At 37.4% G+C, this 144,179-nt stretch overlaps 1 protein-coding gene across 1 annotated transcript; it reads left to right on the top strand.

Moving 5' to 3' along the window:
• The first annotated feature begins 59,993 nt into the window (after window positions 1–59,993).
• On the top strand, window positions 59,994–127,494 carry SMS (spermine synthase). The gene is made up of 11 exons (XM_027868355.1): window positions 59,994–60,251; window positions 87,567–87,687; window positions 92,775–92,868; window positions 93,563–93,627; window positions 97,580–97,755; window positions 99,318–99,472; window positions 100,300–100,389; window positions 108,219–108,333; window positions 110,803–110,882; window positions 120,373–120,488; window positions 125,387–127,494. The coding sequence occupies exons 1-11, from the start codon at window positions 60,203–60,205 to the stop codon at window positions 125,424–125,426; spliced, it is 1,101 nt and encodes a 366-aa protein (XP_027724156.1). The 5' UTR covers window positions 59,994–60,202; the 3' UTR covers window positions 125,427–127,494.
• Window positions 127,495–144,179: the final 16,685 nt, after the last annotated feature.

Here is a 144,179-nt window from a genome sequence, read left to right as displayed (position 1 = left end):
GTAAAGAACAGAATCCAACTTTCACACAAAATTAAGTCAAGAGAAATAGTCTGCAAAAATAAGCAAACAACAAAAAAAGACCCTGACCACAGAAAGTTACTATGGTGACAGGGAAGATCAAAACCCAGACCTAGAAGAAGACAACTAAGTCAAAACTACCACTTCCAAAGCCTCAAAGAAAAATGTGAATTGGTCACAGGCAAAAAAAAGAATTCTTGCTAGAGCTCAAAAGAATTTTGAAAATCAAATAAGAGAGGTAGAGGGAAAATTGGGAAAAGAAACAACAGTGAAACAAGATCATATAAAAAGAGTCAACAGCTTGGCAAAGAAGACACACACACAAAAAAAAATACTGAAGAAAATAACACCTTAAAAAATTATGGTAAAAGAGACACAAAAATCCACTGAAGAGAATTCCTTAAAAAGCAGAGTTGGCCAAATGGAAAAAGATGTATAAAAATTAACTGAAGGACTCATGGCCAGGTTTTGAGAGAGGATTCTAGTAAGATGGTGGAATAGGGCAGGAAATGACCTGGCTCTCCCAAATTTCCTTACAACCAACATAAAATAATGCCTCAAAGTGAACTTTGAGTGGCAGAAATAATTAGAAGTTGAAGTAAAGCAGTTGTCTGCCTACAGTAACTTGAGAGGATGTTTAGAAAGACCCGACTTCCTGTAGTAGTGGTAGTCTGGCCTGACTGAAGAGCAGATACCTCCAGGTAGATATCACTGAATCAACAAGCAACAAGTCCTAGGGGCAGTTGTATATGGCAGAAGCCTCTGCTTCAGGAACTTTTAACCCCACATACAATGTAGGAGTCAGACAGGTGATCAGTGGAAGATTGCAGAGCCCTCTGCTGATGCTGAACATGGGGCCCAGGTGCACTGGCCAGTTGTGGACCCAGGCTACGGCTGTGGGTGAGGAGGAGCAAACACACACCAATGAGTGAGGTTACAGAGGGGCAGCAGGGACCCGAATAACTATAAGCACTCCTATGAGAACAGAATTCCTGGTGTTGGTTCTAGGACAGAGAAGTAAGCTGAAGCTTACAGCTGCAGAAGAGACCACAAGTTAAAACAGCTACTTCTACTTCAAATAAAAAAGGAAAATAATCACTAGCCCCCCCCCCAAAAAAAGTTTTTAGAACAGCTTAAAAAAGATTTTAAAAATCAAATAAGAGATGAGGAAAAAATTGGGGAAAAAATAAGAATAATGCAAGAAAAAATAAGAAAACTATGAAAAGAAAGTCAACCAATTGGAAAAACATAAGGAAGAAAATAACTCCTTAAAAATTAGAATTGGACAATGGGAAGCTAATGACTTCATAAGATACTAAGAAATAATAAAATCAAATGAATGGAAAAATAGAAGAGAATGTGAAACATCTCATTGGAAAAAACAATTGACTTGGGAAAGAGATTAAAGAGAGACAATATAAGAATTATTGAACTACCTGGAAGTTATTATCAAAAAATGAATCTAAACACTATACTTCAAGAACTTATTAAGGAAAATTGCCCTGAAGTTTTAGAACTAGAGGCTAAATTGGATATTGAAAGAAAAATCCACCAATCACCACCTGAAAGAGATCCCCAGATGAAAACTCACAGGAACATCACAGCTAAGTTTTGAAACTCCCAGGTCAAGGAGAAAATACTACAAGCAACTAGAAAAAAAATATTAAATAATGTGGAGCAACAGTTAAGATAACACAAGATTTAGCAGCTTCTATGTTAAAAGTCTAAAAGGCACAGAACATTATAATCGAGCAAAGGGGCTGGGTTTGCAAGCAAGAATAACTTACCCGGGGGCAGCTAGGTGGCGCAGTGGATAGAGCTCTAACTTTGGAGTCAGGAGGACCTGAGTTCAAATCTGGCCTCAGACACTTGACACTTACTACCTGTGTGACCCTAAGCAAATCACTTAACCCCAATTGCCTCACCAAAAAGAAGAAAAAAAATAACTTACCCAGCAAAGCTGAGGGCAACTCTGCATGGGAAAAATGGATATTTAATGAATTAAAGGACTTTCAGGTATTTATGAAGAAAAGACCAGAACTAAATGGAAAATTTGAGCTACTAGATTCAGGGGAAACATAAGAAGATGAACATTAAAGACCAATTATGAAGGATTTAATAAGGTCAAAATGTTTACTTCTTTATATAGGAAAATGTTATCTGTAACTCTTAAGAATGCTGTCATTGTATGATGATCAACTTTGATAGAATTAGCTCTTCTCAGCAATACAATGATCTAAGACAATTCCAAAAGACTCATGGTAAAATGTATAGTCTATATCAGATTGTATACCATTTTTGGGAGGGGAAATAAGGGAGAGAGAAAAAAATTTGGAACTCAAAATCTTATAAAAGTGAATGTTGAAAACTATCTTTACATGTAATTGGAGTAGAAAAAACAAAACAAAACAAAAGAATGCTGTCATTACTTGGACAGTTTGAAAAAGCATGCATAGAATGTACAAGATATGGGGTTGAGCTGAGTTTTATGGGATCATCCTAAAAAATAAAATTGGGTAGGGAAAGGTAAAATAGATCAATTATCTCATAGAAATGAGGCATGAATGGAAGAACTCTTACAATGAAGGCAGGAGTGAATGGAAGGCTGGTAGTGCTAGAACCTTATTCTCATCAGAACTGGATTAAAGAGGGAATAACATATACATCTGGAATGGTGTAAAAATCTTCTTTACCTACAAAGAAATAGGAGGGCAAGGGGACAGAATAAGAGATAGACTTGTAGAAGGGTGGATAAATTAAGGAACAGGAGAGTAAGGGAAGAAGAAAAGGGTGGTGTTCTTAAAAGGAGTGAGGATTAGGGAGGCAGTGGTTAGAAGTAAATTAGATGTTTGAGGAGGAATAGGGTAAAAAGAGAGGTAGAGAAGGATAAACAGTGAGGAAAAACAAGATGAAAGGAAACATACAACTAGGAACTATAACTTTGAATGTGAATGGGATGAACTCACTCATAAAATGGAAATGGATAGCAAAATGGATTAAAAACCAGAATCCAACAATATGTTGTTTACAAGAAATACATTTTCAAATGAGTGATACACATAGGGTAAAAATAAAAAGCTGGAGTGGAATTTATTATGTTGGGGGAAAAAAAAACAAGAGCAACAATCATTATCTCAGACAAAGTTAAAACTAAAATTTTAAAAAGTACCATACATAAAGAAGTAATATCAAAACTAAACCTATATGCACCAAAATTTTAAAAGAAAAGCTAAATGAATTACAGCTGGAAATAGATAACAAAACTATAATAGTGGGAGAACTTCAACTTTCCCCTCTCAGAACTAGATAAATCTAACCAAAAAAAAAAAAAAATAAGAGAGAAGTCATGGAGATGAATGGAATTTTAGATGAACTAGTTATGATAGATATCTGGAGAGAACTGAAATGGAAATAGAAAAGAATATACCTTTTCTCAATGGCACATGAGACCTTTGCAAAATTAGCCATATATTAGGGAATAAAATATTTATATTTAAATGCAGAAAAACAGAATTATTGAATGCATCCTTTTTCAGATACTAATAAAATAAAAATGTATTTAATAAAGGACCGTGGAAATAGATTAAAAATTAATTGAAGACTAAATAACCCAATCTTAAATAATGAATGGGTTAAAGAACAAGTGATAAAAACAATAAATAATTTTATTAAAGAGAATGATAATAATGAGAGAACATACCAAAACCTTTGGGATGCTACAAAAGCAGTAATCAGAGGAAGATTTATATCTCTCACTGCTTATGTCAATAAAATAGAGAAAGAGCAAACCAATGAATTCGGTATGCAAGTTAAAAAACTAGAAAAAGAAAAATTAAAAATCCCAGTTAAATACCAAATTGGAAATTCAAAAAATTAAAAGTGAGATTAATAAAATTGAGTGTAAAAAAACCCATTGAACTAATAAATAAAACTAAAAATTTGTTTTATGAAAAAAACAATAAAATAAATAAACTATTGGTTAATATGATTTCTAAAAAGAAGGAAACCAAATTACCTAGTATCAAAATTAAAAAGGGTGAATATACCACTAATGAAGATGAAATCAAATAAATTATTAGGAGCTATTTTGCTTAATTACATGCCAATAAATTTAAAATATTAAGTGAAATGGAAGAATACTCACAAAAATGTAAATCGGCTAGATTAACAAAGAGGAAATAGAATATCTGGATAAATCTATTTTGGAAAAAGAAATTAAACAGGCCATAAATGAGTTTCCTAGGAAAAAAGCATTAGGACCAGATGGATTTACAAGATATTTTTACCAAAAATTTAAAGGTCAACTAATTCTAATAATAAATAAATTATTTGGATTAACAGGCAAAGGAATCCTACCAAACTCCTTTTATGAAACAAATATGGTGCTGATACCTAAACTGGGAAGAGCAAAAAGGAAAGAAAATTATGGACCAATTTTATTAATGAATATGGATATAAAAATCCTAAATAAAATACTAGCTAGGAGAACTACAATAATATATCACAAAGATTATACATCATCACCAAGTGGCATTTATACCAGGAATGCAGAGATGGTTTAATGTAAGGAAACTTAATAACATAACAAATTTTGTCAATAACAAAAGTCACAAAAATAATACAATTATATCAATATATGTAGAAAAACATTATGACAAAATATAACACTCATTCTTGTTTTAAAAAAAAAAACACTTAAAATCATAGGTTTAAATGGATTTTCCTTAAAATGATAAGAAGCATCTACCTAAAACCATTAGCAAGCATTGTTTGTAATGGGGGTAAACTAGAAGGGCATAAAATCCCGTAAAATCAGAAGGGAAACAAGGATGCCCATTATCACTAATATTATTCAATTACTGGCAATAGTAATAAGAGAAGAAAAAAGAAATTGAAAGAATCAAAATGGGCAATGAAATAATAAAACTATGTCTCTTTGCAGACAATGTGATCGTATACTTAGAAAATCCTAGAGATTCAATTAAAAAATTAGTTGAAACAATAATTTCTAGCAAAATAGCAGGATATAAAATAAACACCTATAAATTGTCAGCATTTTTATATATCACCAATAAAACCCTGCAAGGACAGTAAGAGATAAACCATTTAAAATAACCATAGAAAGTATAAAATACTTGGGGATATACCTGCCAAGACAAACTCAAGTACTACATGATTATAATTATAAAGCACTTCTTATACAAGTAAAATCAGATTTAAATAATTGGAGAAACATTAATTGTTCATGGGTGGGCAGAGCCAATATAATAAAAATGACAATTCTACCTAAGCTAATCTACTTATTCTATTGAATCCAATTAAATTATCCCCCAAAAAAGATATTTTATTGAGCTAAAAAAAATAACAAAATTCATTTAGAAGAATAAAAGGTCAAGAATATCCCAGGGATTAATGAAAAAAATGTAAAAGAAGGAGGTTTAACAGTACCAGATCTTAAACTATATTATAAGACAATAATTATCAAGACTATCTGGTACTGGTTAAGAAATAGAAAAGTGGATCAGTAGAACGGAGTAAACATACAATTCACAGTAGTAAATGATTATAGTAACTTTGTGTTTGACAAATGTAAATATTTAAGCTTTTGGGATAAGAATACACTATCTGGTAAAAATTGTTGGGAAAACTGGAAAGCAGTCTGGCAGAAATTGGTCATAGACTAATATCTTACACCATTTATCAAGATAAGGTCAAAATAGATACATGACCTAGATATAAAGGGAGGTAACATAAGGATATTAGAAGAACATAGAACATATTACCTCTCAGACTTATTGATAGGAACAGAATATATGAATAAATAAGAGAAGGCACTGTGAGATGTAAAATGGATAATTTTGATTATATTAAATTTAAAAGATTTTGTACAAATAAAATCAATGTAGTCAAGATTACGAGAACAGCAGAAAATTGGGGGGGGGAGATTTTATACATAGTTCTTCAGATAAAGTTCTCATATCTCAAATATATAAAGAACTTTGTCAAATTTATAAGAATATGAGTCACTCCCCAATTGATAAACGGTCAAAAGATATGAATGGGCAGTTTTTCAAGGAAGAAATCAAAATTATATCTAGTCATATAAAAAATGTTCTGAATAATTACTGATTAGAGAAATACAAATTAAAACAACTTTCAGATATCACCTCATACCTATCAGGTTGACTAAGGGGAAAATGATGAATATTGAAGGGGATGTGGAAAAATTGGGACACTAACACACTGCCGGTGGAACTATGAACTGATCCAACCATTCTGGAGAGCAAATTATGCCCAAAGAGCTATAAAAATGTTTATACTCTTTGACTCAGGAATACCACTATTAGGTTTGTCTTCAAAAGTGATCAGAGAAAAAGGAAAAGAACCTATATCTTCTAAAATATTTATAGAAGCCCTTCTTGTGGTGGCAAAGAATTGGATATCGAGGGGATGCCCATCAATTGAAGAATGTCTGAACAAGTTGTGGTTTATGATTGTGATGGAATACTAATGTGCTGTAAGAAATGATGAACTGGTTGATTTTAGAAAAACATGGAAAGTCTTGCATGAAATAATGAAAAGTGAAATGAGCAAAACCAAGAAAACATTGCATACTGTAATAGCAATATTTTTTGAAGAACAACTATCAACGAACAAGTTATTCTGAGTATTATAAATACTCAAAAAAAAACTACAAAGGACCTACGAAGGAAGATGCTATCCACCTCTAGAGAAAAAACTGTTATAGCTAAATTCCAGAGCTCCCAAGTCAAGAATAAAATACTGCAAGCAGCCAGATAGAAACAATTGAAATATTGTGGAGCCACAGTCAAGATAACACAATATTTAGCAGTTTATAGGTTAAAAGATCAGAAGACTTGGAATATGAAGCTAGGATTACAACCAAGAGTCACCTACTCAGCAAAATTGAGTATAATCCTATGAAGGAAAAATGGATTTTCAGTGGAATAAAGGATTTTCAAGCATTCCTAATGGAAAGACAGGAGACTTTCAAATATAAGACTCAAGAGAAGCATAAAAAAGTAAACAGGAAAGAGAAATCATAATGCATTCAATAAGGTTAAATTATTTGCATTCCCATGTGGGAAGATGTTGCTTTTAACCCTTAAGAACTTTCTCATTATTAGGACAGTTAGAAGGAGCATACATAGACATAGGGCACAGGTATGAGTTGAACATGATGCAATACCTAAAAAAAATAAAATTAAAGAATAAGAAAGAGGCACACAATAGGAGAAGGGAAAAGGGAAAGGGAGAATGGGATAAATCATCTTACATAAAAGAGGCACAAAAGAGCTTTTACATTAAATGGGAAGATGGAGGACTTGGGGGGTACATCACTTGAACCTTACTTCTCATCAGAATTTCCTCAAAGAGGAAATAACATGCACACTTAGTTGGGCAAACAAATCTCTCTTACCCTACAGGAAAGTAGGACAAAAAGGGGATAACAGAAGGGAGGGCAGATTGGGGGAGATGGTAGTCAGAAGCAAAACACTTGTAAGGATGGACAAGGTAAAAGGAGAGAAAGTAAGATAAGCAGTGGGAATGGGGAGAATAGGATGGAGGGAAATACACAGTAATCAAAACTGTAAAAAAAAAATTACAGCAAGTTTTCTGATAAAGGCCTCATTTCTCAAATATAGAGAAAACTGAGTCAAATCTATGAAAAAAATGAGCCATTTTCCAATTGATCAATGGTCAAAGAATATGAACAGGCAGTTTTTAGATAAAGTAATCAAAGCTATCTATAATCATGAAAAAACTGCCCTAAATCTCTGTTGATCGGAGAAATGAAAATTAAAACAACTCTGAGATACCACCCCACACCCATTAGATTGTCTAATATGACAGAAAAGGAAAATGACAAAAGCTAGAGGGGATGTGGAGAAATTGAGACACTACTGCATTGTTGGTGGAGTTGTGAACTGATTTGACTATTCTGGAGAGCAATTTGGAACTGCGCCCAAAGGTCTAAAACTATGCATACCAGCAATACCACTACAAGATCTATATCCCAAAAAGATAAAAAAGCAAAAAGGAAAAGGCCCTATTTGTACAAAAATATTTATAGCAGTTCTTTTAGTAGTGACAAAGAATTGGAAATTGAGATGATGCCCATCAATAGGGGAATATCTGAAGAGGTTGTGGCCTATGATTGTGATGGAATATTATTGTACCATAAGAAATGATCAGCAGGATGCTCTCTGAAACATCTGGAAAGATTTATATGAATTGATGCAAAGTGAAATGAGCAGAACCAGGAGAACATTGTACATAGTAACAGAAATATTGTATGATGATCAATTGTGAATGACTTGGTTATACAATGACCTAAGAAATTCTGAAGAACTTATGATGAAAAATGCTATCCACTTCCAGAGAAAGAACTGATGGAGTCTGGATCAAGTCTGAAGCATACTTTTTTAAACTTCATTTTTCTTGTTTTTTTGGCCTGTTTTTTCTTTCACAACAGACTAATAAGGAAATGTTTTGTATGACTGCATATGTATAACCTATATCAAATTGCTTGCCTTCTCAGTAAGGGGGAGGGAGGAGAGGAAGAGAGGCAGATAATTTTGAACTCAAAATTCTAAAAAACAAATGCTAAAAATTGTTTTCACATGTAATTGGGGAAAAGTAAAATATTAAATAAATATTTTTTTAAAATAAATAAATAGGAACTTGGGATATCACTGTAAAAAAAAAAAGTCTTCTTGTTGATTTCCATGCCTCAATTTCTTCCCTCTCCAATACATTATCCACTTAGCTGTCAAAGTGATCTTCCCAAAGGACAGGTCTGACCACATCCTCCTCCTCCTCAATTAACTCTAGGGACTCCAATTACCTCCAAGATCAAATATAAAATCCTCCACTTGGCTTTTAAAGCCTTTCACTGAGCCTTGCACAGTGAATCAAAGTCAATTGCAAGTCATGTCATCATATCCCTGATGTCATGGTCCTTTTCGAGAAAGAAGAACAAACACAATCTGTGAGTCATCCAAGCTGCCTGAATAGGAACCCAGCTGCCCATTTCCAGTTGGATAACAGCTCTTTGTCCCCTCTGCCTCTCCCTCCCCTTCCATCTCCCCTTCTCCCTCTCCTTCTCCTTCTCCTTCTCCTCTCTAGGGTTTACTGGCTAGATTTCTTTCTCAAAGACCAAGCCTTAAACCCAATTCACTCTGGAGCTCATAGATTGGACAACTATAGGTACCTGCCCAAGCACCACTTTTTTTGGACTCTCCTGGCTCAGAGTGAATGTAAATAGTACCTGTTTCTTTTTTGACCAGCAACCCTGAGGGTCTTCCCTTCCCAGTTTGACTTTTTTTTTTTTAATTAAAGGGGCCATCCCTTGACTCACAGCTTAAAGAGGTCTATTCACAGAATGGGCGTTACCTCACTTAAAGTGAGAACCTGAAAAGACCTTAGCTTAAAAGGGCCAGGGTCTCCCATCGCACCCTGTGCCATCTCTAATAGTCCTGATGAGTATCTGGCTCCTGGACCCAGATGGCTCTGGAGGAGAAAGTGAGGCTGGTGACCTTGTACAGCCCTCCCTCACTCAAATCAAAGTCAATTGCAAGTCATGTCATCACCTCCCTGATGTCATGGTCCTCTTCGAGAAGAGAAGGCAGGACACACACAAAACAACAAAGCCCTTCACTGGCTGTTTCTCACACACGTTTTCATCTCTTGACTCTATGCCTTTTTGTTGACTGTCCCCAAAGTCTGAAATGCTCTCTCTCCACATCTGTACCTCCTGGTTCTCATGGCTTCATTCAAGTCTCAGCTCAAATTCTACCTTCCACAAGAGGCCTTTCCTGGGTCCCCTTAGTGCCAGTGCCTTCCTATATAAATCTTGTATGTAAAAAATTGTTTGCATGTTGTCTTCTCCATCAGCATATGAGCTGCTTGTGGGCAGAGGCTGTTTTTTGCCTTTCTCTGTATTCCTAGCATTTAACACAGTGGCTGGCACATATTAAATGTTTAGCAAATGTTTATTGACTTGACTTTGCAATCTGAATTTTGACTTCATTTCTCAACTGAAACTGCTCTCTCCACAGTTAATAATGATCTCTCAACTGCTAAATCTGATGTTCTTTTCTTAGTCCTAATCCTTTTGGACCTATCCGCCATATTTGACCCTACTGACCACCCTCTCTCATTCCTTTCCTTCTCCTTCCCTTCATCTCTGGGTTTTTGTGACACGACTCTCTCCAAGTTTGCCTTTATCTTGTTTGGCTACCGTTCAAAGTCTCCTTTGCTGGCTCATCATCCATATCCTGTACTGCCCATACACTAGAGGACTTTAATATCCATTCAAACGTTCCTTGAAACTACCTAATCCAACATCTCCTCAACCTAACTATGGGTGTTCCCCAAGATTTTGTCCTGTGCCCTTCTCTCTCTCTCTCTCTCTCTCTCTCTCTCTCTCTCTCTCTCTCTCTTTCTCTCTCTCCTCTGCAATGGATTTAACTATCATGCCTTTGCAAATGACTTTCAGTTCTATATATCCCGCCCCACTTTCTCCTCTCAGTTTCACTGGCACATCACCAATTGCTTTTTGAACATTTTCAACTGAACCTCCCAAAGACATTTTAAACTTAGTATGTCTAAAACTGAACTCATCTTTCTCTCTCCCCTCTTTCTAAACAACCCTAATTCTATTGAAGGTATCACCATCCTTCCAGTGTCTCAAATTCATAATCTTGACATTTTGCTAGACTCTTCATTCTCCCTAATATTGTTGTTTCTATCTTCACCTCTCCCATTCAACTTCTCTTCACTCACACAGTTACCACCTTAGTTCAAGCCCTTATCACCTCTCAGCTATATTATCAGAGCAGCTTCCTAATTGGTCTCCCTGCTTCATATCTCTCACCACTTCAGTCCATCCTTTATATTGCTGCTAAAGTCTTTTCCCTTAATCACAAATGTGACCATGTGACTCTCCTATTCAATCAATTCTGATGGTTTTCTATTTCAGTTAGGAATATAAACTACTCTAACTCTGAAAGCCTCAACCTGTCATTCTAATCTCATTAGATTTTATTCTTCATCCTGCATCCTGTGGTGCAGCCAAACTGGCTTTCCCTCTGATCCTCACATGCAGTATTCCATCTCTTCTGTTTTACAGCTTTTGCCCTGGCAGTACCTCACTGCCTACAGTGCACTCCTTCCTTTTCCCTGCTTCACAAAGACTCTTCCTTTAAGACGCAGCTCAGGCATCATCTTCTGCATGAAGCATTTTTTGATCCCCCCTAGTGCTTATGCTGTCCCTCCTAAACTACTTTGTATTTAACTATTTTTCATATATTTGTATTTATGCTGTATATATGTTTATAGGCACTTGGTTCTCCTATAGAAAACAAACTCATTGTGAATAGGAATTATTTCATTCTTTGTTCTTGTATCTCTGGTGGGTTATGGGCCCTAGCTGAGACCTTTGCCCCTTACCCCAAAAAGAATTTGGGTCCCATTTATCTAATGGATTCTCCTTGAATTCTCCCACTTGATCAGGGAGGTCTCTGGCATTCCCCTGAGGCCATAATCCCATCAACTGGCTTTTCATTGTGGCTATGCCCAATTTCCCAATTATCTATTACCCTTCACCTAGCCTAGTCCTCCATAGTCTTACCTCCCACTGCACCCCCCCCCCCCCCCCCCCCCCCCCCCCCTCCCCCTTAGTCTTCCCCCCCCCCGCCCCCCCCCCCCCCCCCACTTCCCACCCTTAATTCTAGCTAGGCTCCATTCTCCTTTGGCCACATGGTCCAGGTCCCTGGCATTCTATTATCTCACAGTACCTGCAGAGTACTTGGCCACTCCTAGATCCCTCCCATAGTCTTTTTGTATATAAGGTCCATCTCGTCTCCATTAAGGTGCTTAGATCCTTTTTTTTTTCTCAGACATAATCATTTATTTAACAATTAGGCCAAATAAATTCCATAGATATTAATGTTAAAGCAAAAGGCCTAGTAAATCGCAATACACATATAAAGCTATATCCCACTCTCTCAACAGACACCATAATCTGCTATTAAATGTACATGAAGAAACAATTTTCAAATGTTCACATTCAGATGTGGACAGTTTAAGACTGAAAATGACCTGTGCATAATTTTTGAATGATACAGCACCTTACCTGAGAAGTGGTGAAAACTAGATACACATTAGAGGAATTTTTCAGAGAAGCAGATGTGGGAGGAAAACACATGGGCTTAGGGTAAAGCACAATTTTGGATTGCAGGCTTCAATGTTATTTATCAGTCTATTCAAGGTTACTAGCACAAGACTTGGCATAACTTGTTTACTGCTTGTCTGTTTACCTTCATCACTCCTCATCTTCTCCACGTGAACACAGCATTTTGTAAGCCCTTTCAATTAACCACCACCCTTTAAAGGGAGTTTAGAAAACCTGAGGTTTTAATGGGATTACCCTTCTCTTTACACAAAGAACTGCAAAATTTATCAAACTGTCTCCAGTCTCTAGAGCTCAGACCAGCCAATTATTCACTCAAACAGTTGCTGCCTCGTCCAATCAGAACAGGCCTCCCAGACACCAAGTTGAGGTTGACTCTTGAATCTAGCTCGTTGAACTGACTACCAAAACAAGTTGTGGAAGCCCTTCTGCTTTACCTGCTCAAGCAAGAAGGGGCAGAGGTGCTTAGATTCTTAAAATCTAGCCACTGCTAGATTTTTACAATCTAGCAAATAGCTGACAAGTGCTCAGATTCCTTAAGAATCTGGCTAATATGGTGGATCTGTAATAAATCTTGTCTCTGGCTGAAAGGAAGCCTGGGTAGAATTTTTTTGGGCAGGACCCACATGTCAGAATTTTGGGGTTCCAGCACCCCTAAACCTCTAGACCTCATCATCTCCAGCACCTAGCACAGTGTCAAGCACATAATAGGTGCTTATTAACAACAATAACACCCACATTTACATAACCCTTCAAGGTTTTCAAAGCACTTTATAAACATCCTATTTTATCCTCAAACAACCCTGGGAGGCAGGTGCTATGATTATTCCCATTTTACAGTTGAGGAAACTGAGACAGATATTGTTATTTGCCCAGGGTCACATAGTTATTAAATATCTGAGAAAGGTTTGAACGTAGTTCTTCCTGACTCCAGGTCCAACTCTCTATCCACTGTACCACCCAGATGCCTGCCTTGATAAATACCTGATTGATTGATCAATTAAACATGCATACCTCTTTTGTTGCCTCTAGTTCATACTGTCTCCGTTAAGAAGTGGGAGGAATGAGAACATAAAGATTTTATTATCTTAGCTCCATTCATGCTTGTTCATTTATGGGCCTTCTCTAGTCCCACATTTTGCAAGGGTCACACCGGCTTTTTTATATTCTTCAAAACATCTGAGTCATGAAGAGCTAGATCAAGGCACATTCTCTACCACTTACCAGCCCTTTTTTTTCTTTTTACCTTGAGTCCCTTGATCTCTCTGAGCTTCAGTTTTTTCAGTTAAAAAGTATTGAAAATGGTATTTGTATTTATAGTATCTGTCATCCATTATCATCATTCTATTCTTCAAAGCATTGACCCTTTTCATTCCTTGGTCTTCCTTCTTTCCACATATATTTAAAAAACAGCAACTAAACCAACCAAATAACCAGATGAAAGATTGCTTCAAATCACTAATAATAAAAGAAATAAAAATCAGAACAACTCTGAGGTTTAATGTTATATACAACAATTTGACAAAAATGACAAAAGATGGGAAGAGTCAATGTTTGAGAGACTATGGAAAGATATGTAAGCTAACACACTGTTGGTAGAGCTGTAAGTTGGTCTAACTATTCTGGAAAGCTAAGCTGGCACTATGCTAAAAAAAAAAGTGCTAAAATGTTGATAACCTTCAACCAAGAGATCCTGCTGTTAGTCATAATACATACGACCTCCAAAGAGGTTTAAAAAAAGGCTAATTTACATAAAACAATTTATTGCAGCCCTTTTTGCAACAACAAAGATCTGAAAACAGTAAATGTCTATTGACACAGGAATAGTTAAACAACTGGTATAATGGACTATTTCTGTACAGTAATTTAAAGAATTCAGGATAAATTTATGTAATGCACAATGAAGTAAGCAAAACCAGTCAAATAGCATACACAACAACTAACATAATAATAAAAACAATGAATATATGTATATATGCATACATATAGGCATCTAATTATATATAGTGATTATGTATGTACATAATTGCTGTACAATTATAAGGGCCTATCTTGGCCCCAAAGACAAAAATATGAGAATGAATTTTCCTCCCTTCTTTGTAAAAATGAAGAACTATAGAAAGGACAGAATATAATATCAGATTTGATTGACATTTTGTTTAGTTTTGCTGGCTTCCCCCCTTTACTCTTTTATTTTTTTTGTTATAAGGGGTAAATCTCTGGAAGAGGTAGAAAGAATGAATATATTGGGAAAGGAAAGTTATGAAGAAAAAATAAAATATATCAATAAAAATTATTTTCTAAATCTTTTTAAAGGATCGAATGAAATAATACACAAAAATCACTACAGAAACCATAAAGCCCCATAGAAATATGGGCTGACATGGCAGTGCTTAGTTAATACTACAGATATTTATTTTATTTCCTGAGTGAATCCTTTTCAGAAAGTTTTTTGGATATGAAAGTTCTCTATGCTAGTACATATGGCTCAGAGTTAACTACTACCTTTCCCCTTTTAACCTCTTGCTACAGGAATAGGAACTCAATTTTATTGTTGGAAAGGGTATGATAATTGATTGGCCTGTGACTTCACTCAATATTCTAGTGACACCCCAGATGAACAAAACTGGACTGGGCAAACTCCTATCTATCTATATTTATATCATCTTTAGCTTTACGTTGTGTTCAGTCGTTTCAATCACAACCAACTCTTCATTACCCCCATTTGGGGTTTTCTTGGCAAAGATACTGGAGTGGTTTACCATTTCTTTCTCCAGCTCATTTTACAGATGAGGAAACTAAGGCAAGCAGGGTTAAATGACTTGCCCAGGGTCACACAGCTAGTAAATGTCTGAGGCCAGATTTGAATTCATGATGAATCTTCCTGACTCTGGGCCCAATACTCTATTCACTGTATGACCTAGCTATGTCTCCAACTATATTTATATCTATATCTATCTAGATATATAGATACAAATCTTTCCATTTATCTCTCTCTCTCTCTCTCTCTTTCTCTTTCTCTTTCTCTCTCTCTCTATCTATAGTGTGCCTCAGGGAGATTTCATCAACTAAAGATCTAAGATCTACCAGGTTAAAATACTTAGATATTCAAAGGCAAATGGGAAAGCCTTTAGGTCAAAATAGAAATTCCCACCAAATAAGGCTGGAGGTTTGAATGCTTGAATTGCATGTGAAGAGGAAAGCCAAAAAATGAAAGGTGCCTCTGATTCATACCTTCCCAAAGGAATTTGGGAGGTGAAAGTGATTGAATAAAACTAATTCTTAACCTGAAGTCCATGAACTTCTGTTTTTAAAATATTTTTATAACTATATTTCCATATCAGTGGGTTTCTTTGTAATCCTATATAATTATTTTATTCATTTAAAAATTTTTTTTCAGAGAAAATAGCCATAGACTTCATCAGACTGCCAAAAAGATGCATAACACACAAATTTCTCTACCCTAAGGCAATAACATGTGGTTTAGGAGGAAAAGAACTTTTGAACCTAGAATAATTTGTCAATGGGAGAGACTACCTCTCCTCCCAAAAAACTTTTGATCTGAACCTTCCTTTGAGGGAGTCAAAAGAAAGAAGCCTCTTCCAGTCCTAAAGGTTGTGGTCCTAGAATGAAAGAGCTCTGCAGCACTTTTGCTGAAGGGATCATATCACCCAGTAGAGTCAATGTCTGATAGTGGAAAAGCAGTTATCAACAGTATTAGAAAAAGTCTATCAGTGGAACACATTAGATATAAAAAACCCAGAAGAAAGTGAACAAAGAGTAACATATTATTCAATAAAACCAAGAACTACAATTAATGGGGTAAAGAATCACTAATTTAACAAAAAGTTCTGAAAAACCTGGAAAGCAGTCTGGCAGAAATTGAATTTAGAGCAATTTCTCACACCATATACCACAATAAGCCCCAAATGTACATATAACCTAGATGTAAAATGTCATATCATAAACAAATTAGAGGAGTAAAGAAGGAAATAACTTTCATAATTTTGGATAGAGGAAGAGTTCTTAACCAAATAAAGGATAGAAACTCACAATACATAAAATGGGAAATTTTGATGACATAAAATTGAAAAGCTTTTGCATAAACAAAATCAACGCAACTACAATTAGAAGAACAGTTAATGAGAGGAGGGAATCTTTGCAGTAAATTTCTCTAATAAAGATCTGATCATCAAGATATATAGGAAGTTGATCCAAATATATAAGAACTAGAGTCTCAATAAAGCAGTCAAAGGATAGGAATGAGCAGTTCTCAAAAGAAGAAAGGCAAACTATCAACAACCATATAAAAATGCTTCAAATCACTGAATGTCGATTAAAATAATTCTGATTTTTTTTTACTTCATGCCCAATCAGATTGTTAAAGGTGGCAAAAAAAAAAGAAAAAGAAAAAAAAGAACAATTGTTAGAAGAGTGGGAGAAATACAAGTGAACTACTACATTATTAGGGAAGCTATAAAGTGGCCCAACCGTCCTAGAAAGCACAAGAGCACACCTGAACATATAACCCCAAAGAGAGAAATTATTTATGTGTACAAAAACAGCATTTTTTTTGTAGAAAAGAAATGGAAACAAAGTATTTTACCATCAAATAATTGAACAAATTATGGCATATGAATATAATGGAATATTATTGTGCTGTACAAAATTATGAAAAGGACAAATTCAGAGAAACCTGGGAAGACTTATATGAATTGATAAAGAATGAAGTTAGCAGAACCAGGGAAACAATGTATGCTATGACTACAACACTATAACAAACAACAACTTCAAAAGACTAATGATCAATGTAATCAGCAATCATGACTCCAAAAGACCAATGACAATTTATACTTCCTACATCTTGGCAGGGATGGAATGGGCTAGAAATGTAAAATGAGAATTACATTTTCAGATAAGACTGATGTATGGATATATTTTGTTTGATTATATTTATTTTTATAAAGAAGGATCTTTATTCTCTTTAACTTTATTTTATGGAGAAGACTTTGGCAGAATAGATTAAGGGATAGCTCCTTAAAAAGGATGAAAAGAAAGAAAAGTGTCAATGAATCATTTTTTTTAAATTCATAGAAGAGAAAATAAAGAAGTCCAGAAAGAGGGACAGATAAGTATGGCAGGGTCAGAACTACCATGTTAAATTTGAATTAGACTTTAACAAGAATACAAAGTAGGGGTCAGAGTTCCATATGCAATTCTCAATTTCGTTTTTCTTTGTATAGAGAAATATTTATGATTGCTCTTTTTTTTTAGGTGAGATTCAAAACAACAAAAAGGGAAATTCAAAAACTTAAGAGACAAAAATGGAACATCCAGTTCAATTCACAGTTATTTTGGCTTGGCAAAAGCAGAGGAACCAGGTGACTTGAAAGGTGTTGGTGGCTCTAGAGAGGGCAGGGTATTTCTAGAAGCTGTGTCATTCCAAGAGATCTTTCCAGAGAATGGGACTTGTTAGAGGAGGCCCCAATCAAGTAAGGAAGGGTATCAGGAAAGGGAAATGAAGGGAGCAGAAACAAGAATCTGAACCAGGAAATGAAGTGGCAAAGGAATCAGTTATAGTGGGAATTGTTCTTTTTTAAGCTGTTCCATTTCTGGCAAATTACATTTCCCTGGGGACCCTTACCTGTAGTCATATAGTGAACTAAGCCTAAAGATATCATTAACCAAACAGGTTTGTCTAGTGAAATTAAGTCATGAGTGTCTGATCACTTTCTTTTAATCTTCACAGGTTATTACCTTACTGTGGTCTGCAGAATTTGAGCTGGCATATCATATTGCTGAATGGATGAACTTTATGTAATCAATAAGGCTTAGTCAAATGTGGTATAACTTTAAGGAATGTAGCACATGTGCATATATGAACTAATTATCACTTGATTGGAATGAAGCAATAACAACAGAAAAGGTTTGAAAATTATGAACAAATAGCTGTATATAATGCTGCTTATCAAATTATTCGCTTGGTTGGTGGGAAATTTGTGACAAAAAGAATATTGTAATAAGAACAAAGTCTACTTTGAGAATCAGGTTCACTATAGGGCTTATTTGTAGCTGGAGAATAGTATCATCTGATTAAGAAGTTTGAATTCTCTGAAATCTTTTATTGTAACTCAAGGTATGTAATACAAGCACCTTGCCATATCAAGTTTTCTGTTGTTTAGCTATTGAAAACACAAAAAAAGAAAGCATAGTTAGAGATTCTTTAATAGCCACTAGGTCTAATTAAGAAAGCTCAGTATAGAAAGTGGGAATCATAGGATGTCTGTGTTTCCACAGTAAAGGATGTTTTGGAAAAATCATTTAAGAAACCTAATACCTTAGAATGATTTAGCATCTCAGCCTAGAAGACAAAAAGCTGAGAAATTCTAGCAGCCCTATCACAGGAACATAGAACCACTCACTCTTTTACCTATCAGATGTGTCTGGTGCTACTGACAGCAGCCATTCAGGAAGTAACCTGATCATGAAACTACTGAGAACTGGGAGGTGGGGGAGGAGCTGTCCTAGTGATGGGGATTGAATACATCTTGACCCAGCCTGTGCCAGACACAGGCAGGTAGACTAGAGTAGTAGGGGGGAAGGGCAAAAAAGATATGCTCTCTCATCTCTGTCTCTCTCTGTTTCTCTCTCTGTCTCTCTTCTTCTCTCTCTGTCCCACTTTTTCTGTGTGTGTCTCTCTTATCTATTTCTCTTTCACACATACATGCACACACACACGCACACAAGCATACATACACACTTTACACCTGGACTATTGAAGTAGCCTACTGGTTAATTTCTCTGTCTCAAGTTTTATTTCCACTCCAGTCTATTCTCCACTTAGCTGTCAAGGTGATATTCCTAAAGTGCAAATCTGACCACATCAACCCTGTATTCAATAAACTCCAGGATCAAATATAAAATCACCTGCCCCTTGCATACTTTTCCAGCCCTGTCACACTTAATTCTCTTCCATGTATTTTACAATTCAGTGACATTGGCCTCTTCACTCTTCCCAAGAGACATTCCATCTTCCAACTCTGTGCATTTTCACTGGCTTTCTCTCTTACCTAGAAGGCTCTTCCTCCTCAGCTCTGCCTCCTGGCTTCAAGTCTCAGCTCACAGTTTAAAAGATGCCTTTCCCAGTCCCTCTTAGTGTTCGTGCCTTCCCTCTGAGATTACCTTCAATTTACTCTCTATGTATCTTGTTTGTTCATAGCTGTTTGCATGCTGTTCCCTCCACTAGATTGAGAGCTCCTTGAGGGTAGGGACTATTTTTGCCTTTCTTTGAATCCCTAGCACCAGGCTTGGCATATACAGTGTCTGGCACATTTAACAAATTAACTGACAAGGAGATTATCTAGTTAAAGAAGATATAAAACAATTTTTTATAATATCAATAATAGCCCAAGACTATAATAGAAGAGATATGTCATAAGGTTGATTACTTAACATATGAATTGTGGAGGTTGTACATGCTGATGTATGTAGGGATTAGGGGAGAGATTTGGTAAACACATTCTCACTTCAATGTGACTAAAGTAAGGAAGGAAGAATAGACATTGATTCCATTTGGAAGTCTCAAACACAATGAAGGTATATTGAAATACTTATAGCTAAGCACAAATTTCCATAAACAAGAGCATCTCTAGGGGCAGCTAAGTGGCACAGTGGATAGAGCACCGGCCCTGAAGTCAGGAGGACCTGAGTTCAAATCTGGCCTCAGACCAAACACTTGACACTTACTAGCTGTGTGACCCTGGGCAAGTCACTTAACCCCAACTGCCTAAGCAAAAAAAAAAAAAAAAAAAGAGCATCTATAAGCAAAGAAAGAACAATAACAAATGTATGCATGCTCCTGAGACTTAATAGACATAAACCCTTGTAGCAAAAGTAAGCCAAGGTGGGAAGGGGGTGATTGGCTATCTGTGGGTATACCCATGCACTTGCCAAATGGCAGCCACATCCAGCACTCACAGGGGCTCAGAACTGGGGCTGTGTGTTGGGGGAAAACCCAGAAAACCTTGAGCTGCAGAAGCCTATGCCATGACATATGGGGAAGACACAATTACAGATGAAACCACTATCCTTTTAAACACAACAACTCTTTCCATAAAGCACTCTTTTGACCAATGGCTCCCTATTACTCTAAAATTTAAAAAAAAAAACTCTGTTTAACATTTAAAACCCCTCACAGACTGGCTTTAGCTTATATTCTCATGCTGATTGCTCACTCTCTCAAAATTTGCCATCTCCCACTGAATGCCTTCTCTCCTCACTTCTACCTCTTAGAATACGTAATTCCCTTCAAAGCTCATCTTTGATGCTACCTCCTACCTGAGGCTTATCCTCTTTCATTGAGATTCCTCTTGATTCCTCACATTGCTAAAGCCCCTAAAATTGCTCTCTCTATATCTTATATTTACACACACACACACACACACACACACACACACACACACACACAATGCCTTGAAGAGAGTAGGCACAGAAGCTAAATTGCTAAGGGCTGAGAAGAGAATGGGAGGTGAGAGGGTGGACAGAAACTGTTATGAACATCTTTTTATAAGGGGCTGGCTGTTAAAATATGTAGCTACATAGCATAGTATGTTGAGGGGATTTAGGACTAAGTGTTTTTTAAGAACATGAAATCTGAACATGCTTGGAGGCAGTAGGAGGAAGGACTGAAAATCAGGGAGAAAAAAAGAAACTACCAAAGGAGGAAGCTCCTGGAGCATAGAAGAAAAAGCCGAGGTGTTAAGAAGAAAAAAGGATACTTCACCCTCAGACTACAAAAATGAGGAGAGGATTGTGTTCAGTCGTGGATACCATAGTTTAGGAAGGACACTGTTAAGCTGGAGTGAGTTCAGAGGAGGACAATCACAATGGTAAAGAGCCTCAACTCCACATAAGGTTGGTTGAATGTTCAGCCTAGGGAAGAGAAGACTCGGAAAGCAGGGACTGGGTAGGGGGCATAAAAGCTGTTTTCAAACATTTGAAATGGAGTCATATGGAGGAGGTATTAGATTTTTTTTTTTTCTGTTTGGTCCCAGAGAACTGAGTCAGTAGTAATGGATGAAGTTCCAAAGAGGCAAATTTAGACAATTTCAGGAAAAACTTCTTAGCAATTGGAGTCATTCAAGAAGTGTCTCAGAAGCACTTTTGCTTCCGGGAGCCAAGATGGCAGAGTAAAAAGGTAGTCGCTCTCACCCTCCCCTATCAACCTGAAAATCCAGAAAATATCACCGTAGAAAAAACCCTGGAACAGCTGAACCAGAAGAAAGACCAGGAGCAGCGGTGCAGTAGCCCAGGTAGCTAGAGGGATTAACAGGAAAGGCCCCTCTTACCCTGGGGGAAGGGGAGCAGCACGGAACAGGAGTCGCCCAGCCAGCTAGGGGAAAGACCCACTTTAGCACACCAGGAGGAGATTCTAGTGCCTTGGCATTCTACAGCAAACGGGTCTCCCAGTGCCTCAGCAAAAATAAGGCCCTACAAAGGGCCCCAGGTGGATAAGAACCTGGCAGCATTCATCTGAATGGAGCTGAAAAAAGCAACCTAGAGTTGCCTGAAAGTTCCAGTCTTGCTGATTCCAGCCCAACACTAGGTAAGCTGTCAGAACCCTACACCCTCCAACTGCCAACCAGAAGGAGATCCTGAAGCCCAGGTGGTCGAGCAGGCAAACACAAATAGCTGGACCTCTGAGTGCCTCAGTGAAGGCAGGGGAACCGGTGGAAGCCAGCTCAGAAAACCACCAGTGCCTTGGCACTCTATAGCAAAGGAGTCTCCCAGGGCCTCAGCAGAACTAAGCAACTAAGCAGCAGAACTTGCAGCACTGCAAGGGGCCCCAGGCAGATAAACACCCTGCAGCACCCAGCTAAAAGGAGCTGAAGAAAGCTAAAGGAAAGGAAAAGCAGGCAACCTAGATTTGCCTGAAAGTCTCAGCCTTGCTGATTCCAGCCCAACACCAGGTAAGCTGCCAGAACCCCACAGCCTCCAATTGCCAACATAAGAGGCCCCAGCACACAAAGCCAATGACCAGGCCCTAGGCTCCCAACATAAAAAGCTTGGGTCAGTGCCCTCTGGTCCCCAGGAGAGCTTAATCTCTTTAAAGGCCAGGAAATAAAGAAACACCATGAGTAAAAAGAAACCTGTGATAGATTCATATTACGAGAAGAGTGAAGACCAAGACAGAAATTCTGAAGAGGACAACATTGTCAACAAACCCACATCTGCAACATCAAAAGGGAATATGAACTGGTCTGAAGCCCAAAAAGCCTGCTTAGAAGAGCTCAAGAAGGATTTTAAAAGTCAAATAAGAGAGGTAGAGGAGTCCTTAAAAAATACAATTGACCAATTGGAAAAAAAGTACACTGAAGAAAACAAATCCCTTAAAAAAAAAAAGTAGTGTCTCAGAAGTTGTAGCTTCCCTCTTATTGGGGAACTGTAAACAGAGAGTGAATGATCACTTATCAGACATATTGCAGTGAGAATTGCTTTCTGGGTATGGATTGTATTAGATCAGGAGTGGGCAACCTGGGGCCTCAAGGCCACATGTGGCCTTCTAGGTCCTCGTGGGCAACCTTTTGACTTAGTCCAAGTTTTGCGGAACAAAGCCTTTTATTAAGGGGATTTGTTCTGTGAAGTTTGGATTCAGTCAAAGGGCTGCACTTGAGGACCTACAGGGCCACATGTGGCCTTGAGGCCACAGGTTCCCCATCCCTGTACTAGATGGTCACTGAGGTCCCTCCTAACTCTGAAATTCTGTGATTCTAATTCTCTGAGGATCTCCTCAACTATTGACTGTCAGGGTATAATGACTTCTGATAAAGCTATACAAGGACTTGGCTTTTGCTGACCTCCTGACATATTCTTTTGATGTATATTCTTCATCTGGGAACATGAGGGGTTCAGGGAGGACTAGAACCTCTCATGTGAAGGCTTGCCAAGCCTTTTTCGGGGCTGCTCATCCACCTTTGGTGTCCACCTTTACCCAACTCTCACTTGTGGCTCCAAGAAGCTATAGCATGCTCAGTGACCACACCCTCAGTAACACTGTCTCAGAGGATAGGCTAAGCCTGGTTGAGGGTAACTGACAGGCCTGAAACACACTGAACAGTTAGGAGAACGTCTACCTAAAGCATGTGAAAGCAACAGAATGGTCGGATGAGATCAATTTGTTCCACTGAAGGCAGCTGAAGCAGGCATTGTGGAGTGCTTAGAGTGTGGTCAGACATCAAAGATGCCAAGGTCATTCACTGCATTCTGGGCTGCCGCTAGTCATTCTGTTGTTCTGCCACTGGACTTCAATGACTCAGGAAGAGAGAGTGAGGCCGATGACTGTGTGCAACTCTGCCTCACTTAAATCCAATTCATGCTTGAATCAAAACATCACCCCATGATGTCATTGATCCTCTCCATAACTACGAACAAATAACATTCTGCATCTAAGAACTCAAGTATTTTACAGTACAAGTCAAAGTTCAAGACTCTCCTTAAGGACATATGCAAAACAGGTGAGTACAAACATAAGTGCACAGAGAGGCCACTCAGGTAACCAGATTCTTCAGAGTTTCATTGCTTTGCCCCAAACAGGTATCATTTCTCTGTTTCTTTCCTTCCAAAATATGCCATCCAACTATCTCACTACTCACTAGTTGTGTGACCCTAGGCAAGTCACTGAACCCCTGTTTGCTTCAGTTCCTCAATCATAAAATGTAGACACCCTGGAGAAGGAAATGGCAAACCACTTCAGTATCTTTGCTAAGAAAACATAGAGTTGGACCTGACTAAACAACAAATGTGCCAGCACTGTGTTAGTTTTGGGGATACAAAGATTAAAAAAAAAAAACCTGTCTAATTGGGGACATAACAAACAGACAACTATGTATAAATAAGATAAATACAGTATAAAAAAGAGAGGGAAGGCACTAACACTAAGGAGGATCAAGAAAGACTTCTTGTAGATGGCGGGATTTTAGCTGGGTCTTGAAGGAAACCAGGCAACCTAGAGATGAAAGAGAGAATTCCAGGTATATAAAGTCCTTGGCAAACTTTAAAAGCCTCATATAAATGTGAGTTATTGATGTTATTATTTTTCTAAGGCAGTACAGTAGTTCCACACATGAAAAAAGCCTTTATTGTGTGACCCTGGGCAAGTCACTTAACCCCAATACCTTAAAAAAAAAAAAAAAGAAAGAAAGAAAGAAAAAAGCCTTTATGACATGACTTAGGTGTGTCCTTAGCAAGAACTTTTTGCTTTTCTTTTGGCAAATCTTCTTGCCCATCTCCCAAGGTGCACCCATTGGTGTTAATGGGTATTCTGATTATTTTCCATCCACCATGGATTCTACAACGTTCTACCAAGTGGAAGAAACTACTATCTCCTTAGTACCTTCACCTTTTAAACCCTCCCAAACTCGAAAAGAAGCTTAAACTGAAAGTCTTAGCCACTTGAGGCTTCTTCTGGGGGAGGAGGACACTGGAGAGTTCCTGGCTCAACTCAATGTCCCAACTACTCAGCAGTTCCTTAGGAAGAATCGAAGTTTGTACTCTGAGCTGAGTTCAGGGAATTCCAGTCAAGGTTGGAACTTGCACACTGCCTAAGCTTTCATTTCTAAGGCAATTCAAAATAAATTATTTTGAAATTTTCCATTCTGCCTCCTGATTGTAGGGGGAAAAATGTCAATTTCCATGAGAGTACTGGAAAACATTTTTGTTTTTGTTTTTGTTGTTAAACAAAATGAGGTTGGGGCTGGCTGGTTCTGTGTTCTTTAATATTCTTCCTAATTTGCTTAAACTTCATTTTTTTTTTAAATTTTGGGACTGACAATGAACAGGTCATTCCCTTTAAAGAAAAGTCAATTCGAAACAGCAAATATTTATTGAGAATCATTGTATGCAAGTCTAGGACCTGTCAGGGATCCAGCACCATATAACCTTAAACACCATAGTTATCCTCACAGTGCTTTACATTTTAGTTGGAGAGGCCACCCATGACTATATGAAAAGTGAAATATCACATAAGATTAAAATGAACTTCATTGATAGAACTGAAGAATTGAAAGGGGTTCTAGAGTACATATGATTTAATCTTTACTAGAAGCATGAATCCTTTCTAGAATATCTTGACAAGTAGTCACAATATAGAGCCTTTGGTAACAGGGAACCCACCATCTCATAAAGTTAAAGGCAATAATAGAATATACTATTACATCTCATACATTATGATATAAATTATTCAGCCGCTAATCACAGTTGCTAAAAAAAAGATATGAGAGCGTAATCAGTAATTCTAATAGACAGCTTTTGCCTTCTAGTTTTGTTTATATATAAGATCCTTGTTTTAACTCTTTGGGAATACACAATTCACAGGAGAATAAGGAATGATCCACAGCAGGCAATCTTTTGGCTGGCATACGAAGTGGAAATCCAGCTGTGACTCAAACAGCTGAGTCTATTTGTAGCTTAAGAGAGACTGTGTTTAAAACAGAACATCACAGTTTCTGTGTAGGTTTGCCAACTTGTGATTTGAATTCCAAGTCACAGGATTTCAAAAAAGAGAGGTCTTTTATTTCATTCTTCTCATCTGGAATTTGTGCTATGGTGGCTGGTCAGTGGGGTCAATCCAGGACCTGCCTGTGATTTTCATAGAAATACGTTAAGTAGCAGACTTTTGAGATGGAGGATGGCTGAACAGGTTCTGGGAAGTATACTTGAAGGAAAGATAGATAGATAGATAGATGCACACATACATACATGCATATGTGCACATATACATATATGTGTACATACATACATAATAGATATCAAGCATTTATTAAGCACTTACTAGGTAGTAGGCATTGTGCTAAGTGCTGGGTATACAAATAACAGCAAGTAAGACAGTCCCTGCCCTCAAGGAGCTTATATTCTGATTGGGGAGAAGATAATAAATACTTAAAGGGATGCTGGAAAGGAAGAGATGGATACCAGGGGTCATGGTGGGAAGACTGTAGAAAGTGACAATGACATGGAAGCAAAACAAGGCAAAGAGCTCACCTATGGGAGGTGGGGATGTGAAGGATCTTGGAATAGTAGTGTCAAGGGTGCCATGCTTAGAATATGGTAAATGTGATTTATAACTTTTGTAAATTTCTGAGGCATAAATGTTTACCCTGAAAATTTAACAACTGCTTCTCTTGAGCCAGTTAGAGCTGGTTCCAGCACACCCTTGGGAGGAATCCAAGTTTCTGGTGGGGGTTAAGATGGTCTGAGTGTGAGATCATGGTGAGTAGATGCAGGAACTATCAGTGTGAGAACATTTTCTTCCCATCTTGGAAGAGATTCAGGGTCTCTGCCCTGAATGGCATTGTGATAGGGTGGGGATGTTACATTTTGGCTGTGGTAGCAGCTGGATAGCGAATGTTTGCAAACTATGGGAGAGGATGGAGCAATAGCTGCAGTGATGGTAGTCAGTGATGTGGAATGAGGAGCTGTGGGAAAGAGGAGCACTGATGGGGCTGGTACCCTCCTTCACTGGGACAGACTGGACAACTGGGACCAAAATGTGAGACCAGAAAACTGGACTATATATTTTCCCTTTCCCACTCCTTTTCCGTCCAAAAGGATGAAGGTATAGTCCAGAGTTTTCTGGTCTTTACACTTGTTTTACTGTTGTGTTAAGTCATACTGTAAAAGTTGACTCAATATAGATAAAATCTGACCTGTTTTAAATTCTTTTGATTTGAGTATGTCCATAATTGTGAATAGGGGCTGCAGATGGGGGAAGAATAGTGTTTGCTTTTGCTATAGAGAAATTATAAAAGTTTGAGCCCAGGTCCCAAAGTACCAGACCTTCTCCTGGCTGGGGGCAGAGACTATGTTAAAAAAAAAAATCCAAAGTGTTCTAGTTCCTTTAAGTTATGTTTAACATTTCAATTTAATCAGTTTGGAATTTGCTGGGAGTAGAGCTAAATTGAGAGGGAATCTTATGGTCCAGACTTATTGACTCTGGATAAACTTCCCAAAAGTTAGAACTAAACTAGATCCAGGGTTTTCCTCTTGCCCTTCAAGCTAAAATGAGTCAGAGCACCATTTTTACTTCTGGGACAAGGCTGGGCTGTTTGGTCATATGAACTCAAGTCGTCCTTCCCCTCTCCCTCCTCTATGTAGGAGTTGAGGGATGACTAAAGCATAGGAACTGCCTGGTGGGAGGAAAAGAGGTGTGGCTATTGCTTGCTGCATTGTCTACATTCCAAAGGTAGGGTCAAGAGGTGGGAGTCTTTTTTTTTTTCCCTTTGGCAAAATCCTCAATTTCACACTTAGGTACAGACATTACAAATATGTACATGATCATGACGAATGACATCTATCTTGCCCTCTGAGTTGTGCTTCTTGTTGATCTAACAGTATATGGAGTTAGATGTGGTTTGTCTAACAAGAAAACTAGCTACTTACACCCTCTCAGCTGGCCTCCATCTTTAAGTGAGCAGAGCCACTCTTTCCAACTCCACTTTAAAGCCACCATCCCCATCTCGAGGCATGATTTTCCCTTAGGTAGGTGGTACAGTGAATAGAATGCAATGATCCTGAGTTCAAATCTGGCCTCAGACACTTACTAGCTGTATGATCCTAAGCAAGTCACTTGACCCTGTTTGCCTCAGTTTCCTAATCTATAAAATAAACTAGAGAAGTAAATAGCAAACCACTCCAGTACCTTTGCCAAGAAAACCCCAAATAAGGTCACAATGAATCAGACATAGCAGAAATAACCACACAAAAACAACAAAAGGCTTTCACTTTGCTCCACACTTAGGAGTAGGTGGTCCATTAGAGAACAAAGAGTTGAAGAAACTTCTCTAAGGCCTCTGAGAGAAGGGATATTCACCCAGTTTCTTTCCATTACTTAAATCTACTTATTCATGTTTAGACTAGTGCCAAAAAAAAATCCAGGATTCAGTTTTTGTCTGGCTTTAGGAAGTTTACAAAATATCATCATCCAAAAAATTCTCTCTCATTTCACTCAGGAGCCCCCAGCCTGGATGGAATCTGGGAGATTTAGACAGAAGATCCAAACCTCTTATACTTTGCCAGACATTGTAAATTCCTCACCCCACCCCCCATTTTCTTTGCCTTTCGTTCACAAATAATGAAGAACTTAAAAACTGGATCAGTTATAATCAATTTACATAGGCAACAAATTCCAAACATTAAAAAGAAATTATACAGATAACTTTAAGAAACAAGAACATTTTGAATTTTTTACATGTGCTTTCCTAGTGGGAGAAAGCAAAGGGGTGGGGGAAAGAAGTCAGAATATTATTAATGAGGTCTAGAGGTTTAGGGGTGTTGGGACCCCAAGATCACGACATTCAGGTCCTGCCCGAAAGAATTCAACCCAAGCCTTCCTTCAGGCAAAGACAAGGTTTATTAAAGATCTGCCATATTAGCCAGACTCTTAAGGAATCTGAGCACCTGTGAGTTATTGGCTAGATTGTAAAAATCTGAGCAGTGGCTACGTTATAAGGATCTGAGCACCTTAATAGAGACAAGATGGACCTTATATACAGAAAGACTGTGAGAGAGAGATCTAGGAGTGGCCAAGTAGTTTGCAGAGACTGTGAGGTAATAGAACACCAGGCACCTGGACCACTTGGCCAAGGGAGAATGGAGCCTAGCTAGGATTAAGGGTGGGAAGTGGCCAGGGGCCATAGGAAGGTAAGACACCAGAGGGCTAGACTAAATTATGAGTAAGAGAGAATTGGGAGATTGGGTGTAGCCACAATGAAAGGCCAGTTGATGGGATTATAGCCCCAGGAGAATGCCAGAGATATGGCCTTGTGGGAAAGTCCAGGGCTTTTCCTTTCTCGGGTCCAGATCCCAACCCCATCATTACCATTTGTATTAGTTATTTTGCTTCTCTTGTTGACCCTAGATACATCCCAGATGGTCATGGCTTTCAGCAATGGTTTTAATTACCACTGCCCTTAGACCCCACTTGTTTCTGATTCACCATCCTCTCTACTTGCTCCTAGATTACCAAATCAAAAATGAAACCTCCCTTGAGCTCCAGCTGTTTATAAACTCTTGCATTGTTACTCAGTTCAGAACCTCCTTGCATGGATGCATTTTGTCCACACTCTTCCCTCCCTCTAGCCTAGGTACATCCTCTTATCTTCTAACAAGAATCTGGTAAAGCAATACGTTCCATCTCAGCCCACAGAACTTCATCTCCTAACGTAATTTCTCCACATGAGAAATATACTCAGGGTTATATTGGAAGTTCGTCTCATGAGGTCAAGGGACAAGGCCATAGGATCTCTGCCTCCTTTTTCCCATTCTTAGAATAAAGTCGAAGAGTTTACATTTGCCAAGGAAGCAATTGTTTGCTGCTGGAGATAATGGTTTCTCATGTGACTGAAAATGCTAGGATGTTGCAACCTGTGTGGCAATAGCTATTCCTTCCCTTTCAAGGATAAAGATTCCTAGAGATCTCTCACAATTCCCCTGGGACTATACCTCATGATAAATTACAACTTTACCATATTTTTCTTTTTTTTTTCTTTTTTTCTCTTTCTTTTTTCTTTTTGGTGAGGCAATAGGGGTTAAGTGACTTGCCCAGGGTCACACAGTAAATATCAAGTGTCTGAGGCCAGATTTGAACTCAGGTCCTCCCGACTCCAAGGCTGGAGCTCTATCTACTATGTCACTTAGGTGCCCCAACATTTTGCCTTCTCTGAGGCCATATTTTTCTCCTAAATCTAGGAGTAAGGGTTGGCAAAGTAGGCAGTCACCTAGGTAAAAGCCACAAGGAATGTTTAACATTAATTTTACAAAATATACATATCTTATTCATTTCTAATTTTTATCATGAATTAGAAAATTATCAAAAACAAGTACATTTCCATATACAAAACTTAGAAGGTAATTCTTTTTGAAACCATGAATCTATTAGAATCAAATTACTTTTATAAAAATGTATTAAATTTAATGTGTTAGTACCAACATTATCCTGCTTGTCTGTATCCCACTCTGAACTTCCTTCTGTTCTCTTCCGTGTATTTTATAAATGTTTCACTGATGCTCTTTCTTTTCTTCTTTTTTTTTCTTTTTGATACCACTATCATTACTCCTTCATACTTTCCCTCCAGTCTCCTCCTTCTCCCCCATTAAAGTCTTCCCTTAGAACATATAATTATAGCAAAACAAAATCAAACAAAACAAACTTATGCTTTGTTGATCATGTCTGAAAATAAATTATTTGGTAATGGATAAGACACAGAAAAACATGCCATTAGATCAAAAGGAGAATCTAGAATTAGAACCAAATGTATATGAAAGAACCAATGATTTTTTCAATTCGAGATTATACAAGAGCAGGATAAAGAATCTTTAGTAAATAAAAATGGTTGGGAAAATTAGATGGATTCATTTTGTCACCTCAGGTACGACAATAAGTTTCTGTTAATGATCTTAACATTTTAAAAATCATTTCAGAAAGTAGAAATTAAATAAATAATGTATTTATTTCAGAGAAAAATGAAGATCATGGGATCATAGACTAAAAGATAGGCAGGACCTTAGAGGCCACTGAGTTCATTCCTCCCATTTTACAGATGAGGAATCTAAAGTTCTGAGAGGATTTTTATTAAATGGAAGTGGGGGAGAGAAACACATTTATTTAAATATTCATAACAGCTATTTTTGAAATAATGAAAAACTGAAAATAGCTTAACATATCCATGATTCAAGAATGGCTATATACATTGTGGAATGTATGTAATGGAATGTGATCGTGCCATAAAAAGTAACAAATATGGAGAATACAAGGAATGATGGAAAGACACAGGAAGTGATAAAAAAAAACCAGTTCGACTATGGCTCCATTTAAAAAAAAACAATAAAAATGTTAAGTATACAAATGGACATAAGATCAAGAAGGGATATAGAATAAACAAGATACTTTTCTTATTATTTTGAAAAATGTTGCTTTTATTTGGGACTTTTTTCTTTTTATATTTGTAGAGATTGTTAACAAGTTGATAAGATATTTTGAAACAAGAGTATGTTATATTTTTAAGTTTTAAACTTTTTTATTTGCAATGTCAAGTCCTTTTTTTTTTAAGTGAAACATTCCACATTTTTGGAGAAGAGAAATTTTAAGTTGATCATCACCCAAGTGAAGAAACGATATATGTGCCAAATTTGAACATAAATTTTATCCTTTGAAAATCATATCCTGTTGAATCATCTAAGAGCACTGCCATCCCCACCCTTAACCTTTGAAAACTTTTTTTTTTCTGGATCACAATGTGAAGCATGGACTAGAAAGGGCCTGAACATTCCATAATGCATACAAAATGTCTATTCAAAGATTTTTAAAATTTCTTAGGCAAAGGCTTTTATGTTGATGTTTGCCTTATATGTCTATCTGAGGAATCATAAAGCAATAAGAAAGCCAAAAAGTTATTTCCAACTCCTCAACACATCAGCTCACACATTTTTTTCTAATCAACTTAGTAAACCAATGTTTTTTTAAATGGATTTTTCTAGTTTATAATAACAGTAGAAGTAGCTAGAAATATTATGCCAGTAAATGAGTGAGTGAAACTCATACTATGATTATCTGGTGTATAATAAGTACATCATACATAACATTTATTGTTAATAGCAGTATTCACAATTAATGAACATCAACTAAAGCAGGCGTTTTAACTTTTTGTGTGTGTCATAGGCCTCCCTTAGGCAGTTTGGTGAAACTCATGGACCCTTCTCAGAATAATGTTTTCAAATGCATATAATAAAATACATAGGATTACAAAGCAGATAATTATATTGACATGAAGTTACCAAAATAGTTAAAAAGCAACTTTATGCTGAGTAATAGTTAAAAACAATCTGGTACTAGGTAGGAAATAGAGCAGTGGATCAGTAGAATAGAAAGGTACACAATACACAGTAGTAAATGACCACCTTAATCTAGAGTTTGATGAACCCCAAAATCAAGCTGTTGGGGTAAGAACTCAACATCTGACAAAAATAGGAAAACTGGAAAGCAGTTTGGCAGAAACTAGGCAAAGATCATAATCTTACACCATATACTAAGATAAGGTCAAAATAGATAAATGATTCAGACATAGTGATATCATGAGTAAATTACGAGAACATGGAAAAATGTGCCTATCAGTTCTATGGATAAAGGAAGAGTATATGACCAAGCAAGAGACAGCATCACAGGATGTAAAATAGATAATTTTGATTACATGAAATTCAGAAGTTTTTGCAAAACTAAAACTAATGAAGCCAGAGTTGTTGTTGTTGTTCTTTGTCCTTCATTCTCAAAGAGGACCAATGACATCATGAAGGTGATCTCTTGACTTGTGAGTGAATTGGATTTAAGGGAGGCAAAGCTGTGCAAACTTATCAGCTTCACTCTCCTCCAGAGTCATAGGAGTCCAGTGGCAAGACAAAGGTTAAGATAACTAGCAATGACTCATGATGCAATGGGAGACACATGTCAGGGTATGACTCCCTATTTGGACAGAGAGATAGAAGGAGAGGAGGATGAGGAGGAAAGTACATATGTATCCATAGTACACAGCAATCAATACATAGCAATAAACACAGCCAGCTAACAAAGCAAAGTTAGCTAGCTGCATAAATAATATTAATTAATAGACCTACATATTAAGTACAACTCAAACAATTCCAAAAAACTCATGATGGAAAATGCTATCCAGAGAACTTTCTTACCAGAGAAAGAACTATGGAGTCTGAATGCAGATCAAAGCACACTATTTTCTCTTTTTTTTTCTTTCTCGTGTTTTTTTCCCTTTTGTTCTGATTCTTCTTTCACAACATGCCTAATGTGGAAATATGTTTAATATGATTGTACATGTATAGCCTATATCATATTGTTTGCCATCTTGGGGAGGGGTGAGGGGAGAAAAAAACTGGAACTCAAAATCTTAAAAAAGTGAATGTTGAATACTATTTTCACTGTAATTACAAAAAATAAAATACTATTAAATGGGAAAAATTAAATTAAATTTTAAAAAAGTATAACTTCACTATAACCATTAGCATATACACAGCATAATTAATATTCTTATAGCATGAAGGAAAAAATAAGAAAAAAAAAGAACAATGTAGCAAAAAAAAAAGAAAGCATACTCAGTCAGTAATTCACATGTACAGCAGTAAACATGTAATTTCTTGTGAGGCACTTTTTACATGGGTAATCCCTAGTATTGTCACCTAGATACCCATTTAACTATCTTCAAGTTTACCTTTAACATCATAGCTAAGTATAGCAACTAGTCTGATAAGCCTAATTTCTCCTGTCATTGACCAATCTCTCAGCTCCCACACCAGAGGTAATAGTTGGTATGGACCAATCATCAAGGTCATTACAGACTTGTGTCTGTAGCTGGGCTAGAAGCCAGGTTGACTATCAGTATTTTCAAGCTCTGTAAGTTAAATCTGTGCCCTAAGAATCTCTGTAGCAGTTTTGGGCAGGAAAGGAATTACCTCTGAGTTCTGTTCTCTTACCCTCTAATAATAAACATAGTCTCCTTTACTGGATAAATAAAGCCCACATTTGAGTCAGAAAGTCTTTGTATAGCTGGTGGACGGTCTCTTTTCCTCAGCCTTTGCCTAGGTGTGTGTCCATCGATTCTCTCCACCTGCTCATTAGAAAGTTCAACTAATTCTCCTATGGGTAATAGGTGGTTGTGGTGAACAGTCCTGATAGGGTCCCCTCCATTCTCTGGGACTACTTTGTAAACAGGAAAGTTACCAGTCACTCAATAGGTTTGCCAAGGTCAAATAGGGACAGAACCAAATAAGGCCTACTCTACTTATACAAGAATGCTGGAGGAGACAGAGCCTGAGTTGGCATAGTAACGATTAAGGAACTGAGTTTGGAAATATCATTAAACAGAAGAAAACACTAAACACTTTTCAATACAGAAATATAACGGTTAAGAGAAGACCAAGAGGTAAATCTAGAAGAAAAGAGTAATTCTACAATGGGTATAAACAGAGCCTCAGAAGACAGAAAACATGGCAAAAACTCAACAGGTTTTTCTCCTTTGTGCTGCTTAGTCATAGAGACAAAATTATAATAGGGGTCTTCTGATCAGCGCCTCCCAGCCCAATATCTCAACTAAAGTTTGCATACATTCATGCCCAGTAACATTTGGCCTTGTTTCTAGGAGGGTGTCCATTGTCCCCTTTGGCTGTCTTTCAGTCTCCTGATTCTGAAGATTCAGAGGCTTTCTTCTGTTCCAAGTATACCCTTGCTGTCCAGCCCAACTCTCCCAAGATTGTTCTTCTAAGGAACGTAGTGGATGTCCATGGAAAATACCAATTTTGGGCCTATAGTATCTGTATACCACAGGGTATATGGCCTCTGTCTTACTCATGGATGGAATGGAGTGTTTGGATTTCTTCCTACCTATTTGGGCAATTCCTCATGCTCAAGTCTAGAGGTCCCAGAAATAGCTTCCTATTGTCAGTTCCTCAGATACATCTTCATGGGCAAAATTCTCAGGCAGGACTAGAAAAACTTCCCAGGTTGCCTCACCTGCCTTAATATACTGCTCTCAATACCCTTCCAATCCCTTCATTTTACTATTCAATGTCCTTAAAATGTCCTTATTCATAAGGTCTATGTCAGTTCTTGATATTAGGAGATCTCTATGCCTTTCAACTGCAAATGCAAGACAGTCCCTCATAATTACTTTAGTTCCCAACTTTTCTAGAGATTACTTCAGGCATGCCCACATAGGGCATCACTCAATCACCCCAAAATCTTTGGATAAGTAATTTTGTTTGTAATTCTTTATAAATTATTTATAAGTCAAAATACCAACACCTAGTTAAAATAAAAACTGCAGTAACTTTCTGATGTGATTGATTACCTCGAGGAGTGGTCCCCAAAGCAGAGTTCATAAGATGATCCATTGGAGTACAGAAAGAAAATATTAGAATTTCTATTTTTTCATATTTAAAATAAAGAAATTAAGCTTTAATAATATTTAGCAGACATATTTACACTGGTACTCTGATTCCACTCACATGCCAGACAATCCCATGTCATGTGGGTATTCTGAGAGAAAAGTGTAAGTTTCCAGTTTGCTTTTGATGTATTGCAAAGTCTTACAATTTATGTATGCCTGGTTGAGTTGATTTATGGGTTAGATTATCTAGTTGAAATTAACCCTCACAAAATGGACAAATGGCTTAAAAAGTTTACCACAAAGATACCACAAGTTAAGAATAACTAATAGTATGATGACAAGAAAGCCATAAGCAAATGTCAGAAATGACATTTCTATCCTCCTGGTATGAATTTTTCATCAGCCACTATAAGTAGAAGAAAACAATGATGGTCTGAAAAAAAGTTGGCCGGGGGGTTGGAGGGCAGAGAGAGAGAAATTAGTAAGATTATTTGAAATACGGATTTATGTATAGTCACTAATGATAAACTTCACCCAAAGTGTACATTGAACCTTGAAATATTAGATAATGATAATAATAACAATTGATTAGCAAGACATTTAAAAGCTAGCTTTTGTTGCTAAAAACAATGTGTATCACCTATTAAAACTCTAAATTCTGCACCCACAAATTGGAAACAGAATTTTTATGCTTCAAAAATATCTTTCAGATGAAAACTCTCAGTGAGTTTTGAACCCATTTGTCAAAAATAGAAAAATTCAACACCGTCTGATTAGTCTGCATGGACAACTAATTGCCCTGAGGGAACATGGAAATTTGTTAGCTGAATTTCAACAAAAACCTTTGTACAAGGTGGATGGGTTTAAAAATGAGCATCATGATTTAGTAAGCACAGCCAATGGGGCATTATGGGTTTAAAAATGAGTATCATGATTTAGTAAGCACAGCCAATGGGGCATTTCTTTGATTTCTATCTACTTCTCTTGAGGAAGTATTTTTTTCAGCCATGATAGCCACTAAAACCAAGTATTTTTTTTTAATTTAACTTAGAGTCAGACCTTTGTGTCATTGTATCAGAAAGTGTTATTTCTCAAAAATAGTGAAGTATATTTAATCACATTGCTTATTTAAATGCTATTAACATTATTATTATTATTTTCCTTCATTCCATTATTATAATTATAAACAATAATATGCTAGTAAGAGCAAATGAAATAAATATTCATGAAATAAAATTATTTTAAAATATTGTTTATTTTGTATTTATCGCATTCTTTTCAATTTCTATTTTTGTATGTCTTTACAATGCACATAATATATTAGTATAGTAGTCATTTATAAATAAATATACACATGTAATGGCAGCCCCACTACTGAGCCCAGGAGGTCTGGGGCACTAGCCCTCTCTCATTAAGAGGCCCCTAGTTCTGGACTCAAGAAGTCTTTTAGGAGTCTCTCTCTAAAGAGAGGAATCAGGTTCTTGTTGTTGTCCCTAGTTCTATAAGCATACCTCCCCCAACCTATAGCAAGAGGGAAAACCACTTAAAGAAAGCTTGGGTTTGGCTCAAGTCTAGTGTTCTACCAAAAGAGTGGAAAGTAACTCAAGGTAAGGGTAGATCAGACAGAAAATGACTATTTCTCCTAATCAAAAGAAATGCTTACAATATACAAGACTCATAAGCATGTGTTGATAAAAACTTAAAATATTATACAGTTATCCCTTCCATATCATGGTGGGGGGTGGAGGTCGGGGGCGAGTCAGCAGTGTGGCAGCCCACTGATCTGGAAAATGTACGAAAAATTTTTTGGCCCTCCCTTTGTACCAGAGAAAAAAGTATGAATTTTTTCTTTTTCTTTTATGGGGTGTTTACAGTACCTTATTGTAAAATTTGGGTATATTTATGGTATTAAAATATAAAATATGTTGATATTATACAACACTATGCATATATTTTATGCATTTCTGAGTTTCTAAATGTTTTCTGTGTCATCTGCTGCCCTCTGCGTGTTGTCTGTGGCTTCTGCAAAACTCCCCCCAAAATCCCATTTAATTTCTTATGCCAGCCCATGATATATTGAAACCACAATGGGGAAAATTGCAAGGTGGAAGGGATAACTATAAAGTAACTTGTAACTCCTATTATACACTCCCGATTTTTGTTGTTGTTGAGTAGTTTCAGTCGTGTCTGATTCTCCATGACCCCTTTGGGGTTTTTTGGCAAAGATAGAGGAGGGTTTTATCGTTTCCTTCTCCAGTTCATTTTACAGATGAGGAAATTGAGGCAAGCAGGGTTAAGTGACTTGCCTAAGGTCACCCAGCTAGTAAGTGTCTGAGGCTGGGTTGGTTTGCTATTTCCTTCTCCAGTTCATTTCACAGATGAGGAAACTGAGGCAAACAGGGTTAAGTGACTTTCACAAGGTCACCTAGTGTCTAAGAACAGATTTGAACTCAAGAAACTGAGTCTTTCTGACTTTTGGACCTGTACTCTATCCACTGTGGCACCTAGCTGCCCCATACTCTCCTGGGCATTTGCTAACTGAAACACACAGAGCACTAAATAGGACTGCTGAATAGGCACTTCAACCCTGCACTGTCCAAACAGTTTCTTCACGGTCCACATCTTCTGGCAAAAAGAACAGTGGTTTGAGCTCACCCTCCTAATGGTGGTCATCTTTTCAAGGAAGTGTAGAGCTATAGAAAATTCCTCTTGCTGCTACTCAGCTCTGACTAAAGAACCCAGAAGTTTCCAAATCTAATGAACTCCTAAGCTTATTCTACTAGAAATATATCATGATTGTTACTTGTTCAACTATCCAAATAAAAACAAAAACAAAAAAACACAAAGCAGAAGAGGCTGCCATAACCTTGCTGTCTAGCCGCTGCCTCACCTAGACAAGTCATGTACATGTGGCAATGTAGGAATAGCTACCCTAAATGCTGGGAAGGCAAGCTTTCCCCTTTATGATAAGTCTCAGGGAGAGTCATGACACATGTTCTGGAAAGGGGAAGAGAATTAAAGGGAAATTGTCTCTTTCTTTAAAGTCTACTAAGTAGGAAGTTTTGTCCCCCCTCTTAATAGTATTTTATTTTTTCCAATTATATGTAAAGATAGTTTTCAACATTCACTTTTATAAGATTTTGAGTTCCAAATTTTTTTCTCCCTCTCTTCCCTCCCCCTCCCTAATATGGCATGTAATCTGATATAGGCTATATATGGATAATCGTATTAAACATATTTCCACATTAGTCATGTTGTGAAAGAAGAATCATAACAAAAGAGAGAACAGTATGCTATGATGCAGATGGATGCATACTGTTCTTTCTTGTTCTGATTCTTCTTTCACAACATGACTATTGTTTTGTTTTTTTCTAGCTCAATGGCCAGTCCTTTTTGATATATTCCCATTTACCTGCCATAATAAGGAAGAAAGGTTGGAAACAAGCATTTATTTTTTTTCTTTTTTCACTTTTTTTATTAATTTATTTTGCTTTATCAACAATCACTTCCATAAACATTTGAGTTTTAAATTTTTTTCCCTCTCCCTCCCCACCTCCTGCCCCAAGACAACGTGCAATCTGATATAGGCTATACATATACATTCCTATTAAACATATTTTTACAGTACTGATATTGTAAGTAAGAATTAGAACCAATAGGAGGAACCACCAGAAAGAGGAAACAAAACACAACAGAAAAGCAAACAGTATGCTTTGATCTGTATTCAAACTCCATAATTTTTTCTTTGGATGTAGATGGCATTTTGCATCATGAGGCCTTTGGAGATGTCTTAGATCCTGAAACAAGCATTTATAAAGCACTTACTATGTGCCCGGCACTGTGCTAAGCTCTTTACCTATGCATTTCATTTGACCCTCACAGCAACCCTAAGAGGTAGATGTTATTAGTATTGCCATTTTACAGTTGAGGAAATTGAGGCAGAGGTTAAGTGACGTAGCCAGTGTTATATAGCTAGTAAGCATCTGAGGCTAGATTTTAGTTCAGATCTTCCTGACTCCAAGCCCAGTAGTCTATCTGCAAGGGCAAGGTCTGTTTCAAAGACTAATTTCTGTTCTCCCGTTCAGAGTTTTTTATATTTGGATTTTGCTCAAGTGGGCTATTCCTCTGCACTCTTGTATATCTATTTGTGACATTACTAGTAGACTTATTATTGCTGATGTCAATGTGAACTGTATTATAATATTATATAATAATTATATACTATATTATAATATTTACTATAAAGGATGGGTGATAAAAGATGCTATCTGCATCCAGAGAAAGAACTGATAAATAGAAATATGTATAGAATAATTTTACATATATATGCATATATATATATATGCACATACACCTATTTGTGTCTAATAGTAGCCATCTCTAGGGCGAGGGGGGGAGGAAGGAAGAAAAAAAGAGAAAAAAAGAAATTCATATGATCATTTTATTGTATATTTTAAAAGAATAGCAAGTTGTGCATAGTAGATTTATTGTATAATGTATATGTATAATCATGTATAATCATCTTTTTTATTATGCTATGTTATGGAAATGCTTATTTTATTCCATAAAGTAAAAATAAAATTTATTTTAAAAATTAAATTAAATTTTATTTAATTGTAAATAATAATAACAAAATAAGTAATTTATTTTAGGATATGCTGATGGGTAATCAAGATAGATATTAAACCCAGGTCTCTTAACTTTTCAAAGCTCTCTTACATCAAGTTGGTAATAAGAAACAAAGGAATTCTAAACTATAGATTGTGAATTTTTTACAAACAGAAAACACATCTACTATGTCTTTTGTATTTCCCACTAGCAGTTAGGATGGACTCTATAGCAGTGGGCACTCAGTAAATTCTTGCTAATGACCTTTCTGATTGCAGTCTCTGAATGTATCTGTTAATTTAACATTTTAGGGGTCTGTCTTGTGTGCTGCCCACCTTTAGAAACTATTATACTTCATCATTTCATCTCCTTTCGATTAGAGGCAGAAAATAGAGGGTGGCATTCTCTTCCAAGGAACACAGTGTTTTCTGCTACAAACAATTGAGGTTACCTTGACCTGCTCTTTCATCTCATTATATAAGGCAACACAGAGAAAACAGGTCAACAATGCTTGGGTTTGTTTTGCTTGAATGTTCTGAGGGAGGGTTCCACTTGGAAAAGAGGAGGGAGAAGAAGGGAAGGAGGGAATGGATCAGTCTTTAGATAGTAACAATGATAGTAAAGACAAAGAGAAGAAGCATCAATAACACTTTCTTTTTTAAGAGTCCAATTTTCTTATCAGTCCCACGAGCATTGTACTAAAATTAAGAAATAAGCATTTATTAAGTATATTATATGTGCCACGCAAGGTGCTAAGAACTTGAGAAATATTATCTTTGTTGATATTTCAATAACCCTTTGAAGAAGATGCTATTATTATTTTTTTAGTTGAGGAAACTGAGGCAGGCAGAGGTTTAAGTGATTCGCCCAGGGTCACATAGCTACTAAGTGTCTGAAGCTGAATTTGAACTCAAGTCCAGTCTTCCTGAAGCTGAATTTGAGCTCAGGTCCAGTCTTTCTGACTCTCAGTTCAGAGTTCCATCCACTTAGCTATCTTTATTGTTGTTGTTGTTTGTCCTTTGCTCTCAAAGAGGACCATGACATTAGGAAGGTGATTCCATGACCCGCAAGTGAATTGGATTTAAGTGAGGGAGGACTGTGCAAAGTCACCAGCCTCACTTTCTCCTCCAGAGCCACCTGGGCCTAGTAACAAGATACAGATCAGGATGACCAGAGATGGTCCTGATGCAGTGGGAGACCTTGGCCTTTACTTATCTACCTAGATGAAAATGCAATGGAGAAAGGCCCTGTGGACATAATCAGGCAGCAGGATGTCACAAATAATGAACTGTGAATGACTCAATGTGAAGCTGTATAAAAGATAATATCAAAGAGATTTATGATAGAAAAACAAGAAGTCATGGAAGAAGGAAGGTGGAAGGAAAGACTTCATGGATGCTCCATTGGTAAGAAACTACTGGATGCCAAGAGATCTAGGGGAAGGCCCCAAACCCATTAGGTGGATGAATCCTCCAATAGAAGAGTTATTGAAGGACATGGACAAGAGTGTCAAGTTGAGAAGGATCTGCAACACTGGAAGGCCTCCTTGCATTGATGAAATTACTGGACCAAATAAGTACTGAAGTATCATAGTACATTAAAATAAATTTAATTTGTCCATAGAGATGTCTTGTATTATGGAGAATTATAATAGTTTATATGGGTAGCTAGGATGTGCAGTGGATAGAGTGCCGGACCTGGGGTCAGGAAGATGAATCTTCCTGAGTTCAAATCTGATCTCAAACACTTATTGGCTGTGTGACCCTGGGCAAGTCACTTAATCCTGTTTGCCTCAGTTTCTTCATCTGTAAAATGAGCTGGAGAAGGAAATGGCAAACCACTGCAGTATCTTTGCCAAGAAAATCCCAAATGGGTTCACCAAGAGTCAGACATGACTGAAAAATGACTGAACAACAAATAATGGTTTATGTTATTTTATATTACTATCATTAGTTATATTTTTAGCTATTTCATGAATTGACTTGAAAATCTCACATTCTATTTGTTAACTTAAAGAAAAGAAAGAGGTATATTTCTTTGAGAAAGTTTAAAACGATGGATAATTTTAATCTTGTCCTTCATCAGTATGTTTTAATATTACACAGGTATGAAGAGATGGGAACAATTAAAATCTGTGGTACATTTCAAGAAAAAGCAGGACCACAATCTGAGTTCATTGAGAGATAAAATTCCTAATGGAGCACACACATTTGATGATATTAAAATACACATCTAAAGCACCACTAAGACTTTGGCAATTAAGGAGGGCTGGAGGGTAGCATATGGAATACCTTCCAATGCCTTCTTTTACAAAGGCCAGAGACTGGACTTTTCAGCCTATTCTACATCTGCTGCTTTGCCTGATTTCAACTCTACACTTTATTTCCTGCTTCCTTTTGAATAATGTCTCCCCCATTAGATTGTAAGGTCTTTGAGGGTAGGAACTGTTTTTTTCTTTTTATTAATTGTATCCCCAGCATCCTGCAGAGTACCTGGTACATAATAGGTGATCAATAAATGTTTATTGGATTGAATTGGAATTATATTTGTGATGTGCAAAATGCAAAAATGTCCTATTTAAAAATTATGAATTGACTGTTTCCTGGATCCTAACATTTACTATTTATTGGATAATACAGTAAAGCATAAAAACACTGAAACAAAGAGCCATGGGGCTACTTGTGCCAAGTGGCAGAAGTGGGAAATCTATCAAGGCAAGATTCAAAAATACGATCTGTGAATAGGACTGGCTTTGATTTATTTATTTATTTTTTGCTTTGAAAAAGCTGTAAGGAGACCCAGGAGCAGAGAAAAGGGTGGTATTCAGTATTGTTTCCTCTAGGCCAAATTGTAATCTGTCAGTGTTCAACTTTTTTTTCTTTTTTAAACAGAACAGTCCTTTGCCTATGTAATGAATCTGTGGTTTTAAATCAACACTTCAATGCTTTTCTCTAGGCTAAGTTCCATGTGCTCTAAAAGAAAACAGCATCCCTATTCTTAACTATCACCTAAGAACAAAGTCTCTGTGTAAAAGCAGTGAGCTATTTTTTTCAACTAACATATTTTTCTAGGAGAACAACAACTTTAAGGAAAAAAAAGCCTCTCCTTCCTTTGAAGTATTTTCTTGCATGGATCAAAACTCACTATAGCCAAATGAGGCATCATCCAAATTCTTCAGGTGTACCAAATAGCATTTGAAATAAGTGGGTTACCTGCAGGGTACTGGGCATCCTTGAATTACACTGTTCAGAGAATGTCAGTCTGAATGGTAGACTTTTTAAGTAAACCTAACCTGTAATATCACTGGTTCTTCATACTTTGACTAAGAAACAAAGCATTGTAAATGACCCCAAACATTTTTTTGGCTGCTAAGAAAAACGAGAACTCAGTTTCATAGAAAACATTTGTACTGAGTTGCAGATTAGGCAATCGAAATAAAGAAAAGATGTTTCTGGCCTTCGGAATTTGAACTACAGCAAGATTAATTATATATGTTGGTTGAATAGTTTGAACAATTACAATATCTCTTTATAATTGAGAGCTTTAGTAACAACATTTCCTACTAAGTGTTAAAATATTTAGAACAAAAGTGAGAGAAAGAAGGAAGAGGCACAATCCTTTCATGGGACAAACAAGGAAGTGTGGGTAGAACAAGGTTACTACTCTAGGATTCTCTCAAAACAAAACAAAACTAAATAAAACCCCAAACCACCTGATTTATTTTGCTCCAGGGTTTGACCTTATCAGGATGAAGGCTATGTGTCAGCATTTACTGTTTCATATATCTGCAGCCTTTGACCTCTGCCCTCCAAACTCTTTGCTTCATGCACTAGGTTCAATTTTGTAGACCTCCCCAAAATTATTCCTTGGTTTGTTTTGCCTGCACCCAAATTTCCTTGAAAAACTCAGAATTTAGCTCATATCTAGGTCTCCACTAATGTGAGTAAAAAGGTTCTCAGTTCCTATATAAGCACACAAAGTAACAATGCATATTAAATACAGTACTGCTTTTATTTCACTCCACAGAAATTCAGAACCCCACAGGGCCCACAGTAACCCATAAACAAGGTAGGAAACCATGAAGAACCTGCAACTAACATAATGTCCTCCCTTCCAGTGAGTCAGTCCCACTTCCCACATCAGAAAACACATAAGGGCCTCTAGCCATATTTACACTAATGATTTGGGTTTTCCTAAAAAGAGAGTGGGACAGCTAGGTGGTGCAGTGTATTTGGCCTCAGCTGCTTACTAGCTGTGTGACCCTGGGCAAGTCACTTAATCCTGTTTGCCTCAGTTTCCTCATCTGTAAAATGAACTAGAGAAGGAAATGGTAAATCACTCCAGTATCTTTGCCAAGAAAATTCAAAATGGAGTCATGAAGAGTCAGACACAACTGAAAATGACTGAATAAGAAGAGAAATAAACTTGAGGTTGCTAGAAAGACAGCTCCCTTGACATCCCACTTCCAATACTTAATACCCTCTGTGACCTTTGGCAATTCACATAACCTTTCTCAGTTTCATTTATTATTTTTGTTTTTTGTTTTTGTTTTTGCTTTTTTGTGAGGCAATCTGGGCTAAGTGACTTGCCCAAGGTCACGCAGCTAGTGAGTGTAAGCTAGTGAGGCCACAGTTGAACTCAGGTCCTCCTGACTCCAAGGCTGATGCTCTATCTGCTGCGCCACCTAGCTGCCCCCCATTTCATCATTTAGAAAATGAAAGAGTTCAGGACTTCTGCTTAAGGTGGTGATATGAAAGCTTATAGAGGAGCCCAGCTCACCCAAGTACATCTGAGAAAATATATAAAAAAGGCATTAAACAAAACAAGTCAATAAAACGGAAAAGAAACAGAACATCTGCTATCAAGTCTAGAATTAAACAAAACACACATATATATATGTAATATATATGTATGTATGTATGTATGTGTATGTATATAGCTTGAAGCCTGTAGGCACTTCTAACCCTAAGTAGGGTTAGATACCAGTGAATTATCTGGTGACTAGGGCCAAAAGCCAGACAGAATTCTGGCCTATTATAACAGAAGTAGGGACACAGCAAGTCTCTGTGTGCAAGCAGACAGGAGCCCAGATGTATATTTCTCAAAGCCTTAAAAGTGGTAGCAAAAGTCAAGGCCAACTCAGCACCTGGGCACATGATGTAGGTAAAGGAGTAGAGTGGGTCTCAAAGGACTCTTAAGACTAGAGCATCTTCAACACTGAACTGGTGCCTGAAAGGGCCATAGCAGGTGACAGATAACTCCTGATCTGGGAATGTGTAAGCAGAAGGAGAAAGAGACAAGCTTAAGCTAGCATCTGCATTGGATCACCAAGAGACTGGGACAGGTGCCAGAGACTGAGATAGAGAATGGTGCCTAGTACCAGCCAACACATTTAGAATTGCAGGACCAATGGCATCCAGACTACAGAGAGGACAGGACCAAATAGGGTGTACTCTACTTAGACAAGAATGCTGGAGGAAACAGAGACTGATCCAGGTACAAAGAACTGAAGTTGGAAATATGATTAAACAGAAGAAAACACTGAACACTTTCAATGAAGAGAAGACCAAGAGAAAAGACCAAGAGGTGAACTTAGAAGAAAAGTGTAATTCTGTAATGAGTACAGTAGAGCCTCAGAAGGAAAAAAAAATGACAAGAACTACAAGAGCAATTGGAAGAAATGAAACAAGAGATAAAAAATAAAATTATAAATGAAATTTGAAATCTGAGAAAAAATTAAAAAGATAAATGGATTGGAACAGTAGGGAGAAAACTACTTTGTCCCAGTAAAACGTTGCCCATTCTGAAAAATAGAATGGAGTAACCAGAATTAGATGATTCCATGAGGCAACAATAAATATTAAAATTAAATTTAAAAAATAGGAAAAATGTAGGGTATCTATCAAAAACAACTGACCTGAGAAATGAGTCTAAAAGAAATAATTTAAGATTGGAAATTCAAGGCATGCCTATCAATTGGGGAATGACTGAACAAGTTGTGGTATATGATTGTGATGGAATACTATTGTGCTACAAGAAATGATAATCAGGAGGCTTTCAAAAAAATATGGAAAGAGTTATATGAACTGATGCAAAGTGAGATGAGCAGAACCAGGAGAATATTGTACACATAGCAATATTATGAGAATGATCAACAGTGAAAGACTTAGCTACTCGGATCAAGACAGTTCCAAAAGACGTATAATGAAAAGTGCTATCTACCTCCAGTAAGAGAACTGATTAACTCTGAATGCAGATTGAAGGATACTTTTTTATTTTCTTTCTTTTTCTTTTTCTTTTGGTCTGTGTTTTCTTTTGTTTGGAAATATGTTTTGCATGACTGCACGTGTAAAAATAAAAAATAATTTAAGAAACATCAAACTTGGAGGTGGAGTTAAGATGGTGGAGTAAAGGAAAGGATTTGCCTGAGCTTTCCCCCAATCCCTCCAAATACCTTTTAAAAATGACTCCAAACAAATTTTAGAGCAGCAGAATCCACACAAAGATATGAAACAAATTTCCGGCCCATGACAACTTGGAAGGTCAGCAGGAAAGGTCTGCTGCACCAGGGTGAAAGTAGAGTCCAGTCCAGTACAGGCTATGCCAGCATTGCCCCCAACACAGCAAAACCGGAGCAGACCTTGGGAGTGACTGAATCAGCAGAGGCAGCAGCAGCGACTGCTTTTAGAGCTCTCAGACCACAGATGGCAAGGGGGTCAAACAACTGGTCAGAAGGAGATTACAGGGGTCTCTTTGCTAGCACTGAGTCAGGACTCTGCTGTTTTGCCCACACTCAGATGTGAATCACAGTGCTGCGTGGCAGTCCCAGGGTGAGCAGGAGCACTAGCATAGCAGAACTTATGGCAGCAGTGGAGAGGGGCCCCTCCTCACAGTTTCAGGGCAGAAAAGAGTGCTTGTGGTGGCTCACAGACCAGAGCACAGGCCAGAAGAGTAGTAAACACCTCTCCTCAGGTCATACCACCTTGGAAGAACTGAAAATTTACAGTTCCTTAGAAGTAGCTCTGAAAGCAGCTGCACAAAACCAGTGAAGTGGGACAGTGTGGCCTCCACCCTGGAAGCAGAGGCCTACTTTAGCAAGCAGTTAAAAGTCAAGTAATGGGCTGGGAAAATGAGCAGACAATGGGGAAAAAAACTCTGACTATAGATAGTTACTATGGTGACAAGGAAGATCAAAACATACACTCAGAAGAAGACATCAAAGTTAAAGCTCCTACATCCAAAGCCTCCAAGAAAAATATGAATTAGTATCAGGCCATGGAAGAGTTCAAAAAGGACTTTGAAAATCAAATAGAGGTAGAAGAAAAACTGCGAAGAGAAATGAAAGTGATGCAAGAAAAATCATGAGATTTTGGTAAAGGAGACAAAAAAATAATGAAGAAAATAACACCTTAAAAAACAGACTAGGCCAACTGGCAAAAGAGGTCCAAAAAGCCAATGAGGAGAATGCCTTAAAAAGCAGAACTGACCAAATGGAAAAGGAGGTCCAAAAACTCACTGAAGAAAATAATTCCTTAAAAATTAAAGACAGCAAATGGAAGCTAACGACTTTATGAGAAATCAAAAAACAATAAAATAATACCAAAAAATGAAAAAATAGGAGACAATGTAAAACATCTCATTGGAAAAACAACTGAGATAGAAAATAAATCCAGGAGAGAGCATTAAAAAATTATTGGACTACCTGAAAGCCATGATCAAAAAAAGAGGATCTTTCAAGAAACTATCAAAGAAAACTGTCCTGATATTCTAGAACCAGAGAGTAAAATAAAAATTGAAAGAATCCACTAATCACTTCCTGAAAAAGATCCCAAAATGAAAGCTGCCAGGAATATTACAGCCAAATTTCACAGTTCCCAAGTCAAGCAGAAAATATTGCAAGCAGCCAGAAAGAAACAATTCAAATATAGTGAAGCCACAGTTGGGGTAACATAAGATTTAACAGCTTCTATATTAAAGGATCAGAGGGCTAGGAATATGATATTCTGGAGGGCAAAAGGGCTAGGATTACAAACCTACTCAGCAAAACTTAGTATTATCTTTCAGGGGAAAAAATGGACATTCAATGAGATAGAGGACTTTCAAACATCCTTGATGAAAAGACCAGAGCTGAAGAGAAAATTTGACTTTCAAACAGAAGACTCAAGAGAAGCATAAAAAGCTAAACAGGAAAGAGAAATCATAAGGGACTTATTAAGGTTAAATTGTTTGCATTCCTACATGGGAAGATGATATCTGTAACCCAAAAGACCTTTTTTATTATTAGGGTAGTTAGAAGGAGTATAGATAGACATAGGGTACAAGGATGAGTTGAATATGAAGGGATGATATCTAAAAAATAAAATTAAAGGGTGAGAGAGGAATGTACTGGGAGAAAGAGAAAGGGAAAAGTAGAATAGGGTAAATTATTTCACATAAAAGAGTCAAGAAAAAGCTTTTACAGTGGAAATGAAGAGGAGGGGGGTAAAGGGGAGTGAGTAAACCTTACTCTCATCAGAATTGGCCCAAAGAGGGAATAGCATACACAGACAATTGGATACAGAAATCTATCTTTCCATATAGGAAAGTAGGAGGGAAAGGGAATAAGATGCAGGGGGTGATAGAAGGGAGGGCAGTTTGGTGGAGGGGTCAGTCAGAAGCAAAATACTTTTGAGGGACAGGATGAAAGGAAAGAGAATAAAATAAATGAGGGGAGGGAATAGGATGGAAGGAAATATAGTTGGCAATAGTAATTGTGAAAAAAATTTTGAAGCAAGTTTCTTTGATAAAAGTCTCATATAGCAAACTGAGTCACATTTATAAAAATAAGAGCCATTCCCCCAATTGAAAAATGATCAAAAGATACGATCAGTTTTCATATGAAGTAATCAAAGCCATCTATACCCATATGAAAAAATACTCTCACTATTGATTGGAGAAATGAAAATTAAAACAATTCTGAGGTATTACCTCATCCCTGTTAGATTGGCTAATGGGACATAAAAGGTAAATGACAAACGTTGGGAGGGGATGTGGGAAAAATGAGACATTAATGCATTGTTTGTGGAGTTGAGCAATTTGGAACTATGTGCAAAGGGTTATAAAACCATGCATACCCTTTGACCTAGCAATACCACTACTAGCTCTGTATCCCAAAAGAGATTAAAAAAAAAAAAGGAAAAGGACCTATATGTACAAAACTGTTTATAGCAGCTCTTTTCTGTGGGTAAAGAATTAGAAATTGAAGGGATGGCCATCAGTTGGGAAATGGTTGAACAAGTTGTGGTATATGATTATGATGGAATACTGCTGTACTAAAAGTGAGCAGGATACTCTCAGAAAAACCTGGGAAGACTTGCATGGGCTGATTAAAAAGTGAAATGTACTGTGTACAAAGTAACAACAATATTGTAAGATGATCAGCTGTAAATGATTTAGCTATTCTCAGCAATACAACAATCCAAGACAACTCTGAAGGACTTATGATGAAAAATGCTATCCATACCCAGAGAAAGAACTGATCGTGTCTGAATACAGATTGAAGCAAACTTTTTTTTTACTTTTTAAATTTTTCTTGAGGTTTTATTTTTGTCTGTTTTCTTTCACAACATGATTATTATGGATATGTTTTGTACGACTACATATGTATAACTATATCGAATTGCTTGTCTTCTCAATGAGGGGGGAGGTAGAGAGGGAGGAAAGGAGAGAAGTTGGAACTCAAAGTTTTAAAAATGAATATTAAAAATATTTTTACATGTAAAAAATGTAGATTAAATTTTAAAAAAGAAACATCAAACTCTCCAAAGACTATGTCCAAACAAAAACCTGGGGAGAATATTTTAAGAAATCATATAAACCCACTTTGATCTTTTAGAGCCAAAGGATAAAGCAAAAGTAGGAAAGATCCAGCATCAGCTTCTTAAAGTTCAATCTAAAAACCCATAGGAATGCCATGGCCAAAATCTAGAAGTTTCAAGTCAAAGAAAAAAATCTTCAGGTAGCTAGTAGCAAATGAGTTCAAGTACTGACAAACCACAGTCAATATGACACAAGACTATATCACAGCTATATTAAAGAAGAGAAAATCTTGGAATAAAATGTTCCAAAAGGCAAAAATATAAAGACATACAACCAAGAATAACTTGTTGTGCAAAAATGAGTATAATCCTACAGAGGAAAAATAGATCTTTAATAGAATAGAAGACCTTCAAATATTTCTGATGAAAAAAGACTAGGACTTTGAAAGGCAATCAAAGAAGTCAACAGAACCCCAGGAAGGGATACAGATTGGAGTAACTGGAAAGGCCTAAATGATGATGAAGTACTTAACACTAACAGGGAGAAAGAAGACAAATATTTCTTCAGAATCCCACTGTCATCAAGGGTCATAGAAAGAGCTAAAGAAGACTCACACAGAACCTTGTTGAGATTTTGTACTTTTGTCTTGGTTTTAAAAGGGGAGAGGAAAGAAAGGAGAGGAATACAAAAGAGAAGAAATGATGAAGAAGGGGGAAGAACTTCCTGTTTCTTATCATTGTAATACTTCAGAAAAGCATACAAACATGGGAGAAAGAGTGGTAGGAACAAGTGTCATGAACCTCAATCTTTTTTTTTAATTATATTTTTAATCAGCAAAAATCTGCCTTATCTCCCTCTACTCTAAACTTCCTCCTCTCCCCAGCCCACCCCAATTGAGAATGAAAGAAAAACAAAACTCCTGTTCCCAACATATACAGCCAAGTGAAACAAATTTCTGCATTGGATGTACCAAAGAAATATAACTCCCTCTGTACTCTGAGTCCTTCAGCTCTCTATCAAGAAGTAAACAGCATGTTTCATCATTAGTCTTTGGGAATAGTGGTTGATCATCAGAGTTCCTAATTCTTTCAAAGTTATTTGCTTTTATTATACTGTAGTCATTGTATAAAATGTTCTCTTGGTTGTATTTACTTCACTTTACATTAGTTCACATAACTCTTTCAGGATTTCTCTGAAACTATCCTCTTCACCAATATTCTATAACTTGTTCAGCCATTCCCCATGTTATGGGTACCCACTCAAATTCCCACTTTTTGCCACCTCAAAAAGCTATAAATGATTTTGAATATCCTTAGTAAGAGCTTGTTTCATTTAGAATGAATCCCTTTATTAATCTACCTTTCTTTCCTCTAATTCCCCCTTCTCCCTCCTATTTCCCTGTTGTATAAACTGTATTTCTGCATCTAACTCTGTGGTGTGTGTGTGTGTGTGTGTGTGTGTGTGTGTGTGTGTGTGCGTGTGCAAATGTGTTTGTATTCTTCACTCCTTTGACCAGTTCAGATGAGAGTGAGCTTCAAGTATAAGCCGCTGCCCCCACCTGCTTTTCCTTTTTTTACAGATGCCTACTTGCACAACCTGTTTGTGTGAGATAATTTTCCCTAACCTTCTTCCCCTCTATCCATTCTTCTCTTAAGATCATCAAGAGATAACAGAACCACTCCAAATGCCTTGACTAATTAGAGTCCCTCTGTGATCTCTAATGATGATTGAGTTCAAATTTATTCTTCTATATTCCTTTATCATTTTTATTTCATGTTTACATTTTTATGTTTCTCTTAGCTCCTATGTTTGAACTTCAGCATTTCTTCAGAACTTTGGTCTTTTCATCAAGAATTCTTAGAAGTCTTCTATTTCATTAAAGGGCTATTTTTCTCTCTATAGGATTATAAGGTTTTGCTGGGCAAATCATTCTTGGTTGTAGGCATAAATTTTTTGCCTTCTGGAATATTGTATTCCAAGTTTATTTCTTTTTTATAGGTGGCTGCTAAATCTTGTGTAATCCTGACTGTGGCTTCTGAGTATTTTAATTATTTTTTTATTACTGCTTGTAGCAATTTTTTTTTTTTACTTTGAACTAAATGCTCTGGATTTTGGATATTTTCCTGTAAATTTTCACTTTAGGGTTTCTTCTAGGTGGTGACCATTGCATTCTTTCTATTTCCAATTTACCTTCTGGTTCTAATAGATCTGGGCAGTTTTCTTCTAATATTTCTTTATTTTTCCCCTAATATTTCTTGATATATAATGTTTAAAGTTTTTGTTTGTTTGTTTGTTCGTTTTTGGTCATGGTGTCATAATAGTTCCATGTTTCTTAAATTTTTTCTCCTTAATTTATTTTCCAGGTCTTTTGTTTTTGCTATGAGATGCTTTACATTTCCTACTATATTTTTTAGTGTTTTGACTTTGAATATTTCATATTGTTTCATGGAATCATTGGCTTCTCTTTTGTCCATTCAAATTTTCAGAGAGATTTTTGCTTGGGCAAGGTTTTATACTTCTTGTGCCAAGCTGTTAATTTCCTTTCCAATTCTTTCTTTTATTGCTCTCATTTTTTTTTCATTTTTCTCACATTAGCTTGAAAAAAAAATCTTGCTTCATCTCTTCCTAAAATTCTAGTTTAATTTGTGTCCAAGCTGTATTTTTCTTTGAGGCTCTGTTTATAAAAGCTTTTGAGTCATTCTCTTCTTCTGGTTTTATATTTTGAACATCTCAGTAACCATATCTTTCTGAGGTGGGATTTTTTTTTGCTTATTCTTCCAGCCTACTGCATTACTTTAGACTTAATATTAGGATTGGGCTCTGCACACTTCTAGAGAAAAGATCTGGATTGTTGTCTTTCTTGAGGGGTATTGAGTGTTCTGTTATTCTAGTCTCTCAGAGACAGTTCAAACCAGGGACCTGCAAGTTTTCATTGCTCTTAAAATGGTCTGATCCAGGCCAAAGTCTGATTACTACCCCTGACCACTACCTCCACTTGAGGTTTGCAAGTTCTTGACCTGGGTTTGGTTCTGAGCAATAGTAGATTGTTGCTGAACTTACCTACTCTCATCTAATGAGATAACCAAATGACCAAACACTTGACACTTACTAGCTATGTGACCCTGGGCAAGTCACTTAACCCCAATTGCAAAAAAAAAAAAAAAAGAAATTTCTTATGGCCTCTTTGCTCTCATTCTGTTGCTGTTCCTGTCCTTGGCTGCTACATTGGTTCATTTATCTTGCATTTCTGTTTCTGGGGGGTGCTGGAGAAGCAAATAAGCTCTTCAGGTCTAGTTTTCTTACTAAGAATGTTTAAATACCTCTTTATTGTTGAATACTGAACCTTAATCATTTATGTTAAGCTCAGATTTGCAGTGTAGGCCACCTTGGGCTGCATCCTGAACTCCACTGCTCTTCGGAACTAATAATTCCATTCCTTCTTGTATTTTCAAGTAGTCTCATATTATTCAAATAGTCTTGTATTAATCTGATTTCCTTTTCTCCTCATTGCTGGCAGAATTTGTTGTTCCTGGATTGAACTGTAAAATTTAACTACTCTGTGTCTTGGAGTTTGTCACCTTGGTTTTTGTTTGTTTGTTTTTCTGGAAGTGATTTATGGGTTCTTTTAATTAGTAGTTCATTTTCTGTGTTTAGAAGTCCTAGGCAGTTTTCTTGTATTATTTCTTGCATTATGATGTTCAGGTTTTTTGACTTGTCATGTTCTTCTAGGAGACCTACAGTCCTTAGGTTGTCGCTCCGTCTCTGTTTTCCAGATCAATATGTTTTGCTTAAATAGAGAGCATATTTTCTTTTAATATTATCACCTTTTGCTTCTCTTCTCAATTATCATTTCTTTCTTTGTGTTTTTATTCCCAACCAGTTGTTCTCTCTTTTGTTTCTTTGGTGAGACTTGCTATTTCAGATTCAAGTTTTTCTGACAATTATTTCTGCTGTGCAGGCCATGAATCCCACTCTCATAATTCTCATTTATCTTTTAAACCACTGAGAACAGTATGTTGTGGTTCTTTGTTCTCTTCCAATTTCATAGAGTCTTCTGTCTCATCAAGTGTTGAGTCACTTCCTCTTGTTTTGTAGTATTTATTCATAGATATATGAACCCATTTACTATATCAGGAGTCCATATTTTATTCTGTGAATGTTTTCTTGGCTGATTTGTTTGTTTGAGTTTTCTTTCTCTTGAGATCTATGGCAATTTTATTCTTTTCACTCCCTTTTCACCACTCTTGCTCACTAACTTCCTCCCCTTTGATGGTGGTATCCTTGTGGACCAGATCTTAAAGCTCCTTAGCCTCTTTCCTCACTGGGCATTAGTTCACGTTTGTTTGTTTTGGGTTCCTGGTGTCCTCTACCATGGAGACAGCTTAAAGCTGCTTAATCTTTGGCACATAATGTGAGGGGTTGTGAGAATCAGAGAACATGTGTCCTCCTCCATCTTACTGCTCAGATCTGCTGTCATTTTTTAAAAGATGAGTAATTTTATTTTTAAATGAATTTTTATTGATATCTATTTTTTAACATCATAATTTCTCCCACTAACTCTCTTTCTTCCCCCACTTCTAGATAGCCATTCTATAAAACAAGCAGTATTTTTAAAAGACAAAAGTGGGAGGAGGGGTGGAGAGAAAAAAAATCGGTATGTGATCAATACATCAAGAAAGTCTGAAAATATGTGCAATGTATAATACTCATGTACTTTATACCTCTGGAAAGGGGTGGGATTGGGATACCTTCACTTATCTCTTTCAAACCATTCTTGTACTTTATAATTCACTCTTGATTTTTTTGTGGTTGTTCTTTCCATTTACATTGTGGTAGTCATCATGTACATTGTTTTCCTGTCTGTGTTTATTTTACTCTCCATCAGTTCATGTCTTTCCATGTACTTCTTTGCATTCATTACATTCATCATTTTTTATATCACAGTAGTATTCTACTACATTCATGAACCACAATTTGTTTAGCTAGCCAAAACCCAATTGATGGGCATGTACTTTGTTTCTAATTCTTAACTGTCACAAAAAATGCTGCTATCAATAATTTCATGTCCTTTGGTTTTAAGTTGTAATGGCTTTTGTAAATCCCAGCTGATCTGCAAGGTCTTGTCTCTTCATCTCTGTCTCCTCACCCCCTATCTTCAAATAGCTGCCCTACCCTAAAGTTGGCTGATTTGTTTAGTTTCCATATCTATACATTTTTTAAAGATATACTTCAGTGTGTCCATATTACATTTCTTCTGCCTTCCCTGTTTTACCTTACATTAAAGGAACTCACTAAAATATGTGCTTTACCTCCTTTTTGCAGGGCTTGCCCTCGAGTTACTGCATGGCTAAGTTTTCTAAATGAAATGAGTATTCTGCTAGACAATAGATGCCACATTCTGACATAAAACGAAGTTCAAGCTACACTAATGACTTAGCCTGTCATTCTAGCATTCACAAGGGCTATTATGAAATTAATACTACTTAAGCCAAATATATTTACTTACAATATTCATTTTCCGTCAATCAAGCCTGCTGGGAAAGCTATGGTGTTGAAGTTTACATTTTATTGCTGTGTCCTTGAAGTAGGCCCTGTCCTTGACAGTGATAAAGACAACAGAGGAACAAAAGCTTGGCTGTCAATGACAGCTCTACAAACTATCACATCAGAGGTTTCTCTACTTTATGTTTTAACTAGATGTTGGTACTGGCAGAATTATGGGCAAGATTACTTAGGGATTACAAGGTGATAGTATAAAGGCTGAAACAATATATGGAGGTCAGCTAAAGAAGTGAGTAGCAGGAAAGAAGAATGAATATAGTGTACCATCTTGGTAAACATTTTTATTAAGTATCCCACAAATATACATTTCAAAGTCTTAAGAGAACAAGCAGGTGGGAAAAATGGAATAAGGAAACAAAATCTTAAAGAGGAAAATTTAAGCAATATGAAATGAAATCTTGAAAAGAGAAATTTAAAATAAATATGAAAGAAAGTAAATTAAAAGTCGATCTATGGGTCATACATTGTACTGGGCTCTGGGAATACAAGTACAAAGAATGAAACAATTCCTATTTGAAAGAAGCTTGCATTCTAATGTGAGAAAATTATATGTATACATACACACACACACACATATGAAGAAGAGAGAGAAGTAGTGAATTCAGGCATATGTGATGATCAGTGCAAAGGAACTTGTGGAAAAACACAAAGCCAGTTTGACTGGATTGTACAGTGTGAGAGTGGGATTAATGTCCACTGGAGCTAGAAAGACAAGTTGGGGGCAGGTTATAAAGGGCATTAAAAGCTAAACAGAGGAACTTCTGGGTCACATGACCAACAAGAGGAAAAACTAGACATTTTCTCTGACCCTTGTAACTTCTCACACCTCTCCAAAACACAAATTAATTGCAAAAGATAAAGCAACTTCAGCTTTCTACATGGTCTTACAGGAATGGGGAATCAGTGGGCATGAGGCCACATGTGGCCATATAGGTCCTCAAGTAAGGCCCTTTGACTGAACCCAAATTTGACAGAACAAATTCCCTTAATAAAATGATTTGTTCTGTAAAACTTGGATTCAGTCAAAAGGCCATACCTGAGGACCTAGAGGGCCACATGTGGCCTTGAGGCTACAGGTTCCCCACCCCTGATAGTGTTGAGGTTTAGAGGCTTAGGGGTGCTAGGTCCCCAAAATCATGACACATAGGTCCTGCACGAATGTATTTGACCCAAGCCTTCTTTCAGCCAAAGGCAAGGTTTATTAGAAAATCTGTCATAGCGGCTAGACTCTTAAGAAATCTAAGCATTTGTATCACTAATTCAAGCTGGCCAGATCTTAAGAATCTAAGCACCTTAATAGAGACACGATGAATCTTATATACAGAAAGACTGTGGGAGGGATCCAGGAGTGGGCAAGTAGTCTGGGGTGATTGCAGGAGGGGTCTAAGGAGAATCTGGATGGGAGTGGCCAGTAAGCTGGGGTGAACAGCACGCCAGGGACCTGGACCACTAGGCCAAGGGAGAATGGAGTCTAGATAGGATTAAGGGTGGGAAGTGGCCAGGGGCAATCAGGAAGTAACAGAACAGAATTGGGAGATCGGGCGTAGCCACAATGAAAGGCCAGTTGACTGGATTACAGCCTCAGGCAAATGCCAGAGATTTGGAAAAAATCCAGGGATTTTCTTTTTTTGGGGTCCAGATCCCTAAGACATGGTCTTTTTCTTTTAGGGGTTCAGATCTCATCCCCATAGTTAGGACACCAGGAACCCAAAAGAAGGTTTAAAAAAAAAAAGACTGATGCTTACCTTCAGCTCACTCATTACCCACTTCCCTACCACTCACCATGCTACCAGAAGTGAGGTTGCACTAAATACCTAAGGACCTGACCCATACCTTAATCTACCAGTGCTATGAAGATTCTCCCACTTGAGGCTGCAGAAGTTTGCTGGAGCCTCAGTGGACATAAGGCAGCAGCATTCTGTACTATTAAAGACTTCTGCAAGAGATTAAAGCAACATAGGACAGGGTCAAGACATGTGTCTGAGATTGGAATAGAGCTCAACCCCACACCCCAACTCTTATATCTTGAAAAAATCCCAATATTAGAGACAAATGTAAGAAAATAGAAAACTCATTATTTAAATGTGAATGGAAGGGCAGCTAAGGGGCGCAGTGGATAGACCACTGGCCCTGGAGTCTGGAGGACCTGAGATCAAATTTGGCCTCAGACCAGACACTTGATACTTACTAGCTGAGTGACCCTGGGCAAGTCACTTAACCCCAATTGCCTAAAAAAAAATGTGAATGGATTAAACAATCCAGTATAGGGGGTGAGTGAGAGTAAGTAGTCCAGGCTAAAGCCAAGATTACAAACCATGGACCCTGCAAAGGTGGTGGTGCCTTCAGTAAAACTAAGGAAGTATGCAAAAGGGAAAAGATAATGAGTTCAGTTTTGGACATGTATAATAGGCAATTGGTGATACAATTCTGAAGCTGACTTGGGAGACATGGGAGACATCTGCATCACAATGACAGTTCAATCCGTGGGAGATGATGAGATTATCAAGAGATCGAGAGTAGGTAGAGAAGAGAATGTGGTTCAAGACAGAATTGTGAGGAACATCCGCAGTTAGGGTCATCATAGGGATGAAGAGCTAGCCAAGGAGACCTAGGAATAGTCAGGTAGGTAGCAGCAGAAGCAGTGCTATATATTAGTTATTAAATAGACTTCAACTCCCAATTTGGAAGGGTACTTCTGCATAATTTTCTTCCAAATGCAAAAATCTTTCTTTCACTCCTCTTTTCAAATTTTTATTCCGATAATTATAATACAATCAACATTAACACAACCTTAGGAAAAGATGTTTGCACACTTGCCTTATTGTTCTGTTCAACTCCCTCAGGCCTTTCCGGCAGAACCTAGCCTCCTCCTAGGCTTCAGCCCCCTCAATTAGATCAATAAGACGCTTGAGGGTAAGGGACCATCTCCTTTTGCACTTTATTACAAGTGCTTATCAGACAGCGTGGCTTAGTAAGAGCTTGAAATTTTTTTCTACTTTGAATCATCCATTCAATTCTTCATTTGCCTCAGTTATCACCTTGCATAAAAGCTTGAAAACAGTAAATGAACTATGTAAGGTAAGGATGCAGTACTTTTTGGAATCTCCAGTTTTGCACAGGGAAACTGAGGCAGAGATCTTGACCTTCCCAAGGGCTGAAAGTGAATTACTGGAAGGGCAAGAAACAGACTTCTGAATCTCCATTACACTAAAGCACTAAATCATACGCTTCCCCATGAACTTGTTTTTATTGTATAAAACAAAGGCAGGGAGGTCGAATGGGAAGAGAACCTTACATTGTTTAGAATAAGCACGTGTAGTTCTCATGCCCCAGGCATGGAACACTTTTTTTTTTTTTTTTTTTGGCTCTAGTATCTTTCATCTCGAATCAGGTTAAATTTACAGTAATTCTCACAGAATACATGAGAAGTCTTGAAAAGACAAACTTTCTGTAAGCCATGAAGATTAAATGCACTTAGATCTATGATCTTTTGTTTTTCTTCCTGACTTTTTCTGTAGAGGGCTGATCCTCCAAAGCGACAGGATGTCCCCACAAATGAGGAACAACAAAAGACTACTGGTATTCGACCCAGGATCGCAATTATTACGGAATGTTTACTTTCCATCTAAATGAAGAAGACAATGGAACTATAATTGGACGCTAAATGAACTCAACATTGATCAACAAAATTAAACTTAAAATGGAATTACACATAAAATTCATAATCAACTTAGAACTTGTGGTAAGTCCAAGTAAGTTATTCATACGATTTATCCAATTGTTTCTTCATATTCTAGCAAATTTTCCAATTGTGTCTTTGAAACTACTCTACATGTGCCTTTGATGACTTTTATGAATGTTTAGAATTTGGAATCCCTTTTCAAATAACTTTTTTTTTTGTGTTCAAACAATTGAAAAATGACTTGACTTTAAACAGCCCTCAGAGAAGTTGGAAGCTCTGCCTTTGAAATGTTGTGTAAAAATTCACTATTACAAATTATTTTTCACCCAAAGAGACATTTTGTTTAATCTTCTTCTCAACGTCCGGCTTAGCATGACGATAATTACTGATCCCTAATCAGTATTGTCTCATTTTTCTCCTTCTTATTTACTCATTAAAATTGGGCGATTCCCAACCCAAGGGCTTGATCCTCAGCAATAATAACCATGATTTGTTTTTCCTGCACCTTACTGTGCTATTCTGGACCTGTAAGAAAAAATGGGAGGGCAGCACTTTTCGACTTAAGCCGTGGTTACAGAGGGGTGCATCACAGCAAGGATTATTATTTTTTTTCTTTTTTGATGGGGTAGTGGAAAGAAGGCCGAATTGGGGAAAATATGCATTTACTTTATTGCACAGGGTTAAGGAAAGAAAGGGCTACATACAGTCTGTGCCACCCCCCTATTCTCGTTTCCCCTTCAAGCCTAGTTCTGCGCTCCTGGGAAGTGAAGCAGTTTTGCTTTTTATGCATAACCCAGTTCGGGAAAGAAGCGACTAGGTAGAGTAGCTGCTGCACAGCCAAGAGCTGCAACCATCAGTTTTGCACCCAAGATGTGGAGTTGGGAGAGATGCTGGCGCGCCCAGCAACCACTAGTCTTCCTCGGCCGAGCAAGCATTGGCTGTGGAAGCTTTTTCTCCCAGGTCTCATGCCTCCTCCTCCCCTCCCCTCCGTTCACTTCCCCCTTTGGGGTTAACCGAAGCTCCCATTTTTTTTTTTCTAGAGGAGTCCTTTCCCCCTCCCTCCCTCCGAGCGGCCGCACTGTCGCGCCTCGCCCCTCCTCCCTCCAGTGTGACTGTGCAGCCCTGCGCTCTGCAGCTGCGGGGCTGGCTCGCTCGCGCGCCCCCCCTCCGCCCCCCAATCACTCCTGGGTCGTCCCTCCCTCTTTCCCCGGCCTCAAATAGCGAAGCGCACTCGCCAGTGCAGCCTAACACACACATCCACACGCGCGCACACACACATACACGCACACACGGTTGCACACGCAGCAGCAGGAGCAGCAGCAAGCAGCAGCAGCAGCGGCCGCCTCCACCAGGCATGGCACTGGGCTCTACCTCATTATGGCAGCCGCGCGACACTACACCCTCGACTTCCAGCTCAGTGCGAAAGGTAACACGCGGTTCCCCCCCGCGGCGCTCGGTCTAAACGCGCCCGCTCCTCCCGTCTTCACCCCCCACCCCAGCCTTCCGCCCTCTTCTCCAGCTAGGGGGGGTCTGCAGGGGTAGGCGTTGCAAAGATTGAACAATACAAGATTGCCTGGGAGAGGGGAAAGACGCCTTCCTCCTCTTCCTCCTCCCTCCTAGGTCTGGGCGTCTTTTTCCGCCCCCCCCTCCCCGTAGGACAGGCTTCCTCCCCGGGGTGCGCCTTTTTTTTCCCCCGGGGGGAGGCAGGCTGCTCGGAGCCCTGGGAGGGCCAGCTCCAGGGAGCGGGCCAGGCCGGCGGCCCGGTGCTCGCTGCAGAGGCCACGCTCACGTTGCCGCCGCCGCCGCCGCCTTCCCCCACTGCCTCTCTCTGCCCCGCGCTTGCTCTTTCGCTCTCGTTTTGCAAAGCCGGGGCCTCGCTCGCTCTGCGCCAGTCCTTCCTCTCACCCATGCTTGCAAGCTGAGGTTCTCCCCCTTCCTCCCCTTAGCCCCATCCTGCATTGATTGCTTTTTCTTCCTGCCGACCTGACAGGTCTTTCCCCACCACCACTCCTCTCCCTCCACCTCACCTCCTTTATTTATGTTGGCGGTTGTGTGTATGTGTGTATATGTGTGCATCATCCCATTCCCAAAGCCGCTGTGCTTGCTCATCCCCGTCCCTTTATGCATCTCCCTTCCTCCACCCGTGCCCTCAGCCTTCCTTTGGACGGGCACCCCCTGCTCTCTCCCCCTACCCCACCCCACCCCCGTCTCATCTTCCAGAGAGTGCTTTTACTAAAGACGCTGTATCGGGGATTCCGCATGGGTGGGAGGGCTAGAGGTGTGGGGAGACACCCAGGGTAGTGAGGAAGTGCAGAATTGCCCAGTACAGGAAGGTGCATGTGTAATGGTTGTTAACATTGTCTTTGCCGCATGCATGACCTTATTATGCTCTTGGAGAAGGTAAGTTTCCTTTCTAGGATGCAGGTTCTCGGTTTCCTTTGCTTTCTTCCCCTCACTTCAGCTTTTTAATTGGATATATAATCTGTGTAATTATGAGAGCCAGTGCATCTTTGACAAAATTATTGCCCAGAGGTGTAGGGAATGGATAAAACTTAGGGGGAAAACAGGTTTTTTTAAAAAGTAGTTATTAAGAATACTGCCCCCTCCCCCATTTCCTCCAGTGAGCTGTAGTCATAGGGCTTAAAGAAAAAAGTTAATGAAATGTTTTGGAAAGTTATCCTTTTCAGCAAGAGCTGGTATTGAAAGTTTCTGCGGTAGATAAAAATCTTAACAATTATTATTATTGTTATAATTATATGATTGGGATAGAAGTTTCCCTTACCCTCATACAGAAGAGATGGAAAGAGAGGGACCCATCTGACCCACTTGCATGTAGCTTGCTTATTGCTTCCATTTCAAATGCCAGCAGATGTGGGTTTCCAAGGTTGTTGGTAACCAGAAGGACTTTACCCTCAGTTTATTTATTCCCCAGTTCTTTGTCATAACCAGACCACTTTTTATCGCCTTAGTTTAATACACACTTCTTCCTCCTTCTCTTCCCTCCCATCCCTCTTTTAGGGTTTAGAATTTAAGTTTGAAGGAACTCTTAACTTATGGTCTGGTTCATTGGACTGACTGTAAATTGGCTAAGGTAACACCTCTTGAGATCCCTTCTAGCTGAAGATCTATGCTATTCAGGAAGAGGTATTAAGTAATTAAAGCTATAAATAGTGTTGGAATTTATTTAGTCTGAAGGTAGAGGAAAGTGAGATAAGGAAAAGATTATTTATTAATAAGAGATTAAAGGGATATAGATGTTGGACCTGAGGAATGATTAAGTTCTCCAAATTTAAGATTCAGGTCAAGGAAGTACTTGTATTCATACTGGAATTTTGTTCATTCTTGATGAGAGATTTTCAAAACAATTGGTTTTGATAGTCAGTATTTAAATATCCAAGCAGGATTTACAAACATCTCATTTACAAACATGTACCACAACCACCCAGGGAGGTGGGTGCTATTCTTACCATGCCCATTTGACAGAGTAGGGTAGAGTTTCATGACTTGCCCAGGGTGATGCAGCCAGAAAGTGAGGATGGAGGTGAACTCTTTTACTCCTGATTCTAGGCACAGCAGTCTTTCCATTGTGACACCTAGCTACTAATCAATCAGGTTTTTTTTTTTTTTTGGCTAGGCAGTGGCGTTAAGTGACTTGCCCAGGGTCACACAGCTAGTAAGTGTTATGTGTCTGAGGCTGAATTTGAACTCAGGTCCTCCTGAACCCAGGGCCGGTACTCTATCCACTGAGTCACCTAGCTGCCCCCTTTCAATCAGTTTTAAACGTTAAGTATCTACTATATGCCAGGCACTGTGCTAAGTGCTGGGAATGCAAAAAGCAAAAACTATTCCCTTGCCCTCACTGAGCTTACATTCTAATGTCAGAGACTGCATGAAAACAAATATAGACAAAGCAAGCTATATTCAGGGTAAATAGGAAATAATTAACAGGGAAGGCACTAGCAATAAGAGGGTTTGGGAAAGGCTTGCTATAAAAGAAGGAATTTTAGTTGGGACTCAAAAGAAAACCAGGGAAGTCAGTAGGTAGAGTAGAGCATTTCTGTCTTAGCTGGGGGCAGATTTATGTGTAGAGGTAAGAGATAGAGTGACTTGTTTATGGAACAGCCAGGAGGCCAAAGTCAAAGAGTGAGGTCTAAGAAGATTGGAAAGGACTATGAAGGACTTTGAATGCCAAACAGCATTTTATATTTGATCCTGGAGGCAATAGGGAGCCACTGGACTTTATTGAGTAGAGGAGTGACTTTTGGTTGAACTTTGATTCATACTTGAATAATGCTCAGGAAATATTCAAATTTATTTATTTATTTTTGATGAGGCAGTTGGAGTTAAGTGACTTGCCCAGGGTCACACAGTTAGTGAGTGTGAAGCCTCTAGTCTGAGGCTGCATTTGAACTCAGGCCCTCCTGACTCCAGGGCCGGTGCTCTATCCACTTCCCACCTAGCTGCCCCAAAATATTCAGATTTTTAAAATTGTTTGATACATTGTTTTAAAACTGACTCAATTTGATATTTATTGCTTTTTTTTTTCCCTTCAATTTTAGGCTCTACACAGAACAGATATAAGACAGGGCTAGTACTTAGATCATTCTTATGATTTGTTTTGGCCTTAAATTAGCCAAACTCTCCACCACAACTCAAATATTAAGTTTAATTGTAACTGTTTGATTACTCCCAAAAATGCCTACAGCAGGTGGAAGAACACAAACAAAATTAACTTCTAAGGTCCAGATGTTCTTTCTCCTGGTGTCTAGGCTGTTAAAAACCAAGAGCATATTTTTTATTTACCACAACTATCCAAAAACCACAAGAAACAAAATGAAAGGAGGATTATTTAATATTGGTCCAACTGCCAAAAACTGAAAGAAAATACAGGCTCTTGGGCTTGGAACAGCCAGGTGAGGAATCAACAGATTTCCTTACAAGTATTATCCAAATACCATTAGAGGCATGCCAAGAGGAACAAAATTTAAAAGGTGAAAAGACAGATTCAGGGCAGAGTGTGTATGGAGAGTGGAATTAAAAGCCTTTATAGTGTAAATCCCCTATAACAAAGCAAAGTTTAGCCTCTTGGAGGGTGTGCTTGCCTGAAATATAATAACTTTGTACTTAGCTAGATTTTTTTCCTTAGTACATATCAGAAAAAAAGAATGCCTGGGTCAGCTCTCTGTTTAGGGACTTTAATGATTATAGGCAGTGAAGTTTGAGGATGGCTTTCCCTCGACCTTCCAGGGCCTTCCCAGGCCTGATCAGTTTTTGTGCTTGAGGAATGCAAATTTATTTTACAAAAGTCTTTCCAATCCTCCTTTATGACAATAATGCCTTTCCTCTGTGATTACCTCCCATTTATCCTGTATTTTTCTTGTTTGTACATACTTGTTTGCATTCTGTCTCCCTCATTGTACTGAGTTCCTGGAGAGCCAGACACTGTCTTGCTTTTCTTCTATCTCCATTGCTTAGCCTGGCATATAGTAGACACTTAATAAATGCTAGTTGACTTGTTTTAATATTAACTTAAGCTGAACAACAAACTGGGACAAGGTAAAGGGGAGCATCAGTGAAATCCTCAAGAGGATGGGAATTTGAAATTTTTTTGAGTCTCTCTTAAGAGTGTCTGCTTTTCTTAAGAGTGTCATTGCTTTTCTCAAGAGTGTCATTGCTTTTCTCATTGGAAACCAGCTATCTTCAAGTTCAGAATTGGAATAGTAGAGCTGGTGGGAGAGACTGTGAATCTAGTCCACTCCTGTTGGTTATGTTCCACATGGAGAAACTGAGGCTCAGAGGTGAAATCACTTGTTACTTCATCTCTCCTAAGTGACTGTAAAGTGGAGATAATGAATTTGTAAGTGGTAAAGTTCTACCTGGGTAAGAACCCATATAGTCCTTTCATGACTGATTAGCTGTGGGACTGTAGGGAAGTCATAACTTTAGTTGCCTCCTCCAAAGTAAAGATAGATTAGTTGATTTAGGTCTCATTTAGGGGTAAGGCTTTTTTTTGTTGTTGAACACCAAAATTTATTAATGCATCTTCTTGGATGGGTAACTTTACTGCCACATGGGTAGTTATGATAAACTTTGATTTCTTTTATTTATTTTTAGGTGATTGGGGTTAAGTGACTTGCCCAGGGTCACACAGCTATTAAGTGTCAAGTGTTTGGTCTGAGGCTGGATTTGAACTCAGGTCCTCCTGATTTCAGGGCTGGTACTCTATCCACTGTGCCACCTAGCTGCCCTAAACTTTGATTTCTTCAGGAAACCAAAATAACTTTTGTTTTCGTGTAGCCCTTATCATTGCTTGAAAACAATTTTTAGCAAATTAGACTGGAAGTAATAAAAATAGCCAACATTTATTTATATAGTTTAAGATTTGCAGAACACTTAACAAATATTGTCTCATTTAATCTTCACAACAATCCTGGGAATTGCCATCATCTACATTTTGCAGATGAGGAAATTGAGGTAGACCGGTTAAGTGATTTGCCCAGCCAGGGTCACCCAACTCGGAAGGTTGTATTTGAACTCAGGTCCTCCTGATTCCACGTCCAGTCCTTTATCCATTATGCCCTCACTGTGAAGCTGAGCCATGCATTCTTATCTGAGCTGAGAGCTGACTTTTATCTTAAGTTTTTCTTAGAACTTTGTGTGGCCTTTGGTTTTGGATGTGGTCATTTTCTGCTGTTTCCTATTCTTCCCAGTCTTCCCCTCCCCCCCATTATTCTGCAAAATCCTGGAGGATTCTGAGAACCTAGGCCGTTATTTTTCATTTTAGTGTCCTTTCTTGCAAGTGCTGTTACTGTTTTGGGTAATTGCAGTTAAGATATCACTAATAAGGTTTGGAAAGACATCCTTACAGGACAACCAGTGTTTTCTCCCAATGCTATTGATGATGCTGTGGAACTGTCAACCGGTCTGAACTGGCCCCTGGATGTCCGTAGCTAAGCAAAGCAGGGTAGAGACAGGAGAGTCAGGAATCAAATAAGTTCAATTTTGAAATGAGGTAAACAGCGTGCAAGCCAGGAGGTGGATTAGACATGCGCCGGGAGCCCTGTCCCTAGTAGGGGGACCAACTTCAGTATAGTTGAACCTTGATTTGTATACTTGTGGCTAGACAAAGAGTCAGACGGTATAGTGTGACACACTGTAGTAGGGAGGTACAACAGCAACAGTGAGGCAAGGTTGTCTAATGACAAAACATCCATTCGTAGCAGGGCTTCATGTCTGGGGCCTGTTGGTGCTTGCCTGAGCTCGGGGACCATCAGTTCCAGAAGGTGATCGCAAAGAATTGTGGTTATGCCAACCTTCAGGCACAGCTAGTGTCTTGACACTTTTGGCTTCCCTAGGAGTATAACTTATAAGTTGTCTTAATGCTAATGCCTTCTCTCTGTTCATTATGTCTAGGTTATTCTACAAGTCTTGTTTGTCCTAACTGTAGTTGTTTGTATTTTGTCTCTTCAGTTAGACTGTGAACTCTCGGAGAGCAAGGATTGTTTTTTGCCTTTCTTTGTGTACTCCCAGCCTTAGCAGAGTACCTGGCACACAGGAGGCATTTAATAAATGCTCATTAACCCTTCTAGAATCTTAAATTGGGTTAGAGTAGATGCCACAGATTCATAAACCCCACCAACTCTGATGTGTCTTAAAAAAGCAAACCACAAAACCTAGTCTAGTTTGGAACGTAGGCAACATGGAAGATTAAAAACGGGCAGACTTAGAATAAGGAGACCTGGATTCTGTGCTCACTTTGCAATGAATTTGGTGACCTTGGTCAGGTTAATTGTGGTTCTTAAAAATGTCTGGGTGATTTCAGTTTGAGTTGTTTTTTTGTTTTTTTGGCTAGGCAGTGGGGTTAAGTGACTTGCCCAAGGTCACACAGCTAGTAAGTATTATGTGTCTGAAGCCAAATTTGAACTCAGGTCTTCCTGAATCAAGGGCCGGTGCTCTATCCACTTCCCCCACCTACCTGTCCCTTGATGAGTTGTTAAAGTCAACAATTGTTCAATTGTCTCACTTCCCAAATTGTTAAAATTGCTGAATTGTTTCTTCCTTTGTAATTGGAATAACATTCATTTTAGCAAAGAGACAGAAAGAAGCTTAAAATGATTTTTTTTTTTTGGACAAATAACTCATTCAACCTGAGGTTTAAAATGCCTCTAGATGAATTCTAATGTGCATTTCAGCTTGCCTTCAGTGATTGTCTGCATGAGGCTAATTGGTTCTCCTGATACCTATAGGGTAAAAGAGTAGCTATGAGAGAGACTTTAGCTATCTAATCCCAAGACCTCACTTGATAGTTGAGGAAACAAATACAAAGACTGTGACTTTTCCAAGGTCATACTGCTAGTTAATCACAAAGTTACTACGTATTTCTGTTCTATTACTCTTTGGAAATTCAGCGATAGTCTTCTTTCCCTTCTTCCCTCACCTTTTTTCTTCCCTTCCTTCATGTGTCTTTAGCCCTAATATCCTTAAAATAAAGATAATTGATGGAATGAAATTTGGTCTTTATTTTTGCATTCCTGAGGGTTCCTTGCAGAAAGCCAAGTGGTACAGTGGAGAGAGTGCCTTGCCTTGAGTCAGGAAAACTCATCATCTTGGTCTCAGACATTTACTAGCTGTGTGACACTTGGCAGGTCATTGAAGTCTATCTGCCTCACTTTCCTCATCTGTAAAATGAGCTGGAAAAGGAATATATGTCTTCCCAACACTTAGGCAAACCATCTGATATGCTCCATGCATAGAATCTTCAAGCCATAAGACTCTCCTTGTTCTGGCCGTTAGATCTTCTCCACATTCTGGTGGGACAGTTAAATATGTTGCCTGAGGAGTTGTGGTTTACTGGAAAGAGTACTTGTACTAGGACTCCAGATCTGAAGACCTTGGTTCCATTCTTGTTACTAGCTGTACGACCTTGGCTAAATTGCCTAATCTTTCCTCATTTGCAGATACTTTTTTTTTTATTAATTTATTTTGATTTATCAACAATCACTTCCATATGCTTTTGAGTTTAAAATTTTTCTTTCCCTTCCTCCCCACCACCCTCCCCAAGACAGCACACAATCTGATGTATGCTATACATTTACGTTCATATTAAACATATTTTCACATTAGTGATGTTGTAAGTAAAAATTAAAACCAGTAGGAGGAACTATCAGAAAGAGGAAACAAAACTCAACAGAAGAGAAAAAAATAGCAATTCAACTTCCATAGTTCTTTCTTTGGATGTGGATAGCATTTTCCATCACACAGTCTCTGGAGATGTCTTAGATCCTTGTATTGCCAGAAGGGTTAAGTTTATCAGTATTAGTCATCACACAACGTGGCTGTTACTGTGTACAACACTCTCCTGGTTCTGCTCACTTTACTTAGCATCAGACCATACAAGTCTTTCCAGGTTTTTCTGAAGTCAGCCTGTTCATCATTTCTTACAGCACAATAGTAGTCCATCACATTCATATACCACAACTTGCTCAGCCATTCCCCAATTAATGGGCATCCTCTCAATTTCCAATTCTTTGCCACAACAAAAAGAGCTGCTATGAATATTTTTGTACATGTGGGTCCTTTTCCCATTTGTATGATCTCTTTGGGATATAGCCCTAGAAGTGTTATTGCTGGGTCAAAGGGTATGCACATTTTGATAGCCCTTTGGGCATGGTTCCAAATTGCTCTCTAATGGTTGGATCATTTCACAACTCCACCAACAATGCGTTAGTGTTCCAATTTTCCCACATCTTCTCCAACATTTATCATTTTCCTGTTTTGTCATGTTGGCCAATCTGATAGGTGTGATGTGGTACCTCAGAGTTGTTTTGATTTGCATTTCTCTAATCAATAGTGATTTAGAGCATTTTTTCATATGACTGTAGATGGCTTTAATTTCTTCCTCTTGCAGATACTTTAAATAGCTACCCTACAGGGATCAAAGGATGTGGGAAATAGCAGTGACCACATAATTTGACCCAGGATTTCAACTTCTGAGGAAATTTCTCTGAAAAATAAATTTGTTTAAATGTGAGACTGCTTATCTGTCTATGAAATGGGAATAAAAGAAGACTGTGACTTCCAAAAAGTCACATGTCTAACAAGATTGTCTGATATGAGTCTTTTGTCAGAATTTCCATTTATCTGAGGGATGTAGTGGAAAATGAATTGCTTGTTTTAGGCAACTCAATTGATAGCCATGAACTAGGACTGGGTTGGGGAACAGTGACCTCATAGAACAAATCCTTTTATGAAGGGAATTTGTTCTGCAAAGTTTGGATTCTGGCAAAGGGCCACACTTAAGACCTGGAGGATCACATGTGGCCTTGAGACCGCAGGTTCCCCACTCCTGAACTAGGATGTCTCAACTCTTCTCATTTCGGCATAGTGTGGGAGTCCAGGGTAAAGTAAACCAAGGCAGAATGGCAAACATAATGTATTGCACAAAGCCCAAAGCATTGGAGTGGGAATTGAGACCATTTTCAGTGGGGATTCCACCTAGTTGTAGCAGTTTTCCTCATCTGTAAAGTGAGGGAAGAATATTAGTTTTAAAATTTCTAAAAGTCCCTTGTAACCCCTGTAGGTCAAAGTGTCCCTTGGTTCAACCTTCTTGCTGGGGAGGGATGCAGTATGCCACAGATGTGTGCTCCCTCTGATGTTTCTTCCACTGCCTCCAAAATCTTGAAGATACCTTTCAAAGATAAGTTATTAGTCAGGTCTGTTGCCTTAAGGATATTGCTAATTCAGGAGTTCTTAACCATTTCAGTGTCATGGACCCTTTTGGTACTCTGAAAAAGCCAACAGACACACTTCTCAAAATGTTTTTAAATGCATAAAATAAAATACATAGGATTATCAAGGAAAGGCAGTGATCATAATATTTTAAAAACAAGTTTACTGACCTCAGGTTAAAATGCTGCATTAGACTTTCCAAGCAGTTCACCTGTACCAGATCACTGTTGGTCGCTGAGTAAATCATAGTTAGAACATTTAGTTTTACCATGCATATCCCTGACTTCTCTTACATTAAAAAAAAAATGACACGTGCACGATTTATGGATTGGATGTTTGGCGAGGCAAATATTTAAAGGCAATGCATGACTTGTCTAGCTTACAAACATCTGCCAAGTTTGGCATTAAGTTCTTTATTGTGTTTATTAAGTTCTACTTCCACAGCAAGAGCTCAGTTGGACTTAAACAATAAACACCTTCTACTTTACCCCATGTGAAAAATTAATTTTGTGATCTTAACACTTTCTGACAAGTAGAATTGTGTCAATACTGAAGTCCCAAGTTTTACTTACTTTCCAAACTCTCCCAGGCTGAAGTTTTTTGACTGTTTAATGTGAACAAGGTACATTAAATTTCTGATTCCTAAGATATCTTTAAAACTAACACTTAAATCCAGAACTGATGCCCTGTAAGTGTTTCATACCAAAGCAGTTTGTGAAAAGTTGTGGGTTTGCAATTAAGAAACAGATGTTTTGGGAAATGAGTGTTGTAAAAAAAAAGAAAGTATCAGTAATTTTTTAAGCCCTGAATTGTTAGGGGCAACCTCAACTTAAGTTATTTGTATTTGAATATATTTAATTTTTTTTAATCACCTTTATTTTTGAAAAAAATCTCTCCCCACTCTCCTACCCAATCTTATGTAGTAAAACAAAAATAGACAAACCAAAAAGCAAAACACAGCAATACTAACCAACACCTCAGAGTTCGACTGTATACTTTAGAGAACCTCAAGTCCAACTTGGACTTGCAAATAAGGAAATTGAGGCACAGAGAGGCTGCATGTGCCCAGAGTATATATGTAGGTAATAAGTTTAGGTGTGATTTGAACTTAGATCCTTGAGCCATATTGCAGACTGCTTCCACCCATACCCTGTTTTCTTTTTTCTAAACTCACATTTTTACATTTTATTTTGAATTTAAAGACCCAATAAGACAAGCATTTCAATATTCATAGAGTAGAACAGAAGAGATTGTACAGTACATGTGAAACTGCAAAGCTGTCATAGGGATTTTTTTTTAAGTATGCAATAAATTCAACATGTGGTTTCGAAGCTGTCCTGTTTGTGATTCCATTCTTTTATGTGAGTTTGAAAAAAACATTCTCCAATGACCTTCTTTCTTAGTATTTGAATTTCATGAAACCAACTGAGAGCTGTGAGGCTGCAGTATTTTTTGGGGGGGGGAGGGGGGCAAGGAGGGATGCAGAATTTTCTGCTTTGAGACAACCCATTTTGGAGAATTCATTAATGGGGTTTATGTCCTATGGAGAAGTGTTACCTGAGCCTTAATTATTTTCTTTTTCTACCTAGAGAATGATTGCAAGGGATATGAGGAAGTAGGAAACCTTACCAATGTGAGCAGGTTTAGGGATTAAGGACCATTTGATTAGTTTACTCTAGGAGGTGAACAGATTACTTGTGACTAACAAGGAAATGACTCAAGTCACTTGTGATGCTATATGAACCTCTGATGCCCAGCAATCCTGAAATCCTGCAGCCAAGTTCATATGCCCTTCCTTAGACTCAGCTTGGTAGTGCAGTGGATAGAGCACTTGGCCTGGAGTCAGAAAGAGCTGAGTTCAGATTTGACCTCGTTCACTTATTAAATGTGTGACCTTGGGCAAGTCTCTCAAACTCAGTTTTCATCTGTAAAATGGGGATAATGGCATCTACCTCTCAGGGTTGGTAATAATTGTAAAGCACTTAAGCACGGTGCCTGGAATGGAGTAAGTCTTATATCACTGATAGTTATTATCATTGACCCCAGAAACAGTTTTAGATTGAATTAGACCATTATCTTGGGGATAATATTGGAAGTGAAGTAAATTCTTAGAATAATGAAAGGATTTGCTGGCAAGGTATCAAGTCATAGCTGGATAATTCTTTAAAAGCCAAAATTACCAGTTTATAAATGAAAAATGTCTTGAAGTTCATAATTCTTGCCTCTGTGAATCACTACTATGACTGAAATTTTGGTAGACTGTACAGAGTGACCAAGGAACTGATTGCAGTTACTCTAAATTCACCTTCTGTTCTTTGAAGGGGTGGATAAACCTTTTAAGCGAATTGCAATCGTGAACATTAAAAAATAATACTTGCATTGTTGAAGATAGTCTTAGGCCTCCCATTGAAGACAAATTAATGCTCAGGATCTTTAACTGGCTTCGTTGTTGGTCATCCGTTTATTTTTCTGTTGTGGCTGACTGACCCCATTTGGGGTTTTCTTGGCAAAGATACTGGAGTGTTTTGCCATTCTTTCTCATTTTACAGATGAAGAAATTGAGACAAACAGGGTTAAGTGACTTGCCCAGGGTCATACAGCTATTAAGTATCTGAGGCTGGATTTGAACTCTGGTTTTCCTGACTTCAGGCCAGCACTCCAGGTCCATTGATCGACCTAGCAGCCCCACTTTTAACTGCCTATGCTTTGAAGAAAACCTAGAACTTCATACTGTTTATCTAGACATTTACCTGCTTTTCAACAAATTCTGGGAACCTGGGTTGGAACCCAGCTCTGGTCATTCTTTACCTTTGTGACTTTGGGCAAATCACTTTTATCTTTTCTGGGCCTCAGTTTCCTTATATGTAAATGAGTGTGTTGGATTAGATGACCTGTGGTCTTTTACAGCTCTAAATCTATGATTTTATTTTAAGATACATTATTTAGAGAGATCCATATCTTATATTCCTGCTGAGCTCAATTTCTACTATTTTTTTGTTTGTTTGTTTTGAACCTGGAACCCCATGCATATAACCAAACAAGTCTTTGGTAAATTATAATATTATTTTCCCAGGAAGCACTTAGAGGTTAGAATACTTATGCAAAATTAGTATATATCAGAAGCCTGATTTAAAGTTTAGAGTTTCTTAATAAATTACTACCACTTAGGGATAGATTTGATTATTTCATATGTGTGCAATACAGACCATATCTGCATGTTGGGGATGATGTTATTAAAACGCCCCACACCCTGTTGTTTGTAGGGAATAACAAGTATTTTTAACAACATAGAATAGCATGTAAATACTCAACAATAATTTCAATAAGCTTTCTGGGATGAGTGCCTTGGTAGGCACTCAGGTAGGTAGGTTTTGGTAGAAACGTGAAATCTTGCCAGTGTACAAAGGTACTCAGTTATAATGAGGTATTGTAAATTAAGCTAGATCATACCATGCTATTTTTAGCCCCATTCAAGATAAAAGGAAATTATGTTGGCAAATGAACAGGCAAAATTAATGAGTTGTTAATGTTATTTGAAGATTGAAATACCTATTTAAATGGCCATATTAGTGTAGGCTGATACTTAAAAGATACTCTTAAGTTCTTGCCAGATTTGTTGCTGATATTTCCCTGTAACAGGGCAGAGAACAACGCTATGTATATGAGCTAAAAACTTGCAAACGTTATTACTTCTTTTTAAGATAGTGTTATTGTGTACATCAACTTGAATTGGGGGTACTGTCCATGATTTTAAGTTGCAGAATGTCATAATGCAACGATTCGTGAACTTTTGGGGGTCAGACTCCTTTACACTCTTAAAAAAATTGAGCTTTTTAAAAAAGGTGGGTTATGCCTACTGATGTCATATTAGAAATAAAAACTGCTGATTGCAACTTTGATTTATTTTCTTTGTTTTGAACCTGGAACCTCATGCAGATAAACAAGTCTTCTGTAAATTACAGTATTATTTTTCCAGGGAGTGCTTATAGAGGTTTGAAGATATAACTAGGATTGCACAATTATTATATGTCAGAAGTCTGATACTGGATTTAAAGTTCAGGGTATCTTAATAAATTATTATGATTTAGGGGTAGGTTATTTCACATGTATGCAATAGATACTACATCTGCATGTTGGGGATCAATTAGAAGTTAAAATTGACAAATTAAAAAAATATTCATTTAAAAGTAACAAACCATTACATGTTAACATAAACAACACTTTTTCATGAAAACTTTTTTTCCTAAAACAAATCTAGTGAAGAATGGCATTATTTTACTTATTTTTGCAAATTTCTTTAATGTCTGGCTTAATAGAAGACCACTGTATTCTCATCTGCTCCTACATTCAGTCTGGTTGAAGTATGTGAAGATTTGGCGTCATACGTGTTGTTGGAAAAGGGAAGAACTTTTTAATAGGAAAATAACATCTTGGTATTAGAAAAATGGTTTTAATCTCTCAGACCCCTTGAAAGCTGCTCAGAGACCCTCAGGGATCTTCAGACCACGTTTTGAGAACCATTGGTATAATTGCCTTCTCCTGTAAAACTGGGATAACAACTGTAGGATCTGCCTTACTGGATTATTGTGAAAATTGAAGAAAGCGATTTATGTGAAGTGCTTTGTAAACATTGAAACAAAATGTGTCAGCTGCTATTAAAATCATTTTCTGATGTAGAGTGATAGTTTAAGTTCTAACCCCAAAAGAAATGTTATAAGGTAATATTGAGTTGTTGTTAGTTTTCAAGTTCAGTGAAGGTGGAAGAAAGCAGAATAGGTTACATTTGGCAAATTCTATCACCAAATGATCTCCTAATGATTTTATGAGAGTCCACAGTTTCTTGAGTTAATTACAAATAAATTGGCAGTAGCATATAACCAGTGACTGGGCTATATGTGAGAATTGGCATTAAAAAATCTTATGCTGGACATGTGATAAGAAAATTTAGATAAGTGGGTGGATTATGCTGCATGAGCCCACAGGTGAAATATAACTGGAAAAGGGCTTCCAGCCTATTGGTTAGGAGCTTTATGAGGAGAACAAGGCTAAAAATCCCACAGGATGAACCGACATCCTTGTCAGGAAATTCTTCATCTGTCTACTGCAGTTGTGTGGGAGGGGAGCAGTAGTAACTTGTATTTGTACAGTATACACAAATCACTTTTATACCCATTATCTCCCTTTGATCCTTACCCTCACCTGATGAAACCACATACTAATCTTCAGTCACCTGATGAGGATACTGGATTCTGGACTCCAGCCATTACCATTTAAAATTAACTCAAGGTCACTCATCTGGTGAATGGACTTCAGCTTCAAGACTGTCAGGCCTTGAATTTGCAAATTTTTAAGTACTATGTAAATATGTTATTTCCACTCAGACTGCTCTTAGTGTTTTAAATGGATGTGTTCACCATCAAATTGCTTGGATTTATGTGCATGTGTACACAACATGCATACTAAATACTAGAAGCAGCCTGGGTAGAAATAACACGCTCGCATGCAGATCCATAGCCTGTGACTTACCCTTATAAAAAATAGAGATAGTAAAGTAGAATTCATTCACTGACCATGTCCAAAAGTATGTCCCATTTTGTACCTTGAGTATCTCTGTCAGGGCAGCATGCTTCATCTGGTCTCTGGAATGGTGGTTGGTTGATTCAAATTTCTGTAGTGTTTTCAAAGTTGTTTGTTTTTATAATGTTGTTAATGTATACATTATATATATACATTATATATATATATACACACATACACACATCTCCTGGTTCTCAGCTCACTTCATTCTTCCTTAATTCTTATAGGTCTTCTCAGGTTTCTCTGAAACCATTCCTGTCGTTAATGATGCCAAATTCAAATAGAAGCCCCGGCCACCAAATTGTACATGAGGATCCCTGCAGGCCCATTGACTTAGAAAACCACATATTAATGTTAATCTATGTTCTGTTGTTTTTTATTTATTTTGTTAAATATTACTCACTTAGATTTTAATCTGCTTTAGGGGCACTGTACTTCATTTATCATAGCACAATAGTGTTCCATTATATTTATGTATCATAAGTTTGGCCATTCCCCAACCAATGGACCACTCCCTTAATTTGTAGTTCTTTGCCATTATAAAAAGAGTTGCTATAAATGTTATATATAGTTACTTTTCCTCTTTCTTTGATCTCTTCGAGGTGTAAGCATATTTAATAATTTCTTACAAAACAATTATATTACACTTGTGAAACAATTTATTTAACTATTGTCCAATTAATGGGCATTTACTTTGTTTCCAGTTCTTTGTTACTATAAAAAGTGCTGTTATAAATATTTTGGTGTCTGAGTATTGTCATCAACCTTCCTGGTGTATATGCCTAATGATGAAATTTCTGAGTCAGAGATATGGACACTATATAATCATTCTCTTTGCATAATTCTGTATTGCTTTTCAGAATGGCTGGCCCAGTTCACAACTCCTCCAGCAATGCATTAGTGTATCAGACTTTATGTTGATTATTCTTATCTTTTGTTATCTTGACCAATTTGCTGGTTGTGAGACAAAATCTAATTAGTGATCTGCAGCATACTTTGACATGGTTGCTAATAGTTGGCAATTTTTAAAATGAATTGTTAATATCCTTTGACTTAAGATTCTCATAATTTAAATTTAATCAGCTCTATACTTTCACGGCTTTTGAAATACTCTAAAATCCCTGAATTTCAAAAGCAGTACTTATTTGTACTACATCCATAGCTCTTACATAATAATGTTTTACTCTAACTTGTTCTTCAGTCAACTTAATTGTTTCCTTGCTGGTTTTAGTTCTGATTCAAATGAGTCACTTTGTCTGGTACAGTTTATTTTTAAGTAAATAAAGATATATAACTGAGTTTTGTTTTTTTACTTCAACCAAAATTTCCTTTTTTTTTAAAAGCTATATTTTTCATTCAGGTTTTCCCCCTCATTTTAGTTAGTCTTCATTTTTTTTTTTCTTTTTTCTTTTTCACTGTTTCTTTGTCTAATAGTTTGGGTTTTCTTGGACTTTTTCTTTTAGGAACAGTATCCTTTGCTCTTTGCTTGGAAAGTTAGCTATTTTCTTCCCCCTGTCTTAGATTAGGTAGATGGGGAAAACTTAATTACTATTCCTGCCTCTCCTCTCTCTTTATTTAAAAACAAGAACAAAAACAAAAACCTGTTTTTTGGCTACCATTTAACCAACAACAATCATGAAGAAGGAAGTCCAGTAAGACAAACCTGGATAAGGACAAGAGCTGGACTTGGAGAGTGAGGAAGATCTGAATCTTAGTCACTGAGTACTTGTGGAACCTTGGGCAAGTCCTTTAACCTCTTGTCTGCCTCAGTTTCTTCATCTGTAAAATAGTAATAATAATAGCAGCTACCTCCCTGGTTTGTTGTGAGGATCAAATGAGATAATAATTGTGAAGTGCTTAGTATAGAGCCTGGCACATAGTTAACATGATAAATAGTTGCTGACTTGACTAGGTCACCAGTTCATAGGTGTATAAGGCAGGATTTGAACCCAAGTCTTTCTGACTACAACTCTAGTGCTCTATTTGCTATGCCATGCTGCCTCTCTGCTTATGTGTGGCTGAATGTAGCTGGAGGAAGTCATGAAGCTATGATTGCTTCCTTTATATGCTGTGTACTTTCAGCTAGCCAAGCTTCTCCTTCCTAATTAATACTCACCACAGCAGCAATTCCAAACTTCTTTCAGCCTTTCGAAGCCACCACCTCCTTACACACACACACACACACACACACACACGCAGCCCTCTACCTTCCACTCCAGTCTCTGAATGCTTCTCCTTGCCAAATCCAACCCCTCTGTTTACCTGTGATCCTTTCTCCTTTTATTTCCACAGTTGTCTAATTTTCGTTCACTTCCAATTCACTGGTTCTTTCTCTGCTGCCTGCAAATATATCCAACCTCCCCTACTTCCCCCCCATCCTTAAAACAAAACAAAACAAACCTCTTACAACATTCTACCATTCCCATCAGGTGTTGTTCTCTAACATTTTTTTTCTCCCCATCTCTTCCTCATTTCTTTTATTTGTAAATTTTTTTTTATTTTAAACTTAAATACAAAATAAGAAAAAAGAAACTTATACTAAAACTAAAATAATACAAAATAAGAAAGAACATTGCCATATGCATAGCAGAACATGAGAGAGGATTCAGAATATTTGGCAGTAAATTTCCATTTCAAGAAAGCCTATCTAATAAATACTACATGTTGTGTTGAGCTATCCATCTTTTTTTTTTTTTTTTTGCTTCCTTTTAAGTTTTCTTTTGTTCTCTGCTGTGCCCAAATTTCTTGAAAAGGGTGTTTATACTTGGGGACCATGCTGCTCTTCTCACACCCCCCTAATAATCTTCCTGCTATTTGGCTTATGACCCGAAAACTGTAATAAAGCTATTTTCTCTAGAACCTCCTAATTGCAAAGTCAAGTGGTTTTTTTCTCAGTCTCTGTCCTCTTTTGACTCTGCAGCATTTGGTGCTGTTAAATACTTCCTGGATGCTTTTTCTCTTTTCTGGGTTTTTGTGATACTGTTGATTCTCCTCTTTACCTGCCTGATGGTTATTTTATGGTATTCTCTTCCGGATCTTCATCTTTGTGATGATGCCAACTTAACTGTAAATATTCCTTAATATTCCTAGCTCTCCTGGGCCTTCTTTAGTACTTACTCTCTTGATCTCAGCAAGCTGGGTATTCACCCCCACCCTCCCTCCTGAACTCCAGTCTTCATCAACAACTACCTAATGGACATTTAGATAGGATGTCTTGAGGGCATCTCAAACCCAACATGACCAAAGCAGTGCACCAATAACAGTTTGAAACATCACTGTTATTATTACTGAAGTCATGGTAGTTTTGCTTTCAGGTTTTTGAAGGGCCCATATATAGAAAGGGAGAGAAGAGGAAGTGAATAAGCATTTATGTAGTTTTTACTGTGGGCCAGGCACTATGCTAAGCGCTTTCAAACTTTTATCTCATTTTATCCTCAAAGCAGCCCTGAAAAGTAAGTGCTGTTACTATCCTTGATTTACAGTTGAGAAAGCTGAGGCAAACAGAGGTTAAGGGACTTGCCCCATTTCACACACCTAGGAAGTATCTGAGACAGGAGTGAATTCACGTCTTTCTGACTCCAGAACCTGTGTACTGTCCACTAAGCCACGCCGCTGCCACATAGAAGAAGGATTTATTCATTCTGCTTTGTACAGGGGGCAGGACCAAATGCAGAACTTCATAAGGAAGGAATAATGAAAATGATAATAATAGCTAACATTTATACCTATAGTGCTTAACAATGTACCAGGCAAAGAGGCTGATTTCAGCTCAATATAAGGAAATCGAGAATAGTGATATTTAAAAGTGTAAATGCTACCACCTTAAGTAGTAAGTTCACCATTATTAGAATCAGGAAAGTGATTCCTGTCTAGGTAAGCTATATATGGTAGGCAGGTAGTGTAGTAGTTGGCATCAGGAGGATCTGAGTTTTAATCCTGTTTCAGATACTTTTTTAAAAATTAATTTATTTTTAGTTTTCAACATTCACTTTTATAATGATTTTCAGTTATAAAATTTCCCCCTCCCTCCCCTTTCCCTTCCTCAAGATGGGATGCAGTCTGGTATAGGCTATATATGAAGAATCATTAAATATATTTCCACATTAGTCATGTTGTGAAAGAAGAATCAGAACAAAAACGAAAAACCATGAGAAAGAAAAAGCAAAAAAAAAAAAAGAGAATCATATGCTTCGATCTGCATTCAGACTCCATAGTTCTTTCTCTGGATGTGGATAGAATTTTCAATCATGTCTTTTGGAATTGTCTTAAAGATTATTGAATTGCTGAGAATGGCTGTCTGTCAAAGTTAAGTCATCTCACAGTGCGCCTGTTACCACATACAATGTTCTCCTGTTCTGCTTACTTCCCTCAGCGTAGCTGTGGGACTCTGGGCAAGTAACTGAACTTCTGCGGTCTCAATTTCCTCATCTGTAAAATGAGGATAATAGCACTCTCCCCCTCCTCCCCATGAGACAATATTTGTAAAATGCTTTGTAAATCTTAAATCCATGTAAATGCTAGCTATTGTTGTTCCTATTATTATTATGGACTCTCTATAAATTTTCTCTGTGGTCATAAGACCACAGATTTAAAACTGAAAGGGACCTTGGAGGTCATCTGGTCTAATGATTCTTAAACTTTTTTGTGTCATAGACCACTTTGGTAGTCAGGCGAAGCCATCTCAGAATGTTTTCCTAAAACTTGTAATTGAAGGAAATGCTAAATTTCACTTAGATGTTAGTGAAACTAGATTTTTTTTTTCCTTACCAAGTTCACAGACTCCTTGAAATCTGTTTTATGGACTCCAGGTTTAGAATCTCTGATCTAGTACTACCATTTCTTTTCACAGTCTAGGAAAATGAGACTCAAGACTCAAAAAATGATCTTGGGTAAGTCTTACAGAGAGATCTAAAATAGCAGTGTCAGAATTTGAAAGCAGAGTTTTTGCTATTACTGTACTTACCTGTTTGTTCCAACTCCAAGATTCTTTTGTTCTATTACTTAGAGTGTATATATAGTAAAGGTAATCTGGGTAATAGAATCTATTCAAATGAGCCCTTAAAGGCTACCTGAATGTCTGTCATTCAGCACATTTCAGTTGGGTCATTTCAACAAGAATGATATTTGGGCTCTGGCCCCTTCAGGATGTTAGCCTGAGAATAAACACCAGGAAATTCATTGCCTCAGTGGAATGGCAAGCCTTCAGTGTAGAGGTCAGCATCCAGAGTGTGACTCTCCGGTTGAAATGGGGAGGGCCACCTTATCACTTTCCACTTACTTCCAACTTATGCCTTGAACATCTTTAGGAGATTGGTTTCTGCATCACTTAAGAACCAGTAGGATACTCTGTCCCTTGGTCCATCTATCTAGAATGCTATCTTCCCCTGTAAACACTTTTTTTTTAAAAAACAAAAACAAACCAAAACTTTTTTTCCATAAAAAGTCCTTTCCCTTCTCTCTCCCAATTGAGGCTAAAACAGCAACAACAACAAAAAGATCCTGTTAATATGTATGGTCATGTCCAAAAAGAAAAATGTCTCCATCTATACTCTTGAGTTCATCCCCTCTTTATCAAAAGGTGGGTAGCATGTTTCATCATGAGTCCTCTGGGATCATGGTTTCAAAGTTTAAACACTCCTCTTTATGTCTGTTAATGGTACTACCATCCTGCATTTTTAGTTCCATTACCTGTACCCTTCACCCTACCCTTATCCCCATCTAGCTATTATTTGTTTGGGACTTAAAGGTCACATTACAAGGAATACTGACCTGAACACATGGATACTAGTCCCACCATGCTTGAGATTTTTTTTTTTAATTTCCATTAAGGTGAGCTTCAATGAAAACTCAGCTGTATTTACCTGATAGTGGGTAATCTAACCATTTTTATATTTTTGATCAAGAAATCCATCATATGTTAAGTTTTTCAAACCCTCAGAATTCTTCTGAATTGTGTGCTTTGACTTAAAAGGGAACAGGAATAGAAGACCATTTAATTTTGGTGTGTGCCTTGGATGGAATTCTGCCACTAATGTTGTCATGAACACATTTTTAAGTTCAAGAGTCACTTACAACTATTAATGGACTGCAGATTAACTTCTTCCTATGAAATCCTTAAGCATGAATAAAGTGATGAAAACGTTTTACAAGAAGCACAGAACCAGGTTTTTTTCTTTTTGGGCATCTTTCCACCACCATGATAATATTTATACCTTGTGCTTGGTAGAAATTCCTTCATCCTTTGCCAGTTGCAGTAATAATTCTACACAATCTTTGATCTTCAGAATTAGCACAACACTTTCAGGTGGGTTTGGGAGTTTTGTTTTAAAGTGGTTAGCTTTCTTACCTGCCATACCTTTTGAATGCTAGATATGTTTCTATATGCAGGTTAAATTATTTAATACAGTTTAAATGATTCAAATGATTGCTATCTTTTACGTTTTTTCCCCCTTCCCTCTTAGTTTCAAGCATTGGTGGTGATTTATATAGTTAGTTGTAGTGATATGCAGCCTGGAAATGTGAAACCTTCTGAGGCCTGAGGACAGTTTAAAACTCAGGAGAAAAGTGAGACATTCCTTGATTTTTTTTTTTTTTTTTTTTGGCTAGGCAATGTGACTTGCCCAAGTTCACACAGCTAGTAAGTATTATGTGTCTGAGGTCGGATTTGAACTCAAGACCTCCTGAATCTAGGGTGGGTGCTCTATCTACTGCGCCAACTAACTGTCCCTAACATTCCTTGATTCTTGAGAGAATAAATCTATGCTTTCAGTACCACAAACACTTATTAATGCATTTCCTCGTTGAGGTGGGGATACAAATAGGGGAAACAGGTCTCAGTTTGAAAAGAGCTTTTTATATTCTACTGGGAGGATGTAACATGCATACAAATTTTCAGCAGGATAGGGCATTAACAACTAGGGATCAGGGAAGGCCTCATGTAGGAGGTGGCCTCCCCAGAACTGTGTTTTACTGGGAGGTTAGGTAGTTAGAGGGGAATATGTTTTAGGCTTGTGCAAAGCTGGTACTTTTAAAGTTGGGATATCACTGCTACTGCTACATAAGAACCAGTTAACACTTGCTTCCTGGGGGTTTGGCTTTTTCCTTGTGGTTGTGATTTGTCCTTCATTCTCAAAGAGGACTGTCACATAAGGGAGATGATGACATGGCTTGCAATTGAATTTGAGTGAAGCAGAGCTGTGCAGCCACCAGCCTCACTTTGTCCTCCAGAGCCATCTGGTCCAGTGGCCAGATATTGATCAGGAAGATTGGATATGGCCCAGGATGCAGTGGGAGACCTTGACCTTTATAAGCCAAGATCTTTTCAAGTTCTTTCTTTGAGTGAGGCAACACCCATTCAGTGAATAGGCCTCTTTAAGAAGTGAGTCAAGGGATGGCCCGTTTAAAAAAAAAAGTCAAACTGGGAGAGGGAGACCCTCACGGTTTCAGCCCAAAAAGGAAACAGTTACTATTTGCATTCACTCGGGATTGGAGATGGGCCAGGGCTTTTTCCTTAAAATTCATCAGAGTTCCTGTATTGAGTATCTAAATGTAGGGCAGTTAGGTGGTGCAAGACACGGTCCTCTCCTTCAAAGTACTTAAAGTAGTAGGTTCATAAGACCCGATCATCAAGCAATAAGCATTTATTTAGTACCTACTATTTGCTCTGTGCTCAATTACTGGGGGATACAATGGAAAACAGCTGTCTCTTGCCTTCAAAGAACTTACACTCTTAGACTAATACAATAACTGTAATGTTGTTACTGTGCTTTGTTAGAGGTAGGAGGGAAAAAGTGGTGAGAGGTCTGAGGTGGAGGAGGGAAGTTCCAGGAGACTATTTTGGTCCCAGGATTTTCACTTTTCCATTAAGTGTTTAAACCTTCATTGACTTCTTAACTCCCAGGCTGAATAACCCCCTCAGGGACGTTCTGAAAGGGTCTTGGGGAACCTCTGAGTTTTGTTGTCATATTTTGAAAAGCTTTGCTCTAGTCATTCTCTAGCTCCATTCAAAAATAAATTCCTATGTGTAGAACATTACTCAGACACTGAGATAGGACAAAGTTTAGTTAAGCTATAGTTCTTGCACCTGTGGAATTAACTGCCTAAGGAGATAAGACTACCACATACCATGTAATGACAATTATAATTAGATGCATTGAAGAGCTGTAAAAACAAGATAACTTGTGAATTCTAAGGATGGATGATGCGGTGATAGGCACACTAGTACATTGTTGGTAGAGGGACAACAACAAGAATAATCAGTACAACCACTTTGGAAAGCAATTTGGAATTACAAATAAAGTGATTAAAATATCTGTCCATATTCTGACCCAGAGAGTATGTTACTAGACTAATATCCCAAGGAGGTCATTGATAAGAAGAAAGTCTCCATATGTATCAAAATATTTGTAGCAGTGCTTTTCACATATCTGTTGTTTATATTTCTTGAATACCAACTCCTTACTTGAGAAATTTGATTAAAAGATTGTGTTCCCATTTAACTACTTCTTGTCTTATTCTGGTGCATTAATTTTGTTTGTGCAGAGGTACTTCACTTTTATGTAATTAAAATTAAAAAATGTAAAAACAAATTAAAAATAAATCTCCAACTCATAGTTGTGAAAGGTAAATTTATCTTCTCTTCTAGCTTTTTAATGGTATGGTATATCTTTAATATTTTGGTCACATCCAGTTAGACTTTATTGTGGAATATGGCAAACGTGTTGGTCTCTGCTAAAGTATAATTTCTTCTAAGCTTCTTTCCAGTTTTCTACAACAAATTTTTTTTAATCAAACAGGTAATTTTTAAAAATGATATGTTTTCTGGTTTGTTGAACACTGGCTTATTGGGTTCCATTGTTTTTTATTTTCCCCTGCCTAGTTTATTCCATTGGTCTCTAGATAGTTTTGGTGCCAAATACTTTTGGTGACTGTTACTCTTATAATATAGTTTAAGGTCTGAAAGTGCTCATTCCACCTTCAATTCTGCTGCTTGATTGTTTCCTTTGATATTATAGATATTTTATTTCTCCAAATGAATTGTTATTCTGTAGAATTGGTATAGTATTAAAAGTAAATTAATTTTTATACTACTGTCATTTAATAAAATTGATAATAATATTGTTATTGACAACATTATTATATTGAATTATAGTATAACCATGACGCTAAATATTCCTCTAGCAATTTTTTTGTTGTCAAGTCATTTCAGTTGTGTTTGACTTTTCCTGACCCCATTTGGGGTTTTCTTGGCAGAGATCCTGGAGTGGTTTAGCATTTCGTTCTTCAGCTTATTTTACAGAAGAGAAGACTGAGGCAAGCAGGTTAAGTAACTTGCCCATGGTCACACGGGTAGTAAGTATCTTAGCCAGTTTTTGAACAAAGATCCTCCTGACTCCAGGGCCAGTGCTCTATCCATTGTTTGACCCACTTGCCCACCTTGCACCAGCTATGGTCTTTATTCTTTTAAGGACCACTTTGTAATTGAATGTATACAAGTGTTTTATGTTCTTTGATTGGTCCCTCAAATATTTTATCCATTTTGTCATTATTTTGAACAATATTTCCCTTTCTGTTATTGCCTCTTGGATTTGTCATCATGTAGAAATGCTATTATTTTTATAGGCTTATTTTGTAGACTGCAACCTTGCAGCATACCTTAATATCAATTCAGTATTTTCTCATATTCTGTCACTATAAGATTGTAAATGATAGTGACTTAATTAAATAAAAAATACTGGCCATTTAAAGATCACAGAAGGGATAATTGCTTTCAAGCAGCTTCCCTTCTTATTGGGAGGGCAGAGTTTTATTTTTTTAAAAGAAGACATAGGCCCAAACTATTAAAACACAAGATAGCAGGGTAAAGATGGACAGGTTCATAAAGTGTTGTTCAGGGATATAAAAGATTAAGTACTCTACTTGGAGTGAGGAAACCTTGTTCAAATCCTGCTTTGGATACTTACAAGCCATGTGAACCTAGGCAAGTCTCAACTTCTGGACCTGTTTCCTTCCCTACAAAATGATTGGGTTGAGCTTAACAAAATCTAGCTTTAAGGACAGGGACTGACTGTTCTGCTTGTCTTTGTCTCTCAGGGCCTAGCACATAGTAGATGCTGCTTGAATGATGGGAGTAGAGATAAAGAGTGGTTTGGGGAGATTGGTGACCTCTAAAACCAGTAAGATTTAAGAGATACCAAACTAGAATAGTCAGATTCATTGGTGACCATCTAATCTCATCCCTTATTTTGCAGATGAGGAAAGTGAAATCCAGAGAGCTAAAACAACTGGTTCTTTCAATCTCATCTGGAAGGACCCTCAGGTGACTCCCTCTACCTCTGTCACAAAAAAAGGTGGGGGAGAGGGATAAGACATCCTACTCAGAACATATTATACAGATATAGATAGATAGATCGAGCAATATATATACATATGTGTATATATATATGTATAAACATTTTACTTTTTTATATGCCAATTACATGTTTGTTTACAGTTCAGTTTTAGCCCATTCCTTCCAAGTCAGTCCTATTTAAGTCAATGAAATTTTATTAATTTTTCTCAGGAAGATTTTTTTTTTAGCCCTTGATTGACAATGAGCTCCTTATTTCAATCTCTGTCTATATTTATAATACAAGGCACATTTTAGAAAGAGGATGTGAAACTTACAAGCTAGGTAGATAACCCAGTTATTTTCTAGCAGCTCTGCTGAAAGTTTTAGTGGTCACTGATGGGTAAAAGTAAGATTTGTGGATTTTAAAGCCATTTTCCTATTTCTCTCTTTCCTTTCACTGGCAAACTTGCTCATAAACAAGTGGTTTGTACATGCTACCTGCATTTCATCACAGTCCATCCCTTCTGTAGCCCTATGTCTTCTTAGGTTCTACTGCAGCATGGCTCTTCCAAAACAGACAGAAGAAATCACTTGCAAAGACTATTTCTTTTTAAATCATTTTCTCAGTCATCTTTTCAATTCAGCTGCTCTGTGGCATTATGTATGCCCTCTGAACTGACCTCTCCTTCACCCCCAGCTTAGAACCCTATTTTCTTAAGGTTTCCTTCCTACATGCTATACCATAGTTTCTTTATCTCTTGAACTTGGCCTTCTAACACCCATTGAACTCTATGTGGACTTTCTCCAAGGCTCTCTTTTTGTTCCCTGTACATTCCCTTAGAGAACACATCTATGCACAGGGGTTCTCAGCCTGAGATTCATGAACTTGTTTTAAAAATTATTTTGATTCAAACTATTTCAATGTAATTGCTTTACTTTTTGATTCTGTCTCTTTCATGCATTTAAAAACAATCTGAGAAGAAGTCCACAGATTTCAACAGAGCCAGAGGGGGTCAACTGAGTCTTTAGGGAAAATGGTGGTAGGTGGTCAGGGTTGTTGAATTGGCATGCCACATCTTATCTCTGCTTCAGGGTGCTTTGCTGCATGCCCCCAGGAGTGACAATAACATAAAGATAGTATATGCATTGTTGTATGTCTGTAGTCCCCACTCCTGAAAAGAAGACAGAGACGTTCTCAGCTGTGTGTTGGAGTCTGACTTGGTCATTTTAATTAGGGGGATTTTTTGTTTTGTTTCTTTCACTTTCATTGTAGTAGTAATTGTATTTATACGTGTATGGTTTTTCTGGTTCTGTGTACTTCCCTTTTGATCACTATCTCCTCCTTTGCTTCTCTATTCATGTTTCTTGCAACCTAGTAATTTTCCATTATTTGTGAGCTACAATTTGAGCTACTCCCCAGTCGTTGTGCATCTTTGTTTCCAGTTCTTTGCTACCACAAAAGTACCACTCTAAATATTTGTGTCTACTGTGGGTTAACTCCATAATAAAACTAAATTTCAAAGTTACAAAATTTTGAAAGTAACTCAAATTATATTCCTTACATCAAGTTACTTTATATAAAGTAAAAAATGACTAAGTGACAAGCACTGAGATAAATGTAAAACTCTTGAGCGTGTGTCAGTGTTATAAAATATAAATTGATATCCTTTACATCTTTGATTTCATTGGGGTCTGTGCCCATGGGTAGGCTTTTTGGATCAAAGGATAATGTGGACAATTTAGTTGCTTTCTTAGCATAATAAGAGTTTTCCAGATCAACCAGGCATTAGTGTCCCTCTTTCAGCAGCCTTTCCAATATTGACTTCCCGTTTTTTATTTTCTGTGACAAACTGCTGAATTGTTGACCTTTGAAAAATGGTATGAAAATGTTGATATTCACTTTGACTCTATTGAGTAATTGTCTGGTCTTATGTATATCTCGAGTCATTCTTGCATTTCCCTCTTCATGCTTTATTTTAATACTACCTCAAGTTAATTTGGTAAAATTTCAAGAGGTGTGACAAATTAGATCCATGTAGGTTATCAATCAAATATTAAGGTTTCTTAGTTGACCCTTTTTTCTGTCTTTTCTCTGTCTTCTTATAGCTGATGGAGATGCCATTCTTAAAGGTCTACAGTCTGTTTTTGAAGAGCAGGCAATGACAGAAACAGTTCATTCTTGGGAAGATCATGGATATTTAGCAACCTACGTTAACAAAAATGGCAGGTAAGTGAAGGTCTTTTTAAAAAATTAATTTTATTTTGAACTTACCACAAATCTCTTTTTATAATACTTGGATTTTTTTTTTTAGAGAAAAGAATAAATTCTACACATTTTTTTTTCACTTTTAATAAACATTTTATTTACTGACCAGCAAAGTAGTTCTAAAACGATAGCTTCTGGAAGAATCACTTGTTTTTGCCTGTCTTGTACCTTTCCTCAAATTTCACCTTGGCCTCCTTCCTCGCCTTACGTTTTAGTGCAAGGTCACGGAACATATCTTTGTTGACAACTGTTTTGTTCAATGGGATATCCACAGAGTATCTGGTGGGCATGAGGTGGTTGTAGTTATAAACTTTCACAAAGGACTTGATTTTTGATCTCTTGGCAATCTTCTTTTTGCTCATTGCTGCAGTCACTTTTCGAGGGTTGCCAGGTGGTGAACCTCAGAGTAGGGATCTTGGGATCCTACATTTCGAAATAGAGGCAAACTTAGAGGTCATCTAGTCCAAATCCTTTCATTTGGAAGACTTAAGATCTTCACGGAGTTTAAGTGACTTGAAACAAGGTCCTTTTCATTCCCTAGTCCATTTTGCCTGTAAGGGAACATAGAATGTGACATTAAAAATCTTTGCTTTTAGCAGTCTAGTCAAGAGGTTAATGAAGGCCAGACCTCTCTTGGTTATGGTGAGGGTGAGCATAGAATTTGATTATACTGGTTAACTAATGGGATGTTGGCAGGGGATGAGGGAGGAAAAAGGGTCAAAATGGATTCCAGGGTTTTAAGTTGGTTTACTTGAGGATGATGACAGCAAAATGAAAATTCCTTAAGTGAATTTATGTTTCTGTATCCCTGGTACTTAAAATAATTGCTCATAGTAGCATACGCTTGTTGAAAGGAATTAATGTTTGTGCCCTGAGAAGAAATAGGAAAACTGAGGAGAGGGGAGGGGAAGGTGCATTTTAATGAAGGGGTCCCTATGGTATTAGGGAGGTTCCGTGCTGTTATCTTAACATACCATAGTAATAGAGTAGCATAACATATTACTATGGGTTCTGTGGTATTAGATAGGGAAAATATATGTGAAGGATTTTTTGGAAAAAGTCTTCATTTCCTTCCCTTCTTCTTTCTCCTTTCCCTTTTGTAGTCCGGCTCTACTCTTCTCCTTCACCCCCATTAAGCCCCTACTGTGTGTCAGGCACTCTCCAAACACACCATCTTTGACGTCATTGGTGACCTTTGAGGAAATAGTTTCAGTGATTGAAATCAAATGGCTTTTTTTTTTCCAGTCTTTATCATCGTTAACCTTACTAATATTAGCTGGCACACATAACGCTTTAAGGCTTACAAAACCCTTTATATAAAATCATTAGAGCTTCACTGCAACCCTGTGAGGTGGTTTTTACACGAATTATTCTGATTCTACAGATGAAACTGAGCTCCAGTAAATGGCTCCTCCATGGTCACCCAGCTAGGTCACTGGATTGTGGGGCTTTTTCTACTAAACCGTGCTGCTTCTCATTATTTGACACAGATGATAGCCTTCTTCCTAGTAAGATATTTGGTTTCAGAGACACTGTGTTTATTCTTCTATCTCCAGAACCATTTCTTTTCTCTGTTCTTGGTTGCTTCCTGTTTGCCACAGTTCTGCCCTCCACCCACTACTGCCCATATAAATCTGATTCACTTTCATGTCTTCAACTACTACTCAAATATAGGTGACAGAAATCTCAAGTCTCCAACCCCAATCCTTTTCCAAGCTCTGACCTGCACATTTAGGATATTAGCTGTATATCCCATCATCACCTAAGTCAGTATATCTGAAACCTACCTTAACCTTCTGAAACTCTTGTTCCTTCTGACTTCTCTGTTTTTATCAGTGACATAAACATTCATGCAGTATCTCATATTTAGATCTTTGTGGCGCATTCATCATAAACTGCCTATTTAGAGGCAGCTAGGGGCACAGTGGATAAAGAGCTGGGCCTAGAGTCAGGAAGAACAGAGTTCAAATCTGACCTGAGATATTATCTGTGTGACCTTGGGCAAGTCACTTTTCCTTTGTTTGCCTCAGTTTCCTCATCTGTAAAATGGGGATAATAGCCCCTAGCGTATTGTGAAGATAGAGTCAGATAATGTGTCAAGTGCTTTACAAACTGAAGGTGCTATTTAATGATTTTTGTGGTTGTTCAATTGTTTTTCAGTCATATTTGTCTTTTTGTGACAACATTTGGGGTTTCCTTGGCAAAGATACTGGAGTGGTTTGCCATTTCTTTCTCTAGCTCATTTTATATATGCGGAAACTGAGGCAAACAAGGTTAAATGACTTGCTGGGGTGGGTATAACACAGCTAGTTAGTGTCTGAAGCCAGATTTGAACTCAGGAAGATAACACTTCCTCACTCCAGGCCCAGTACTCAGTCCACTGGACCACCTAGCATTATTATTGTTGTTAGGATTTTTTACTTCTTGCTTTCAATCAGGAAATAGTTTTAGTGATCCCGAAATCAAAGTCTCTTTTTTTTTTAAATCTTTATTATCCCTGACCTTACTAATATTAGCTGGCACACATAATCCTTTAAGGCTTATATAACTTCTTATATAAAATCTGCATTCCTGTAGATTCTACCTGTAGAATTTCTGTTGTTTCAATTTTTTTTATTACCTCTGTTAGCACTCTTATGCTGGCCTTGATTTCTACCACCCTGAATTGGTGTGATATGTCTGTTTTCTTTCTCTCCCCCTTATAGCATTTCTTCTTTGTGCTTTTGCCAGACTTACTTTGTTCATGCATTGTTTTAAAAATCTCTCCAGTAACTCCCAGGAGATAGCACGGTGCAGTTAGATTTGGCCTCTTGTGACTTTGGGCAAGTCATTTAAATGTCTCTGGGCCTTTGAAGTTTCTTCTTCTTCTTCTTCATTTTTTTTTTTTTTTTTTTGTTATTTATTTTGAAATATCAACAATCCCTTCCATAAGCTTTTGAGTTTTAAATTTTTCTCCCTCTCCCTCCCCACCTCCCTCCCCAAGACAGGGCGCAATCTGATGTAGGTTATACATACACATTCCTATTAAACATATTTTCACATTAGTTATGTTGTAAGTAAGAATTAGAACCAATAGGAGGAACCTCCAGAAAGAGGAAACAACACACAACAGAAGAAAAAGCAGAACTCCATAGTTCTTTCTTCTTTGTGGATAGCATTTTCCATCATGAGGCCTTTGGAGATGTCTTAGATCCTTGTATTGCTGAGAAGGGTTAAGTCTATCAATATTAGTCATTGTACAATGTGGCTGTTACTATGTACAATGTTCTCCTGGTTCTGCCCTTAAGTTTCTTCTTGAAGGTCCCTTTCCTTTCCCAAATCTATGATCTTCTGATCTTGTTGCCTCTTGAGTCAAAATTCAGTCTCCCTTGCTTGGCAGTCAAGGCTTTTCACAGCCTGGTACCAGCCTCCCAATCCAGCCTTATCACATCAGTCCTCTCTGTACATACGATAGCCAAACTCAATTACTCTTTGTCCTTGGAACTTCCAAAGGGAAGTCTCCTTCCCTTTGCTGAAGCTGTGACTGCAATGTCATCTTTTTGAATTGAATTTCTGCATCCTTTAAAGCCCAATTCAAATGCTGTGTGAAGCCTTCCCTGATTTTTCCCACAAAACCCATTGGTACTTCCACTATTAATATGTAGTCTTGAAGAAGAAATTGAAGATGCACAAAAGGAGGTGAATGATGGATTAGTGTTGGAAGAAATCTGTAAAGGATAGGATTAAGGGCTGGGTTAGGAAAGATTTAGCATTAGAAAGTACCCCCTCCCTCCTTTATCTCAAACTTCAGATATTCCAGATATTCCACCACCACCCAGTGAGTCATCCCTTTTAACAAAGAATAAAGAAGGAAGAAGGAAAAAAAATTAGTTCAGTAAAACTAACCAACACATAACTGAGCCTAACAGTCTGCTTTTGGTCTTCCTGCTCTGGGCAAAGAATGGAGGTACATTTCTTGAACTCAGGCTCGTCAGAACATGCAGTGTTCACTTTTGTGTTTTGTTGTTATTTTTATTTTCATTTATATTGTCAAGAGTCCCTGTTTGTATGCCCATCAGTCTGTCTCTATCTCTATGTCTCTATAGCTGTATATTTATGGACCCATATTGCTTTGCCAGTCAGAAAATCACAGTGGCTGTTTTTGTTTTTTGTTTTCCTGTTACCAGCCCTCTGTGATGCAGAGGCCTTTGACATGCCTCCAAATCTCCAAGTACTCTTAAATTTCCTCTCTACATTCCTTCCTTTTCCTTCAGTAACTTTCTTATTTGAAATGGATAGTTTTGTCTCTCCCTCTCTCTCTCTTTTTTTTTTTTTGCAAGGCACCTGGGGTTAAATGATTTGCCCAGGGCCACATAACTAGTAAGAGTCAAGTGTCTGAGGTCAGATTTTAACTCAGGTCCTCCTGAATCCGAGGCCAGTACTCTATCCACTGTACTGTCTAACTCCTGACATCTTGAAAGTAATGTGTCTTGTCTGTCCATTACAATTTTCAGTGGTATTTTTGTTCCACTGGTCTTCCAGAAGGAATTAGCCATGTTTGAAGAGTTTTTTCATCACTTTTGCGTGGCTGTGTGTATCTTCATAATGAACTGCTTAATTTAGGGGTATGAGGAATATGGTGTTTTCCAGTTGCAGTTTTGTTTAGAGGGTACTATGGTGAAAACAGCTATTTTTCTTTCAAAAATCTAGCCTCATAATTTAAGTACCTGAGCAGAATATACATATCAAAAACAATAATGTTATAGGTCATACGTAAGACTTATACTCAGAAGAGAGCCTCATCTGAATCTTAGCCATCTTTTAGAAGAAATTTAAAGTAGATTTCCTACTTGAAGGAAAGGCTAGCTAAGAGAACACTTAAGTTTATGGCATAGGATTTTGGATAGGAAAAGTTTAAAAAAGTACATTTTATAGGAATTGCAAACCAATTCTCTACCTTATGCCATGCTTAAGTGCCAAATATTAAAACTTAATTAAAATTAAATTAAAATTAATTAAAATGAAAATGAAAACATATTATGTATATATATATATTTTTTTTTTTTTAGTTTCGCCAGTCTGAGAATTTACCCACATGGATTAGTGTTGATGGATGTACAGAGTTATAGCAATGATTTGAAAGGAAGAGAAGAAATTGACAATGTAAGTATTTCTTGCTTTTTATCCAGATGGTGTTAAATGTAACTTAAAGTACTGTATCTGTTTTTTGCCCTTTTTTGACCCTCAATTTTTTCAGCTCACCTGAAATTAACTTTCGATTTGTCTGTAGCCTTCCAAAACGGTTTTCTCCCAGTGGTGATCTAGGTCTGGGACTTATAGATAATTCTTTTTTTTTTATCCCCCCCTTTTAAAATTCTTTAACTTTATGAGAATAGTTGTTTTTGTTCTTTGATTCTTGATTACACAGAAGGAAAGGTGAAAGCCCGAATTTTCTTTCCCCTTAATCTTCCTCTCCCTCTTTAAACACTGACTGGAGTTACCTAAAGTTAAAGCTGTTTTTCAGGGGTAGGAAGAGGCAGAGAGCTGGGTTGGGTTGGGCAGGGTGCTGAATTATATCAGAATTCCAATGTTTGAGTCTTTGAATACAGTCCTAATGCCTCTGTAAGTCCTTCACTTAGGGCAGAGCTCTGTAGACAAGCCTGGCTGTGTGGGCTAGGACTTCGTGTGTGTGTGTGTGGGGGGGGTTCTGTCCTAATTCAGATCTCTCACATAAGCCCCACTGAAGTCTGATGTTGTGATACCATGGAAATAAAGGCCATTCTGATAGCTTGTTACAAGTTGATACATATATCTTAGCTGCCTGTATAAATTCTTTTTTTTTCTTTTGTTTTTGTAGCTACTAAACAAATTAGAAGAAAGAATGAAAGAACTGTGTCAGGGCAGTATTGGAAGGTTAAAACGGTGAGTCTTGAGTCTGTGTTTGAATGTTGTTTTATACCTTTTTTTGTTTTTCTAATGGCTTTGGTGTGAATCTTGCCCAGACATGATCTACCCAAGTTATGGAAAGGAACCCAGATTGCTTAGGCAGGCTGGATGATAATGAGGTCTCCAGTTATAAGTTATATTTCAGGTGAGTTCTAGGGTACAGTTTTCAAGCATGACCTTCTCTTCAGATGATTAGAGTTCTCAGTCAATCAACATTAATTAAGCACCTACTATGTGTCAGGCACTGTGCGGCCTGTGAGGATACAAAAAGAGGCAAAAAAATAGTCCCAGCACTTAAGGAGTTTACAGTCTAATGGGGTAAACAGAAACCTCAGTATAAAAGCTTTTGTCCTAAAGTGGCCTTTATCTCTATGTTTTGTACATCCTTTAAACAGTTTTAGATATTACAGCAACATATGGAGCTCCAACACTTATCACAGTTCCTAGAATATATAGTAGGTGCTTAGTAAATGCTTATTGATATGATTTAACTTCTTGAGACCAGGGGTGTAAGAACAGGGGTGGGGAACCTGAGGGCCTTAAGGCCACATATGTCCCTCTAGGTCCTCAAGTGTGGCCCTTTGACTGAATCCAAACTTCACAGAAAAAAATCCCCTTGCAAGGATTTGTTCTGTGAAACTTGGACTCAGTCAGAAGGCTGTACCCAAGAACCTAGAAAGCCAGGAGGCCACAGGTTCCCCACCCCAGGAGCATTAAATTTGAAATCAGAGGGTCTGGGTTTGAGTGTCAACTCTGTTACAGCTTTGTGATTGAGTTATTAATCTGTAAGTGCTAATTCCTGTGACCCAAGGCTGTGGTGGATTCTTCAGTCAGAAAGTCGGGAGCTCCTATTTATTAGTTATTGTTTATAAAGAGATATTTTCTCTGACTTGGTACAAATTGAGAACAGATTTCTCTCCCCCCCTACAAACACACACACTCACTGATTTACTTTGTAAATCAGGCCTTTGTAAAAAGAAGGAATACTCCAGAGCCACTGGAAATATGCTGTTCTTTTCTCAGTGACTGTATCTCATTCTTTACTGAGTTAATGAGGCTGAGAGGCAGAAATAGAAGCCCAAACCTTAATTACACAAGTTAGTTCTCATGAACATCTCATGTTTCAAACAGGTATTTAAAAATAAAACTTGAAAAGAAATAGAAGAAATTCATTGGGTTTTTTTAGGTGGTGCTTGAAGAAAATGGGTTAGAAATACAAATTGCCTTTTGAAAACTTTTGAAGGGCAGATTTTTAAACATTCTCCCTTATACTTCTGTTTAGTAAGAAAGCTTGAAAGTTAATAGGATGGAGTTATTATTTTTGCCTAGGCAATGGGGTTACGTGACTTGCCCGGGGTTACGTGACTTGCCCAGGGTCACGCAGCTAGTAAGTATCAAGTATCTGAGGCTGGATTTGCACTAAAGTCTTCCTGACTCCAGGGCCAGTCCTCTGTCCATTGTACCACCTAGCTGCCCACAGGGATGGAGTTATTTTATTTTATTTGGTTTTTGTTTGTTTGTTTGTTTTGTTTTTTGTATTTTGTTAGGCAGTGGGGTTAAGTGACTTGCCCAGGGTCACACAGTTAGTGAGTGTCTGAGGTCACATTTGAACTCAGGTCCTCCTGACTCTAGGGCCAGTGCTCTATCCTTTGTGCCACCTAGTTGCCCCAGATGGAGTTATTTTAAATTAAGCTTGTTATTTTAAAAATAACACTGAGTCAGAGTTGAGGCAGTGAAAGTATTTGTGACCAGGACCCCATAGTTTTACTTGCTTAATTTTATATCTACTCCAGTGACTCCCATGGAGTGTTTTGCAAATAGCTAAATGCTCAGTTAACAGCTTGTAAATGCATAGATTTCTTTTATAGTCCACTTCCTCTACCACCTTCCCAACCTAGATCCTTTATCAAAACAACAAGTTAGAACCTGGCTTCACTTTCAGCTCTTCTTTACAGCTATTTCCTTTTTTTTTTTTTTTTTTTTTTTGGTGAGGCATCTGGGGTTAAATGACTTGCCCAGAGTCACACAGCTAGTGTTTTGTATCTGAGGCCAGATTTGAATTCAGGTCCTCTTGACTCCAGTGCCGGTGCTCTATCCACTGCACCACCTAGCTGCCCCTATTTCCCTTTCTAAAACAGATAAGAGTTATTTTCCATTTTTCTCCCTTGTAGTTTTGGGATTAACTGGTCAGTCTTTGGTCTCAGGAGTGCAACTGCACTTAAATGCAAAAACAATTCAGTTTTTCACTGACCCACAAATAAAGGTTACCTTAGCAGGTGCTAATAGGAAAGCTGTTGTCTAATAGGTCAAGGTGGACACCGTATATCTAACTTTAAAATAATCTGGTTCAGGATCTGTTTCTGATGTTTCCAAGGGTAGACAACTGTCCCCTTATTATAATCATAGAATATTGGAGATGGAAAGGAAGGACCTTAGGTCATTTGAGTTCATCCTATTTATGAGGAAGCTACAAGGGTTGTTTGTTCTACAGTGAGATCAGGCCAGAAAATATGCATTATGAATTATTGGGAAGTTACATCCTACCTGCTAGGTGGAGCAGTGGATAGTCAGACTTATATTCAATATTCAGGAAGACCCAAGTTCAAATTTTGCCTCACATACTTACTCACTGTGTGACCCTGGGAAAATTACTTTATTTTCTTAGCCTCAGTTACTCCAATCTGTAAAATCTGTAAAACCCGATTCACAGGATTGTTATGAAAAGTGAAGGAAGTAAGTTATGTAAAACACTTTCCAAACCTTAAAAGCTCTTTATAGATGCTATTGTTGTTGTTATTATCACTATTAAGAACATCAATTTAGGAAGAAAACAGTGATATTGTATATAGATGGCTTTCTCTGCCAAGAAAGCCCAAATGGAGTCACAAGGAGTCAGCCCATGATTGAAAGTAGTAATAGCAACAGTGATGACTTGTGAGTGTCACACAGCTAGTAAGCATCTGAGACTATGCAATCTTCTTGACTTGAACTGGACTCAGTGCTCTTAAGTTCTGTGAGTTTAAAGTGAACCAGCTTTTCTGATTTTAACAATATCTGTGGCATTTAGAATTTTAGTTTTTAGCTATTAATCCTCACTAATATCTGAATCTCTTAAGTATAAAACTTCACTTGGATTGTGTTAAATATGTTTATGTATAAATTACTTGGGTGTGTCCACTTACCAATTATAACCCATATCTGATCTTTATGGGTGGCCATAGCCAAGTTTCTGGTGTGAACCTCTCTGAATTTTTAAATAAGCTACTCCTCAGATGACATCACACATTTTAGTTTTTATACCACTTATGTAACATACGGTAGGTGACTTCACCTTCTTTTGACCTCAGTTCTGTCCACCTCCCAATACCTATTCCACCCCCCACCCCCCCGGAAAAATGAGGGAATGGACAAGATGGCTTCTGGGATTCCTTCCAGCCCTAAGTCTTAACTGCTGGGGCCATATTCAAAGTCTTTTATAGCTTGATAGGACTAACAGAGCATGTGTTCCATTGACATAACCTTTTGAGGATTCAGGGACATCCACCTTTAAATCTGATTCCAGGCCTATAGTGAAGCGTTTGAGCAGAATTTCTGTAGATTGCTTTTTATAGAAAAGATGTTCTATGTGTATAAAATGCAGTTTCTGTTCAAAAAAGGAGTTTTTCTGTAAAAATACAGCTTCTGTGATATTGTTTTCAAGAGTTCTGTCTATCCTGTGGGAAGTGTGTGTGTGTGTGTGTGTGTGTACTCCTATTCATTTTCTGTCTCCTGGCCCTAATGAAGATTTAGTTATTAAGAGCTTGTATAGAAAATGTGGCCATTTGCTATTTGGAGCCCGTGGACATCTCCTGGTTGCAGAAAGGGAAGATGGAGCAGATAGGACATTTATAAACAGAAACTGTGTGAAGGCTCATATTTGTTTCTTTAGGTTGCCAGCTCTTGTACGAGGAGGCAAGATTGATAAGTATTGGCCCACGGCTGATGGACGCCTGGTGGAATATGACATAGATGAAGTTGTGTATGATGAAGATTCACCTTATCAGAACATTAAAATTCTGCATTCAAAGCAATTTGGAAATATCCTTATCCTCAGCGGTGATGTCAGTAAGTATTTTCCCCCCTCAATCAAGACCAGCTGAAATGGTCTCTTCATGTTTTGGACTTGCTAGAACTTTATTGAAGTTTGCTTTCAGAATGTTGCCACTGTAAACTTATGTAAGACTTTTCATGTGTTTACCTAAAATATTAATATTTTAAAACAAGCCTTTTATTTCTTGAACTGCCATTGCCTCTGATTTTTTTTCCCTACGTTATGCAAAGCTATTATGTGAATAGGAATCTTCATGTCATACTCACAGGCTTAAAAAAAAGCCATGATGTTTGGTGTGGGGCATATATTTTTTAAAATGTTGTATAGAAGCATTTTGATTTCTATACCACATTCATTTCCCAATAATCTGTCCTTCTTGCATATTGACCGTCTATAAGAGAAAAACAAAAGAGGTAAGCAAAATCAACCAATATGTTGGCTGCAGTGGACAGAATTTATAACTACCACCTTTCTGCCATGAAGTTAGTTTGTTCATTGTCAATAATCTGGTTACAGTATTGATCATGGCATGTGATCTAAGTTGTCATCTCATAATTTATCTTGATGTTTTTTATTCGGTGTCAGTTCATGCAAGACTTCCTGTTTTTCTGGCCACTTCTCACATTTATTGTTCTTTTGTGGCATGATCATATAGTAATAGCTAGCATTTATATATCATGCTTTAAAGTTTTCAAAGTGTGCTTTTCCAAACACATTATTTTAGTTGATCATAGTAATATTTCATTGTATTCATGTCCCACAGTTTGTTCAGACGTTGCACAAATGATGGGCACTTGATTTGTTCCTAGTATTTTTTTCCCAGTTTAATAAGTAATGGACATATTCTATTGATTTTTTTAAAAATTGTTTTTACTTTTAAATAAATGAAACACTGAATAGGAAAGAGGGAGGTGAATGAGTGGTTTTGCTTCTAGAACTCTTCTGATACCAAAGTCCTTTTAGTGTCAGATTGTTCGACAGCGGAAACCAGTATAGCTTTATTAATTTAAATGGCCTGAAAGAAGATGCATTCCATCTGATTGACTAAGGACCACAGGGCCTTGCCATCTCATTTGAGCAGAATTTTCCTCTGTGTTTTATTTTACCCTTTGGAATGTGAACTCTTTGAGAAAGTCTTAACTTTTCTATTTATCTTATTCCCCACTCCTTAGCACATAATAAGTACTTAATAAATGCTTACTAGGCATAAATGAATAATAAGATCATTGGCTTAGAATTGGTTTAGATCTCAATTTCCCACCTATCAGCTGCCTGATTGCACTTGAATCATCAGTGCTAGGTGGCTGGGAGATGAATTTTTTTTTTTTTTTTTAATTTTTTTAATTTTTAATTTTGAAAAAATTCTTAAGGGTAATTTGAATTTTGAAAAAATTCTTAAGGGTAAAAATCTTACGGATTACAGTGATCCGAAAACAAATTAAATATTTTTACTTTTCATGATATGTAGATTTTAAGGCTTGTATAAAACATTCATTCTGGCCAGCTAAGTTGTAAGTGAATATTGATAAGATCACAATGTCTCACCATCTTTCTGTTTGTATTTTCTGATTCCTAGATTTGGCAGAGAGTGACTTGGCATATACACAGGCCATAATGGGCAGTGGGAAGGAAGATTACACTGACAAAGAAGTGCTGATTCTGGGTGGTGGAGATGGGGGTATATTATATGAAATAGTCAAATTGAAACCAAAGATGGTCACTATGGTAGAGATATCCTTTTTCAGAAAGAGTCAAGTTACAGGGTCTTCATTTTTTTCTTAATCTTATGCCTCTACAGTGCATTTTCCTTTTGTCTAAGGCAGGAGTTCTTAACCTGTGGTCTTTGAATTAAAAAAAAAATATTTTGATAACTTTATTTCAATATAATTTGTTTCCTTTACAATTCTCTATATTTTATTTTATGCATTTAAAAACATTAATTCAAGGAGTCCTTTGGCTTTTCTAGACTGCCTAAATGTATGATGAATGTGTGTCCATAACACAGAAAAGTTTAAGAACCCCTGGCAAAGTAGCTGTCATTAAAAATCAGGCTTGAAAAAATAAAGACATGGCAACATTTTAGCTTAATCCTGTTAGTCTTTTTTTCTTCTTTTTTTGTTGCAGTAACCAACAAGTTTGCTATCTCCCCATCTTCTTTATTGTCAGGAATAATCTACCCAAGGGCAGCAAACATGAGCAGTCTTTGGCATGATGCCTCTTTGTCTCTTGTAATCATTGTAATGGCCTGCCTGAATCCATAGGGAATTTACAGGAAGAAATCTTTGTTCTTTTGAGTGTCCTTGGTGCAAAATAAGAAGCTTTGTCTCTCTTGACAGCTAATTTTCCTCCTTTTTTTCTCCCCTCTCAAATAATCATGTTTTCCTGGAAGGGAAAAATAAGGTTTTTGAAATATATGCAGAATTATGATAGCAAAACTTGTGCCTTATAAGAACTTTATATTCTTGCTCATATTTTCTTTCAAATATTTGACTATTCAAAAATCAGTTAAATTGAATATTGTGGGAAGAATTTTCTTGCTCCTTAACAAGTTTCAAAACATTGACCAGATGGTGATTGACGGGTGTAAGAAATACATGCGTAAAACATGTGGAGATGTCTTAGACAATCTTAAAGGAGAGTGCTATCAGGTAATCCATTCTTTTGTTGTTGTTCACCTTGATGTTAAGTAACATTGTTGTTTAAGTTGTTTCAGTCATATCTGACTCTTCCTGACCCTATTTGGCGTTTTCTTGGAAAAGACGCTGGAGTGTTTTGCCATTTCCTCCCCCAGATCATTTACAGATGAAGAAATTAAGGCAAACAGGGTCATACAGTTAGTAAGTATCACCTACCTTCCCTAAGCAAGATTAGGGTTGTTTATATACATGATAGTGATTTACTGCTAATAGAGCAGCTGTTTTAAAGCTGCCCATTAAGTAGTTTATAATATTACTGGTAATCACACAGGAAAACTACACCCACACCCACACACACAGACACACACACACAAACACATCAGTTGCTTCTTAGAAATTATCTGCTACAGCTTTCTGGATAACTAGGAGTCTTAAAAAAAAAGTCACTAACTCAAGCAATGCAGGCAACAGATAGCAAGTGATTAGTAACAAATAATGTGTTTATAAAACTAAAGATATTTTATGGCTTTTGTCCATATGGAATTTTAGAGTCCAGCTGAGGATAAAGCACTATGGAGATAGTTATGGATGGACATATTTATTAAATACCTACTATATACCCAGCATTGTGCTTAAAGGGGCGGGGGGGGAGACCCAAAACAGTTTCTGCCCTCGAAGAGTTTACCTTGTGTTGGAGAAGACAGCACATACATTTGAATACAAAAAACCAAGATAATTTGAGGGGAGTGACATTAAAATTATAAAATAACATTCAAGGTGAGGTCCATTCCTTAGAATTTACATATTACTTTGTTCCTCTTCTATTTCTATTTTATTTTACATAGTAGAGATTATATACCCACCTCTGCCCCCATTAGATAGTAAACTCCTTAAAGGATTGGGGCTATAATCTAATTTTTTTTGTATGTTCCTCTAGTCGCAGTAACCAACAAGTTTGCTATCTCCCCATCTTCCTTATTGTCAGGAATAATCTACCCAAGGGCAGCAAACATGAGCAGTCTTTGGCATGATGCCTCTTTGTCTCTTGTAGTCATTGTGATGGCCTGCCTGAATCCATAGGGAATTTACAGGAAGAAATCTAAATGCTAATAATAGAATAACTTAAATGGGACGAATGAGCAGTGAACTGTAAGCCTTAAATACAGAGTGGTTAAAAAAAAAATCCTCATGTTTTATATACATTTTATAGGTAAGATCTTGTCATAATGAATGTTGAGATTATTTTATTATAGTACAGCGCTCTGTGTCTGGATGAAGTATAAACTTAATACGTGTAACCACATCATAAGAAATTGGATCACTTGATAGTCATATTTTGATCATAGCTCCAGAGAATAAGAACTTTAATTTGTTTTGTAAATTTTTTCATACATTGAAAATATGGTCTCATCATTATCACCAAAATATTTTTAAAAAATTTAACATGGATTACAATTTTTTGTTCTATCTTTTCCATCCCTTAGGGTAGAATCAAATTGTGTTTGACACAGTTGAAGATGGAAAATGAATATAAATTTGAAGACAGTGTTTGATTTTTTTTTTTTGAAAAGTCATTTTTTGTAAGTCAGAATGTTGTAGACTGCAAAAGAGATGCTAATTGTGGTATCTTGTGGTGATACTAGTAATTGCTGATAAGTCTTTAAGACAGGAAAAACAAAACTAAGAAGTAAAGAAGAAGCAGCACATTCCAGTTCCCCCTCGCAACAGCTCCAGAAAGGCTTTGAAAATAGACCAGACCAAGGGCTGATCAGAAAAATCAGCCCAGGTCAGCAAAATGAGATAGTGTCTATGTTCATTGGAGACTAGATCTCACTGGAAGGAGTACCATGCAGAGCTTTCTGGATTTGAGACCGAAAAATAAGGCCTAACAATGTAAAGAGCAGGAATAGGTTGGTCATATCCTAGAACTGGTAGGGACTGTGGAGGTGGCCTTCTGTCTGGGAGTGGTAGTGCACGGCAAGGAACAATCCCAGCCTGATTCTGTACTGCCTAGTGCAGGGAGCAGAACTGAGCATCATAAGTGTGGCTCTGAATCCTAGAGTGGGTGTCAGATCCAGGTCTTAAGCCTGTAGCAGAATTACCAAGACAGGTACCTCAGACCAAAGGGAAACGTGCAAACAGCTAGTTAGCTGATAGTGGTTGAGTTCAGTATCAGTCTACTGGAACTCTAATCAGGAACAAGCCCACAGTTTTATACCTCTGAACTAAAGACCGGTCAGGAGCTTGCAAAGCTTAGACCTGGAAGTTGATGATCAGACTTTGCCCTGGATCAGACTACTTTGGGCACACTAAAAGGTTGCACAGCCATAGCCTGAGCTGTATCTGAGATCCATGGTTGGACCCAAGAGAACACAAAACAAAACTAAGCATGGCCAGATATTCACTCCAGAAGTATGCATTACCTGGCTGCAGTGTAAAGTCCGTAGTTGAGAAATAAATGTGGAAGAATACTGTCGTAAAGAGTTGTTATGGTAACCGCTTCAAAAAACATTGAAAGGCAAGGCCCCAAAGATAAACAGCTTGGACAGGGAAGAAATGAATTAACAAGTGAAATGAGAGCACTAGATGAAAAATGAATTTAGAATGAACAGTTTAGCATGAAGTACAAAACTATTCAAGCAACAGACTTGTTGAAAATTAGAATGGACCAAATAGAAATGATTTTGTGAGACAGGAAACTTTAAAATTCAAAAAGATTGAAAAAACCATGGGAAAATGTAAGACATTGCATCAAAAACAACTGATATAGAAAAGAGATCTGGGCAGCCGGGTGGAGCAGTGGTTAAAGCACTGGCTCTGGAGTCAGGAGGACCTGAGTTCAAATCCGGCCTCAGACATGTAACACTCACTAGCTTTGTGACTCTGGGCAAGTCACTTAACCCCAATTGCCTCGCAAAAAAAAAAAATATGTGTATGTATATATATAATTTAAATAATAGGTCAAGGAGAAATAAATCTGAAAAATATAAAAGACTTAGGCAATCATATTGTAAGAAATCGTGAAAGTAAGCTGCCCAGATGTCTTCGAACCAGAGGGCCAGAGGGCAAGGTGAAAATAGAATCTACCAATCATTTCTGAAAGAAACCCCAGAAAGAAACTCTTAGTAACACTATAGCAATAATTCAGACCTCAGGGTCAAAGATCCAGAAAGAAAGAATTCAAAAACTAGAGTTACTGTCAGGCTCATTCAAGATCTAGCCATTGTTTTAATGGTGGAGAGAGCTTAGAATATGCTATTCCAAAGAGAATGTAATATAAGCTAAATATAATCCTACAAGGCCCCCCCACCCCCAAATGAACCTTTAATATTGAGGACTTTGATGAAAAGATGAGAGCTTAGTAAAAACTTTGAAATACAAACACAGAAAAATAAAGTAAATACAAACAAACAGTCGTAAGTGGCTAAAGAGTTGTTTATAAGTCTGAGCTTGAAGTCCTCTCTTCTTCTAGAAACCTTTTGCAGTCCTTAATCTTGGTGCTTTCTCTCTGAGATAATCTCCAACTTATCCTGTATGTATAGCTTGTTTATCGATTAGTGGATTATGTGATATCTTCCATCATTTAATTGTGAGCTCCTGGAAAGCAGGGGACGGTGGGTATATGAGCGTGTGCCATGTGCGTGTGCATAATAGATGCTTAATAAGTGCTCATACCATATACCAACATAAGCACCATATGGCTCTATGATTTAGACATAAAGGTTGACTTCATAACAGATTAGAGGAACAAAGAAGAAAATATGGATAAAGGAAGAGTTCATGATCAAACAGGATGGAGTGGTTCACAAAGACAATTTTGATTTTGTAAAATTAAAGTTTTTACACAAACAAAATGCAGCTAAACTTAGAAGGGGAAAAGTTAACTGGTTAAGATATATTTACAGCACATTCCTCTGATAGTTTTATTTTCAGATGTAATCAACATTCATTAACTTTATTTTATGTCAAACACTGCTAAGGGTTGAATATACAGATACAAGCAGAAAGAATTATAGTCTCTGACCTTAAGGAGCTTACATTTTTAATGGGAAAAGACAACACTGAAAAGGGAGGTGGTGATAAATGTGAGGGTTGGGGAGACAGATGATGGGAGAAGGGTAGAGACTTAGGCCTATGGAGCTGACTCAGCGTTGTAGCTTGCAGGGGAATGAAGAAGAAAAAAATATATATGGGCACACACACACATATAGTAATGATTCAGATTATGAGAATCTGAATCATTCCCCAGTTGATAGATAAAAGATGAATAGGCAGTGTTCAGAGGAAGAATTACAAACTATCATCAGCCATCCTAAAAAAAAATGTTCCAAATCACTAAGAATTAAAGAAATGAAAATTAAAGCCACTTTGATGTTATACCTCAAACCCATCATATTGTCAAAAGTTGACAAAAATAAAATTATATAAATAACTAGAGAGTTTTGGAAGATAAGTTACATATAAGCACTGTGGAGTTGTGAATTCGTTTTAATCAGTTTGTAAAACATTTTGCAACCATGTCCTCCATGTTACTAAACAGTGACCCAGCCATACCACTATTGGGTAATAAAGAGATTGAAGAAAAGAGGAAAAGTGTCCTGTGTAGGAAAATATTTATAGCATCTCATTTTATGGTGGCAAAGACCTGGAAAATAAGGGGTGGCTATTATAAAGATGACTTTGGAAGATGACTTCTGAACAACACAATGACCAACCATGATTCCAGTGGATTGAGATTGAGACATGTTCCCCAACTCCTGGTGGAAAGTTGCTGAATTCACGGTGCAGACTGTGACAAACCTTTTTTTTAGACATGACCAGTGGGGACTTTTATTTTATTTGACCCATATCTGTTCAAATTTGTGTTCCATTTAGGCATAGCTAGCTATTATATACGTAATCAAACTATTGCTTTCACATATAAAATTTTGATAGGGAAATAAAATTTTTTTTACTTATTAAAAAAATCCAATTAAATTTAAAAGGAAATTACAAAACACGAAAAGTAAAAAATACTGAGGCTCTGAAGATAATTAAAGAATGGTATTAGTAAAAAAAGTGTTAGTAGATTAAAGAAATTGTATTAAAAAGATAACTGGTAGTATGTAATAAAAAATTACTTGATACTTAGGAAGTAGTACAGAAAAAGTAGGAGGGGAATAAGGAACAAATCTGATTACATTGGTTTAAGGCACTCTCAGGTGAGTAAGTTCCTTCTATGAATCAATACATTTGGACACTTTCTCGTAACCTTAAAGTCTTTTTTTTTTTTAATTGGAAAATGCTTATTTTTTCCCCAATTTTTTAACATTGTTATTTAAAGTTTTGATTTCCAAATTCTCTTTCCTTCATCCCCTCCCCCTTTCCTGAGACAGTAAGCAGTGAGATACAGGTTATACATGTGCAATCCTGTAAAATGATTTCATGTTAGTAATTTTGTACAAGAAGACTCAAATAAAAGGAAAAAGAAAGAAAGTCAAAAATAGCATTCTTTAGTTTATATTCAGTCAATGTCAGTTCTTTCTCTGGAGGCAGATAGGATGTTTCATCATTAGTCTTTTGAGATTGTTTTAGATCCTTGCATTGCTGAGAAGAGCTATGTTTGTCGAAGTTAGTCATATCACAATGTGGCTGTTACTGTGTACAATGTTCTCCTGGTTCTGTTCACTTCACTATGCATCAGTTCATATGAGTCTTTCCATGTTTTTCTGAAATCATCCTGCTTGTCATTTCTTATAGCACAACAATATTCCATTACAATTATATACCACAGCTTGTTTAGCCATTCCCCAGTTGCTGGGCATGCCTTTGATTTCCAATTCTTGGCCACTGCAAAAAGATCTGCTAAAAATATTGTTGTACATGTGGGTCCTTTTCCCTTTTTATGATTTCTTTGGTATACAGACCTAGTAGTGATATTGCTGGGTCAAAGGGTATGCACAGTTTTGTAGCCCTTTGGGCATAGTTTCAAATTGCTCTACAAAATGGTTGGATCAGTTCACAACTCCACCAACAGAGCATTAGTATACATTTTCTCACATCCTCCCCAAATCCAACATTTTCCTTTCTTGTCGTATTAGCCACTCTGAAAGATGTGAGGGTGGTACCTCAGAATTTTTTAAATTTACATTTCTTTAATCAGTAGTAATGTGACTAGTTATAGTTTCTATTTTATTTCTGTATTCTGTTCATGTAACTACAGTCATTTTCTCCAGTTTTCTGCTTTCCTATTTATGATTGCATTGGTTTTATTTCTGCAAACTTTTTGTTTTATATAATCAAAATGGTCTATTTTACATTTTGTAATGTTCTCTATATCTTCTTTGGTCCTAAATTCTTCCCTTATCCATAAATCTGACAGATAAATTATTCCATGCTCTCTTAAATTGCTTGTGTTACTACCCTTTTTGTATAAATCATGTGCCCATTTTGACCTTATCTTGGTATACAGTGTGAAGTCTTCTATACCTAGTTTCTGCTATACTGTTTTCCAGTTTTCCCAGCAGTTTTTGTCAAATAATGAGTTTTTGTTCCAAAAGCTTGCATCTTTGTGTAGTCATTTACTATAATGCAATTTGTACCTGATCTATTCCACTGATATACCACTTGTATTTCTTAACCAGTACCTGATTGTTCTTAAATTACTGCTTTACAGTTTGAGACCTGGTAGGCTAGACCACCTTCTTCTGCATTTTTTTTTCATTGATTCCCTTGATATCCTTGAGCTTTTGTTCTATAAGATAAATTTTTTGATATGGTACTGAATAAATAGATTAATTTAGGTAGAATTGTCATTTTTTTTTTATTGGCTAAGTTGACCCATGAGCAGTTAATATTTTTCTAGTTGTTCAGATCTGACTTTATTTGTGCATGAAGTGTTTTATAGTTGTGTTCATATAGTGCCTAGGTTTGTCTTGGGAGGTAAACTCAGGTATTTTATATTGTTTACAGTTATTTTAAATGAAATTTTTTCTGTCTCTTGCTGCTGGACCTTGTTGGTAATATATAAAAATGCTGATAATTTATGTGGGTTTATTTTGTATCCTGCAATCTGCTAATGTTGTTAAAATAATTTCAAGTAGTTTTTTAGTTGATTCTCTAGGATTTTCTAAGTATATCATCATATCATCTGTGTGGAGTGATAGTTTCTTTCCTCATTGCATATTCTCATTCCTTTAATTTCTTTTGCTTTACTCAGAACAAACTCATGATATAAGCAGTATGTTTATTCCCATTTTATTCGATAAGGAAACTCTTAGAGAACTGTAATGACTCATTCAAGGTCACTTGAGTGCCTTTTTTTGGGGGGGGGGCAATTGGGGTTAAGTGACTTGCCCAGGGTCACACAGCTAGTAAGTGTCAAGTGTTTGGTCTCAGGCCGAATTTGAACTCAGTTCCTTCTGACTTAAGGGCTGGTGCTCTATCCACTGCGCCACCTACCCGCCCCACTTGAGTGCTTTAAGCACATGATTTTGCTGGTGATACTTCCTGTAACAATAAAGGTCATACCCTCCATCCTCCCTCCCTGCCTTTTTTTTAATATTTGGAGAGACTTGTCTTCCAGAGTTAATTTCTGTCTTTAGCCAAGCAGATGATGAGCCTCTTTGAACTTAGTTTTGCTGGCTCTTAGGCACATATTGTCTGTTGTTGGGTTCATGTCCTAGTCGGTACTAGAAGTCAAGTCTCCTAATGAGCCCAGTATTCTTTTCATCACACTATACTAGTTGTCTTGCATGATGCTTTAATTTATTGTCATGCTGTCATATCTGTTTTGGATTCAGCATTACAGAAGTGTTTGCTTACCCAAAAGTAGTTGTTGTTGTTGTTTTCATCTCCCAAAGGTTCTCATAGAAGACTGTATTCCAGTACTGAAGAGGTATGCCAAAGAAGGGAGAATGTTTGATTATGTGATTAATGATCTGACAGCTGTTCCAATCTCCACATCTCCAGAAGAAGGTGAATTCCACTGAGTTTTGCTGAAGTTCCTTCTGTATTCTGTGACTTAACATTTTGTATCTAGTGATTACTGTTTGCAGAAATAAAAGTGTTATTGTAATTAAAATGGGCATAATATAGGACTAAAAAAATTAGGTTTGAGTAGTCCAGAAGGCTTCTTACGGCATTTGTTTTAATTTTGCTAATTCTTCTATAAAATGAGCTTTACTGTAACACTTAGTCATTTTCAGTTATTTGACAGTCTTTGAATAGAACAGTGAAATCAAAGTTATTTTGGTCCTGTTATAACCTAGAGTTATTTGTTGATTCTGTTCATTACTTGGTACTTGACCTGTGCCTGTTCAAATTCATTCCCCATTTAGGCAGATTGAGCTCCTCTTCTGTTTAAAACTAGGTATTCAAGCTATTGTTTTGTTTTTGTATAAACAACTTATTGGAATCTTTTATTCCAGCCTGATGATTCTAGATGAAATATTATCTTTGAAATATTATCTTTACAGTGTTTTTGTATGTGGACCTTTTAAAGTTTTATTGCAAATCATTCTTAGCTTGTGTAGGCTACACAAAAGCAGGTGGTAGGCCCTAGTTTACTGATTCTTGCCTACCATGACTTTCATGTGAGAAGTTTGGAGGACGTGGCTAATTACAAGAATAAGAAGGTTTGGAGGATTAACAGATGGGGACCGCCTTAGTACTTTGAATAGTGATAGGGAAATAGTAACGGAGTAAGGTCTTTAAGTGTGCATGGATTGTCTTTTATAGAAAACTTGGAAAGACAGGGCTAATTCATCTCATAGGAAGAGACGGGAATTGGTTGCTGTCTACATGGACACATCAATCAGATCATAGATCTTTAGAAGAGTTATTAGAAATTGCTTCTTTGAGATTTTCACCTCTACCTTTCTGACATTTAGCTGTGTTGTTTAAGAGCATCATTGTCAAATATTTATTAAGTGATTGCATGCTGAAGGGGCTCTTATGTACTTTCTGGCTCTTGAAATTTGAAGTTACCTAGGGTTGAAATCAACCAGGAGTTAAAATCCTACAAATTTAGTATTTTACCCATTTCTTTTCTTGGACTTAATGGATATTTATGATGGCATGCAGTAATCAAGCATTAGATAAGATAGATAGATAGATAGATGGATAGATAGATAGATAGATGGATGGATGAGTGAATGGATACACACACTTAGTACCTTATGCAGAAAGTGATATTTGTGTGTATGTATATAGAAAAATATTCATTATATATTATGTATTTTGTGCTATACACATGTAAATATGTCTATATACATATATACACACACATAAAGTATATATACACATTTATTCACACATAAAACACCTGGCACGTAAGTTCTATAGACACACATTTCTTTATATAGTGATATGTATTATGTATTTTATGCTATATAAATAGCATATTTCTATATTTTATCTATTTGTACATCCACATGTAACAATACTTGGCACATAATAGGTTCTAGAGACATTCTCCATATCTATATATATAGAAATAATTGATCATATATTTTCTGCCATATAAAAATAAATACATAAATATTTCTCCCTAGAGATATCTATAGATTGTTACATATTTTTATAGATAGATCATAGATAGATTTACCACCTTCTGTGCCAGACTCTACATTAGACACTGCCATACAAAGACAAATTTTATATTTTATATTTATATTTTGGTGGGGGAAATAGTAGGACCCAAAGAAGTATCTATAGAACAGATAACAAGGTAGCCTTCCAAGGCAGCCGGGGACCTATGAAAGTTCCCTGCACAAAGGGGCACTTGAGCTGAGACCTGAAAGAAACCAGCGCTACCGAGAGTCCCAGGGGAAGGAGGAAGAGGGTTCTAGGCCTGAGTCACAGCCAGTACAAAGATGCTGGCTTTAGATGGAGTATTGGGTATGAGGAACAGCAAGAAGGTCCATCATAGCTGGAAAGTATATAGTGTGTGGAGGAGAGTGATATGTATAGCAAAGTAGAAGGGGGAGAGGGTGTCCAGGTAGTAAAGGGATTCAGTATCAAAGGAGTATCATGTTTAATCTTGAGACATTAGTTTAGCAGATACTGGTTTATGGAGTAGGCCATACTTCTGCTTTAGGAAAAATCATGTTGGTAGCTGTGTATGTAATGGTGTATTTTTGAATGCCATAGTGAAAAGAACAAGATTGGGGTCTACCTACTAGGGATTTGGCTCCTGGCCTCACTTCTTACAACATTTGTGGGCCCTAATAGATGTAGTGATTTTTCCCTGTGGCCACTTCTGCAAATAGAGAAGTCTCGAAACCATTTACTTGAAAGTCTTCTTGCTCTAAAGTTTATTATGGCCCTTTAGACTTCTGTAAGAGTCAGATTTTTGTTGATTTTAGACAGCAAGAAACTTATTTAATGAAAAGATAAATTAAAAAAAATTAAGCTATATAACTCCTTTCTAACTTTCATATCTAGATTCTACATGGGAATTTCTCAGACTGATCCTTGACCTTTCAATGAAAGTTTTGAAACATGATGGAAAATACTTTACCCAGGTATGCTTCTTTGTTTTATTCTCCCTTCACTCCATGAGGTTAGAATCTAGTGTATTTAAGAAATAATTGTAGTATATAATTGTGAAATAGTCCTGGAAATTAGAGACAGAAAAAATTAATTTTCTCTTTTATGTGATAGAACAGTAGCGTGTCTGTGCATGTCAACTCTGTCCGATCCACAGTTTCGTGAGAGTTAGCGCTCTTGTTTTTTAAGGTTATGCTGTTTTATCATTTTTGGTGGTCTTTTATTACAGTTTGATGATGATGGTGGTGATAGCTAACATATATCACTTACTATGTGCCAAACTCTGTAGTAAGCACTTTACCATTATTTATAATTCTTATCTCATTTGTACTTCAAAACAACCCTGGGAGGCAGGTGCTATTATTATCCCTATTTTACAAATGAAAAAACTGAGACAAACAGAGGATCATACAGCTAGGAAGTGTTAGAGACTGAATTTGAACCCAGGCCCTGTGTTCTGTCCACTGAACCCCTAAGGCAGCCAGACAATACAGTGGATAGAGAGTAGGACTTACAGCCAGGAAGATGTGAGTTTGAATCCCCTCTCAGATATTCTCTAGCTAGGATAACACCTAGGCAAGCCAGTCAACATTTCTGGGCCTCAGTTTCCTTGTCTGTCAAAGGGGGTAGGGAGGGATAATAGCACCTGTCTCGAAGTTTTGTTTTGTTTGTTTGCTTTTTTTTTTTTTTTTGCACCTAAAGCAGGTAAGTTGTTAATAAGGAATCCAGTGAGTTAGCACTTTGCAAACCTTACAGAGCTCTCTATATAAATGCTAGCTCTTTTTGTTTTATTTTTTGATCAGCATTTCATTATCAATTACCAATATTTCATCCAGTCATTACATAAAAAATTTATTAAGCCCTGTAACTATGTGCTAAGCACTGTGACTGTTATTTAATTCTACTTTCCTCTCATGTCATTGAAACCTAGTTTGACTTGGAAGGCTTGTTGCTCTTCCTGTTATAGGATTTAGAAAAATTAAAAAACAGAGGGGATTGGTGAGGGAATATGTTGACAGAAAAAAATAATCTGGGCAAATAGATATTTTGTGGCACTGGAGATTTTCAAAAATTGTCTGCAAGATTGCGTAACCTTCACAAACAAGAAAATTTCCAAATGAATTAAGTACCTACATTTTTCTAGGCCCTATAGATATGAGGAACTTTCATTATACTCACAGGGGTTACAACATTTACACAGAGAAGGAGAGCTAGGGCCTGGCCTTGTGATTTCATTGGTAGGGACTCGCCCTACCCATGGAGGTAGGCATCTTCTCTGTCATGTATAATCAAGAGTTGCCTAGAGCACTATGAAATTTAGTAATACTGCCAGGGTCACATAGAACAGTTTTCTGCATTGTTTAACAGTAGTGATACAGAATACTTCCCAAAGTGACATTGAACAGGAAAGCTGAGCCTTGGCTGCAGTATGCTCTTGTACCACCAGATGGAGAACAAGGATCATGATTTTTCTCTAGGAAACTCCTTTTCATCATTAGAAGTACTGTAGGTTGTACTCTGCCCATGCACAGTTGACAAAAATCTAAAAAAGAATTCTTCTGGAAATGCTGAGTTAAAGTTGATGCAATTGATGATTTAATCCCCTATTTGCAAACCTAAAAAATGAAGTATTTACTTGTCTGGAAAGGAGAAAATAACCTCACCTTCGAATTGTCTACACCGAAGAACCTTAGTACGAGAGAATTACCTTGCTGTTCCTTTTTTTAAGGGCTGGTTTTGATGAACAGGTGCAGGGTTTGATATTGTTTATTCTCAAGAAAGTACTGACTTTGAGCAAACTCATTTTCAGTTTTTATATAATTATAAAGTCATATGGTAAGGGGTTTGAATGGGGCTGGAAGAGACCTTTAGTTGGTGACTGTCTCAATAATGTCAAGTCTGCCTTAAAAATACCCAGGGATATAGGAAATTTTGAAGGTTTTCATTGGAAAAATGAATGTTCGTGCCATCTACCAAAAAACCCAGCAAGTGTATGCTTGCTGTATTTGTCAAAAATATATTTTAAGGATATTTCTTAAGTCAGTTCCAAATTGAGAAAAGGAAAAAAAAAAGATTATTTGCTCCATACTCTGTTTCTGTAGAGGAAAGGAGAAAAAGTGACCAAAAGTAAATATTAAGTCATTCATTATGAAAATTCCATAAATGACTAGATTTTATTAGACCTTCATTCGTCAAGGGACAACCTGAGAATTTAAATTCTACATCCACGTCTGGAGGATGCCACCATTTAAAACAGTGGAATAGCAAACTGGGGCTGCTGTACTGCTAGGAGAATGGATGAGGTTATGTTTAGAAAGAAACCAACCCAGGATGAACAAAAATGCAAGCGCTGTAATGATACAAACAAAGCAGAGTGACTTGCAGAATATTTCCTCCAGAAGATTTAGCACCTGGCTCTCTTCACATGGAGGAGCAAGTAAGTCCAAGAGCCCTAGGAATGCCAGTCTCTGCAGAACTGCTGATCCTGCTGCCAGGCCAGTCCATGCAGTTATTTGGGGAAGCAGTTACTGTGGAGAATGGGGCCAGCATCCCCAACAGCTGCTGCGCACAGGGCAGATAGGGCCAGCCTGGATTAATGGCTTGTGGCAGGTGATTCAGTCTCAACCACTTCCTCCTCTCAGACCACAGGGGAGATAGCCAAGGATCTTGGACTCCCAACAGCTAGGATTTGAATCCCCGGAGTCTCGGGAATAGTAGCGTTCCCTTAGCCCCCTCATATTACTGTCCTTGAAAGGAGTAAAAACCCCGTTTCGTGTGTTGAGGTTATCTTCATCACAATCACCACCAGGCACTAGCTAATTGCTATTGATGCTTCCGGTCCAGCCCTCGCAGACATTGTCTTGGGAAGCAACTCTATGGAAGCTACAACTCGGCCACTGTTTGGTCCCCACATCGTCAACTGTTGTAGCTACTGAAGACGCAGAAAAGAAAGTTCTTGTCATTAGAGTTTTTGGCACTATCTGTAGCTCAACATCAGAAAGAGATAAATCCTTGAAGAAGGATTTATCAGATATTAGTGTGTATTTTGGAGCAGGAAATGGCAAATCACTCTGTTATCTTTGCCAAGAAAACTCCAAATGGCATCATAAAAGAATCGGACACGACTGAACGACAACAAAGTGTGTCCTTTGGATTGGTGTAGATGAGTATTACTCATGGAGACAAAATTAGGTAACGGAAATAATTGGAGCCAAATAAAAAGCAAATGGGGGCATGAACTAGGATTGTGGTGAGTAAAAGGAGAATGTAGAGGGCAGACCATGTAAGTGTTGGAACCTAGATGTTGGGGAGGGAAGGATGTGCCCTCAACATGATTCTGTGGTTTCAGTCTCAGGTGACTGGGAGATCAGTGGTAAGTTAGGAAAGGAGACAGACTAGGTAAAGCACTCGGAGTCCTTTGGCTTTGGTATTAGGGACATTTCCGACAGTTAGAAGGGTTTCAACCGGAATGGAAACCAGATGGTAGAAGATAGAAGTGGAAATTGGATAGACGTAGGATAGCGGTGTTAATGTGGGAAAAATCTGGGAATGTTGGTGGACTGCAACTCAGTACGAACCAACCATATCACATGGAAGCCAAAAAAAATTAATGCATTGGGAGAGGTGAGGTAGGATGGATGCGGGAGGTGTGTATGTATTGTGTGTTCAAGTTACAGGCCCAGGGTGATTTGCCTAAAACTTAAACAAATTGTGAGTATTAAAGTAGGGTCTTTGGTGCAGGTCTTCTAAGTCCCATTCCCCTCCCCACCCCCACCCCCCCAGGCATATGCTGTATTGCCTTTTCTTCAAAAGAAGTAGAGACCAGTTTCTTATTTCAGACCAGTTTCTTTTTCTTGTTTCCTTACATTGTAGTTGGAGAGGTGAGGGTATTTATTAGTCCAGGACATTTTATAGTGTATTTGAGTGTGCTAAGTTCACTGATGCAATTGGAAAAAAGCTTGATGAGACTTGAGCTGAGTCTTGAAGGCAATATGATATTTGTAAAATGAACAATGGATTTGGCGTCAGGATCTGGATTCAGATCCTGCTCGTGCACTTAATCCTTCTGTGGCCTTGCGTGGGTCTCTTAACATTCTCATTTGCAAAATGAGAAGGGGCTACTGAGGTCTCTTTCTGTTCTAAATGTATGATTCTATGATATTACTACTTTTATTCTGCTACCTCTCCCTCCCAGTTTGGCATGTCCCTTCTCTTATTTGCCTCAGCAATCAGAAGATGGAGAGGCTAGTCCAAACCCTCAGGAGCTTCTGGTCAGGCCCTGCCTGGTCTTGCTCCTAAAGTGGTCATGAACAGAATAGTATTAATTGTTGGACTCATTCATCCTTGGTAGGAAGTTTGATTTACCGTGAATCAAGATTTACCTTCAGTCTTGCTGTGAATTTTTCTTCGAGAAGTCATATAAAGTTATGTTTTAACATAGAATCAGGAAGTCCTAGAACTTTACTGATTTACATTCTTTTAATTCAAAAAAAATTTTTTTGGCCTTTTTTATCCCAAGGGGTATTTCATACTCCTCTCTTCCTCCCTTGAACATAGTGCTTATGTGTTCTTCTAAGTATATTTCTATCCCAAACCTGTTTGTTGGCCAAGTTTGGGAAATGCTGTCATGGGAAACTGAAGTAGTTCTGTATTTTTCTCCTTCCTGAAAATACTACTAGTGACTTTTTAAAAATTAATTATTTTTTAGTTTTCACCATTCACTTCAGTAAGATTTTTGACTTCTAAATATTCCACCCCCCCTTCCTCCCCTCCCCAAGACAGCATGCGATCTGATATAGGCTCTCCATATGTACATTCATATTAAACATTTTCACATGAGTAGTGACTTTAATTTTAATAATCAGATCTTTTTAAAAAAATTTGTTTTTATGCCAACATTATTTCCTCTCTCCACTGAATCCTTCTTTGTAATTAAAAAACAAAACAAAAACCCACAACATCTTAAGTAAAAAAGCAAAAGCAACCACATCTGACAGTGTAGGCCATATTCCACATTCAGAACCTCCCAATTTTCTACCGAGAAGAGGAAGAATATATTTCCTTACTAGTTCTCTAAGGCTAAATGTTTATTACAATTCATCATTACGTAACTGTTTTTAGTGTCTTAACAGTTAAGTATTATTCATTTTAGGTTTGTATTTTTGTTTTTTCAGTGTTCTGTATAATTCTTTTTGTCTTGGTTTAGTATGCATCATTCCATATAAGTCTTCCGATGTTTTTCTGAATTTCATCATTTCCTAAGTAATATTCTGTTATATTTATCCAACCATTTCCCCATTGATGGGTACCGATTTTTGCTGTCAATTATTTGCTCTAACAGAATGCTGCAGTGAATATTATATATAGGACCTTTCTTTCTGTCCCTGACCTTGTTGAGTTATTTGCCCAGAAGAACCCTAGATTTTCTCATGTGCTCATCCCTTCTCTATGTTGATTATTTCCCGTTTATTCTGTTTATATCTTGTTTGCACATAATTATTTACATATGGTCTTCCCCATTAGACTGTGACCTCCTTGAGAGCAGGCATTGTCTTTTACCTTTTTTTGTATCCCTTGTTCTTATTATTAGCACAGTGCCTGTCACGTGCTTATTGATTATTTTTGACTGAAACTCTATTCATAGATGATAGATGTAGAGCTGAAAGGGACCTCAGAAATAGTGTCCAGTCCCCTCATTTTCTGGGTAGGCGATTTGATTGCCCAAGGTTTCATAGATAGTTGGTGGCAGAGGTTTGATTTTTGAACTTGGATCCAAATTCATTGCCTTTTTATACTCTACCACATTTCCTTTCCTAACAGCTAGGAAAAATATAGCATTTCTTATTTTGATATAGTCCTAAGAAAAATTATTGGATTTAAAAAGAAATGTATCTTGTTTCTTTTTTTGTAGGCCTTGATTTGTGACAGTGGTTTGGGTTTTTTTAGGGTGTTTGACAATGTGAAAAAAATAGCACTAAAACTTTTCCCATTTCCTTCCTATGTGTTGCCACATTGTCACTCCAGAGGTACTCCCATGTGCCCCTTATAAAAAAATGAATTTTAAGATGACAAGGAACAGATCTTTAGAGACTAGTTTACTGTACCTTAGTTGTATTACCATTATATGACTTCCACAGTGGTGATATGTTCTAAAAATCACTCAGCAGTATCTTCTATTTGTGAATTTTAAATTACACATGTGGTGTTTGTGTACTCTCACCGTGAACTTGATGTTGAAATAAAATTATATGTTTAGCAAAGGGCAGTTGAGCCAAATACCCACTGAGGCCTTCCAGATGATAATAGGTTACTAAATAAATAGACCTTAAAAAATAACGTCATTTTGTGTGATTGGGCTAAATTAAACTGTTTCGTTTTTCTTGAGGATGAAATCTTTTCTGATCTGTCCACTGTAGCTATTTTCAAACCTATTTTAAAGACTTGAAGTATTAGGAAGACTGTGACAAGTTTATTTTTAAGTGAACTTAATCTAACAATATCTGCTTCATATTTTGTTCAGTGCCCTAATCACATAGTTATTGGAGGGCTGGCATCAAAGTGAAAGAGACTTAGTTTCAGCTCCTGATACATTTGGCTCTTGCCATTGGCAAAGGGTGTCTTGGTACTCTAGGAGCTTTTTTTTTTGTTGTTGTGTGTGAGGCAGTTGGGGTTAAGTGACTTGCTCAGGGTCACACAGCTAATGTTTCAAGTGTTTGCGATTGGCTTTGAAATCATGTCCTCCTGACTCCATGGCCAGTGCTCTGTCCACTGCGCTGCCTCGCTGCCCCCCAGGAACTTCTTAAGACTAATTTACTGAGTAGCTGCTGATCCACATTGAGAGTTCTTGTGAATAAAATAACAGGTACAGCTCTCTCCCCCGCCAAAAAAAACCAGTAACAGCAGCAGCATTGTGAGAGGGGGCAGTTCAAATATTTTGAGCTGTGTTGAAGGTCTTTTTTTTTTTTTTTTTTTTTTGGGAGGGGGATAGATCTTTTTAATAGAGAAGGTTTTTTTCCACCTGCTAATTCCTAAGAACCCAGAAGGTTATGCTGAGAAGTTAAAGTAATTGTGTCATCTAAAAAAACATTCTTTTAGACAAACTGCTTGCAACCACCTTCCAACATCTGACCCACTGAAGTGTAAACACTTAGTGATCTCAGTTTTCTTTCCCAACTCCTTGGTTGAAAGATGGAAATTTCAGTAAGACATAGAAAAGGGAAAAATAGGAATTATAACCAGTCAGGGACTTTATTTTTCTCAGTTTAAGATTGTCTCCTTAACCTAATCTACACATCTGTAACTCTCTGAATTAGCTGGCTTTTCAGTAAAAACCTTGTTTTATTTCTCTTATGAGTGATTAGATTCTATCCTGTAAATGGTAGTCACAAGTATTTATTATGCAAAATAAAGAAGATGGCACCTTAGTTCTCTTAATTCCTGGGATTCTTGATTGGTTTTCTGTAGATGTGGAATGAAGAGATGAGAATTGAGTGTTAGAGCTCCCATCTAAAAGACTTGAACATACTTAGAATATTACTATGCTTATTCAGTGCATTAATCTTCCTGAGAACCATAAAATCATGCCTGGCTTTTGTGAAACTTTTTAACTTTGAGGGAGAGAACTTCATTTCTTTTTTTTTTTTTTTTTTTTTTGAGAACTTCTTCTAAAGCAAAACTTCAGTGGGAAAAATTTCTGAAGACTATTCCATATTAGACCTAATGGAGTAAGTCTAGTTATGTTTTAGGTAAATGTCACCATTTCTTTGAACAAAAACAAGGGAATGTTTAATAATTGGTATTTTTTTTTTTTTTTTTACTACTATTATGGAGGTATTATAAAGATGTTGCGGTGTAAGTCAGAGTTTGGAAGACCTGGGTTCATGTTTTGTCTCTTGACAGGATGGTTCTGTGACCATGAATAGTCATTTAACTTCTCAGTACCCCCAGGCAATATTCTAAGGCTTGAGTTTCAATCAAATCATAGGTCTGTAGCTCCCCTCTACATCTCATAATAATGCTAATAAAATAGTCAAACCCCTGTGGTGCTAATATATTATTAATAATGCATTCACTGTGTCAGTACTGTCCAGTCACAACAAATTTTGCTTTACTTTTTTTTTTTTTTTTTTTTTTGACTAGGCAGTGGGGTTAAGTGACGTGCCCAGGGTCACGTGGCTAATAAGTGTTATGTGTCTGAGGCCAGATTTGAACTCAGGTCCTCCTGAATCCAGGGCCAGTGCTCTATCCACTGCGCCACCAAGCTGCCCTGGATTAATTATATTGTTTTACTTTTTTTTTTTCCCACAACAAATTTTGAAGGAATGTGTGTGTGTGTGTGTGTGTGTGTGTGTGTGTGTGTGTGTGTGTGTGTGTAGATATAGATGTATACTCACACAGAGTAGTAGAATCAGTCTTTGAGTTCTCAAGAAAAATTATCAAGGGAGGATTTTTTTTTTTTTTGGTATCATTAGGCTTACCATTTTGGGGTAAAATTTTAAATAAAGCTTTAAATATAATGAAGACCTCAGAGCCATCTGGTCCAACCCATAAGGCAGAATGAATTATTTTTAAAATTTAAGTGGAAGGGTGACTAATCAACTAGAACCGTAGAAGTTGAAGTAATTTTGAAGATAAGGGAAACTACTTTTACAGCACTTACCTAGTCTTGATAGCAAAATCACAATTATATATAACAAAATACAGGAAATGAATGTTATATTTGTTATTGATGCAGTGAATCTTTTACTAAAGAGAAGTTTTAGCATCTGGATTTATGTGGCTACTTTATTGTTATTTATGTTGTAAGCATTTGAGATGGATTGGTAAGTGAATTGGAAGATTATGAAGCTGACAGTTTCATTCTTTAAATGAAATCTAATGCCATTTGTAATAAAGTACTAAAGGCTTATCGCTTTTAGAAATGGAGCTTTATAATGGAATATTACTATACTATAAATGTAAAATAAGATTAAAGTAGTATGGAAAGACAATTTAATGCAAAGTAAGTAGAGACAAGAACAATATACATCGTGACTATAACAAAACAGCATCCACAAAATAATTAAAAATGAATGTTGCAAAATTACAGAGAACAAGCATGGTCTCAAGAAGAAATAAAAGAAATTCCCTTTCCTCCCTTTACTTTCTCTGGCCCCCTCCTTTGTAGAGGTGGGAGGTCCATGGGTATGGGGTACTGCATATATTTTCAGATGGTGTGCTAGGTTCTCCTCCTTCTCCTTCTACACCCCCCCCCACCCCACCCTCCATGGGCCCGTTTGGGAGCTAGGAGAGACCAGAAATCTAGGCAGTATGAAAACAAAAGATAACAATATGATTTATTTCTTTTAGATGGAACTTTAGCCTGAACATACACTTTTCTTTCTTTTTTGTCATGTCTCTTAGACTCTGTCGGTGCTTTGTGAGTAGGAACTTTTGAGTAGCATCACATCTCATTTTGTTTTTCAGGGGAACTGTATCAATTTGACTGAAGCCTTGACTCTCTATGAAGAACAACTTAGCCGGCTTTATTGTCCTGTGGAATTCTCAAAGGAAATTGTATGTGTTCCCTCATACATGGAATTGTATCCTTTTTTTTTTTGAATGGGACATAGAGTCTGTGCGGAACACTCAAGGAGCCTCATCTAATCAAGCAGCTTAGATTCAGATCAAAAACTAAGTTTTGTTTGTTTGTTTATGTACCAGAACTATCCCCTTGGTATGGGGATCTTCCAGTGAGGAAACTTCCTTTACAGAGCAAGTACTGATCTAAACTTAAGAGTCTTAGAAAGTTGCCTGGGGCACTGAGACATTAAGGATCAATGAGATAATAATTATAAAGCTCTTAGCACAGTGCCTGGCACATAGTAAGCACTAAACAAAATTTAGCTATCATCATCATCATCATTATTTATAGGAGTTTGACCAGAGTCACCCAGATAGTATATGTTAAAAGTTGGGACTTAAACCCAACTCATCCAGATTCTGAGAACATTATTTTATCCGTCACATCGCAGCTGCTTAAATTGATTCATTAGGTACCCCACATGACATTTCCACATGGCACTCTGGAAACCTATTTCAGACTTCTGGGGGATGGTGGTGAGTAGATTGTGTGACTTCATTGACATCAGGAACTCCTAAGGGAGAAAATTCCCTCTACCAATGCATGCTTGCACCTCCTTTGCCAACTGATAGTCTTATAGAATAGCCAAGAAGCCTGAGAGATTGTGTCTTAATCCCAAGGACACACAGCCAGAATGTGTCAGAGATGGACCTTGAGCTTAGCTCTTCCTAACTTCCTGAGCAGAAGCCAGTTTTCTATCCAATATACTATGTTGCTTCTCATATCTACCCTTTTAGAGCTAACTCTTTAAGACCTAGCCTCCATTAGTTATCACGTGCATGATTTTCTTTATCAAAAGGTAGATTCTACTAAGCTAAAATAGGGACCTTGGACAGTGGGAAGAACAGTGGGAAGATGCTAGTTTAGCAAGTTTGAAGGAATCAGGAGAATTATCTTCAGTGAGATAGGAAACTGGAAATGATAAATGGAAAATTATACATAATTATTACTGTCATTATTAGAATTATAAGAATAGCTAACATTTATATAGTGCCTACTATGTGCTAAGTGTTTTGCAGATGTCTCATTAGTTCCTCACAACAACCCTGGGAGGTAGGTGCTATCATTATATCCCCATTTTGCAGTTGAGGAAACTGATTGCTTACTGTTACCTAGGCTTAATTTCGAGCTGAATCTTGAAGCCTGGGGAACCAAAAAGTGTCTTGTTGACTAAATAATCTGTACATCTCCCCAAAGTTTTATTGTAATTAATAGATTTTCAATCATATAAAGGAAATGAAGTAAGAAATTTCGGGTAGTATGTAAGGTGGTCACTTTTTTTTTTAAATAGTATTTTATTTTTTCCCCAATTACATGTAAAAACAATTTTTAAATTTTTTTTTTTTTTTTTAATTTTGAGTTCCAAATTCTCTCCCTTCCTCCCAGTTGGTAAGCAATTTTAATACAGGTTATATGTGTGCAGTCATGCAAAACATTTCCATGTTAGTTATGTTGTGAAAGAAAACAGACAAAAAAAACACCCCACTGAAAAATAGAGTGAAACATAGTATGCTCATTCTGTATTCAGACTCCCATCAATTCTTTCTCTGGATGTGGATAGCAGTTTTTTCACCGTGAGTCCTTTGGAATTGCCTTGGATCATTGTATTGCTGATTTACCTTTGATCTTACTACAGTATTACTGTTACTTTATACAATGTTCTCCTGGTTTTGCTTACTTCACTTTGCTTCAGTTCATGTAAGTCTTTTCAGGTTTTTCTGAAAGCATCCTCCTTACCATTTCTTATAGTACAATAGTAGTCCATCACAAGTCATACACTTATCAGCCATTTATTATTCTCTCTTCTGTCCTCTAGTTGTTCATTTATTCCTAGCTTAATTTAATTCATAAAAATTTCTGGTTTGGTCTCATCTACACATTTGCTCATATCTCCTTTATGATTAGTGTCTATCTATTCTCTGAGTTAAGTGTTTCTTAAACATTGCCTCTGGACCCCATTATGTTCTTAAAAATTATTGAGGATTCCCTTAAACAGCTTTTCTTTATGTGGGTTATGTGTACTTATTAGAAACTAAAACTGATGATTTTAAAAAATATTCATAAATTTATTAAACAATAAATACATAAATAACATTTTTAATGAAAAATAACTTATCCAAAAGAAAAATGTATTGGGAAGAGTGGCATTGTTTGGCACATTTTGCAAATCTCTTTACTGTCTGACTTAATAAATGACAGCTGGATCTGCTTCTTCATTCACGCTGTTGAGATTTGTTGTTTTGTTCGAAGTATGTGAAGAAAATCTGGCCTCACATAGATAAGTAGTTGCAAGAGAGGGGAATCAAATAGCATCTTACTAAAGTTATCAAAATAAGTTTTAAAAAGCTCAAAAACCTCACCAGAAAGGGCCTTGGGGACTTCAAAGTGTCCAGTATTGGGCAACTGCTATTTTAGAATGTCCGGGATATTTTTACATGCCTTAGTAAGACATTAGCAAGACTTTTGGTTCAGGTTTTAAAGATATATCTTCCTGTCCCTGAATCTTAGCCCTAAAGAAAATACTATAGAAGGTGGGAGAGATAACAGAAGTGCCAGATAACAATCTAATTAGTGATATTAAAAACATTGTCACAACCTCAGTAGAATAACGCTCCACTTAACTGGAAGCTACTTTTGTATGTATTTGGGGCAGTACTTAGTGGAAAGAGTACTAGATTTAAAGTTAGGACCTGGGTTCAAATCCCAACTCTTTTGCTTAGTATCTATGGAGAGGTAATTTCTTTGGGTTTATTTCTTCTTCTGTGACAAGATCAGATTGGACAAAATGACTTCTCAATTCTTCTGGTAAATTTAACAATCTAGAACAATTATGAACTCAAAACAAACCAGAAAAACCTTCTATAGCGTTCTCTAAACCTGGAGATTAAAGCTAATGAACTTTGTGGACCATCAGGTGGTCACTCAGAGCCTTATTTAGAATTGTTAAGTAAAAGCTAAAAAATTTGGTTAGCTTGGTTACTTAGCCCACACATATCAATTGTCTATTAGGTGTCAGGCATTGATTAAAAAAAAAAGAGGACATTGGATTCGTATTGGGAGTACCTCAGTCCGTACAATGAAGGAGTTTGGACTAGATTGCCTGACATCCCTTCCAGCTCTCAGACCTATGAACTTGAGATCAAGGGAAGAGAGAATCATTAAAGAAGTCACAGAATTAGCAATATTATGGAAGAAGAAGCAGCCCCACACCTTCAGTAGCTCCTGAGGATATTGTATTTCAAGACAATGTGTTAATTTGTGGGCCTTGGTTTCCTCATCTGTTAAATATGGAGATACAACTTTATTTTCTCTAAATCTATGATTTATAATAGCCATTTCTTGATTTGGGAATTAGGTTTAACATATTATTTAAGAAGACTAGGAAATGAATAATATATTTAGAAACATCTCCATTAAATTTCTTTTAAAGAAATGCTTGAAATGAGTAAGTTTTTAGGCATTTGGAAAATTCATATATATGAGGATCATCTCATTCATTCCTTGAGTATGAGTAAACAAGACTGCTATGCCAGTTTTTGTATGTGAAGGCAGTCTAGTCCCTTACACTGTTTCTAAGTGGGAATTTTTAATGACCGCTATTGTAAAAGTGGAGCTAATTTGCTTTAGAGAGTGAGTATAGATTAGAGATCCTCAGGAAAATGAAGTTTATGAGTTATGACTGTTAATCCCATGGATTTATGTAATACCTTTCCTACTCTGAGTTTGCCTCATAATTAAATTATCCTCATTGGATGCTTCTTGTGGAATTTCTTTCTTTCCTTAGAGAATAGAATGGGAAAAAATAACTTTTTTTTTTGGTTTAGGAAAAAATGTTGAATTGGTGGTTAAATAAATCTCTCCAGACTGATTGTGCATTAAGGAAGTACAATCCCCTGGAAAGATTAGAGCCCAAATTTGTTTTCTTTATTATCTAGATCACACACACATGATGTGTGTGAACTCATTTCTTGATTAGATGGCCCTGCTTTAGGGATATGTGGCCAGTAGCCCCAGCAATAATAGCAGTAAAATCTGAAATACACCAATAACAAATCGATACAAAGTCTAAAACAAAGCTTACCACTCTCCCCATATAAATGGCAGCTCCTCCTCTGGCTCCAAGTAGCTCAACCTGTACTTGAATAGAAATTCCTGAGGAATTTTCCTCCGAAGATGATCTAATACCTCTGAAAATCCAGTGACGGGGAACTGCCTCCTTTCTAAAGGCAGCAGCCCATTCTACTTTGGGGTGTATCAAATAGTTAGAAAGTTTTTCTCATAGCATCTAAATTTTCCAGTTTCTAGTGACTATTGACCATCATTTTATGTTTCTCCCCTTCCTCTTGCCTTTGGCAGGTGTGCAGTTTAAATGATGGTAAACATGGGAAATTGCAAAAACTGAATTTAACATTTCTCCCAAGTGTCATAATTATATGAATTTTCCAAAACATTCTGAATCTCTTTCACCAGAAGCTACTAAAAAACATTACAGAACGAGATACATTTTTGGAAATCACTAGTGCATTATTTTGTTTGACTATGTATAATTGTTATTATTTTCCATTTATTTTTCTTATTTTTCTTTTTGTTGATAATAGGGTGGGGGGAAGGAAAAGAAATAAAACATTAGCATCATTTGATGAAATGGAGAGTCCCTTAGGCAGTCTCCAACTCAATTTATATAACATAGTCCCTCATTCATGCCTTTTTCATTTCATAGATAGTATCATAAAGTGGTCTAATCATTTTTAGTTTTCATCCAGACTCTGGTATGTGTGAGGTATTAACTGGTACTTAAATTTTTTTCTTTGAATGACATCTGTTTGTGTTCCTTGACCTTCTTTCCCCTCCTCTCAGGTGGGTGTTTTACACTGTTTGGAAGAAAACTGAATTTTGAAGATTATTCTTGCCTGCATATTGCCATCTTGAACCTTTTAAATTATATGCTCTAGATGATCCTGAAATTAGTCATTCTATTGATTGTGAATTCCTTAAAAAGTTTTTTTATTATTATTTTAATTTAAAAAGCAAATGGAAAATGTATATTTTGATGAGCTCTAGGGTGTTATTTTTTGAAAGTCAACTTAAAGATGAATTGGCAGCGCTGCTGCTGAATGCACTGAACCTTTTAGAATGTGATCCTTGTATTTCTCTGTTAATGTAGGCTTTTATGATAGAGCTTCATGAGAGTGTGTGTGTGTGTGTGTGTGTGTGTGTGTGTGTGTGTGTGTGTGTATGAGGGAAAGAACGAGAGAGGGAGTGAATGAAAATGAATGGATGTGTGGAGTATAACAGTTTTATTTTTTGTTTCTTTTTTTTAAGTTTCATTCTTTTAAAATTTCATTGTTAAGGGATATTTGAAAATATATATTTTTTTCCTTTTACAAAAGTTGATTCTGTTTAAGAAATTGGGTTAAAGGAAACTTTAAAGTGAATAACAGTGCTTCCATTATAAAAAATAATTTTTTGTGTGTTTTTTAAAAACTTACTCTCAATACTCTAGTTCCATAAAACAAATTCTTACACTGATGTAATTGTAGTTCTGTTTTTTATGTATGTATGTGTATATATGTATGTACATATACATATACAGTTTCATTAACCAACTTGTACAATAGACATCTTTCCCTTATCTTGTCTTCCCTCCTCCTCCATCCCCCCAATCCATTACACATGCAAATTTGTTTCTCTCGTGACCTTGAACTCTGACGGTAGGTTAGTAAATCTAATTTTGGTAGCATGACATTGAAAGTCAAAGCATGCTCCCATATCGCATGTCACACTCATGTGAGACATTGAAATAAGGCACTCTTTGGATAGCTCGCTATTCCAGGAATTTACAGGAGTATATTTGTTTCAGAGAGTAGTAGTAACTTAGATTTATACATAAGAGAACTAAGCAGCCAAAAGCTTAGTACTTCTCACCTTATTAAGGGGGGTGGGCTGGTAGATCTTAAGAAGCATAGGTATCAGTTTTCCAAGTTCAGCAGTTCACATAGGTTACAGTACATATCTGATCGTTATATTTGTTGAAGTTTCAAGTATTTCAAAATTAAGATTTGAGATTTCAAATTCAAGATTTCTCCCCTTGGCCATTTCTTACCTATATCTTTGTGGAAAGTTATTTCAATTTGCTGATTGAATCAGTTCATTTATGGTAACTTTGCTGTAAGCAGACCATTGTAAACGAGATATCCTGTACCACTTCTAAGGAGGAAAAAAGATAATTTTTTTATAATGCTTAAGGGTGAAATTTTTTTAAAGCAAGCAAGCACTCTTCTTCCCAAATTTTATTCTGCATTTCAGAAGAAACAAATACTCTTTAAAAAGGAAGGTATTTTAACTACTTGGTTTATTGGGATGGGAGGGAAGAGAAGAGATTAATGGATCCCCTTATTAAGTTTATAGGATAAAACATGATGTTGTACTGACCTGTCTTTAACCAAGAAATTTTTTTTGTGTTAGATATGTAGTAAAATTTGTCTTTGACAGCCTTTGTAAAATGGACGAGCTTGTCTTTGAGGATGCTTGCAGAGCAAAGGCTGGGTATAATGTTCATAGATAGGTTTATATGTGAACATTATAGAATATACACACATACAAATTATACACACATAATGTATAATGGTGCTGTTAATGTTCAAATACCATATGAGTTGAACAACGAGAGGGAGCATTTTACTTCATTGAAAAACTCACCACCACCGAAAAGCAATTTGAAATCATGTGCTTTCCTTCGTGGTGCTGGGGATATGGTGTGACGAGCATCTAGGCATAACTTGAACTTTGAACTTGACGATCAGATCAACTTGTGGGCTGAAGCAGGATATCCAGCTATCAGTCTGGGGGCACAGGTCCTGCTACAAAAACACCAACTTAGAAATGTGGGTGGTAGGTTTGTACATTCAGGTCCCTGGAAAGGTACATTCAGAGCAAAGGTATATGGGGTGGGTGTGTAGGGGGAATAAGGGGAGGGTTTGGGAGAGGGGGAGGGAGAGGGAAAATATGTTGTGTGAAACTAATAATGCACACAACCTCTATAATTTTCTTATTGTCATTATTTGCGTGGAGAAAGAGTGACCTTTGTGGTTTTGAAAATATTTTGTAGTTACTTTAAAAAGATAGCATGCAAATAATGAATACTGGTGACTTTATTTGCTATTGCTGAAGAGATTCTGAAGAAATGTTTAAAGAGTGAAGCACTGTCATTTAAGATTTATTTTTAATGCTGTAGTGTAGAATTTAAAGCTCAGTTCCCTCTGTACAGTGAGCTTTTGAATGGAACATACTATATGTAGCGCAATATACAGACTTTTTTTTTTTACAATAAAAGGCAAATGTGGACATAGTTATGAGCTCAATTCCACATCTAACAACAAGTACAAAGAAATGATTTGTGTTTATTTGTATTCTTTGCACCAAATGCTGCTTCCACCTAGAAATGTGATTAAGTATTTAAAAAAAACAAACAAACTTGATAGTGATTTGACTGTGCTCAAGAAAGACTGCTAGCAATGTTTTGGCTGCCGTAGTGCAGTGCATATGTTAAATAAAGGTATGCTATGACCACTTGGGCAGTTGCCGTATTCTTTTGGGTCCATTCTACTTTTCCAAAGTTGTGCAGTGGTTTGGGTTTGCCACCGCCCAACTTGGTTTGTTACCTCTTTATTTTGATCTGAAACCCGCCATCCCCCCTTTTTTTTTCACCTGGGGCAAAGCAGTTTTTGATTTTGTGGTAGAGAATGGGAATTGACCTTTCTCCCAAGTTTGCCCCTTCTCCAACTCCAAGCCCTGAAGCAGGGTGGGCCAGAGAGGTAATAGAGGGTATGGATTCAGAGTCGTGATTGCACCTTTGAGCAAAGCCTTTTGTGCTCTGCTTTACCCCCTTCTCCAAAAGTAGCAACTATTCAATAAAAGGATAGTATACTCCCCTCTGTACTTTGCTTATAAAATGACTATTCATGTGGAGAGGTGGGTAACTTAGTGGGAGCTTGCTTTCAGAAAAGCAAAGGGGATAATGAATTGATAAGATAGCTTAGGAGTCAGAAGTCCCAACTTTTTAGTCTCAGTTTTTATTCAGTGGCCATGAGGCAACTCTCATTTTGTTTTTATCATCTCCCTTCACTACCCTCAAACACAGGAAAGCCTTGCCCTAAAGAGATTACGGGTTCTGTTTTTAAGGGGTTTATTGTTCTTGAGGTTAGCAAGTAAGTGTATATGTTACCTTGATGGTCAGACTATTCCAAAGAAGATTGGAGCAAGGGTAGGGAACAGACCCTCTAGGCCACACATTCCCCACCCCTGGATTGGGGGGACCTTATTGGAAGCCCTGGACTTGAGTGGTAGTTAATGTCAGTGCTGATTTGGAGTTGTGAGGAAGTCAGATCTCAGTTACATGATTGATCCAATCTTAACTCCCATTGTGCTTTGTCCGTCTTTTGTTCTTTTATTATGGGGGTGGGGGGGGTGAGGCAATTGAGGTTAAGTGACTTGCCCAGAGTCACAGAGTTAGTGAGTGTTATGTGTCTGGGGCCAAATTTGAACTCAGGTCCTCCTGACTCCAGGGCTGTTGGTCTATCCACTGCACCACCTAACTGCCCCTGCTTTGTTCATATTTTTAAAACATGTGATTTCATTGGTATATAAAGCTCCCAGGTGAGGCAACTCCCTTTACCAATGTAGAGGGAGTTGCAATTTTCAGTTGTATAGACCATAGGTGACAAATCCCTCAGCTCCAAGTGGCCCATAGCACTCCAGAGTGTAGCCTGAACCAGATTAAAATGTAATTGGGAAATAATAAAAAAAAAAAAAAAAAAAAAAAAAAAACATGGGGTTTTTGAAAATCAATTCCCCCCCCCCCCCCCCCCCCCCCGGATCTTTATGCAAGGTGTAGTAGCCCCCATTTCTATTTGAATTTGTTTGGAAGACAACATGAAAAGATGCAAAAGACTCAGCCAGGAATAATGGATTGGGCACACCTGAGTTTAGTCTCATGGGGAAACCCTGAACCTTTATAGAATCGATGAGTTCCAGCCTTTCCTTTTGGGAAAAGATGAAGAAAGTGGTTCAGAGACATTTTCTCAGCTTCCCTTGGGAAGTGTTGGGATCATATTTCAAGCTGAAGTCTTAAAGATTATTGGCCATCAGTCAACAAGTATTAAGTACCTAATATGTGTCAGGCACCTAGCTAACCTTGGGATACAAAGATGAGAGCAAACAGTCCTTGCCTTCAAGGAGTTTATGTTTGAATAGTGGAAAATATGTTTACATGTATACATATATGTATATATACTTAAACATATAACAATGGCTATTTTATACAATACAGTAATTCATATAGAATTTATATTTGTATAAATATAGGGCAGCTAAGTGGTGCAGTGGATTGAGCACTGGCCCTGGAGTCAGGAAGACCTCAGGTCAAATACTGCCTCAGACACTTCTTAGCTATGTGACCCTGATCAAGTCACTGAACTCTGTTTGCCTCAGTTTCTCATCTCTAAAATGAACCGGAGAAGGAGATGGCAAACCACTCCAGTATTTTTGCCCTGAAAACCCCAAAAATGGTTCATGAAGAGCCAATCACTACTGAAAACAAGTGAACAACATAAAATATATGTGTGGGTGTGGGTGTGTATACCAACTTGAGGCCACATGTATTTTTCTAGGTGCTTGGGTACAGCCTTTTGGCTGAGTCCAAGTTTTGCAGAACAAATCTTTTTATTAAAGAAATTTGTTCTGTGAAATTTGGATTCAGTCAAATGCCTGCACTTGAGGACCTAGAGGGCCACAGATTCCACACCGCTTCTATGGACAAAATAGCTAGTTTTGGGAGGGAGGGCAGTAGCAGCAGCTCAGTGGGATGTCAGGCTTTTTGTTCTACCATACGTGAAAAGGTGAATCAAAATTCAGTCACTAAGAACTATACATTTTATGGATCAATATGTAAAAACATGATATGTGAATGTGTGTATGTATGTACACATGTATGTGTATGTTTATGTATTTCCTATTTGGCTGTACTCCAGTTTTATCATGCCCTCTGCCAGACTATATCAACTATGAAACTCATACATCCTCAGTAACTCCTGCCCCTGGGACCCCTCCGTCCTAGTTGGAGAGGATGGAGAGACAGTGGAGAACACTTTCCATATCCTCCATTTAAGGTGCGTTTGCAGGCCAGTGATCACTTGGCCTTTACTTCTGTGGACATCTTACCCTCAAACTGGATACCCTTCGCCTTCCTCTTTTAGGCTTCATTTTATGTATTGTCTTTTCCCATTAGAATGTAGAATTAGGCTGTCATTTGTCTATCTTTGTGTCCCCAATATACCACGGGGTACAGCCACTAGGTGGCACAGCAGATAGAGTGAGGGGACTGAAGCCAGGAAGACTTCTCTTCCCAGTTAAAAAATGGCCTTAGACACTTACTAGCTATGTGACCCTGGGCAAAACCCTGTTTATCTTAGTTTCCTCATCTATAAAATGAACTGAAGAAGGAAATGGCCAATCACTCCAGTATCTTTGCAAAGTAAACCCCAAAATGGGGTCATGAAGAGAACTGGCCCAGAGTTAGCGCTGATGTTTATTGGCTAATTAAATAGTTTCTGTGATGAGGAACGTTCCCTTTTGTACGTTGTGTTTTGTTGTTTTGTATTCATGTCTACAAGCAGCCAAGACTCTTTTAAGTTTAGAACTGTGGCAGGTTGGGGGTGGGGGGATGCAGAGTGGTTCTGAAGCACTTCATTTGGATTCTTTTGGTGAGACAAGAGAATGTAATGTGTGGAGATGGGTTACATACTTATCGATGTTTAATCTCATGGACATTCAGAACAAGTTTAGGCCTTTGAGATTATTTAGTCCAAACTGTCTCATTTACAGATAAAGAAACTGAGGCCTTGATCAAGTCCAACAGCTTATCTAGAGTGACACTGGATTATTTATCATTGTCTTTTCTATGCATGTTCTATACATAAATTCTTGAAACAAGGTGAACCATGATATAAAATAACCTTTTTTTTGGGAGAAGGGATAAAGTGAGTTTTTTTAAAGGCCTAAAATGGAAATTCCGGAAGGTGGGTGGAAGAATATATTCACAGAATAGCTGTATATTTTCCAGAGTTTTTTTTTTTCTTCGTCATTTTAGATAGAAATGTTTAAGGAAAACAGCAGGGAAGGACTGCCAGGAACATAGCAATTTGGTTTACCAGGATCATTATATTTAGTACTCTAATGTCTAGCTTTTGGGGTAGGGATGGGGGGATGTTGACTTTAAGGAAAGTAAACATTTGGTCCTGATTATACCATGTTATGGTGGTGGTTGTTAGTAGGTTGTGCCATGTGACCAATGAAGAAAGAATTGTGCAGAAGTGGCCTGAAGGTTATCTCAAACAGGTTCTCACTACAGCAGGGCTGTCCTTCTCCCTAAACAATTCCTTATCCTACTGAGCACAGAAGCTAATCCAAAACTTTTCTTCTCTCAATCTTCCCAGGTCATTCCCTTCCCTCACCTTCTCTGCTGAGGCATTTAACCTCATATTTCATAGAAAATCTTGAGACCATTCCTGGAGAACTCCCGTTTTTCTCTCCTTCATCTCATTCATATCATGTCATCATCACCATCTCCTTTACTAGTATCTGAGTATGTTCTGCTTGCCAAGGCCAACCCTACTACATGTACCCTTGAATGCTTTCCCTCTCAGCCTCCCCAAAAGCTTGCCGCTAATATGTTTTTGTTTTGTAGTACATACGCATACACTTTTTATTTTTCAAGTACCAAGCATTTTTATTAAGAATGTTTATTTTTTCCTTAGTTTCATGTAAAAACAATTTTTAACATTTGTTTATAATTTTTGAGTCCCAAATTCTCTCCCTCCCTCCCCTCTCCTTGAGAAGCCAAGCACTTTGATATAGATTATATATGTGCAGTCATGCAGAATGTTTCCACATATGCTATGTTGCAAAAGAACACATTAAAAAAAAACCCGAGAAAAAATAACGAACATAAAAAAGGATATGCTTCAATTTGCATTCAGACTCCACCACTTCTTTCTCTGGAGGTGGATAGCATTTTTCATCATAAGTCCTTTGGGATTGTCTTGTATTGCTGGGAATAGCTAAGTCGTCCACAGTTGATCATTGAACAATATTGCTGAGTAACAAGCATTTTTTTTTCCTTGTTTTTAGGCAATTGGGGTTAAGTGACTTACCCAGGGTCACACAGCTAGTAAGTGTCAAGTGTTTGGTCTGAGGCTGGATTTGAACTCAGGTTCTCCTGACTTCAGGGGTGGTGCTCTATCCACTGCACCACCTAGCTGCCCCAGTAACAAGCATTTAAAAAAAAAAAATCTATCCCTCACATTGACCTTCTGCTACTAAGCAATTAAAAAAAAAAAGACCCAACAAAAACACTCCTCAGTATATATCTACATAGTCTGGCAAAACAAATTCTCATATTAGTCATAACTGCTGATCTTTTTTCAATCTTTATCCTTCTTGACTTGCATCTGACACTGCTTTCTATCTTCTCCTCCTGGAAACTGTTGTCTAGATTTTCCGTACACTGTTCTAGTTCTCCTCACACCTGTCTGAACACTTCTTGTTAGCTTTTTCCCTGATTAATCATCAATATCACAAACCCAAACTGTGGATATCCCAAGGCTTTCGTTGTGCCTCCCTTCTTTCTCGAAACATTCTGTGATGTAATCAGCTCCCATGAATTTCATTATCATTTCTGTGCCACTGATTCCCAGTAAATAGCAATCAGTCTGATCAGACAAGAAATATTTATTGTTTTTATTTACTGTTATTTATTTATTTTACTTATATATTACTGTTTTGGGCATTAATCTCCCTCCTGGGCTCTAGCCTTACATCACTAGTTGTCCGTCGGACATTTTGAACTATGTATCCCAAAGTTATAGCAAATTCAGCAGATCCAAAACTAAATGAATAATCTTTGTCTCCTCTCCCCACCTCTCCCTTAACTCTATCCTTTTAAGAACTTCTCTGTTTCTATTGAGTTACCATCCTCCTCTCAGCTTTCTCTGTTTGCAACCTCAACATTTTCCTTGTCTCTTCCCTCTACCTCTCCTACATATCCACTTAGCTGCTAAGTCTTACCATTTCTACACTCATGGTATCTCTCACATCTGAACCTTTTTTTTTTGTTATTCACACAACCACCACCTTAGTTGAAGCTCTCACCCGTGTTATTACCGTGGTGCCCAGGCACTCTGGGAGTCATTGAAGAGTTAACAGAAAGAGCTTCACTTTGCCCTAATACTGCAAAGATATTTGCAACAGTTCAGTGGCACTTTGCTGACCAAGAAGTTGGGTCAGGGAAGCTGAGATCAGTCGGGTCCTGGGAGCAGCTTTGTCATCTCTTTGTCATCAGGGAATCACTGGTCTTAATGATACTAAGATAGGTGGTGGTGCAGTGCATAGAGCTCTGCATCTGGAATCAGAAAAATCTGGCCTCAGATACCTACTAGCTGTGTGACCTTGGGCAGGTCACTTAATCCTGTTTGCTTCAGTTTCCTCATCTGTAAAGTGAGCTGGAGAAGGAAATGGCAAATCACTTTAATGTCTATGCCAAGAAAACCTCAAATGGGGTTATGAAGCGTGAGACACAACTGAAGCAACTGAACAATAAGATTTCCTTGCCCTCCAATATCTCTCCTCTCTAAGCCACCTTTCACGCAAATGCCATTTTCCAGCAAGTGGGTCTGACCATGTTACCCCATTACACAATAAACTCAAGTGGTTCTCTGTTGTTTCTAGAAGCAAACAGAAGTTCCCTTGTTTGACCTTACCTCCCCAGTCTTAACATGTGTTCTCCTGTTGCTGCACTCTGCAGTTTCTGACATACAGCATCCACTCTTCTGTCTCCGTACAGTAACTCTGGCTATCTTTCATGCCTGCCATATTCTCCTCCCTCATCTCTTCCTCCGAGAATTCCTTGTCTCCTTTAAGACTCAGCTCGAACACCTTCTACATGAAGCCTTTCCTGATTCCCCGTGCTGCCAGTGTCCAGTCTCTTTCCCAACTCCCTTATTTATTTTGTATATAATCTATGGCAAATACACGTATTGCCTCTCCTAATAGAATGTAAGTTCCTTGAGGACAGGGACTGTCTCCTTTTTATCTTTGCATCCTTAGTGCCTCAAACAGTGCCTGGCACACAGCAGGTGATTAATAAATGCTCATTGATTGATTGTTAGACCTTAGAAATCATCTAATCCAACATCTTCATTTCATACAGGAGTAAACTGAGGCCTAGAGAAAGAAAGTGATCTGGCCATGAAAATCACCCAGAAAGCAACTCACTGACTCAAGATAGTAAGTCAGTACTTATATAGAATGAAATTTGAAATGTAGAGAAACTTTTTTTTCTTCAGATGCAAATTCCTTTCCTATACTAAGAAGAATGGATTTAGGGGAATGAGAAAGTATTATTTTAACTTTCAACATTTAACATATAATCTCAAAATCTGTTCATTGCTTTCAAAAGTAGAATCAAACCCACATCCTACTCTGACTTTGCATGTTAGAGATTAAATGTTAAGTATTCTCAAAAAGCGCTTAGCATGTTTTTTTTCAAAGCACTCAGAGCTAGTATGGTGAATAGATTTTCACTGAAAAAAGTTGGAAAATCAGTACATTTTGTTCAAGGATTTTTTGGGGGGAGGGCAGGGGTTGGATTGTTTCCTGTTGGAAACTATTGAAAGTTTGTCTTTAGGATTTTCTATCTCTTCCATTTTTAAAAAAATGTATTACTTATTTGTAACTTTTGTTTAAGTCTGCGTGTTTGGTATATGTTTATAGGGGGAAAGGTTTAGATTTTTGTACTAGTGGTAAATAACTGTCTGATTTTTTGTTTTGTTTTGTTTTTTGGTGTTAATTTTTGTTTTGGATAAATAGCCTATTCAGTACATTTGAGGAAAACAAATACAAAATGCAGTTGGAACCAGCATCTTTTTTTTTAATCTCTCTACTTCTAGCATCTAACAATTCTTTGAACATAAATGAATGAATAAACAAATAACTGAATGTCATCATCAATGGCACAACTCTGAAAGTAATCATTAAATTTAGTGACAACCAAAGTATTTACAACTCTTTTTTTAAATCTCTCATCTTATCTCTTCTTATTTAGAAAATGCCATAATACAAATCGATTCATCCCTTTTATTCCTTTCAGCAAATCTAAACAATATAAGGCCCTAGGGAGAGGGAACAGTTTCTTTAGCTGACAGTCAACCATTTAACATCAATGTGCCCACAAATATTTGGGACAAGAAAATTCAAATTAGAAGAGATTTTAGAAATAGTAAGTGGCAAAGACAGGATCTGAATTCCTGTCTTCCTGTTTCCAAGTCCAGCACTTCATCCAATAAAGCAGGGTACCTGCCATACTGAAATTGGCAAACTTACACTTGTACATACAGAGTTCATAATATTATAGGGATTTTTTTTTATTTAAAAGGGGAAAACAGTATAGAAATCATAGAATGAACAATCATTAATCCTACAAGTGTGTAAATCTCCATTCATTCATTCACATTTCAGAGTATGAGGATTACCTTGACAGAGGCCCTTCCCCAGAAGTCCTGCTATGCACAGACTGCTCCCTGTTGCTTGGAGGAAGGCAGAGTCCCATGTAGTTTCTCTATCTCTCTCTTTCTCCCCTTCCTTTACAATCCAGTTAGGCTGACCTTGTTATTCCTAAGGCATAATATACCATCTCATGTCTTTGCACAAGCAGGGCTCCCATACCTGGAATACACTGTCCCCTTACGTCTAACGGAGTAGAATCCAGATTACCTGAAGACTCAACTCAGGCACTATCTTCTGCACATGAAGCTCTTCTTGATCACTCTAGCTATTAGCAAACAAATGAACAAATATTAAGCATCTGCTGTGTTCCAGGCACTGAACTAAGCGCTTTATAAATATTATTTCGTTTCTTCCTCACAACAATCTCGGAAGGTAGGTGCTATTATTATTTTTAATAATATTTGATTTTATACCAGTTACACGTAAAGATAATTTTTAACATTTTTTTTAAAAAAATTTGAGTTGCAAATTTTTTCTCCTTCCCTCACTTCTCTCCCTGAGACAGTAAGCAATTTGATATAGATAATGCGTGTTTAATTATGTAAAACGTTACCATATTAGTCATATTGTGAAAGACATCCAAAGGGGCAAAAAACTACAAAAAATACAGAAAGTGAAAAATAGTATGCTTCAATCTGCATTCAGACTCCATCAGCTCTTTATCTGGAGGTATATAGCATTTTTCATTATGAGTCCTTTGGAGTTCTCTTGGATCATTGTATTGATGAGAACAGCTAAGTCATTCACAATTGATCATCACACAGTATTGCTGTTATTGTATACAGTATTCTTCTGGTTCTGCTCACTTCACTTTGCATTAGTTCGTGTAAGTCTTTCCAGGCTTTTCTGAAATCTGCTTGCTTATAATTTCTTATAGAGGTGCTATTGTTATTTCCATTTCACAGATAAGGGAACTGAAGCTGAAAGAGGTTAAGTAACTTGTCCAGCTACTAAGGGTCTGAAGATTTGAACTCAGGCCTTCCTAACTCCAGGCCCAGTGTTCTATCCACTGTGCCACTTAGCTGTGCCCACCCTCTCAAAACTGTTTTTTTTTTAAATGTATCTTCTATATGGGTTTATGTGTGTACATGTTGTCTACCCCAATTGAATATAAACTCCTTGAGAACAGAAACTTTCATTTTTATCCTTGTATCCTCCATACCTCGCATGGTACCTGGCACATTGTGGGTCCTTAATAAGAAGCCTGTTGATTGATCAGTGAATTGAATCTCAGTTCAGGCAAGGTGATTCTGTATTGAAATTTCTAGTCTTTCGGTGCTGTTCTGGGTTAGGCCTGACTCAGACCAGTTTCCTAGAAGTTTAGGTTTGATATTGGGATAAAATGAGATACTTCTAAGTTATTCCACACTCTTCACTCTACAGACTTCTCTGCCTCCCTGCCTGCAGACTTCTCATCCTAGAGATGCCTCATCCTGTGGCCCCCCCTTTTTCTGACTGGTGAATTCTTAATCATGACCATTTTATGAGATACCCTGGGCATGCTCACTTCATTACCCACTTCACTCCTCATCTTCTAGACCACTTCCTCACCAGCTGTCCTGCTCCTGTGTCAATATCCTTCCTCTCTTCTACCCCCATTATTTCCCACTGCTCCTTTATGTATTACCGTTCCTTATTAGACTGTTAATTCCTAGACAGTAGAAGCTGTCTTTCTCACTTGTATTTGTATTCTGTTTGTTTTTGTATTGCTTTGTTTAGTGCCTGGCATATAGTAAACACTTTTTGGGTTCATTTTAAAAATATACATATATATTTTATTTACCTCCTAATTACCCCCTCCTTGAGACAGTAAGCTATCAGATATAGGTTATACACGTATTATCATGTAAAACATTTCCATATTAATCATTTTGCATAAGAAGACTCAAATAAAAGAAAAAGAATGAAAGAAAAAAAGTGAAAAATAGCATTCTTCAGTCTGTATTCAGATAACATCAGTTCTTTCTCTGGAGGTGGATAGTATGCTTCATCATTAGTCCTTTGGGGTTGTCTCGGATCATTGTATTGCTGAGAATAGCTAAGTCATTCTCAGTTCTTCATGGAACAATATTGCTGTTACTGTGTACAACATTCTCCTGGTTCTGTTATCTTCACTATGAATCAGTTCATGTAAGTCCAGGTTTTTCTGAAATCATCCTGCTTGTCATTTCTTGTAGCACAATAATATTCCATCACAATCATATACCACAGCTTGTTTATCCATTCCCCAATTGATAGGCATCTCTTTGATTTCCAGTTCTTAGCCACCACAAAAAGAACTGCTATAAATATTTTTGTACAAATAGGTCCTTTTACCCTTTTTATGTCTTTGGGATATAGATCTAGCAGTGGTAATGCTGATAAAAGGGTACGCACAGTTTTATAGCCCTTTGGGCATAGTTCTAAATTGCTCTCCAGAATGGTTGGATCAATTCACAACTCCACCAACAGTGCACTAGTGTCCCAGTTTTCTTACATCCCCTCCAACATTCATCATTTTCCTTTTTTGTCATATTAGCCACTCTGAAAGATGTGAGATGGTACCTCAGGGTTATTTTAATTTGCATTTCTCTAATCAGTAGTAATTTAGAGCATTTTTTCATTTGATTCTAGATAACTTTAATTTCTTTCTCTGATAACTGCCTGTTCATATCCTTTGACCATTTATCAATTGGGGGAATGACTTGTATTTTTATAAATTTGGCTCAGTTCTCTATATATTTGAGAAATGAGGCCTTTATCAGAGATACTTGTAAAAATTTCCTCCCAGTTTTCTGCTTTCCTTATAATTTTGGTTGTATTAGTTTTGTTCATGCAAAAGTGTTTTAATTTTATATAATCAAAATTACCTATTTTACACTTTGTAATGCTCTCAGTATTTTCTTTGGTCCTAAATTATTCCTTTATCCATAGATCTAACCATAAACTATTCCATGCTCTTCTAATTTGCTTATGGTATCACCCTTTATGTGTAAATCATGTACCCATTTTGAACTAACATAGCAAACATTTAATAAATGCTCTATTGTCTATCTAACACTCTCTGTCTCTGTCTTTCTCTAGCAAAGGGTGATTTGCTTAGCCATAGCGGGGGAAGGACATTCAATATGCATTGAGGACACTGAGGGTTGATTCAGTGGAGCAAAGCTCCCTTGCCTCTGAGTTGCCCAGTTTCAAGCCAAGTTAAGGCTCTCATGGCTGTTTTCAGTCAAGTAACCTGGAAATGAAATTAATCACCTGAGACATTAGACCTCTAGGTCAATCACATGCCTAGGATGGTCTCAATACTTTTTAAGGTAAAACTAACCCAACCTACATGGGGTGGGGGTTAAGAAATTATTCCCACCACAGGCACTTTCTCTAAGATAAAAGGAAAATGCCTTCTAGATTCTCCCAGATCACCATGATCTCAGTCTTTGAATCTTTCCAGTGATGACCTATCTGTAAAATGTGGAGAACCCTTCCAACTCTCACATTCTTTCTCATTTCTTTCTTTCAAAATTTGATATCACTCTGCATTAGTTCATGTAGATCTTTCCATGCTTCTCTGCATTCATCATATAAATCATTATTTACAACATAGGAGGCTGTAGGTGGTTCCATGGATAGAGCAGTGGGCCTGGAGTCAGGAAGACCTGTGTTCAAATCTGTCCTTAGACATTTACTGGCTTTGTGACCCTGGGCAAGTCACTTAACCTCTTTTTGCCTTAATCCACTAGAGAAGGAAATGGCGAACCACTTCCATATCTTTGCCAAGAAATTTCCATGTACAGTATGCTTTCCACCTGGCTCAGCATTTAACAACCATCTGTGTCCAACATGCATCTCCAAGGGAGTAAAGGTCAAAGCTTTCCCTGAGTGGCTGTAGTTTCTTTTTCACCTGAGCCCCTATATGCACCTGAGATCACAAAGAGTCAGACAGAACAACAATATTCTGTTACATTAAATTACCACAATTTATTTAGTCATTCTCCAGTTGATAGACATCTACTTTATTTTCACTTCTTTGCCATCACAAAAAGTGCTGCTATAAATATTTTAATATATACAGGGACTTTCTTCTTATCAATAGCTTTCTTGGGTTATAAACCCAGTAAAGAAGTCTTTGGCGTGAAAGGCGTGAACATTTTAATCAATTTGTTTGCATGATTCCAAATTGCTTTCCAAAATAGTTCTACCATTTTACTGCTCCACCAACAATATGCCTATGCAACCCCTCCAACATTGACTATTGTCTTTGTTTGTCATCTTTGCCAATTTTCAGGGTGTGAGGTGACATCTCAGAGTTGCTTTGATTTGAATTTCTCTTATAATTTTTTATTTGGAGCATTTTTTTCATTTTCATTTATTTTTTTCTCTTCTTTTTTTTTTTTTTTTTTTTTTGGCTAAGCAATTGGGATTAAGTGACTCGCCCAGAGTCACACAATTACTAAGTGTCAAGTGTCTGGTCTGAGACTGGATTTGACCTCAGATCCTCTTGACTCCAGGGCCAATGCTCTCTCCACTTCGCCGTCTAGCTGCCTCTCATTTTTTCATTTTCCAAAGAGTACTTTTGCAATTATTTTGAGGTTTGTTCATATCTTTTGACTTTATCTATTAGAGAATGTTGGTCATATATAGTATGTATGTATATATATGTGTATATGTATGTGAATGTATGTGCAAACATACATACATATATGTCACATACATAAATTGTTTACATATCTTGGACACCAAACCTTATCAGAAAAATTTGAAACAAAGATTTTCTTCTCATTTCATTTTCCTTTCTTTCAATATATGGCTAAATGAAAATCCCTAGCTTCCTTTAAAGCTCAATTCACATTCACAAAGCCCTTTTCTGATCATTCATGGTTAGAGATCTCTCCTTCTTGAAATTTATATTTACTTATCTGTGTATATATTGAATCTCTTCCGTCTACCCCTAAAGTAGATGCAAAGTCCCTGAAGGCAGGGACTTTTTTTATTTTTGTCTTTGTATTCCCATGCTTGGCGCAGTATAGACCCTTACTAAATGTTGGTTTAGTTGAATTGAGTCAAAAAGGTATACTAAACAATGTGTGGATATTCTCAGCTCCCATGGTCCTGCAAGCCTCTCTCAGATTTCACAGTAATGACGTGCCCTTCCACAGGGAGAGGTTAAGGATAGTTCCCCTTTATAAGCTGTTGGCTCAACGTGCTGGAGGAATTCAATATATCAGGATTTTCAGTGGCTCCTCTAGGCCTCACTAGGCCTGTCTGTGCATTTCTGCTTTCCACCTGGCTCAGTATTTAACAACCATCTATGTCCACCATGCATCTCCATGGGAGTAAAGGTCAAAGCTTTTCCTGAGTGGCTGTAGTTTCTTTTTCACCTGAGCCCCTGACCAAACACCCCCAAGACTACATCAAGGAATGTAAAATCTGTGTATTTCTAATATTTACCTTATCAAGGGGCCTGATTTTGATTTTTTTTTTATTGAAAACAGAAAAGGTCATTTAAGATGAACTATTACTGTTTGTTTCATACTTCAATTGTAGCATAAACTATCTACTTTGCTTTTTTCAAGGTAAAGCTTGTTTCACATCAACTCTTTCCTCAAGGATTACAGGATAATATATCTAGAATTGGAGGGAACCTCAGAGTGCATCTCCTTTATTTTATAAATGAGGAAACTGAGGTCTAGGCTGGTTAAATCATCTGTTAACATCACACAGATACTAAGGTGTCAGAGATTGGACTTGAATCTAGGTCCGCTAAGCTCATCCTTCTTCCTGAGCAGGAGCCCCAAAACACAGTTAGGATGGCTCTTGTGACCAGAAGCCATGCAATATCTCACCATCAGAGCTGTTCTCCCAGCTCAACCATGATGTGAACCACAAAGCCATCTCATCTTGTCCCAATTATTGATTATGCCAAATGTTATGCTGGGAGGTGGGGGATTGAGGTAACAGCACCATGTGAACAAAATTTTGACATTGGGACAAAATTGTCATTGAATTCGTCATTATTGAAGTCATTGAATATTTAACAAGAAGAGATGTACTGTGCCCTAACACATCAAGGATATGCAATGGATACCGCCCCCCCCCCCATCTTTGAATGGAAACTACATCTGTTTAGCAGGACGGGTTATGATGGGTATAGTTACTTCTACAGCCTTTAGAAATCCATCAAGTTGGAGAGACCCCACCTCTTAATGGGTGGGACTTTTTATGCCTTTAGATGACCAGGAAATTGAGTCAAAGAAGCAGGGGTCAATCAGGTTCCCTGACACTTTGTTTCCTTTCAGGGAAAACTAATCCTTGCTGCCTAGGCCTAACTCATGTTGGAGTAAGGACAAGAGGGGGAGGCAGGCACAGGCCTAACATATATTGTGAGAAAATGCAGGTAGACATTAGTCCTATTACAAATGACTTCCAAAGGTGACATGAGCAATTTAATTTTATCTAGGGCTGATCCTTCAGCTTCTACACTAGAAGGAAGCATTCCTTTTTCCTACTGACAGTTCTTGCTTAGAAAATGAATATTGTGACTGATTAAGAAGATGGTATCTGAGAACAGTATTCAGATTTCTAAACCTTGGATTAAGACATAGGAATGTCAGGCTCTTGGCCAAGTATGGAATGCATCTTCTGAGACCTGGTAAAAATATAGCTGCCTTGAGACTTATGAGTCTGATGGAGGTGGCTTTAAACTGAAAATGGAGGGCAAAGGAGAAAACTGCTCACATATTTCTTCCAAGCCAGATACCGTCGAGAGTATCAATATAACCAAGAGTAAAAAATATTGATGGAGAAGCCCAGTAATTCACAGGAGACAGTATCCAAGAAGAGGGGCAGAAATAAAACTTTTGGCCTTGGATATCCCTAAACATATTAGCCCGTTATGGGTAATAAACTGAAATGGACTTGAGATCTTAGTGCAAGGAGTCATATTAAGTCTCACTGAGACTTGGTGTTATGTGACTCATGCCTAGAATATGACTCTATGAAAAATTAAGTCATGAAGCATGAGTCATGTGTTGTTGGACCAAGTTGGCTCTGAATTCTTGTTCAATTTTGAGACTCTGGGATAACTTAAAGACAATTGGACAACTCATGCTACACATGGCTTACCTGACATCAGTATGGTGGTGGGTCCTGAGCCTGTAGTCATTTCATCTGGGAAGACTATATAAGAATTCATGATCAAGGGGCAGCTAGATGGCGCAGTAGATAGAGCATCAGCCCTGGAGTCAGGAGGACCTGAGTTCAAATTTGGTCTCAGACCATGCACATGACACTTACTAGCTGTGTGATCCTGGGCAAGTCACTTAACCCCATTGCCTAGCCCTGCCCCCCCCCCAAAAAAAGAATTCATGATCAACAGCAGAATGTCTAGTACTACATTGAGATACATTTTAGACTCTGCCATCCTTGGTTCGTTGTAAGAATCTCCTTCATAGAATCCTTGAATCTCAGAATTGGAGAAGACGTGTGAGGTCATCTAGTCCAACCTGTACATGGGAATTCTCTCTACAACATCCCTCAAAAGTGGTCATAAAGCTTCTTTTTGTAGACCCTCTGATGATGAGGAACCTGCTAGTACCTGAGGAGGCAGCCAATCCTACTTTTGGATGGCTTGAGTTGTTAGTTTTTCCTTACATTGAGCCAAAAGTTGCCTCCCTGTAGCTTAAATCCACAGCAACAGCTTGGTGAGGCAGGAGGAGTACTAGTCTTAAGAGTCAAAAGGCTCAGGTTCAGAAATATATGTCCTTGATCCTGTCCCCACCTGTCTTCTCTAGCAGATTGCTCCCATAATCATGCCCCCAATATTTTTTTTTTCATAAGGAAGATGGATTTATTGCTTTAAAAAAAGGAGTTTGAGAAAACTTTGAGACAAAACCAAACAAAAAACCATACCACTTTTAGAGCTCTTAGAGAGCCTTATAAAATAGACTCTTTTTAAGACATTTGTATGTCTCCTGGAGCTGGCTCAAAATGACTCAAGAACTGATTATTAAATTTTCAGTGTGGGCATTTACACCTTGCATTTGGCAAATGCTAC

The sequence above is a fragment of the Vombatus ursinus genome, unplaced genomic scaffold (assembly GCF_900497805.2).
Source record: "Vombatus ursinus unplaced genomic scaffold, bare-nosed wombat genome assembly UNPS02001419.1, whole genome shotgun sequence".
Lineage (NCBI taxonomy): Eukaryota > Metazoa > Chordata > Mammalia > Diprotodontia > Vombatidae > Vombatus > Vombatus ursinus.
The sequence above is the reverse complement of the archived record's forward strand: the minus strand, read 5'-3'. Positions and strand labels throughout refer to the sequence as shown.

Coding starts and splice junctions, on each gene's coding strand:
- SMS (XM_027868355.1), top strand. CDS start 60,203: ATGGCAGCCGCGCGACACTACACCCTCGACTTCCAGCTCAGTGCGAAA. Junction 60,252..87,566: donor CTTCCAGCTCAGTGCGAAAG/GTAACACGCGGT, acceptor GTCTTCTTATAG/CTGATGGAGATGCCATTCTT. Junction 108,334..110,802: donor CTCCACATCTCCAGAAGAAG/GTGAATTCCACT, acceptor TTTCATATCTAG/ATTCTACATGGGAATTTCTC.